At 41.6% G+C, this 144,179-nt stretch overlaps 2 protein-coding genes across 2 annotated transcripts in view; both read left to right on the forward strand.

Annotated features, from left to right (window-relative positions):
* The first annotated feature begins 25,586 nt into the window (after positions 1-25,586).
* Positions 25,587-107,249, forward strand: masp1 (MBL associated serine protease 1). The gene is made up of 12 exons (XM_060834667.1): positions 25,587-25,656; positions 32,853-33,078; positions 40,897-40,920; positions 48,859-49,012; positions 55,258-55,389; positions 58,075-58,271; positions 62,911-63,058; positions 90,468-90,586; positions 99,560-99,638; positions 100,081-100,218; positions 100,990-101,064; positions 106,373-107,249. Exons 1-12 carry the CDS (start codon positions 25,652-25,654, stop codon positions 107,230-107,232), a joined length of 2,157 nt encoding a protein of 718 aa, XP_060690650.1. The 5' UTR covers positions 25,587-25,651; the 3' UTR covers positions 107,233-107,249.
* A 24,311-nt stretch (positions 107,250-131,560) lies between these two features.
* Positions 131,561-144,179, forward strand: part of LOC132821826 (mannan-binding lectin serine protease 1-like) — a 21,856-nt gene continuing 9,237 nt past the window's right edge. Inside the window, exons 1-3 of the mRNA XM_060834668.1 lie at positions 131,561-131,611; positions 132,101-132,238; positions 138,902-139,015. Of these exons, the coding sequence (XP_060690651.1) occupies positions 131,587-131,611; positions 132,101-132,238; positions 138,902-139,015 (277 nt within the window). The 5' untranslated portion in view covers positions 131,561-131,586. The remainder of the gene's footprint in view (positions 131,612-132,100; positions 132,239-138,901; positions 139,016-144,179) is intronic.

Genomic DNA, 144,179 nt, shown 5'->3' on the forward strand with positions numbered 1-144,179 from the left:
TGTGACCCTGAATATGTCTAAAGTGAGAAATGAGAAGAATCTCTGTCCAAGGCTGAGTAGCTGTGGTAAATTGTTCCATCTTCAGAGCTCATCCAGCCATTTGCCAGCTCAAGGTGGGACAATAAAACTCTGAATAATAGTTCGGCTAAAAAGCTTGCATCACTTAATGGGTCTGACAGCTTCAACAGAGAGAGAAAAATAGTTATCATTTCAGGCAATGACATTTTGTTAGAATCAGAAAAAGTTGGAAATATTGCAGATGTTAAGTGACCATAGAGACTGGGAAGACAGGAAAGAACAATGGGGCAATCTGTGAAAGGACTGGGGACGGGAGATTAAATAACAGAAGTGATGATGCTGTGAGGATTGAGGGGAGAGCAATAGATTAAAAAGAAGGACTAAATGAAATTAATATAAACAGACGCAGGAGTACAGTGCACATCTTAGTGAACCTAATCATGACTGATTTTTTACAACAACTCAACTTCCCCATCCACTCTATTTAATTCTCCTAGAGTCCAGAAATGACAGCAATCTTAGCCTGGAACAACTCAGCTTTCACAACACTCTCAGCCAAGGAATTTCAGAGATTGTTAACCCTCTGAATAGGGAGGCTTTCCCCTATGTCAGCTAATAGCTCATCCTGAGACAGTAGAGTCACAGGGTTAGATTTCCAGTTGGTCTAACTCAGATGTTTCAAAATTGTGGGAGAAATTCATATTTGGTGTCGCACCTTTAACTCCAATAGATCCTATTATTCCTGGCAGTGGAATGCTGCAAGGTGTGAATCACACAGGCATGAAATCTGAAATTACTGTTTAAAATTTGTGCCAGTTTCACACAGATTTGATTCTGGCTATTCAAGGGGCTTAAATCCACAATGTGGGAGACATGCATTTATGGAGTACATGAAAGTGCTGGTGAAAGAGTTACAAAGTTCTATTTAAAGTGATGGCCTAGTGGTATTATTGCTGGACTATTAAGCCAGAGACCCAGGAAATATGCTGGGGACCCAGGATTGAATTTTGGCACAGCAGGTGGTAGAGTAAAAAGAAAATATGGAATTAAGAGTTTAAGAATGACCATGAATTCATTGTTGATTGTTGGAAAAACCTATCTGGTTCACTACTGTCCTTTGGGAAGGAAAGTGGTGGGCAACATGTGACTCCAGACCCACAACAACGTTGTTGACTCTTAAATGCCCTCTGATCAACTAGGGATGGGGAATAAATGCTGCCTACTCAATGACGTCCTCATCACACGAAGAAAGAAGCAGCAAGACCTGGACGATATGCAGGTTTGGGCTGACAAGTGGCAAATAAGATACATGCCACACAAGTGCCAGGCAATGAGTATCTCCCACAAAAGATATTCTAATTATTTCCCTTTGACATTCAACAGCACTACTATCACTGAAACCCCACTATCAAAATCTTAAGGCTTACCATTAACCAGAACCTGAACTAGACCAGCCATATAAATACTACAGCTACAAGAGCAGCTCAGAGGCTAGGAATAATGCAGCTAGTAACTTACCTCCTGAATCTCTAGACTCTGTCTATCATTTAAAAGGCACAAATCATGAGTGTGATGGATACTCTCCACTTGTCGGGATGAGTGCAGCTCCAACAACATCCAAGAAGCTGGATATCATCCAGGAAAAGGCATACCTCTTGATTGGTACCACATCCACAAACTGTAGACAGCAGCAGCAGTATGTACCATCTACAAGATGCACTGCAGAAATTCATCAAAGCTTTTTAGATAGCACCTTCCAAACCCATGACCATTGCCATCAAGATGGACAAGGGCAGCAAATAGATGGGAGCAACACCACCTGCAAGTTCCATTCTTAGTCACTCACCATGTTAACTTGAAAATATATCATCATTCCTTCAGAATCGCTGGGTCAAAACCCTGGAACGCTCTCCCTCACAGTATAGTGGGTCTATCTGCAAAAAAATAATTTGCAGCAGTTCAAGAGACTAGCACACAACTACTAGAAACTAGGGAAGAGCAATAAATGCTAGTCCAGCAAGCTTCACCTATATCCTATCAGTGAATAACAAAAAGTATCATCATCTTAAGATGTTTAAATCTCCAGTCCATTACACATAAAAATAAAGCCTGAAACCGAGACAATGTTAAACAATCCTCTGATAGATTGTATAGATTTACAGACACCCTGGTGTAGGTTTGAAAAAGAAACTATTACTTTCCATTCCTCCAATTTTGATAAACTTATTTGATGATATTTCTCAATGTCTACTATTATTGCTAAAGTAATTCTGAATGCTTGGCTATCAAAGCAAAAATTTGAAAATAGCATACAATAATGGAAAATCTGAGGTTTTGCACTTTGGCAGGAAGGAGAAAAGAGCTAAATATTTTATTAATGGAGAAATACTGCAGAAAGCTGTAGCAAAGAGGGGTTTGGTGGCCTTTGTGCATGAATCACAAAATGTTGGCATTTATTTCAAAGTGAATGGAATACAAAAATTGGGATGTCATTTTAAAGCTAAACAAGGTACTTGCCAGACCAAACCTACAATACCATGACTGTTTGGCCTCATTATCTAAGGAAAGATACATTATCATGACAGGCGGCTCAGAGCAGGTTAACAAGATAGCTTCTGGACATTGAAGGATTTTATTATGAGCAGAGGTTGAGTAGTTTGTACTCATTGGATCTTAGAAAAATGAGAGTAGACCTTATTTAAACATACACCTGTACCAGAATAGCTATTTGATGGGGTTTTTCGAGGTGGGTTATTTCCCCTTGAGGAAGATTCTAAGACATAATCTCAGAGTTAGAAGGAGATGAGGAGGAATGTCTTCTCTCAGAGGGTAGTGAACCTGTGGAATTCTTCACTGCAGAGAGATGTTAAGGCTGTTACAAACACTCAAGACTGGGGTAGACAGATTTTTAATCAGTAAAGAAATCAATGCTTTTCTTCAGTATTAAGAATGTTAGAGTGAGAGCTTTATTTGACTGTTATAAGTATTTTTCTCACCTCTAATGGGTCCTGATGTCTGCTCATTGTAGATATTGCAAGAGAAGCTGTGGAACTGCTATGGGTTTATGAGGTTGCATGAGATGTGGAGGGGTGGGTGAGTTCACACGTGGGGCATGGGGACTGACTGAGGTGATGTGAGGGATGAAGGCTATGAGTTTGCACATTCTCCCCATGATTGCATGGGTTTCCCCCAGGTATTTCCTTCCACAGTCCAAAGATATGCTTGCTAGGTAGATTAGCCATGGAAACTGCAAGGTTGTGGGGACAGGGTTAGGAGGGTCTAGGTGGGGTGTTCTTACAGGGTTGGTTGTGGACTCGATGGGATGATTGGCTTGCTTATGCATGTAGGAATTCTATTATGATCCCTGGTTCTAGATTTGGCCAACAAACTAGAGTCGTAGAGAGGTACAACATGAAACCCTTCAGTCCAACTTGTCCATGGCAACCAGCTATTCTAAGTCTAATCCTATTTGCCAGCAATTAGCCCATATCCCTCTATACTCTTCCTATTCATATGGTCACCCAGATGCCTTTTAAATGTTGTAATTGTACCAGCCTCTACCACTTCCACTGGCAGCTCATTCCATTACACGCACCACCCTCTGTATGGAAAAGTTTCCCCTTACATCCCTTTTAAAGTTTTCCCCTCTCACCGTAAACCTATGTCCTCTAATTTTGGACTCCACCACCCTGGGAAAAGAACGTGTCTATTATCCCTATCCCTGCCCCTCATGGTTTTATAAAAGCTCTATAAAGGTCACCCCTCAGTCTCCAACGCTCCAGGAAAAACATCCCCAGTCTATTCAGCCTCTCCATAAACTCAAACCCTCCAACCCTGTGGCAACATTCTTGTGAATCTTCTCTGAATTCTTTCAAGTTGCTCAACATTCTTTCTGTAGAGGGGAGATCAGAATTGTGTGCAGAAATCCAAAAGTGGTCAAACCAATGTCCTGTGCAGCCGTACATGACCTCCCAACTCCTATACTCACTGCACTGACTAATAATGGCAAGCATACCAAATACTTTCTTCACTATGCTATCTACCTGCAACTCTACTTTCAAGCAACAATGAACCTATACTCTAAAGTCTCTTTATTTGGCAATACTCCCCAGCACTTTACCATTAAGTGTATAAGTCCTGTCCTGATTTGCCTTTCCAAAATGCAGCACCTCATATTCATTTAAATTAAACTGTACTCTGAGGTGACTTTCTTCACTGTTTCCTACACCTCCAATTTTGGTGTCATCTGCAAACTCCTATACCCACAACCAAATCAAGATGAAACAATTAGATAAATTTGCACTTATTTGTCTAAATAGTTTTGGAATATTTTCCATTTCAATACCACATTGGTTTTCAAACCAGTTCTTACCAAACTCACCTCATTAACTCTCTAATTTCCAGTATGGTGCCCCTCCTATCAGATTCTAGCAGGCAGCTCCAGGAACAAACAACTACTGCCAAGACATCTCAAAATTGACAAGGATAACTGGCACTGCTGCCATTTTAAAAGGACATTGTGCACCCAGAAAAATATTGTTGATCCAAAACGGCTCCCTGAAGAAGGGTGACACCCGAAAAGTCAACTTCTCCATTTCTTGAAGTTGCCTGACTTGCTGTGTTCTCCCAGCCTCCTGTTTGGATTCCAGCATCTGCAGATTTTTTTTTGTCTCCACCATTCCCTTAGCATTTACTCAGGTCATGGCAGCAAAGGGAAATTTAGTGCCCTGTATTGCAAGCAGGAACCTGGAGATCCTGCCAATTGGGGTGATGCAGAGATAGGGTATCCTATTTCTCTGGAGTGGCAGTGGAGATCATGACACCAGACCACACCAGCCTGATCCGTGGTCACCACTTAGCTCAGTGCAATCTCAACTCTCTGGAAGAAGGCACAGTCTTATAGAAAATAAGGAAGGGTGGAGGTATTGTAATATTTGTTAAGGGGGAGCATTGTACTGATGGAGAAAGAGGATGTCTCAAAGGATTCAAGGACAGAATCAATTTGGGGTTGAAAATAGGTTGCTGGAAAAGCGCAGCAGGTCAGGCAACATCCAAGGAGCAGGAGAATCAATGTTTCGGGCATGAGCCCTTCTTCAGGAATCCTGAAGAAGGCTCATGCCTGAAACGTCGATTCTCCTGCTCCTTGGATGCTGCCTGACCTGCTGAGCTTTTCCAGCAACACATTTTCAGCTCTGATCTCCAGCATCTGCAGTCCTCACTTTCTCCCAGAATCAATTTGGCCAGAGATAAAGAACAGAAAGGTTACAATTAAATGCCTTAATGTAGCCTAGAGAAGACCAACTTGCGGGAATTACCTGGAGGAAAAAGGTCTCCAGGAAAAGTACAGAGAAACATCAATAGCATAGAATACTTATGATAGGAGACTTAAATTCTTAAGTATAAATTGGTGAAGTGGAGGTATAGGGCAGTGAAAAACATTTGTTCAGGATAGCATTCAGGAAAATCTCCTACGGCTGGTCTGTCCAACAAGAAATGATGCACCATTGGACCTGGTTCTCTGGTAATGAGGTGGGTCCGCTAAAACAAGTTTCAAAGGAGGAACATCAAGGAGACAGTGATAATTGTATCATAAGGTTCAGGATGATGGTGGAGAATGCCAACTATTAGTCCAGAGTAAAAAAAAATGATTTGATGGAGAGCAGATTACAATGGTGCAAGAATGCAGCTGGGCAAGATTGATTTGAAAGAGACATTGTTGGGAAACAGAACAATGGGCTTCCTTTAAAGAGGAAATGTTTTGAGTACAGTTAAAGTATATTCCCTCCAGTAGGAAAGGTAGGACAAACAAATCCAGAGCTCCCTAGCAAAGAAGATAGGAATTAAAACAAAGAATAAAAAAATGTTAATGGCAAGTTTCAGGTGGATTATATAAGTCGGAATCAAGAGGCATATCAAAGGCAGCACAGTGGCTTAGTGGTTAGCAACTGCTGCCTCATAGTGCCAGGGATCTGGGTTCAATTCTTGCCTCAGGTGACTGTCTATGTGGAGTTTGCATAGTCTCTGTATCTGCATGGGTTTTCTCCAGGTGCTCTGGTTTCCAAAGATGTGCATGCTAGGTGGATTAGCCATGGGAAATGTAGGGATGGGGTGGATCTGGGTAGGATGCTCTCTAGAGGGTTGATATGGGCTAAATGGCCTGTGTCAACAGTGTAGGGGTTCTTTTATTTCTGTAGACATATAAATAGCAAAAGTGTGATAAAAGGAGTAGGGACAATTAGAGACCAGAACTGGGATTTACACATGAACACACATGGTATGGCTGAGGTGTTAAATTAATAATTTGCATCTGTCTTTACCAAAGAGGACAATACTGTCCAGACCATAGTAACTAAAGAGGAAACTCTGTAACTGGAAGGGTTCAAAACTGATAAGGAAGAAATATTGGATAGACTATTGGTATTTGAAGTTGAGAAGGCACTAGCGTCAGATGAGATGCATCCAAGGATTTTGAAGGAAGTGAGAGTAGAAATTGCAGGTGGCACTGGTCACAATCCTTCAGTCTTCCCAGACTCAGAGAGGTGTCAGAAGACTGAAAAATTGCAGACATTACAGCTTTGTTCAAGAAGGTTACCAAGATAAGCCCAGCAATTACAGACCAGTCAGTTTAACTCCAATGGTCGGGAGGTTTCTAGAGAGAATTATTAGGGATAAAATTAGTATTCACAAGCAAAGAGGTAGGTTGATGAAGAAGAGTCAGCACAGATTTCTAAAAGGGAAATCATATTTACCTAACTTGCTGGAGTTTTTTGAGGACGTAACAGAAAGGTTTGATGAGGATAATACTGTTGATGTGGTGTATATGATCTACTACAAGGCTTTTGATATAGTACCGCACTTGTCTTGTGAGGAGCATTACAAACCATGGAATAAAAAGGTGAGTAGCAATATGGATTCAAAGTTTGTTGAGTGAAAGGAAACAGAGAGTAATGATAAATGGGTACATATTAGTTTATTCTGGCTTTATCCTAAAATACTTTATACATAATCTACTACAACTTAAGTATATCCATAATGCCCCATGTACCTTGGAACACCCTGAATATATCATAATGTATGCCAGCTTAATCCATACAGACTCTGGGTATATACCATTGGGATATGAATATATCCCAGTAAACCCCAGATATATCTGTCACGTGGTTGTTTAATTTGAGGGTTCTGAATTGCTCAGGATTTATCATGATATTCTGTCTTCAGGATAACATGGTTATTGTTTAAATTGTAAAGCTGTGTGAAATGATCTTGAAACACCTTGTCATTAAAATGCATCTTGAGAAATCCCATCATCATCAGCTCTCTTCTGCTTATCTGAGGTCATCAGAATATCCATTGGGAATGCGGAGAGAACTGAACTGCGTAATCATGGGTTAATCTCATTCAGCTGCGCCTCACGATAACAAACTTTAAAGCTGCCAGTCACAGACATTTCAATTAATTAGGAATTAGTCAAATCAATTATCTTGGTGCTACCTCCTTCAGTTTGCTCTGACTGATTTCACTCAGAACTCTGAATGTGCATTCTATCCCAGTGAGGACGAAACTTAACTTGTTTCTACTCATAATCCCCACTGCCCCCACAACTTAAAGCAGTGGGGAAGAAGGAAGAGGGAGAGTAATGGTGGGAGACAGAAGTGAAAAGAGAGGGAGGGCAGTGGGAGAACAAGAGGCAATTATAGTGGAGAGGCATAATGTATGATGGGAACAGAGGATGAGTGAGAAGGAGAAGATAGAGTGTGAGGGCCAGGGTATTGGTGAGTGGGAAAGGCAAAAGGAAAGATTAGATAAGATAGCAAGGATGACTGAGATAGAGGAGGGAAGTCCAGGAGTCTGAACTGGAGCTGAAGGGATTGGTGGTCAGTGTAGTAGGACAGAACTAGGGACAGTATAGGGTCCAAAGGGATACCTCAATCTTGAGGGTAAAATTACATCAAGAAATGGAGCAAACCCAGATCTTATTCTCTATAGTGCAACGTGTTACAAGATGATTTCTTTTAAATATTCAAGACATTAAGGAGAAAAGAGAAGGTTAAATAAAGAATCAATATGGCCACTGGTTGGGACAAGGTGCCATGGTCTAAAATTTGGAGCCAGATGTTTCAGGACTTAAATGTGGGAGCACTTCCACTTGCAAATGATGCTAGGAGTTTGGACTTTTCTTCAGAAAACAAAGAGTTGGTGCTCGATCAATTGTTTTTTTAAAATCGGAGATTGATATATTTCCATTTCCAAACATATTGATGGACACGGGGCAACGGTGTGTGCATAGAGTTAGCTCACAGTTTGGCCATGACCTCAATGAATGGCAGGACAGACCTGAGGGGTTGGATGGTGTCCTCCAGATGCTATCTAATGATGGAATTGGGTTGAGTATTTTCCCAGTGGTGTAATGACTGGATAAAAGAAGAATGGAGACTGGGTGAAAAGCAAGTGACAGACATGAACTTAGGTTGAGAGTGGCATGTGAGAATGGAAACTGAGGGAGATAGGAACAAATAAATCAGAAGCAGGAGTAGATTATTTGCCACCTTAGACCTGTGCTACCATTCAATAAGATCATGATTGATCTGATTGTGCTTTTGACTCCTAATTTCATCCATCCCTTATAACCACTGACTTTCATATTAACCAAGAATCTATCTACCTCTGCAGTAAAAGTATTTTAAGATCCTACTTCCGCCACTCTCTTGGGAAAAGAGAAAAAGAATGACTACTCGTCTCCATATTAAATGGTGACCCTTATTTTTAAACAGTGTTCCCTGATTGTAGTCTCTCCTATGAAGGGAGACATCCTCTCAGTATCCACCCTGTCAAGTCCCCTCAGCATTTTACATGTTTCAATAAGATCACCTCTCATTCTTCTAAATCCCAGTGGATACAGACACAACTTGTCCAACCTTTCCTCTGACCTATCTTTGCTGTCAGACAAATCTAAGAAGAACATTGAGAATTACACCAAGAACTCTTGGTCACATTTATTAATGCATTTGAATCAGTAAAGGTGTGAGGCTCTGAAATACTGCTGCAAAAAATGCTAAAGAATCTTTGTCACAATCCTTGCTTGCTTCATGATGATAGAACTGTAACTTACATCTATACCTTTCCTCTGTTCTGAAAATGATCCTTAACCTGAAACTTTAACTCAGCTTCTGTCTCTACAGAGATGTAGAACACAAGAACTAGGAGTAGGAGGGAACATTCACCCCTCAATCCTGCTCCATTATTCTATTAATTCATGTCTCATTATGACCTCCACTTTAACTGTTCCACCATAACCATGGTTGACCAAGGTTTTATCTAACCAGGCCTTGAATACATTTAATGACTTAGACTTCACTGCTCTCTGACAAAGAAAATTCCAAAAACTATGGACGTTCTAAGGTATGAAACTCTCAACATCTCTGTATTAAATGGGAGACACCTTATTTAGGCCAAGTATTCCCTTTTTCTTGGTTCATTCAAGAAAGAAACCCTCGGTCAGCTGCTACTCTGTCAAGTCCTCTCAGATTTTTATATGTTTCGATAAACTTACTTCTCAATCTTCTGAATTCCAGTGAGTACGGACCCAATTTTTCAAGCTGTACTCATCAGGCAAACCTTTCATCCTGCATATTTTAATTTCTCTCTCTTTACTAGTTTTAACATTTCCTGATCTATCACTAATCTTTGTGGAATCAGACAAATGAAAAAAGGCACAGACAGAGAGAGTGTGAGACAGACAGAGACATACAGAGAGAGACAAAGACAGAAGAAACTGACACTAGGTAAAGGCAAACAGACAAAGATACAGAGACAGACAAGAGAGAGAGAACGATCCAAATAGACAGAGAGACACAGCATGACAAAGATACCAAGACAGACAGAAATAACGAGAGGCAGAGAGCGAAAGAGATGAAATCCTATAATCCTTTCTACTGAAAACTTAACACAATTGAGACTGATGCTGCTCTGGTTACAGGAAGAAGGGGGTGGGTGGCATTGATAATCTTATCCTCTGTCACCAGCTCTGACTGAGGTACAATGTATTTCTCTTTGTTATGATTGGCTGAAATTTGAAACACCAACAGATTAAAAAGAGAGGTGGATCTTTGCCAGTCTTTAATGTTAACAGACTGAAAACAAAACTAACAACAGAGACATAACATCTCTTCAGGTGCAGGTTCTGACATATTTACAAAATATCAGCTCATTAAATTTCATTTCCAGGAAATCAAAAACACAAAAATGAGCTCATTAGATGTCAAATCATAGCAGCTGGTGATAAATAACATTTCGGCTGTTGGTGGCCATTTGTTCAAACATGTATGGGGCCCACTGCTCCTGCCCTTTGTGCTGTCGATCACACATCACTGCACTAGTTCCTCAACAATATGTGAGATGGGTGATGTGCGAGAAACAGACAGTGGGGTCATACGGTGCCAGGGAAACAAATCTGTTCCTTACCTCACAAGAATTTCGGGTAAGGCTGGATTTGACTGATCATTGGTATTTGTCCCTAAGTTTGATGTGAAAGAGTAGAGAGGACGAGGTACCCTGATATCTCTCTGTTCCTCCATAGGTGCTGCCTTCTCTCTATTTAAAGAATCATGAGATTCCTCCCCTTTTGACTGGAAACCCTCACATTGAACCTCATTTATCAGAGTTAGACAAAAACCTTCTTTTTATAAACAACAGCTGAAGTAAGTGTTTTGTTCTTAGCATTCTAAAGAAAGAGAGTAACTTGACTTGTTAAGAAGCAAACATCTTTTGAAACTTGCACTGTCGTCAATTGCAACAAATGCTTTTCCATTCAAGATTTGGAGATGCCAGTGTTGGACTGGGGTGGACGAAGTTAAAAATCACACAACACCAGATTATAGTCCAGCAGGTTTATTTGGAAGCACTAGCTTTCTGAGCGCTGCTCCTTCCTCAGGTGATCCTTCCTCCACCACTTCCCTGGCAACTTGTTCTGAACATGCACCACCATCTGCATGAGAAAGTTACCTTTCAGGTCTTTTTAAAATCTTTTCTGTCTTACCTTATAAACTCCTGTAAAGTTGTCAATCTTCATGCGACATCTCCCAGCTACGCTCTCCCAAAGCTCAACACATCATAGCCCTATTACTCACACCAACCGTTCATTTACTCCACCTCATGCCCATGCCCATACCCATTCCAACAATATCAGCCTCATGTTCTGCTGGCATACCCTTCACATACCTACAGTTAGTCAGCTGTGGCAGGTGTCATACTGAGGAACATTGCAATGCTACTTCTCAAATTCTGCCTTTTCTCTTGCAGGAGAAGGTGTCACATGTTTACAAAGAAAAGAGTAGAGTCAGCGATAACAGAGACTCTTCCATCTCCTGAACTCCAGTGACAAAGTGCATCATTGGGCCATAATATGACTAAGATGATGTTTTTCTTCTATCCTATCTCTCTCTTTAACTCCCAGCTTACCCTCATCCTCTCAGCCTGTGTGACGAGCAATGGTATCACCATAAACTTCATGCTGTCTTTCCCACTCACCTTTCCTCATATCAATCCTTCCCTTTAAGATTTCTGGCTTTCGAAATACCCAAGGCTTGCTGTCCATCCAGACGGAGTGCCACAGGAGCTGCAATCATTGATCATGAGTTCCCAACATTGGATCTGACATGCACCAGCCCCAATACCAGCATGTAATACCTTGTGGTGAGTCACCTGACACAAATATGCTAAAGCCAGGATGAGCGAAGAAGGCAGTTTGCGCGTCGGTTCCGTGAAGGGCAAGGTCAGAGATCATCCTATCGCAGAAGACTCAGTTGAGGGTCTCAGTGGGGTTGACTGGGAATGTGGTTCATACAGAAATCGCATTGGCTGGCAATCCCAATGGCCTCCTGTCTTGCAAAGAAGCACTGAGGAGTCTGATTCTAAGTTGGCAGAGGGTATTGTTCAGAGCTGGTACTCTTTGTTCCATCTCATGGTCCTGCTGGAAGCCCAGAGTAACTGTCACTGCTGCCTTCTCCAGCTTGGTTCCAAATCCAAACTGAGATGCCGTTTCTCAATGTCTACCTTTCAAACACGTGTGTTATCTTAAAGATTTATTTCTGCTCACCTTTCAAAATCTTTTTGAGAGAAATAAGTTACAGCCTTTCCTGACAGGTGGGACCTCTTGGTTCCAGTAACATCTCATAATTCTTCAATGCATTTTGTCCAGTGCTTCTGTAAAATGGAGACGGAACAGTTCAAGGTACAATTGCATTGCAATGCTTCAGAATATATCAAATGAGTTTCCTCATAGAAGATCAAAAAATAGATAATACAGTTGGCATGGAGCTATAGGGCCCTCTGCAGGAGGCTTCATAAACTCTTGATGGTAAATAAAAATTCAACAACTGAGAGCTTCTGTGATCTCAGCTGCAAATGTGTTGCTGGTCTAAGCACAGCAGGCCAGGCAGCATCTCAGGAATAGAGAATTCGACGTTTCGAGCATAAGCCCTTCATCAGGAATAAGAGAGAGAGAGCCAAGCAGGCTAAGATAAAAGGTAGGGAGGAGGGACTAGGGGGAGGGGCGATAGAGGTGGGATAGGTGGAAGGAGGTCAAGGTGAGGGTGATAGGTCGGAGTGGGGTGGGGGTGGAGAGGTCAGGAAGAGGATTGCAGGTTAGGAGGGCGGTGCTGAGTTGAGGGAACCGACTGAGACAAGGTGGGGGGAGGGGAAATGAGGAAACTGGAGAAATCTGAATTCATACCTTGTGGTTGGAGGGTTCCCAGGCGGAAGATGAGGCGCTCCTCCTCCAGCCGTCGTGTAGTTGTGTTCTGCCAGTGGAGGAGTCCAAGGACCTGCATGTCCTCGGTGGAGTGGGAGGGAGAGTTAAAGTGTTGAGCCACGGGGTGATTGGGTTGGTTGGTTCGGGCGGCCCGGAGGTGTTCTCTGAAGCGTTCCGCAAGTAAGCGGCCTGTCTCACCAATATAGAGGAGGCCACATCGGGTGCAGCGGATGCAATAGATGATGTGTGTGGAGGTACAGGTGAACTTGTGGCGGATATGGAAGGATCCCTTGGGGCCTTGGAGGGAAGTGAGTGTGGAGGTGTGGGCGCAAGTTTTACATTTCCTGCGGTTGCAGGGGAAGGTGCCGGGGGTGGAGGTTGGGTTGGTGGGGGGTGTGGATCTGACGAGGGAGTCACGAAGGGAGTGGTCCTTGCGGAACGCTGATAGGGGAGGGGAGGGAAATATATCCTTGGTGGTGGGGTCTGTTTGGAGGTGGCGGAAATGGCGGCGGATGATACGTTGTATGATAGATGATGTGTGTGGAGGTAGCTTCTGTGATCTGCCTGTTTCACTGCTGTCCAAGGAGACTTTGCTGGTAACATTCAATTATTAACTGTGCATCTAACGGCCACTCTTCAGCCAATTCAGACAAACGATGCAATATCAAGGAATGGCTGAAGGCCTGGATACTGCAAAGATTATGGGCCCTAATAACATTCCAGCAACAGTACTGATAACTTGTGCTCCAGAACTAGCCATGCCTTGAGCCAAATTGTGCTGGTAGTACAGCATCAAAATCTACCTCAAAATGTGGAAAATTGCCAAGGTATATCGTACACACAAATAATAGGACAAATCTAATTTGTTCATTGCCACCCAATTATTCTATTGTCAATCATCAGCAAAGTGACGGATGCTAGTTTTTAACAGTATTAATTTGTATTTACATAACACTGACCAGCTCGTCAATTACTAACTTGCCTTCTGCATTGAAACTGAAGGTAAGATGATTGACCTCCAACAATCACACCATCATCTTTAGTGCAAGGAATGTCTCCAGCCAATGGAGCATTTTCACACTGTGTATAACATGGTTCCAAAACTGACCACTGCAGACCTGCGCTAGTCATAACTGCCACCCTGAAAAAGAGCCTATTAACCTTACCCTCTGCCTTCTGCCAGTTAGCAAATCCTCAATCCATGCCATTACATTGCCCCTAACACTATGGATTCTTGTCTAATCTTGCAGTCATCTGTGCAACATATTGTAAAAGACCTTCTGGAAAACCAAATAGATTGCATCCACTTTATCTAACTTGCTTATTACTTCCTCAAAGTATTTTAACTTGTCAGGCATGAGCTCCCCCTGATGAAGCCGTGCTGACTCAGCCTTATTTTGCTATGCACTTCCAAGTATTGCATCCTTATTAATGGACAATAAAATCTTATCAACGGTTGAGAGCAGGCTAACCAACCTATAGTTTCCTGTCTTCTGCCTCTCTCCCCTCTTAAGTGGGGGTGCTCCATTGGCTATTTTCAAGCCCTCTGAGACCCTTTCTGACTCCAAACATTTCTTAAAGATCACTAGCAATGCATCTGCATTCTCCTCGGGTATCTCCTTCAGAATTTGGGAGTGTAGTCCATCTGGTCGAGGTGATTTATCCACCTTTAGACCTTTCAGGTCACCAGCACCATCTATAGTGATGGCCACTACACTCACCTCTGCCCTCTGACTCTCTTCAAAATCTGGTATGTTGCTGGTGTCATCCACTGTGAAAACTGATGCAAGCTGATTCAATTCATTGAGTACTTCTTTGTTCCCAATTACTACCTCTCCTCTATCCAATGGTACAGTGTTTACTCTTACCTCTCTGTAACCTTTTAGCCATCTAAAGAGACTTCTTGCAATCTTAAAGTCATACAGCACTGAAATAGACCCTTCGGTCCAACCAGTCCATGTCAAACATAATTCCAAACTAACTTAGTACCACCTACCTGGCCCATATACCTTTCCTACTTATGTACTGATCCAAATGTCTTTTAAATGTTGTAATTGTACCCATATTCACCATTTCCTGAGGGAGTTTATTCCACATACTTTTATACTGTGAGCTAGTTTACTCTCATATTTCACCTTCTCCCCCATTATTGCTTTTTTAGTTATCCTGTGCTGATTTTTAAAAGCTTCACAAACCTTTCACTTCGCAATAATCTTCACCACATTATATGCTTTTTTTCAGCCATAGTTGCCTCACCGTCCCTTTAGTGTGCTTTTTTCCTCCTGAATTAACCTGATAATCCCTGCCATTGCTGCTCCACTGTCTTCTTTGCTAGGGTCTCCTTCCAATCAACTGTGGTCAGCTCCTCCCTCATGTCTTTGTAGTTACCTTTACTCAAATGTAATACCATTACATCTGACTCCAGCTTGTTCCTCTCAAATTGCAGGGTGAATTCTATCATATTATGGTCATTTCCCCTAGTGGTTCCTTCATCTAAAGCTCCCTGATCAAGTCTGCTTTATTACATATAATCAAATCCAGCCTTGCCTGTTCTTTAGTGGACTGTACCACAAGCTGCTCCAAAAAAACTATCTTGTAGACATTCCACAAATTCCTTTTCGTGAGATCTGCTACCAACTTGATTTTCCCAGTGCACCGATATAGTGAAGTCCACATGATTATTGTAATAGTGCCTTTCTTACATGCCTTTTTCAATGCTGATTTATTTTCTTTCCCACATCCTGACTACTGCGAGGAGGCCTTTACATAACTTCCACCAGAGGACTTTTTCCTTTGCAGTTATAAAGTCATAGAATGATAAAGATGTTCAGCATGGAAACAGACCCTTTGGTCCAATTCGTCCATGCTGACCAAATATCCTAACCTAATCTTATCCTATCCACGCCCCTCATGATTTTATAAACCTCTAGAAGGTCACCCCTCTGATGCTCCAGGGAAAACAGCCCCAGCCTTTTCAGGTTCTCCTGAAACTCTACTTTCCTCAACTCTACCACACAGATTTTACACCTTCTGACTTTATATCACTTCTTGCTAGCGGTTTAATTTCATTTCTTGTCAATAAGGCAACCCCAACCCCTCTGCCCATCTGGTTGTCTTTTCAATAGGGCATGTACTCTTGGATATTTAGTTCCCAGCCCTGATCCCTTGTAGCCAGGTCTCTGTGATACTCACAATATCATATCCCCAATTTCAATCTGCACTATAACTCATTTATGTTACTTCATATGTTGTGTGCATTTAGTACAATACCATCAGTCCTGCATTGACTCCCACCTTCTGATAGTTGCCCCCTTATCTACTGCATCTGAAGTTACATTCCTGATTCTTTTCAAACTCTCTGTCCCATTACTTGTTCTCAAAAGTTTAATAACTTATGCTCAGCCCTCTCCAACTTTAACTTTTTCCATAATTTTCCATGCAACTGACACCCCTCCCATTCCCCTCCCCACCCCTACTCCTCACATTATCCCTTCTCTTACAACCTAGTTTTGTGAGTCGCCCAAGACTGAAATTAAACCCGGTGCCTGGTGCTGTGAGGCAGCAATGCTAACCACTGAGCCACTGTGCCACCTCGGTATACCCAGTTACTCTTCAATGGTGTCACTCTTCTGTAAGAAGTTCCTGATCCTGGGCTTCAATTTATCCTGTCAAAAAAACTTTACAAACTATGAGCCAAAAAAACAAGCAAAAGGCACCTCTTCCCACGTTGCCTCCAAATTTCCCGAACTATATATTCACTTGGTCTGTGTCTCACTCTGAATAGGATCTCTCCTGCCTGACTGTGCAAAGCGTACTTCACTCCCGAAGAAGCGTTAGTGTGCAGAACTATAGGGACAATGCTTTGTGAACCAATATTAACAGGGAGTTTTGACTCACTGCAAATTTCCCAAACCAATCTATTATTTGCTGATAATCAAGAATCAACTGACGGGGTGGTAATTGACTGGATTGAATTTTTTTTCTGCTATTTGTAGACGGGACATACCTGGGCAATTTTCCATATTGACATGTAAATGCCAGTATTGTAGTTGTAGTGGAACAGCTTAGCTAGGGCACAACAAATCTGGAGCACACATTTCCAGTACAATTGCAGAAATGTAATACTCTAGGCAATATCCAGAGCCTTCAGCAATTTTTTGAAAGCATTCGGAGTGAATCAAATTGGCATAAGCCTGGTAACTGTTGAAGTGGGTCAGTTTTATCTTTTGCATTGATGTACTGGGCTCCAAATTATTGAGGATTGGAATATCGTGGTGCCTCCTTGTGCAGTAAGTTGTTTGATAGTCCACCACCGTTCACAACTGGATGCAAAAGCACTGCAGAGCATAGGTGTGATCCATTATTGTGACATTGCTTATATCTATCTATTGCATATTTATGCATGCTTATACTGATTGGCATAACGTAGTCCTATATGTAGATTTATCAGGTTGGTACCTCAATCTTAGGTGTTACTGGTGCTGTTCCTGACATGTCCTCCTGCTCTCTCCATTTGAACCAGTGCTGATCCACTGATATGTTATAATGGTAGAGTGGGAAAATACAAAGCCATTGGCTGACAGAATACACTGCTCCTCCTGATGGTTCACAGCTCCTCATAAATACTCAAGTTTTGAGTTGTTGATTCGTTTGAATCTATCACATTTAAAACAGTGGTGCAGCCACAGAATGGGATCATCCTGAAAGACAAATCTGTCATAATAAAATCTGTGCAGTGCTCACCTTTGTTAATATATCATGCATAAGATGCACGCAGACTGCTGAAAGCAGGGTTAAATAAGATTTTACTTCTTGTTGGCGATGGAGTGCATTTCAGTTCCTGGATGAGTGTAACTGCAAAAACATTCAAGAAGCTTAACACCATCCAGGACAAAGCAACCTCTTGATTGGGATCCCATCTCATCCACCATCTTAAACATTCTTTGCCTTCACCCATGACACTCTGTAGCAGCAGAGTGTACCATTTACAAAATGCATTGCAGAAATTCTCATCGGCTTTTTCAACAGCATCTTCAAACCCATAACCACTGTCATCTAGAAGAACAAAGGCTACCAAATAAATGGGAACACCACTGCCTGCAAGTTCCTTTCCAAGCTGCACACCCTCTAGACTTGGGAATATGTCCACTATTCCTTTAGTGTTACAGACCAAGATGTGTACAATTGCTGCCCAGTATCACTGCTATGAAAACCTGGTTATTTCTCTACTAACTGATGGGATATGGCATCTCTCTCACCTTCTTTGTGATATCATGACACATCATTGTGACATCACAATTGATGCAAATTACAGGTTATTTCCCATTTGCTCCAACTGCCCAAAGCAGTGAATTGCATACCTTGTTCCTTATCTTGAAATGATTGATGGGCTTTGGTTCCAAAACTACCCAGCACTAACTCTGTTCTTCAAAAAATGATTTCTACAATCAGATCCCCCAATCATGAGGTAAGAGAATATTTCTCTAGGAGTGATGTTAATGGGAGATTTTGGGATGGGATGTTAATGAAACAGGAAGTGAATGGGATATGGAATGGGCACAATGGTGGGTGGTGGGGGGAGGGAAGAGGGATGATAGATGAGAATCTAACTCAAAGAGCTTGGTGTAATGGGGACACTTTGATTTCCCCATTGAGGCTAAAATATTGAGGATAATGGATCTTCTATAGCATTTTAACAACAGGAATGTTATTCATTGCTTTAAGAAGAGACATCTCTCATATTCAGGGAGAACATCCCACATTAGTGAGCTTTCCAACCACATCGTTAACCAATAATACGAGTCACAACAGCATCGGCCAGGATCAGAAGCCACAATTCAAATTAAAGGTTATCCACTAATGCCTGACAGTAGGAGTAGTGTAACCACCTGCCTGACCATGATTGGGTTTGTGATTAATTGCTCATATTTTGGAATTTGGAGCATTGAAATGAGAAATTTCCTTTGGCACTGTATATTTTCCAACACTTCAAACAGTTATGGCAAAACTTTTGTACTCTATGCATTGTTTGGATGCGAGCATAAGAGGTACAGTTAGTAAGTTTGCAGATGATACCAAAATTGGAGGTGTAGTGGACAGTGAAGAGGGTTACCTCAGATCACAACAGGATCTTGACCAGATGGGCCAATGGCTAAGAAGTGGCAGATGGTGTTTAATTTAGATAAATGCGAGGTGCTGCATTTTGGGAAAGCAAACCTTAGCAGGACTTATACACTTAACGGTAAAGTCTTAGGGAGTGTTGCTGAACAAAGAGACCTTGGAGTGCAGGTTCATAGCTCCTTGAAAGTGGACTCGCAGGTAGATAGGATGGTGAAGAAAATGTTTGGTATGCTTTCCTTTATCGGTCAGATTACTGAGTACAGGAGTTGGGAGGTCATGTTGCGGCTGTACAGGACATTGATTCGGTCACTGTTGGAATATTGCATGCAGTTCTGGTGAAACTTGAAAAGGTTCAGAAAAGATTTACAAGGATGTTGCTAGGGTTGGAGGATTTGAGCTATAAGGAGAGGCTGAAAAGGTTGGGGCTGTTTTCCCTGGAGCAACGGAGGCTGAGGGGTGACCTTATACATGATTACAAAATTATGAGGTGCATGGATAGGGTAAATAGGCAAAGTCTTTTCCCTGGGGTCGGGGAGTCCAGAACTAGAGGGCATAGGTTTAGGGTGAGAGGGGAAAGATATAAAAGAGACCTAAGGGGCATCTTTTTCACGTAGTGGGTGGTACATGTATGGAATGAGCTGCCAGAGGAAGTGGTGGAGGCTGGTACAATTGCAATATTTAAGAGGCATTTGAATGGGTATATGAATAGGAAGTGTTTGGAGGGATATGGGCTGGGTGCTGGCAGGTGGGACTAAATTGGGTTGGGATATCTGGTTGGAATGGACGGGTTGGACCAAAGGGTCTGTTTCCATGCTGTACATCTCTATGACTCTATGACTCTATTGAAAGTTAATGCCAAATTCCACATTCTCTCTCCTCACTAGGTTGATTCCAGGGTTGAGGGGGTTGGTTTATGAAGAGAGACTGAATAAGTTGGGATTAGATTCATTGGAATTCAGAAGAATGAGGGGGGAATATTATAGAAACATAAAAAGTTATGAAAGGAATTGATACAATAGAAATAGATAGGATGTTTCCATTGGTAGGTGAGACTAGGACAAGAGGGCATAGCCTCAAGATGAGAGGAAGCAGGTTTAGAACTGAGCTGAGAAGGAACTTCTTCACCCAGAGGGTTGTTAATCTATGGAATTCCTTGCCCAGGGAAATAGTTGGTACTCCTTCAGTAATTACTTTTAAAGCTAATGTAGATAACTTTTTGAAAAATAAAGAAATTAAGGGATATGGTGAAAATGCAGGTGAGTGGAGCTGAGTCCACCGAAAGATTCGCCATGTGTGGCTAATTGAGTGGCGGAGCAGGCTCGAAGGGCCAGACAGTCTACTCCTGCTCCTAATTCTTATGTTCTTATGTTCTCCTCCTAGCACCTCACTGTCTCTCATTCCACACACATTTGCATTTTGCTCTTCCTTCTTTTGCCAGCTGAATCTCACTTTCTCCCTCCCTTAGGACTCCTCTCTATACTTGGCTTTATTTAATTTTATACACACATACATGATATATTAACAGAATAGCTACATCATAGAATGAGACTATTTGGCCCATCATGTCTGCACTAACTTTCTGCAAGAGTAAATCACCTAGCTCCACTTACCTGTCTTTTTTCCCCAAAGCCTTCCATACTCCTTCTCTTCAGGTAATAACTCCATTCCTTTTGTAAATCCATGATTGAACCTGCCTTCCCCACATTCTTCTCCAGTGCATTCTACATTCAAACTACTCACTGTGCAAAATTACCTTCAATCTGTATTCTTTATCCTTCCACTAATGGGAACAGTTTTTCCCTGTTTCCTCTATCCGGGCATCTCCTGACTTTGAAGATCTCGATCAGATGTTTTCTCAGCCTTCTCTACTCTAAGAACAGCCCCAGTTTCTCCTGAATGTCATCATCCTTAGCATGATTCCCAAATCTTCTCTGCAATCTCTCTTCTACTTTCATATCCTTCCTAAAGTATGGGGCCTTGAATTGGAAACAATATGCCAGTTGAAGAATGACAGCTTTTTATTCAGGTTTATCACAATTTCTTCGTTTTTGTATGTTATGAAAGGAATACATGCAGCTGTATGTTGCAAATTAACTATTTGTAATTCATGCATGATGACACCAGATCCCTCTGTATCACAAATCTCTGCAATCACTCACCTTGTAGATAAAATGCTTTTTAACTATTCTGTCAAAATGGACAATTTCATATTTTCCTACATTATACTGTATTTTCCATGTCTTTGTCCAATCACTTAACCCTTCCATATATATATTTGTAGCCTTCTTACATCCTTTTAACAAATTACTTTTCTATCTATCTTTGCATCATCAGCAAATATAGATCATATCTTCTGTTATCCAATGATGCCTGGCTCAACCTCTCATGTTGCAGCCCTCCAAACTGCCTTCAAAAGAGATCACTGTAACTTTTCAGCTGTGATCAAATGGCCAAAAGAATGGCATTTTCTTTTATGGATGTGAGTTTAAAATTTTTTTTCACAATTTCAAATGCCTCTTTATTTACCTTCTAATGTGTATATGGAATTTTAAGTATTCATCTTAGCATCTACATTTCAAAGACCTGTATTTTCTTCCACAGGTCTTTATGCATTGTCCAGGTTTCTGAGGTGGATAAGTATGTGGACAGCTATAGCATCTTATAAATTATTTCCTTCATCTTCAAAAAATTACTTCTGACAATTTTTATCCTTCTTCTAAGATCTGCATTACATCTGCCACTAATTGTTATGATAATGATTTTGAAAACAAACAGTTCAGCAAATTTCTTAATCTCTCTAGAGGTGAATTGAGTTCCATTATGACTCTTTCAGAAGTCTCTTGCTCAGCAATCAAAACTCATACAGCTATAATAATTGAAATGGTTTCTTGGCTTGAACACAACTGTCAGAATGCTCTCATACTGCTTCTTTATAGGTTGCAAAACCATGTCTTATTATTTTTCTGGAGTTTGGTTCTGGATAAAAAAGAACTGGTTTAAAAGCCAATGATTATTGCAGGATTACTGGATTGCTTCTAAAAGTAATATACCTGACACTCTTTGTATGTGTTCTTTGTACAGCTATTTGTTCAAGTACCGAGGGCAGTCCATGTGCTGATGTGCTGAAGCCAAGGGTACAAGTGTACAAATGAACTTCAGCTGGCAACAACTATGTGATTATTCTGTGGCCCGTTGATAAGTTACTGATGGTCAGAAGCCTCTGACATACTGGTTTAAAGCTACAGCTTACAGCAACAGATGAGAGAAGGTTATATTGGCTTTCGTCAAGTTTGAGGGTTTTTATTGCAGAGAAAAAGAACTGATTTTTCTCTCAGAGATCCAATTGCTTCTCCCCGTTCACACCCACAAGCTGTTCAGCTACCTGGGAGTTAATTGCATCATTGTTGACAGGCAGAAGGCCTTCGTTATTGACAACTGGCTACCATTCCACAGACCAATCATCCATTTGTTGCTTGCTGATTTCCCCTTTTTACATAGCCTTTGGCTCCAGTCGACTTATAGTAACCTTTCCTCCTACTTGATCCAACAGTTATGTAATCACTATTCTCACGAATATCAGGTATCTTGCTTTTAAAAATTTGCAGCAATCCTTTTCACCAATCTTTGACTTTCAAAACAGTTATTTTTTCCATTTCAGTTTGTAATCAAAAATACAGAAAAATAGACAAATACAGCCATTACAGCTATCAAAGGGGCCTTGGTAAATTTCCGCAGTACATCTTGATAATGCTACACACGCTGCTGTTACTGAGCGTCGGTGGTAAAGAAAGTGAATGTTTGTGGATATGGTGCCAATTAGTCAGATTGCTTTGTCCTGGATAGGTACAAACATCTGCACTTCTGGCCTTATGATAAAGAAATGATCATTGACAAGCTGAAGGTGTTTGAATCTAGGACACTACTATAAAAAACTCCTGTAGAGATGTATTACAGTTGAGATGACTGTCATCCAACAAGCACAACCGTCTTCCTTTGGGCCAGGTAATACTCAAGCCAGAGTTTACCCCTGATTCCCACCAACTCCAGTTTTGCAAGGGTTCCTTGATGCCACACTCCAACAAATTTCTCTGTTCAGTTTCATTTGCTTTTTGTATCTTCATAGCAATTATTACAACTGATTGGCTTGTGAAGTCATTATAGGCCGGTTAAAAGTCAATCACATTGCTGTGGGTCCACAATCACATGTTGGCCATACTAGGGGAGAAGGGCAGATTTCCTTTCCTGATGGGTTTCCTCCTCTAAATGGGTTTTTTCTCTGACAATCAACTATAGTTTCATGGTCATCATTAGACATTTAATTCCAGAACTAAGGTCCTTGGGTTTATAAACAGAGGCATACAGTATAAAAGCAAGGAAGTGATGCCATAGCTCAACAAATTATTGTTCAGACCGCATTTGGTGTGTTGTGTTCACTTCTGGGCACTTCATTTAAGGAAGAATGTTAAAGTCCTCAAGAGAGCACAAAGAAGATTTATTAGAACAATAACAGGAATGAGAGCTTTTGAATACAAGGAACGGTTAGAGAAATTGGGCTTACTCTACTTGGAGCAGAAAAGATTAAGAGGTGACCTCATTGAGATGTTTAAAATTATGAACAATTTTGACAGGGTAAAGATGGATATTCTGTTTATATTAGTTGATATCTCAATAACTCAGGATCACAATTTCAAGATTGTCAGCAAGAGAGTTAGGAGTGAGATGATGAGAAGTTTCTTTATTCAGAGAGTTGTTAGGATTGGGAATGTGCTGGCTGGGAGAATGGTGCAGACAAATCCTTTAGGAGGTTTCAAAAGATAACTGAATATATATTTGAAAGTAATTAATTTGGAGGGTTACGGTGATAAGCTGGAGAATGGGACTAGCTGGGTAGCTCTTTAAGAACCAGTACTGACATGATGGGTCATATGGCCTCCTTCTGTACTGTAAAATGTTTTGATTCTGTATTTAGTGAATTTAATTTTCACCAACTGCTATGGTGGTATTTGAACAAGTTCCCAGAGCATTACCTGCATCTCTGGGTTAATAACCAAGCTATCATTAGGTGAAGTCATAATTTGTTGAATATTGCTTCTCAAAGACAAAATGTCTCTGTTCCTGGAGGAAAATATAGATTTTGTTCCAAAGAGGAGTCATAATAAACTTGAAATATTCACCAAGGCATATGATTGCAACTCTCATTATTGCATGCATCATCATTAAAGATTCACACCTACCTCGTCCTTGCAAAATACTGAGCCTTCTTGCCCTCTGCAATTCCTACTCAGTCACTGGGAATACACCTCAACTGTTCCTGCACCATCAATAATGGTTCTTGTCTCCACTCAGTCCCTCCCAATGCCTCATTGAAGGGTTAAATTGACTGAAACTCGCAGATTGATGCTTCCACATCACCCTGACTCACCTACCTGTAATTCTTGGACTGGTTACTCTTTACTCATTTGATTGACCTTGAACAACCCTTCTGACTGGAATTGGAATTGACTGGCAGTGGTGATGCCCCTGACTGATCATAGTCCCCCTTGACTTCATTAAAGATTGCTCCTCTTGACTTTTGCACATCTTCATTGAGTCCATGCTCTTGGTCCAACCAGGAAAGAGGTATTGCTGGATCTGGTGCTGGGAAATGAGGTGGTTTATATGGACCATGTATTTATGTGGGATTACAACATGACTGGTACCTGCCCACTTTTCATTCATGAAGCACATGCAGTGTGTTTGCTACATATGATAGGATGTTTTTGTTCTTTTTTTCCCCAACATTTCCAGCTCCACAATCCTCCAAGGATCTCTGCGCTCCTCTAACTCAGAGCTCTTGAACATCCCTGACTTCAGTTGACATACCTTACCTCCATCTTCCTGGCACTAACTTGTGGAAGTATCTTCCTAAACCTCTTCACCTCATTTTGCTCTTTTCAAACCTTTCAATAAATCTAACTCTTTGTTGGAACCCTGTCTTAATAACACGTTATGTGACATGTAACTGTGTCTGCTTCAAAACACTTAAAAGGTTTTAATTAATTTATGGGGTGTGGGTTTCGTGACTGGGGTAAGATGGGGCAGTAGGTGATGAAGGTCCAGTGAGGAAGCAGAGGATCTGGACAGGGGAGGGGTGAGAGTCTAGTGAGGTGGGTATTGGGGTGAGTGTGTAGTGAGGGGAGTGAGGGATGAGCATGTAAAGTGAGGGGATGGGGGGTATGTTGAGAGGGTGAGTGTATATAAAGTGAGGAGAGTGAGGGTGTAGTGAGGGCATTGAGGATGTAAAGTGAGGAGTGTGAGGGTATAGTGAAGGTGGTGAGCGTGTAGTAGGGGTGAGTGTGTAGAGGGAGTGAGCGTGTGGAACAGGGGAGTGTGTTTGTGTAGTGAGAGATGAGTGTGTAAAGTGAGGGTAGAGTGTGTAGAGAGGTTGAGTGTGTAATGAAGGGTTGAGTGTGTAAAGTAAGGAGAGTGAATCGAGCATGTGTGTTTCAATTGAGAGGTTAGTGTGTAGATGGTAGTGAGCGTGTAAAGTGTAAAGTGAGGGCTGTCTGGACCTGGCCCGGTGATTGCGAGAACGCAGTGCTCTAGTTGCTGGGATGTGCCAGCAGCTGGAGTTTGAGTCGAGGGGGTGGGGATGGGGAGTGGGGGGGAGCTGTAGCTCCATCGGAGATTTGGACTTTCTGTTCTCTTTGTGACTGCGGGACCCAGAGCCGGGAACGCGACGTGAATGAGAGCGGCTCCAGGAGCTGGGCAATACGAACAGGCGGCATGGGGTGAGTACGGGGGCCAGGCTGCGGGCTGCCTGGCCCGGCCAGGGTCACTCTCTTTGTGCCGGGTGGGGTGGCGGGGAGGGATCGAGAGCGCTCCCTTTGTGTGGCCGCAGCCCGGCTTTACAACTCCCCAAGTGGAAAGTTCAGTCCCGGACTCTCCCCACCGTCAGGCCGCTGCTTTGACTTTCCCATCTCCCAGTGTTAAACACACCGAAATCAAAGTGAAACTGTACCAACTCCTGACATTGTTCCAGCCACTGCCCGCAATGAGGCCATTCAGCCAATCAAGTCTGTTCTCGACAGAGATCAATACCAGATTCCTGCTCACATTCACCCAACTACATCCTTCAATCTCAATGTTGACATCTTGCATAAGGAATGCTGGCTTCACCTGAGAGATTAACGGGCATCTACTGAGAATCGTTAAGTAACAGAGGAGAATATAAAAGTTGGCAGTCTGTGAGCAGGAAACCTGCATACTCCAACTGCTGACAAATCTGTAGCAATGATGTGGCTGGGGGAGTGGGGGTTGGGTCGTTTTTCCAAATAATATTCCCAAATTTGCTGCAAACACAGAGTGTGTGACTCTGAAGAGACTTGTAGGAAAGGCATCACGAGATTTAGTCAGGCTGAGTAAGTGGGCAGGAGCATGGCAGAGGGAATATAATGTGGATACGTGTGGGGTTAGGAAACACAAGCACTGAATATTTCTGAAGTGATGAAGCAATTAAAAAAAAGTGTTGCTGTCCAAAAGATCCAAGGTAGGAAGATGCTCTTCTTGTTCATAAGTCACTGAATTCTAGCACACAGGTGCGGCAAGCAGTTTGGAAGGTAAACAACATGTTAATCTTGGTTACACGAGGATTTCACTACATCAGCAAAGACATCTTACAGCAACTACACATAAAACTGGCTAAACCATTCCTGAGGATTGAGTGCAGTTGTGGTCCCATTCCGTGACCCTGTAGTTCTGAGGAAGGGTCAATTGACCTGAAAACATTAACTCTGATTTCTCTTCACAGATGCTGCCAGACCTGCTGAGCTTTTTCAGCAATTTCCGTTTTAGTCCCTAATCCTACAGAGCCTGGGCTCCGTTATGAACCCCAAGTGTACTTTTGGGGTTCATGATCTCTGAGGAAGCATTGGCAGCTGTGGAGCCCTCCAGCTGAGCCATAAGAGTTGCACTCTGTCTTAAACAGACCCCTGCTGACTCAATTCTCACGAGAGGTTGTGACAATTTAAAAGACTCAAAAATGGAGTCACATTGGGAAACACTGTCAAAGAATACAGTTCATCTGTGGAATTCCCTGCCCAGTGATACAGTTGAGGCTATCACATTGAATGTTTTTAAGGCAAAAATAGATCTTTGAACAGTAACGGAATTCAGAGTTATAGGGAACAGGGGGGTTGGTGGAGCTGAGTCAACAAAGAGATCAGCCATGATTTTATTGAATGGTGGAGCAGGCTCAAGGGGCCAGATGGCCTACTCCTGCTCCTGTTTTGTATGATCTTATGTTCACCAGATTCCTGGCATTGTGGGACTGTCCTGCAAGGAGACATTGAGGAGACTTCTCTGGAAGAATAAAGAATAAAAGGCAATCTCATAGAAACTTGCAAAATTCTTAAAGGGATAGACAGGGTAAATGCGGAAAGAATCATTTCCACAGGCTGTTGATTATAAGCTAGGGACATAGAATCAGGGATAGGCCCTTTCAGACTGAGATGAGGAAGAATTTCTTTACTCTGAGAATGTTGACTCTTTGGAATTCTCAATCTCACATTTTTAAAAAAAATGTGGAAACAGGCCCTTCGACCCAACAAGTCCACACTGACCCATTCCCCTACATTTACCCCTGACTAATGCACCTAACCTACACATTTCTGAACACTTTGGGCAATTTAGCATGGCCAATTCACCTAACCTGCACATTTTTGGATTGTGGCGGGAAACCCATGCAGACAGGGCAAGAACATGCAAACTCCACACAGACAGTCACCTGAGGCTGGAAGGAAACCCGGTCCCTGGTTCTGTGAGGCAGCAGTGCTAACCACTGAGCCACCATGCCACCTGTGGAAGCTCAGTCATTAAGAATGTTTCAACAAAATTTGATAGGTTTCTAGCTTTTAATAAAGACAAGCAATATGGGGATGGTGTGGGGAAATGTCATTGAAATAGATTATGAGCTATGATTAGAATGGTGGAACAGGCTCAAGGGGCTGAGTGGCCTGTTCCTGTTCCCTACTTATTCTGTTCCATGAATGAACAACAAAATAATTCACTGCCTGGTCTCAGCAGCAATTTGAGAAGGTGGGTCTTGTTTGGATGTATTGGTTGCCAGGCTTCAAAGTAGCTTACACTCTCCCTCGCTCATGCACTCACTCACAAAAGCTTATATGATGCCCTGTTTGAATCAGTGAGGTTGAAACTGTAGTATTATTCTGAGGGAATGCCATGTATATGATGTGGGAGGGCAGTTGCTGAGACCATATTTTGCCTCGTGGAGGATTTTAAATCAAGGGGCACAGTTTCAAAATAAATGATATTTCCATTTAAGATGGAGGTTATAAGAAATTTCTTCTCTCAGATGATTGTTCATTTTTAGAATTCAAATTCATAGTGAGCAGTGGAGGTTGGATCACTAAATATATTCAAATCTGATTTTGACAGAATTTTGATTGACCTGGGATTCAAGAGTAATGGCAGGAATGTGGAAATTAGGCCATAACTTGATCAACCATGACCTGAGTGAATGTTGCAGCAAGTTGGAGAGGCTGAATGGTCTACTCCTCCTATTTCTTCTAATCAGATGATCATTGCAGAGACTGGCTGCAAACTGGTCATAATTGTGTTAAATATTCCACAAAATTATAAGGTATTTAAAAGGTCAAGAAAAATTACGTGAACAACATTTATTCAATTTGATTGCAGATATTATTATGAGGAAGAAGTAGGTTGTTGCCAGGGAAGGCATTCACCAGAGAGTGGATTGTTGCAAGTAAAGCAGAAACCAAATTTTAGACATGTAATGGGAATTGTCAATCGACTTCTTGATAGCAGCAATGAAATTACAGATTGGACTAATTCATGGACTAGAGCAGTTTGTAACTAAAGCATAGTTATTTTAAGAAGTTTTAATTTCCACATAGGTTAAGACACACTGCTCCACAATCAGAAAGTTGGTGAATTTCTTCAGTGTATTGATGCTAGATCTCTGTAGCAACATTTTTAGAATCAGTAAGAGTGCAGGCTATTTTAGATTTATTAATGAGTACTGAGCCAAAGCTAATAATCTTCTGTAAGAGGAATTTTAACTTACAGTAAGCATAATATGAATAAATTCTGTGTTGGATATGAAAAGAAGAGGTACCCAGTAACTGTGATTACTAACAACATTAATGTTAATTTTATGGGATGAGACAGAAACTGAAATAGCAAATTGGTTAAAGCTGTTATCAGGTAAAACTACAGATAAACAATGAAAGGTGTTCAAAAATATTAAATTTAATACAGGACCATCCAGCAATCTCTATGAATGAAAATAGCTTAAGTCATTTGCAAAGTTGAAATGTAAAATACAACTAATAGGATATATGTAAGTGTAAAGTTTAGTCGGATTGGGGATTGGCAAAGAAACAAAGACAAAAAAGGCAAACAAATCCCAATAACAGCTTCAGAAAAGCTATTCTAACAGGGGGATTTAAGAGAAATGTTGTGAAAGTAGAGGACAATGTAGTCAGAGCAATGGACACAATTCTCTGTAGCTAAGATTGGAGGTCCAGACAGCTATGTTCCCTGTTATACACCAAATGATAGCTGTATTTGAATAAAATTGATGACCACACTGTTATGCGAGAGCTTTATTTTAGTTAGCACACTCCACAAAATTCGCATTCCACTGATTACAAGCTATGTTTATATAACCAATTCAAGCCCAGTTAACGTTTAAGTAATATACTGCATCCATCAACTGTTCCCTCATTCCATTACGTTTCAGGCATTCCTTCAACTACATTAGATAAACATTGCCAAGAGCTGAGGTTCAGGACTCCTATGTGGGCAGAAGTATAACTTGCAGTGGAAGGAGGAATGTCCAGTTGCTAAGGTCCACGTAGATACCAATGCCAATGACAGAACAAAGAAAGAGGTTCATACAGAGTATGAGCAGCTAAGGTCTAAATTAAGATGTATAACCTCAAAAGGTAATAATCTCTGGATTATTAACTAAAGCACAGCAAATGAGCATATAGTAAATAAAGGTTTCTATGATGAGGCACTGGGAAACATCATAATACCTGAATAACTTGGGACCTGGACTGTGCTGGAACCAGAGTTCCAGTGAGTCATTAATACTGAGGACTTTAAACTAAATAGTGAAGGCTTAATGAGTGGGCAAGAACATGGCAGATAATGTAATGTCCATGAAAGAAATATTACCCACTTTGTTATGAAAATCAGATATCCAAAGTATTTTTTGAATGAGAGGTTGGAAAATATTAATGTGCAAAAGAACCTGGGAGTCACTGTTCACAAAAGAATAGGAAATGACATCACCAACCCAAGGAAACCTAAACACCTAAATAGCAAGTGGTCATAACACCAGTGCTTCGTTGGAGGCTCACTGACGATGTTACCTACTATGTTGACAAAATGTTTGAAAACGAACCATCCAGCTCAGCAAGCAAACCTATATCCAGAACCTCAACCTGAACTACACATCTTCTCAAAACCCATCAAATATATTCTGTCAGAAGGTTATGAGTCTTTGGAACGCCCTTCCTGAAAAAGTGGTGGAAACGGAATTATTTTTTTGAAGAGCATCCCTACAGTATGGAAACAGGCCCTTTAGCCCAACAGGTCCATGCTGATCCACCGAAGAGTATCCCACCCAAAATCATTCCACTACCCTATTACTCTACATCTACCCCTGAATAATGCACCTAACCTACACATCCCTGAATAGTATGGACAATTTAGCATGGCCAATTCACCTGACCTGCACATCTTTGTGTAGTGGGAGGAAACCCACACAGACACAGGGAGAATGTGCAAACTCCACACTGTCAGTCACCCAAGACTGGAATCAAACCTGGATTCCCAGCACTGTGAGGTAGCAGTGCTAACCACTGAGGCACCATGCCGTTCATTCTTGTATATTTTTCAGGAAAAGTTAGATAGATTTTTGTTCAGCACAACTGGGTGAAAGGTTAACAGAGGCAGGCAGGAATGTGAACTTTTGGTTATATTCATCTTATTTAATGGCAGATCAGGCTTGAGGGGCTGAATAGCCCATTTCTGTTTTTGATTTGAATGCATATGTGTGGTATACAAATATAGTACCATGCAGCTATAACCTTGTGTATTCATAAATTTAGTTTCCAGTACGCATATATGTGCCACACTGCAAACTCAAATTACACTCAAACTTGGTTGTCTGTTTAATTCATTGCACATCCTTGATTATTCAGTAAATGCTATCCAATTACAGAATCAAATCTAATGTCAGGTAATGTTTTATGAGTTTTTCAAGTGCATGCTGGTTGGATTGATGCAAACAGCCAAAGAATATTCCATTTGGTATGAGCTACTAGTCTTTGGGATATAAGGGTAAAAAATGAGGTCTGCAGATGCTGGAGATCACAGCTGAAAATGTGTTGCTGGTTAAAGCACAGCAGGTTAGGCAGCATCCAAGGAATAGGAGATTCGACGTTTTGGGCATAAGCCCTTCATCAGGATTCCTGATGAAGGGCTTATGCCCGAAACATCGAATTTCCTATTCCTTGGATGCTGCCTAACCTGCTGTGCTTTAACCAGCAACACATTTTCAGCTCGTTTGGGACATAAAGCTTACATATCTGGCATCACAACAGCACTGAAATTTATATACCATCTTACCCATTTGTGTGATAACAGAACATCTTTTTGGTATGATGGCAGCATTCTGTTAACGGCAAACATCACTCACATTGCTACTACTTAGTCCCACGATTGAATAAGCATTAATGTGAGGTGAGATTGGTAATAGGTGATTAATCTATGCCAAGATCTACTCTACACTTGGTCTGAACTGTGCAAATTTCTTCAATTTTTTGATTTGATCTGTTGATGCTGTTATATTGCTTTAATAGATGACTACACTATAAACTCACTTAAGCAAAAATAGTTTGGCAACACAATTAGTGACCTCACTAAATATGTAGTAAATCTCTCTGACCACATACTATCTGAAAACGATGAGTTTATCCTTGCATGTGATTTCAGCTTGGTGTGCCTTGACCCCACATCAAACAGGAAGAAATATTTGCTGAGTTAAGATCTCTTAGTTCCCAGCAAGTCCAACACAGATCAATGTCCACTGAAAACATAAATCCCTGAAGGTACACCTAGCTGATTGAATGTACATATATAATGAGGTTCCCAAGTGACTGGTCTGATTTTCATGTGCAATCTTGATGTTTGGCAGCATTATGAGGCCTCAAAGCCAACACTGATGTACAAATCAGTCATCCCGACAACGATTGGAATAGTCATCCTTAACTGTATGCCTACATCTGCAAAATGCATGCCATCTTTAAATACTGCATCCATTGGACCTGGTGCTCAGAATGACCAAACAGCCTTTTTCAAAAGCAAGCTATCAAAACGCTTGCTGAACTCTGAAGAGCAATGAGTTACTTGGTGATGTTATGGTAGGGTGTATCCTCACATTCACTGCGTCTGTGTACATACAGGCTGTCCAACCCTCACAAACGTGATTTACAATTCTGCCCTATCTTATCTATGAAGCATTTCTTCACCTAAAAGTTAGGAGAATTCTTAAGTTCTCAAAATCCCACCCCACTGACTTAAAAAAAAATTCAGTCTGACACCACTGAGTTTCTCTGCCAAGTTTATTAATGGATATAGAGCCAGGTGGAACTGGGTACATATCATCTATGATCGTATTGAATGATAGAACACATGTGAGGGGCTGAATGGCCTCCTCCAGTTCTCTGAATAGCCTCCTACCTATATGATGTGAGTCTATATATCAGTCTTCATTTAATCCTTGTTGATCTGATTTATTTTACAGCACTGTGCAAATGAGGAAGTGTTTGACTCTGGTTGTTAATTCCTGTCCCTCCATTCCCTTAGTTCCTGCCCTCCACTTTCAGTGATTTAAACATCTTGCCTCTAATCAATTCTCTTTTTCCTTTGGCAGATGCTTCTGGTTGTTTGTGCTGTACCTCTTCTCCCCAGCTGGAGCAAACTTCACTGAACTGACAGGGATGTTTGGGCAGATTCAGTCTCCCAATTACCCAGAAGGTTACCCGAGTGATTTAGACTCAACCTGGAATATCACAGTTCCTACAGGATTCCGAATCAAACTCTATTTCATGCATTTTGATCTGGAGCCTTCCTATCTTTGCGAATACGATTATGTGAAGGTGAGATGGAAACTCACACTATTACCAGCCCAGTTGGTATTCTGCATATTCCTGATCTCTCTGTCGATAGCTCAGTTAACAATGCAGGGTATATAAATGCCTTTGGACACAGAGGAAAACTTTAAGCTATCAAATGTTGATTCATAGAAACAGTGCAAAGTTCAGAAAAAATCAATCTGTCACTTTAACACAAACATGATCACTCAGTTCTTGACACAAACATATGCCCAATGGAGAATCCAAAATACTTTTGAAAAAGAAGTGAAGAATAACTAAATAAGGTTAAGGATCAGATTGAAGAGGATATGGGGAACATTGTAATTAGTGGAGTGCTACAGCAACCAGCGCTGGGGTCACAATTATTCACGGTCTGTATTAATGCCTTGGCTGATGGAAATGAATGTATGATTGCAAAATTTGTAGATGACATAACAGTAGGTGGGAAAGCAAGTGGTGACGATGACAAAAAGTTTGCAGAGAAACATCGACAGTGAGTGGGCAAAAATGTGGCAGATGAAATACAATGTGGGAAGATGTGAGCTTATGCACATTGGCAGGAAGAATACAAGAGCTGAATATTACTTAAGTGGAGAAAAAACAACTACAGAAAGTTGTATAAAGCTGCAGCACATAGAGATGTGGGGTCCACTTGCATAAATCACACAAAGCTAACATATCAGTTGAGTGGGTAATAGAGAAGGTATTTGGAATGTTGACCTTTATTTCAAAGGGATTGGAGTAAAAAATATAGGGAAGTATTGCTAAAAATGTACACGGCTGTGGTTAGAACACATCTAGAATACTGTGGGCAGCTTTGGTTCCCCCTACCTGAGAAAAGATATATTGACATTACAGGCAGTCCCGATAAGGTTCACTAAATTAATCCCAGCTTTGGATGGAGGAACTCAATTTGCCAATGGTCAGCTTCTGTTCCTATATCTTATGGTCTTATGGTCTTAATTATTTTTGATCTATATCCAAACTGATTCTACATTTTGATATTCAGAACCCAAATCATTTCTGACCACAGTGCTTTATCTGCTCCTTGTTAACAGAGCTACTCTACCTCTTTTTCCTTTTCTTCTGTTCATCCAAAATATCAAACACACTTCAATATTTTCAGTCTTGGTCATCTTTCAACCATGTCTCTGATATTGCTAACAACATTATACTCATTTATTTTGTTTGAGCTGTCAATATTTCCTTCTTCCCAAGAATGTTGCATGCATTCAGATTAAGAGCCATTAAGTTCTACATTTTTAATATTTTTGTCAACTTTGACCATATTTGCTGGTGCACACTATGTTTGTTTGTGCTCAATCCCTTCCTGTCACACCCTAACAATCATTACCCTAGTCGTTATCCTGCACTATTGCCTTGACTATTCTCAACACTTGGCGAAAGTGAAGACGGCAGATGCTGGAGATCAGAGTTAAGATTAGAGTAGTGCTGGAAAAGCACAGCAGGTCAGGCAGCATCCGAGGAGCCGGAAAATCGATGTTTCAGGCAAAAGCCTTCCATCAGGAATGAGGGGATATTCTTGATACTTTTCCAGATGACCCTCCCACCCCATTTAGTTTAAAGCCCTCCCTGCAACATTAGTTATATATGTCTTGCAGAACTCTAGTCCTACCACAGTTCAAGTGGACCATCCTAGCAGTTTAATTCCCACTTTCCTTTGCACTGGTGCCAGTGCCCCAAGAATCCAACTCATTTCGCCCAAAATGTCTTTGAGTCATTTATTCAACTGTTCGATCTTGTTCCCCTTATGCCAAGTTACTCCTGGTTCAGATATAATTTAAAGTTTACTCCCTTTGTGGTTCCATTATTTAACCTAGCCCCTACTTATAACCCCTCAGCAGAACCTCTTTCTTAGTCCTATCTATGTTGTTGGTACCTACATGAAGTATGATAATTAGATCCTTCTCTTTCCACACTAATTCCTCACTCCAAGGTGTGATCAATAAAACTGGCAAAGGACAGTCACCATGGACTTTGGGATTAGAGGAATGAAAGATATTGTTTTTGGAACATATTAAACTCTGAGAGGGCTTGATAGGGCATGTGCTGTGAAGATGTTTCCCTCTTGTGGGGGAGTTCAGAACTACTGGTTGCAGTTTCAGAGTAAGGAGGCTTCCCATTTAAGACAGAGATGAGGAGAAATCTCTTCTGTCAGGAGTGAATTGGTTGGGGGCCATGTGCAGGTGGGAATATTGGCAGCTGGATCCTTCTTTTATGGCACCATGTCATTGACAGTGAGTCATCCCCTAGTGAGCCCACCTGTACCGAGTCCACCACTCTGTGTGCCCACCTTGAAGCCCACCCCCAACAACTCCATTCCCAGTAAGACTATCCACAGCAAGCTCCTCCATGTGTCTACCTAAGATTGGTCACATCCTGTGAGGTCACTCTCAAGAACCCATCCCCAAGAAGCCCATCTCTTATCGTCTCATTCCCAGTAATCATGCCCCCAGCAAGCTCACTCCCAGTGAGTCTAACCTCCCAAGTAGTACCCCGATTAAGCTCATCACCAAAGACTCACTCCAGCAAGCCAACTTCCCATTCCCATCCCAAGCAAGCCCATCTCCCAGCATTCCCATCATCAGCACACCCACCTGCCAGAATTTCCATTCCACACATGTTCTATTCCCAGCATTCCCATTCTGAGCAAGTCCACTTCCCACTGTTCCCATTCTGAATGAGCCCACTCCCAGCACTTCCATCCCAAGTGAGCCCACTCCCCAGTGTTCCTATTCCAAGTGAACCCAGTGATAATTGCCTGAATACATCCATTGGAGGGTGAGGAGGGCATGCCAAGCACAGCACCGAAAAGTGAGGCTTCAATCTATGAAGTCACCAAACAGTACTATTTGCACATTCTCCACGTGTCTGTGAGGGTTTCCTCCCACAGGCCGAAGATGTGCAGGTTAGATGGATTGGCTATACTACATTGCCCAGGGATGTGCAGACTAGGTGCATTAGCCATGGAAATGCAGGCTTACAGTGGTAGGGTCGTGGGGTAGATCTGGGTGCAATACTTTTTGGAGGGTTGGTCTGGACTCTGTGGTCTAAATGCTCTGATTCCACACTGTAGGCATTCAATGATCTCCATCAAAGCAGAAACTAACCTACAGACATGGCATTTAATGCCGTTACCGTCACTTAATCCCCCGCCATTAATATCCTGGAATTTCCTTGACCAGAACTAAACTGGACATGCTGTGTAACACATAAGCTACAAGAGCAAGTCAGTGGCTAGGAACCCTGCAACGAATAACTCATCTTCTGACTCTCAAAGCCTAGCCAATATCCAGTATGAAGCAATCCGCTTGAAGCCACATTAACAAACATCCAGTCTCTTTACCACTGATGCTCATAAGGTGCACTGCAGAAATTCTCAAGGGTCCTTGGTATCTTCCAAACCCACAGCCTGTTCCATCTATAAGGACAAGGGCAGCAGATACATTGAAACTCTATCTTTCAAGAGTCACTGGAGTCAGGAAAGGTCCCGGATGATTGGAAGATGGCTGTTGTAACCCCCTTGTTTAAGAAAGGATCAAGGCAAAAGATGGAAAATTATAGGCCAATCAGCTTAACCTCAGTTGTTGGTAAAATTCTAGAATCCATCATTAAGGATGAGGTTTCTAAATTCTTGGAAGAGCAGAGTCTGATTAGAACAAGTCAACATGGATTTAGTGAGGGGAGGTCATGCCTGACAAACCTGTTGGAATTTTTTGAAGAGGTAACATGTAGGTTAGACCAGGGAAACCCAGTGGATGTGGTCTATCTGGACTATCAAAAGGCCTTTGATAAGGTGCCACACGGGAGGCTGCTGAGCAAGGTGAGGGCCCATGGTGTTCGAGGTGAGCTGCTGGGATGGATTGAGGATTGGTTGTCTAACAGAAGGCAGAGAGTTGGGATAAAAGGTTCTTTTTCAGAATGGCAGCCGGTGACGAGTGGTGTCCCGCAGGGTTTGGTGTTGGGGCCACAGCTATTCGCATTATATATTAATGATTTGGATGAGGGGACTGGGGGCATTCTAGCGAAGTTTGCCGATGATACGAAGTTAGGTTGTCAGGCAGGTAGTACTGAGGAAGTGGGGAGGCTACAGAAGGATCTAGACAGGATGGGAGAGTGGTCCAGGAAATGGCTGATGGAATTTAACATGAGCAAGTGCGAGGTCTTGCACTTTGGCAAAAAGAATAAAAGCATAGACTACTTTCTAAATGGTGAGAAAATTAGTAAAGCCAAAGCACAAAGGGATCTGGGAGTGCTAGTCGAGGATTCTCTAAAGGTAAACATGCAGGTTGCGTCTGTGATTAAGAAATCGAATGCAATGTTGTCTCTTATCTCAAAAGGGTTGGAATATAAAAGCAGAGATGTGCTACTGAGACTTTATAAAGCTCTGGTTAGGCCCCATTTGGAGTACTGTGTCCCCACACCTCAGGAAGGACATACTGGCACTGGAACGTGTCCAGCGGAGATTCACACGGATGATCCCTGGAATGGCAGATCTAACATACGAGGAACGGCTGAGGATACTGGGATTGTATTCGTTGGAGTTTAGAAGATTGAGGGGAGACTTAATAGAGACGTACAAGATAATACATGGCTTGGAAAAGGTGGACGCTAGGAAATTGTTTCCGTTAGGTGAGGAGACTAGGACCCATGGACACAGCCTTAGAATTAGAGGGGGTCAATTCAGAACAGAAATGCGGAGACATTTCTTCAGCCAGAGAGTGGTGGGCCTGTGTAATTCATTGTCACGCAGTGCAGTGGAGGCCGGGACGCTAATTGTCTTCAAGGCCGAGATTGATAGATTCTTGTTGTCTCGAGGAATTAAGGGCTACGGGGAGAACGCTGGTAAGTGGAGTTGAAATGCCCATCGGCCATGATTGAATGGCGGAGTGGACTCGATGGGCCGAATGGCCTTACTTCCACTCCTATGTCTTATGGTCTTATGGTCTTATAAAATGCAAGTTCCCCTTAAAGCTACTCACCATCTTGACTTGGAATTTCTTTAGAATTGCAGGATCAAAATCCTGGAAATCCATCTCTCATTATGGGTTTATTCAAGTCAGCCAGTTCAACAAAACTCTGCCTCACAGACCATTTCAGTGTGACCCTGACTCCTTGGCCAATTCTGCAACACTCTCTGAATTGTCCAGAATGGAGGTTTTCATTGCTTCCTCTCCTCCCTGAGTTGCCTGCGATATCAGCTGCAGCAACCAATTCTGATGCAACACAAAGCTGCTGGTTTTGATTGGTCAGCAGCTCAAAGAGGCATAATTTACTTTCGAAAATTAATGGAAGCCTGGTTTCTTACTAATTAAAGGACTGTTGACTAAACCGTTTTACTCACTCGTGTGACATGGACATTGCTGGCTGGCTAGCGTTTATTGCTCATATCTAGTTGTCCTTGAGAAGGTAGTGTTGAGCTGCCTGCCTGAAATGGGGCAGTCAGTGTACTGTGCCTAGGTCAATGCCTAGTAATCAGTCTAGTTTCATTTGTTGTTATATCGTCATGGTTGAGCAACTTGCTAGACCATTTTAGAGGGCATTTGAGAGTCATTCAAATTGCTGGGGTCTGGAGTTATGTGTGGGTTGATTTCCTTTCTGAAGGACATGAGGGAACCAGATGGTTTCATGATCATTAGATTCTTAATTCCAAACTTTCTTTAAAAAATGGAATTCAAATTCTACCGTGACAGGATTCAAACCTGGGTTTCTGGGATGTAAGCTAAATTTCTGGATTAATAGGGTGGCATAGTGGCTCAGTGGTTAGCACTACTGCCTCACAGCACCAGGGTTCCAGGCTCAATTCCAGCCTCAGCTGACTGGCTGTGTGGAGTTTTCACATTCTCCCCGTGTCTGCATGGGTTTCCTCCCACAGTCCAAAGATGTGCAGATCAGGACAATTGGCCATGTTAAATTGCCCAAAGTGTTAGGTGCGTTAGTAAGAGGGAAATGGGTCAGGGTGGGTTACTCTTCGAAGGGTCAGTGTGGACTGATTGGCTGAAGGGCCTGTTTCCACACTGTAGGGAATCTAGTCTACTAGGCCATGGTGTCCTCCAACTCATTTACACCCTCTCCCAGAGAATCCCATCTTTCTTACAATCTGGTAACCAAAACCTCATGCAACACTCCAGCTTTGACCTAATTAATATCTTCTACAGTTCCACCATAAAATCCTTGCTCTTGAGTTTAATGTCTTCAACTAATAAAGGCAAATATCCCATAAGTTCTTAATCAATATATCCACCCATAATTTTGGCACCAATATTTGTGGACATGCACACTAAGGTCCCTCTAGTCCTCTGTATTTCTTTGGGTCATTGTGTGTTCCCTTGCCTTGTAAGTCTACCTAAAATGCATCACCTCTCCCTTTTTAAGATTAAATTCCATTTGCCTTTGTTCTGCCCATCTATATCACCCTATTGCCTAAAGCTTTCCTCTTTGTTATTTATCACATCAGTTTTTGTAACACCTGCAAACTTATTGATCAAACCTCCTACATTCATGTCGCAATCATTAATGTACACTACAAAGAACAAGGGGCCAGCAATGAGCCTTGCAGTATGTCAGTGGACACAAGCTTCCAGTCACATACACAATCTCTGTTGTTGATGCATCTGTTTCCTGCAACCAAAGTCAATTTTGGATCCAATCTACCAAATTGACCAGGATTCCATGGCTTGCCCCATGCAAGACTTTGTCAAAAAGACTACAGTCGCTGCAGTACTGTCATCTGCACATCTTGTCATTTCCCTTAATTACTCAATCATACCTATCAGACTTGATCTCTCTCTGACAAAGCTGACTATTCTTGAGTAGTCCTTACTTTGGAGATTAATTCTGTCTCTCAGAATTTTCCTAGAATGGGGAATGGAGCTGGGGATAGCAATCAGATCAGCCATGATCGTATTGAATGAGGGAGCAGGCTCAAGGGGCTGAATGCCTCCTCCTATTTCTAATTTTTATAATGTAGTACTCAAACACTGCCACAGCAGATATAGCGTGTAACCTGTACTACAGATTTATACATCATGTGATTTCCAGGCATTCTTTGATTGCTCTTCTGAAAACACATGATCAGGATATATTTACTGGAAAGTTCAAAAGGCAAATAAATAATTAGCAACGACCAAGGGTTTGATAACAGTAAATGTTACCATCTCCAGATGCTAGTGTTGTTGTTACTGCCAATGTGTGTAACTGATCCTGTTCCCAAACTTGGACCAATCAGTGACAAGACTCACATTGTAAAGCAGCTGGAATGGTGGCTGATACTCATTGGCTGATCTGCCAGCAGCTGTTCCCAATCATGACTTGACCAAATATTTGGAGCCTGAGGGATCCCAGAACAAAACAATTTTAACAAACAGAATCAAGGCCTCATGAGCAAAGTCACAAACAATCTGCTCCATTTCTTTGAATTGTTTGATAAAACACTTCTCCTCACCCAGACAGGGAGTGCTGCACTGTTAGAAGTTCAATACTTAAAGAGAGTGACACTGTCAAAGGATCAGTATTGAGGGGACACTGTACTGTCAGAGGGTCAGTACTAAGGGCACACTGGACCGTTGGAGGTTCAGTACAAAGCCAGAACTGCATTGTTAGAGGATCAGCACAGAGGGAGAGCAACACTATTGAAGGGTCAGTAGTGAGGGACTGCTGCATTGTCAGTGGATCAGTGCTGAAGGAGTGCTACACTGTTGGAGGGTCAATACAGACGAAGCACTGCACTGTCAGACAACATTTATGAGGGAGCGTTGCACCATCAGAGGATCAGTACTTAGAGAGCACTACTGTTGATAGGTGAGTACCGAGGGAGCAGTGGTAGTCGAACACTCTATAGTCTGGGGTAGGCATTTTTGTGATTGTAAGTGAGGCTCCAGGATGGTGTGTTGCCTTCCTGGTGCCGGGATCAAGAATGTTTCTGAAGGGCACAAGACATTCTGAAAGGAGGGGATCGAAGAATGTGCGACTGCAAAAGCACAGCCAGTCAGGCAGCATCCGAGGAGCAGGAGAATCGATGTTTTGAGCATAAGCCCTTCATCATTCCTGATGAAGGACTTATGACCGAAATGTTAATTCTCTTGCTCCTCAGATGCTGCCTGACCTACTGTGCTTTCCTAGCAACACACCCTCGACTCTGATCTCCAGCATCTGAAGTTCTCACTATTTGAAAGGAGGGGGTGAATAGCCAGAAATCGTGGTCCATATTGGAATTACCAACATAAACAGGAAGGACAATGAGGCCCTGCAAAAGGAATTTAGGGAGTTAAACAGCAAATTGAAAAGCAGAATCTCCAAGGATGTAATCTCAGAATTACTTCCCATGCCATTTGCCAGTGAGGCCAGATACGGGGAGATAATGCAGCTGAATACATTGCTAAAGAGCTGGTGTGGGAGGGAGGGAATCGGATATCTGGATCATTGGGATCTCTTCCAGATCTGGTAAGACTTGTAGAAAAAGGACAGGTTGCATATAATATTGTACGGAGGTTTGCTAGTGCCACTTGAGAGGATTTAAACTAATGGGGGGGATGTGAACCAGAGCAGGAGGTGGAGGAAAGGTGGAGGTTAATAGGATGAACAAGCAGGGCTGGTTTAATGAACAAGGCAGAACTATTAAAAAGTGTATTGAGTAAGCCAGGAGGGAGAAATAATAAAATGATGCTGAAGGATAGGATAGAGTGTACAGCCAAAATTGGAGTTTGCCATACAAATGCATGGCATGTAAGGAACAAATTAAATGAGCTGCAGGCACAAATTCAAATTGAAAGTGATGATAAAGTAGGTATTTCAGAATCATGGCAGAGGGATGATCAGGACTGGGTTTACAAGAGAGATAGAGAAAACGGCAGAGGGGATGGAGAACATTACTGATTAGAAACAGAATCATTCCTATGATGAATGAGTGGAAAGCAACCAGTGGAGACCTTATGTAGTTATACAAAAGGAAAAAGTGAGGACTGCAGATGCTGGAGATCAGAGCTGAAAATGTGTTGCTGGAAAAGCGCAGCAGGTCAGGCAGCATCCAAGGAGCAGGAGATTCGACATTTTAGGCATGAGCCCTTTTTCAGGAATGAGGAGAGTGTGCCAAGCAGGCTAAGATAAAAGGTAAGGAGGAGGGGCATTGGAAATGCAATAGTTGGAAGGAGGTTAAGGTGAGGGTGATAGGCCGGAGTGGGGGTGGGGGCGGAGAGGTCAAGAAGAAGATTGCAGGTAAGGAAGGTGGTGCTGAGTTCGAGGGTTGGGGCTGTGACAAAGTGGGGGGAGGGGAAATGAGGAAACTGGAGAAATCTGAGTTCATCCCTTGTGGTTGGAGGGTTCCTAGGTGGAAGATGAGGGGCTCTTCCTCCAGCCGTAGTGTTGCTATGGTCTGGCGATGGAGGAGTCCAAGGACCTACGTGTCCTAGGTGGAGTGGGAGCGGGAGTTGAAGTGTTGAGCCACGGGGTGGTTGGGTTGGTTGGTCCGTGTGTCCCAGAGGTGTTGTCTGAAACATTCCGCAAGTAAGAACGTTCCAGAGAACACCTCTGGGGCACCTGGACCAACCAACCCAACCACCCCTTGGCTCAACACTTCAACTCCCCCTCCCACTCCACCAAGGACATGCAGGTCCTTGGACTCCTCCATCGCCAGACCATAGCAACACTACGGCTGGAGGAAGAGCGCCTCATCTTCCACCTAGGAACCCTCCAACCACAAGGGATGAACTCATTTCTCCAGTTTCCTCATTTCCCCTCCCCCCACTTTGTCTCAGTCCCAACCCTCGAACTCAGCACCACCTTCCTTACCTGCAATCTTCTTCCTGACCTCTCCGCCCCCCACTCCCACCCCGGCCTATCATCCTCACCTTAACCTCCTTCCACCTATCGCATTCCCAACGACCCTCCCTCAAGTCCCTCCTCCCTACCTTTTATCTTAGCCTGCTTGGCACACTCTCCTCATTTCTGAAGAAGGGCTCATGCCCGAAACGTCAATTCTCCTGCTCCTTGGATGCTGCCTGACCTGCTGTGCTTTTCCAGCAACACATTTTCAGTAGTTGAACAAAACCCTAATTAGACCCCACTTAAAATACTGAGAGCACATCTCAGGAAGGTTGTTTTGGCCTTGAGGGGAATTCAACACAGGTTTGCAAAGATGATACCTGGACCCCAGAGGTCAAGTCATATGGAGTAATTAGACAAATTAGGCCTTTATTCTCTAGAATTTAAAAGGTTTGGGGGTGTTCCAATTGAGGTCTTCAGCACATTAACAGGGAAGACAGGGTAGATATATATACTTATCCCACGACTACATCACCTGTGGGATTTTTCATCTATTAATTACCACCAGTATATCACTTGTGCTTCTGATTATTAAATTTTCATACACAACCAAACCACATCTCTCTACATTTTTTTTAATATCCAGCAGTACATGTACACAACTGAACAGGTATTTTTATTGCCCATCACCAAATTACCATGGTATTTTTTTCAAATATTAACCACTACCAATAAATCATCCATGGTTCCAATTGAATAATGTATGTGCCTGTTAAGGGCAATGTATATCATCAAAAGGGAGGGAGAAATAGGGAGAACGGAAAGGGGTTAAGCAAAGGGGAGAGAATTCCTTTTTGAAAGCCATGATTAAATCTGTCTCCACAATACTCTCTTGAAGTGCAATCCAGAACCTAACTGCTATCTTTTCAGATTATTTCTTATCAACCCTGTTCAGAAATTTAATTTTTTTTTATTTCAAAAATATACTTTATTCATAAAATATGCATAGAATAATTTGATACACTGTACATTAGGTAATGCCATTCATATTTCCACATTTACATACACAGCTCCGAATTATCATTATTCCATACAGATCTGTGCATCTCTCACTCACGTATTGAGCTGAGGCGTCAGCAGAGCCCAAATGACTGCATGGGCCCCCTGCTTTTCTTTAGAGAGGCAGATGTTAAACGGTGGTCTTTCCCCACCTCGCCTTGGCGGCAGCTGCCCCAAGCTTCAGCGCGTCCCTCAACACGTAGTCCTGGACCTTGGAATGTGCCAGTCTGCAACACTCAGTCGGGGTCAACTCCTTCAGCTGGAAGATCAACAGATTTCGGACCACCCAGAGAGCGTCCTTCACCGAGTTGATGATCCTCCAGGCGCAGTTGATGTTCGTCTCGGTGTGCGTCCCGGGGAACAGGCCGTAGAGCACGGAGTCCCGCGTCACGGCGCTGCTCGGGACGAACCTCGACAAATACCACTGCATTCCTCTCCAGACTTCCTCTGCATAGGCACATTCCAGAAGGAGGTGTGTGACAGTCTCGTCCCCCCCGCAGCCGCTTCGAGGGCAGCGTGCGGTGCGGCTGAGAGTCCGGGCGTGCATAAACGATCTCACAGGTAGAGCCCTTCTCACCACCAGCCAAGCCATGTCTTGGTGCTTGTTGGAAAGGTCTGGCGATGAGGCATTCTGCCAAATTGCTTTGACAGTCTGCTCAGGGAACCACTCAACAGGATCCGCCCTCTCCTTTTCCCGAAGGGTCTCGAGGACGCTACGTGCTGACCACTTCCTGATGGACTTGTGGTCAAAGGTGTTTTTCTTCAGAAATTTCTCCACGAAGGACAGGTGGTACGGAACGGTCCAACTACTCGGAGCGTTCCGCGGCAGCGAGGCCAGGCCCATCCTTCGCAACACCGGGGACAGGTAGAACCTCAGTACGTAGTGACACTTGGTGTTTGCGTACCGGGGATCCACACACAGCTTGATGCAGCCACACACAAAGGTGGCCATCAGGGTGAGGGTGGCATTGGATGTATTTTTTCCCCCGTTGCCCAGATCTTTGTATAGTGAGTCCCTTCGGACCCAGTCCATCTTTGAACTCCATATGAACTGGAAGATGGCCCGGACGACTGCAACGGCGCAGGTTCTGGGAATAGGCCAGACCTGTGCCACGTACAACAGCAATGACAGTGCCTCACACCTGATGACCAGGTTTTTTCCCGTGATGGAGAGCGACCGTAGCCTCCATCTGCCCAGTTTCTGCCTCACTTTACTGATACGCTCCTCCCAAGACTTGGCGCACGCCCCAGCCCCCCCGAACCAAATACCCAGCACCTTCAGGTGGTCGGTCCTAACGGTGAAGGGGATCGAGGATTGGTCGGCCCAGTTCCCGAAGAGCATGGCCTCACTCTTGCCTCGGTTTACCTTGGCCCCCGAGGCCCGTTCGAACTGGTCACAAATGCACATGAGTCTGCGCACGGACAGCGGATCCGAGCAGAAAACGGCGACGTCATCCATGTACAGGGAGGCCTTAACCTGCAGGCCCCCGCTGCCCGGAATAGTCACCCCTCTCAGGCTCGCATCCTTCCTGATGGACTCGGCAAATGGCTCTATGCAGCACACAAACAAGGCAGGAGAGAGAGGGCAGCCCTGCCTGACTCCAGATCTGACTGGGAAGCTATCTGATTCCCACCCATTGATTGAGACTGCACTTAATTACACGTGTGCACAAATCAGAAATTGCTGCAAAACCTCAGCAGGTCTGGCAGCATTTGTGGAGAGAAAGCAGAATTAACATTTCAGATCCAGTGACCCTTCTTCAATCAACCTGAAACATTAACTCTGCTTTCTCTCCACAAATGCTGCTAGACCTGCTGAGTCTTCCCAGAAGGAGGGACATCACCACTGCACCAGACAAGCCCCATTCCAACATTCACTAATTCCTCTATGCAAATTCAACAATCTCACACCCAGCACTAATAGGTTCAATTTATGTAAAGATTTCAGTTTCTATGCATGGCTCAACAGACAAATGGAGTCTAGGGATTCAGCAACTACAATAAATATTTTCTAATCAGAGATATTATGATACACCCTTGAAACAGGTGAGACTTGAACTCAGGCCTTGTGGCTCATTGATAGGAAACCTGTCACTATACTATCAGCATCCACTCCATCTCTCTCCACATACTTGGCCAAAACCCCAGAATGAATCAGTGACCTTTACATCTTCTTTAAGTCAACTGATCTATTTCAACTCCCATCTCTCTCGAAGGGGGAGCATACTGAGTGAATTCACCTGTCGTTATTTCCCCCCCCCCTCCCCAACCCCTCAGAATTTGTTTTCCTCAGAATATAATGCAATTACCAACTTGAATAACTCCACTTCTGAGTCCCACTCAGGCAATGTTCAAGCCATGCAGCTGCTCAGAGGGTCCAGGATTTTCAACATGCCACTGGCATACAGACCAATTGACATCTGGTTCCAGAAGTCACTGCTGTGATGGGACCTTGGAGATCCATGTAGCAAAAGGAAGAATTAGAGGCAACATGGCCATTGCACAGTACATTGTATATGCTCACCAGTTACTACATAAAAAACATTTCCTTACGTCACTTTTGCTTCTTCCACCCAGATGCCCTTTCTAATCCCATCTTCCTGCCCTGTAGCTCACAGCATGCAAGGTGCAAATCCACATACCTCTTAAAACAGTTTAGGGTCTCTGCAGGCATCACCAACTTCGGCAATGTATTCCAGACTACCCAGCATTCTCTGCATAAAAAGGCTTTCCTCACATCACCTCTAGTTCTTCTGCCACTGAGCTTGAATCTATGACCTTTTGCTTTTCAACTCTGTGCTAAGAGAAAAAGGTCCCTCCTGTCTACTCTATTACTATGCCTCACAATTTTGTATACCTCCATCATGTCACCCCTCAGCCTTCTCTGTTCCAAGGAAAACAACCCCAACTTCTTCAAACTCTCTTTGTGGCTGCAGTTCTCCAGTCCTGGCAACATTCTAGTAAATCTTCTCTGCACTCTCTCCAGAGCAGTTATATCCTCCAGTAATGTGGTGACCAGAAATGCACACGATACTCCAGTTGTGGCCTCACCAGTGTCTAAAACAATTTCATTATTAGATCCTACTTTTATATGCTATACCGAGCAGTGTGGTGCCAACAGTTCCCATCATCAGTTTGAGGTTACCATGTAGGACTCTCCTTCTCAACCTCTTCCCTTGCCTGAGGTCTGGTGATCCTCAGGTTAAATCACCACCAGTCACTTCTTTCTAATAAGAGAGCAGCCCCTATGGTTTGGCAAGACTATGGTGACACAACACAACAAAGTTCTATACCTCTGCCAATGAAGGACAGCATTCCATAGCTTCTTTACAATCTTATTTAACTGTATTGCTAACGTTAGGGACTTATGCATTTGCATAGCAGATCTCTCACTTCATCTACCCTTCTCAATATATTCCCGTTTATTGTGTATTTTTTTTTTGTTTGATCTCCGAAAATGCATTACCTCACACTTACCAGTGTTGAATTCCATCTGCCACTTTCCTGACCACTCCATCAACCCATCTATATGATTTTGGAGCTTACAGCTATTCTCTACACTATCCACTATGTGGCCAATTTTTGTGCCATCTACAAATTTCCCATTTATGCCCCTATGTTCCATTCCAAATCATTAATGGATAAAACAAACACCAGGGGTGCAAACACCTAGCCCTGCACTTGAAACAGCTTTCCATTTGCAAGGGCAGTAATCAACCATTACACCTTGTTTCTTGGTATTAAGCCAACTTTGGATCCAATTTGACACATTATCCTGTATCTGAAGGGCTTTTACGTTTTTGACCAGTCTGCCAAGTGGGACCTCGTCAACTCCCTTGTTACAATCCATGGAGAAAACATCCACAACATCCTCATCGATCCTCTTTCTCACTTCCTCAAAGCATTCAAATTTGTAAGGCATGACTTTCCATTAACAAAGCCATGCTAACTATCCCTGACTGTCCATGCCTAAGTTTCAGTTTATCTGATGTGTCAGGATTGATGTTAACAATTATTTCTACCAACAAAGTAAGATTAACTGGCCTGCAATAGTTTGGCATATCTTTTGTCCCTTTTTAAACAGCAAAACCATTTTTTGTATTCTCCATTCATTAATTAAAGTTAAATACCACCAACAGCCATGGTAAGTTTGAACCCGTTCCCAGATTATTAGTCTGAACTGCAGGATTACTGACATTACCATTACACCACAACCTCTGCACATGAGCTAATTCTGGCTCCGTAGCAAGGACAACATGGTATCAGCATTGAACTGAGGCACTGAATGATGATCATGAGATTCTCCCCCTCTATAATCAAAGAGTCCTGAGGTACATCTGATGTGCCCAATGACACTGCTTCAGCACAGGGCTGAGCTGAATTACGGTTGTGCCATTTGTGACAAACATGGAAAGTTTCTCTGATCCCGTGAGATCATGGATCAGCTCAGGAATAAACAGCTAAAATTGAACAAACTGATGAAAAAGGGCAGGAATGTAAATTGCTCTGAAAGTCATCCTGAAGATGTGGTGAAAATCAAACTCAAATTGCCTCAGATTTCTTGAAGTAATCTTTTTCCCAAGGCGCTAAGTTTCTAACAAGACACTGAGTGAGTGTGTGAGTGTGTGAGTGAGCACGTGTATATGTGTTACTGTTTCACGATCTCCGATTCATTGTGCTCAGGAGGCCTGTTATATTTTGATGCTTGACACAAAATTTGACATGGAAACAGGCAGTGCTGAGTCAGAATCTGAGGAGGGAAGCATTTGCACTGAGAGACATCAAGGAGATTATGTCCTGAAAATTGAAGAGTTGCAGGAGGGTTTGGATTAACAAGATGGCTGTGGAGAATGGAACCTAAGAATGAAAAGTGGGATCTTCCATTCCTTGTCTGTGGTGCTAAAATCTCTCTTTTGATTCTAGGTCATGTCTGATGATTTGCAGGAAACATTTTGTGGCAGAGAGAGTACTGACACTGAACGAATCCCTGGCCAAGAGTTTGTCTTAACAAACAGCAACACCATGACTGTTACATTCAAGACAGATTTTTCCAACGAGGAGCGATTTACTGGCTTTGAAGCTCATTATTCCGCCGTCGGTGAGTTGCTTTTTAGTCTGTTTAGCAGATTATGATCCCAAAGCATGAGTATCAAACAGTAGGTGAAATCTTGTGACTTCTCTGTGGCTAGATTAGTGGCAGGGGACATTTAGTCAGGACAGTCACAAGTGGGGATTCTGTCACCTTGCAGTCTTTACTCCCATCAGTTTGGGAATGGGAAGGCACCTGGACAGCAGCACATATTCACCAGGTGAGTGCTGGCACAGTGGTTAGCACTGCTGACTCATTACACCAGTGACCTGGGTTCAATTCCACTCTCTGGTGACTGCTCGTGTGGAGTTTGCACATTCTCCTTTTGTTGTGTGGATTTCCTCTGGGTGCTTTGGTTTCCTCCCCAGTCCAAGGGTGTGCAGGTTAGGTGGATCAACCATCCTAAAATTTCTGTAATGTCAGGGACAGGACTTACATGTATTTGGAAAGGCAAGGACTGGTTAGGTATAATCAACATGGCTTTGTGTGTGGGAAATCATATCTCACGAACTTGATTGAGTTTTTTGAAGAAGTAATGAAGAGGATTGATGAGGGCAGAGCTGTGGACGTGATCTATAAGGACTTCAGTAATGCTTTCAACAAGGTTCCTCATGGTAAACTGGTTAGCAAGGGTAAATCTCATGGAATAAAGGCAGAACTAGCCATTTGGATACAGAACTGGCTAGAAGATAGAAGACAGAGGGTGGTGGTGGAGGGTTGTTTTTCAGACTGGAGGTCTGTGACCAGTGGTGTGCCACAAGGATTGGTGTTGGGTCCACTGCTTTTCATCATTCATAAAAATGATTTGGATGTGAACGTAAGAGGTTTGGTTAGTAAGTTTGCAGATGACACCAAAATTGGAGGTGTAATGGACAGCGAAGAAGGTTACCTCAGAGTACAACAGGATCTTGATCAGATGGGCCAATGGATTGAGGAGTGTCAGGTGGAGTTTAATTTCGATAAATGTGATTTGCTGCATTTTGGAAAGGGAAATCAGGGCAGGATGTATACTTTAATTGGGAGTGTTGCTGAACCAAGAGACCTTGGAGTGCATGTTCAAAGTTCCTTGAAAGTGGAATCACAGGTAGATAGGATAGTGAAGAAGGCATTTGGTATGTTTTCCTTTATTGGTCAGGGCATTGAATATCAGAGGTAGGAGATCATTTTGCAACTGTACAGGAAACTGGTTAGGCCACTTTTGGAATATTGTGTGCAATTCTGGTCTCCTTCCTGTAGGAAGGATGTTGTGCAACCTGAAAGGGTTCAGAAAAGACTTACAAGGATCGTTGCCAGGGTTGGAGGATTTGAGCTATAGGGAGAGGCTGAATATGCTGAGGCTGGTTTCCCTGGAGCATCCCTGGAATGGTGGTGGCAGGAGTTAAAGTGTAAAAGAAACAATCCTGGTGAAGGCAGTTAAATAGAGCACTTCTCTGACAGGAACTCACAGGGTGGGAATTCATCTCCCAAACACAAAGTAGCAGCAGCCCTCTGCCGCACGCTGCTCAGTTCCTATGCTGATTGGTTTGAAATGTTTCTGGCATAGGAAGATTTGAGAATCAGTGGTGTCACCTCAACTAGTCCCCTGACCAGTAGACCAGAAATAAAGAAATATTTTTAAGTCAGAAGGACATAATTCAGCCTATTTTGTCCAAACTGACTGAGAAAGAGCACTCATGTATGTCCTTTCTCATCAGAGGAAGCAATTATCTTGTGGTATGATCACTTGACTGTTAATTGAGAGACCCAGATAATGCTCTGGGGATGCAGGTTCAAATCCCACCATGGTGGATGGTGGACTCTGAATTCAAATATTTTGAAGAAAGTCTGGAAGTAAGAGTCTGATTGATGACTGTGAGACCATCGTTGATTGTTGAAAAAATCCACCTGGTTCACTCATGTCCTTTGGAGAAGGAAACTTCACCTGGTCTGACCTACAGGTGACTCCTGACTCATAGTAATGTGGTTAACTCTTAACTCCTATCTGTGCAATTAGGGATGGTCAATAAATGATGCTCACATTGTATGAATTAATTAAAAATGAACTCTTCCCACTCCTGATCTGTTTCCCTGTCAGTGCCAGCATTTTAGGGGCATGCCCATATATTTATGCAATGGATTAAGGGGTTTCAGTCTGGAACACCCAATAAGGCAGTGAGCCCCAGATCCCCACTGACCTCTAGTGAAACGAAGGTGGCATGGTGGTTAGCACTGCCACCTCACAGTGCTAGAGACCTGGGTTCAAATCCTGCCCTGGGCAACTATCTGTATGGAGTTTGCACATTCTCTCTGTGTGGGTGTGCTCTGGTTTCCTTCCACAATCTAAAGATGTGCAGGTTAGGTGAATTGGCCATGCTAAATTGCCTGTAGTGTTAGGTGTAGGCGAATGTGTCTTGGAGTGTTGGGCTGAAGGGCCTGTTCCCACACCGTAAGTAATCTTAACTTCTGTTTAATCCTTCTATCAAATGTTTTAAATCACTTTGTCACTGGTGATTGACCTCTCTGCTCAGGTAAATCTTTCCTCAGCACTGTACCTCAGCTCTCATTATGCTATACATCAGTTACATTTCTCCTCAGGTACTACTGTTAGAAAGGAAACAGACCCAATCAATCCTATCCTTCTTCCTGGCTAAAACTCTCCATTCCTAGTAACACCCCGTGATGTGATCATGTTCTTCCTGCAATGTGGTGACCAGACTGTGTAAACTTCTGAAACTTAAGTCAGCTTGCTCTTATACTTTAGCTGTTGGCCACTAAAATCTTCCATATTCATTGTGAGCACTGTAAATACCTGGCTGTTACTGTCGGAGTCTAGTGGATAAGTTCCAAGATCTTTCCAATTTTCTCTGCTCTTCATTGCTGTGTATATTGTATAGCATGTATCACACATACAATATACCATATAGATTGTAGATTGTACATGGCATCAATTCTCTTGCCTTATTTGCTCTTCCTAAGTGCATCACCTCACACACTTTGGTATGAATTCCACCTAGACGTCATAGAGATGTACAGCATGCAAACAGACCCTTGGGTCCAATTCGTCCACGCCGAACAGATATCCAAAATTAATCTAGTTTTATTTGCCGTCCTATCTTTGTGAACCTTACTTATTCATATACCCATTCAGATGCTTTTTAAATGTTGTAATTGTACCAGCCTCCACCACTTCCTCTGGCAGCTCATTCCATACATACCCCACTGTTTGCATGAAAGAGTTGTCCATTAGGTCCCTTTTAAACTTTCCCCTCTCACCCTAAACCTATGCCCTCTAGTTCTAGACTCCTCCATATTTACTCTATCCATGTTCCTTATAATTTTATAAATCTTTATAAAGTCACCTCTCAGCCACCAACGCTCCAGGGTAAACAGCCCCTATAGTGCAAATCCTCCAACCCTGGCAACATCCTTGTTAATCTTTTCTGAACCGTTTCAAATTTCACAACATCCTTCCTATAGCAGGGATACAAGAACTGTACACAATATTCCAAAATTGGCTTAGCCAATGTTCTGTCCAGCCGCAACATGACCTCCCAACACCTTTATTCAATGCATTGACCAATAAATGCACGCATACCAAATACTTTCTTCACTATCCTGTCTTTTTGCAACCCCACTTTCAAGGAGCTATGAACCTGCACTTCAAGGTCTCTTTGTTCAGCAGCACTCCCCAGGACCTTACCATTAAGTGCCTAAGTCCTGCCCTGATTTGCCTTTCAAAAATGCAGCACTTCACACCTATCTAAATTAAACTTCATTTTCAAAGTTTGTGTGAAGATTTGTAGCTCGGGTGCTCGTTGTTGTGGTTCTGTTCGCCGAGCTGGGAATTTGTGTTGCAGACGTTTCGTCCCCTGTCTAGGTGACATCCTCAGTGCTTGGGAGCCCCCTGTGAAGCGCTTCAGTGATGTTTCCTCCGGCATTTATAGTGATTTGTACCTGCCACTTCCAGTTGTCAGTTCCAGATGTCCGCTGCAGTGGCCGGTATATTAAGTCCAGGTCGATGTGCTTATTGATTGAATCTGTGGATGAGTGCCATGCCTTTAGGAATTCCCTGGCTGTTCTCTGTTTGGCTTGTCCTACTATTATAGGACAAGTCAAACAGAGGACAGCCAAGGAATTCCTAGAGGCATGGCACTCATCCACAGATTCAATCAATAAGCACATCGACCTGGACCCAATATAACGACCATTGCAGCGGACAGCTGGAACTGACAACCGGAAGCGGCAGGTACAAATCACTATAAATGCCGGAGGAAACATCACTGAAGCGCTTCACAGGGGGCTCCCAAGCACTGAGGATGTCACCTAGACAGGGGACAAAACGTCTGCAACACAAATTCCCAGCTCGGTGAACAGAACCACAATAATCTTCATTTGTTTGTCCTCGGCCTATTGGCCCACATCTGATCAAGATCCCGTTGTACTCTCAGGTAACCTTCTTCGCTGTCCACTACACCTCCAATTTTGGTGTCATCTGCAAACTTACTAACTATACTTCTTACATTCACATTCAAATAATTTATGTAAATGATGAAAAGGTCACTTTTCTAACCAGCTGACCAGTCCATTGATGTCTTCCTCCATCTACAGCTACCCCTTTCATGATCAACCACATGGCCAATCTTTGTGCCATTTGCAATCCTGTTAATCATTCCCCATATTAAAGTCAAAATAGGTAATGTGTATCACGAACAGCAAAGGGCCGTGCACCACCCCACTAGAAATAGCCTACCAGTTACCAAAACATCCATCAAGCAGAACCCTTTGCTTCCTGTCAGTCTGTGAATATCGGATCTAATTCATGGGGTGAAAGAATACAGTGTAACACAGACAATAAGGATCAGTCACCAAGACATGGAAGGATATTAACCAGGGGAGGCAGTGCAGCAAGGAACTCTGGGACTGATTAATTCCCAGTAATACAGGCTAGATTATCAGGTGAATATAGGAACTTTTATCAGAAATAATGTTCATTTGTTACTACGTTGAGAAAGTAAGGGGCCTAGAAATTTTCAGAATGTCTCTCTCTAAACTCCAGATGTGGTATAACAGAGTGATTGAACACTAGGGATAGGACTGTCACTGAGTAACACTGGGGTATACTATGAGTGGGGATAGGACTGTCACTGTATAACATTGGGGTGTACTACAAGTGGGGGTAGGACTGTCACTGTATAACACTGGGATATAGTACAATTGTGGATATGGTTGTCACCATCAAACACCTGAGTTATAGTAATTGGTCTGTCACTGTTTAACACTGAAGACAGTGCTTGCAGGAATGACTCTGTCATTGTGCCAAGTGTGGATCCCAGGGTAACACCATCAATTTGGGCATACATGCTGTCATTGAAAGTGACCTCAACTGTGCAAATTACTGAGTTCATAAACACAGTGAATACTGATTCACACAATGTTGGTGAGTCTAGATCACCATGATTTGTGCTGGAGTGCACTGAGCAAAGCCAAACAGTTAATTGTCAATCAGCGTCAATGAGTGCATTCTCAATGTCTATGCTAGTATCAATCACAGTGTACTTGCCAACCAGTCAATATTCTTCTCTCACACTAGACAAATATTCTTAATCTCTGAATTTTTACAAATTCTAGCAAATTTATCCTGAAGAGTGCAAGATGAAAAGCTCCAACAAATGTGTATTTCTTTCAACAAAAGATACAACTTTTATAGAGAGGGATAAAGAGTGAGTGATAAAGAGAGAGAGAGATAAAGAGGGAGAGAGCAAGACAGAATGTGAGGGACAGGGAGAACCTGGTGAATGATTCAGCCCATGGTCATGGGGTTGAGAGGACAAGGACACTGTGAAGAACATGAAATATGCCAAGGATGAGGAATAGTATTTGAACGTATACTTGCTGTGCCAAGGAATACAAGTCTATTGACCAAGTGCTAGAATAGTTAGGTGGCTGTTTTTAATCGATGTGGACTCAATGAGGCAAAGGATCGTTTTATGTGCTGTAGACCTCTGTGACTCTGCGAATCACTCAGCAGTTTACCTCAAGTGTTGATGCTGACAATCGACATAATATATTGGAAAAAGAGTTGGAGAAGGTGCCATGAAAAGAAAGCTCAAAGTCACTAAAATGGAGTAGAGAGACTAGTGATGCGATGAGAGATGGGATCAGTGATCCATCACTAATTTCTCCTGTCAGTAGCATTTCTCCAGCCAGTGGTTATTTCACTGGTCACTGGAATATCTGGTGTAGGATGCTGTGATTAATTGCCTTTTCCTTTGTAGATATTGATGAGTGTGTGGAGAAGTTGGATGAAGCATTGGTCTGCGACCATTTCTGTCACAACTACATCGGTGGATTTTACTGCTCTTGCAGATTCAGCTACATCCTTCATTCAGATAATCGGACCTGCAAAGGTAGTGTCACATTCACAATCACATTGGTTGCAAATTCTGACATTCACACAGCTTACTATTATGACTTACCAGGTTAACACACTGGAAATCAAGCCTTGCTATTCCCAGAGTGATCACAGAAGTTACATTTTAAAAAGTACTCATAATCCCCTAATTTATATGACTTTATATGCAAGTTGACAGAAACTACAGAGCAGGCTTATAGTAGCTTTTACTGCAGAGAACAGAGAGAGCTCCTGAACTGGTAGAATTTTGATGACTTGTCTCTTACTTGTTCCCAGGCCCAAGCTGTTCAGTTACCTGAGAGCCAATCACATTTGTTGGCAGGCAGAAGGCCTTTTGTCATTGATAACTGGTTACTAGTTCACAGACTAATCAGCTCCATGTTGCCAGTTGAACCTTCATTTGTATACACCTTTTGGCTCCAGCTTGTCTGCATGTTCTCCTGCTCCTACTTGAACCAGCAGCTGTGTAAATAGTGCTTACAATGACTGTCAGATTATTTTGTTTTAGTAACCTTTCTGGTTTTAAAACAATTCTTTTCCCATTTAAGTCCGCAATTTAAAAATACAGAAAAATTAAAAGACATAGTATTTATAGTACATTCTCACTGACTGCAAACACTCAAATTTGCACTGACAGTGTACACCACTCACCAAATACATTGCCACTCACACTGACCATGTACTTTCACACTAAGCATGTACCACACACCATCTGTGTATACTTAAACACATTGGCAATATATACTCAAGCTTCTTGTGTATATGGAGAGAAGATTACCTGACTAACAGGAAACTATCATCATGAATGGATCTTTTTGTGGCAGGCAAGAAGTAACACGGGGTGTGCTACAGAGACTGGTGCTGCAACCTCAATGTTTGTAATTAATATCAATGACTTGGATGCAAGGTTGAAGATGTGGTTACAGTTATGCAGATGAAATAAGGAAGCTGCAAAATATATAGATAGGTTAAATGAGTAGGAAAAGATGTGGCAAAGTGGAAAATTGAGTACAATGTGAAAAAATGTGAAATGGCCCATTTTGGCAAGAAGAAAAACAAAAGCATGTTATCTATATGGGGAGAGACTGCAGAGCTCTGAGCTGCAAATGGATCTGGGTCTCCTTATGCATTAATCACAAAGGTTAGACTGAAGGTGCAACAAACAATTAGGAAAGATAATAGAAACACTGAATCACAGAAATATCACAGGACAGGAAGAGGACATTTGGCCCATTATACCTGTGCTGAATCTTCAAACAAGCATCATTACCTAGCCCCAATCTCTTGTTTTCTCCCCATATCCTTGCACACCATTTCTGTCCAAATTATCATCCAATGTCCTCTTGAATGCCTCAATTTAATCGACCTCCACATTTCCAGATGGTACATTCCAGACACTACTTGCTGAGTGAAAATGTATTTTTCTCAGATCATATTTTCTCCTTCTACAAATTACACTAAACCTACGCTTATTTGCTCTTGTTCCTTTTAGGAGTGGGAACAGTTTCTCCCAATCTACTCTATCCATCCCACTCATGATTTTGAACATTTCTATCTAATCTCCTCTCTCCAAAGAGAACAGTACCAACTTCATCTATCTATCCTCAACTGAAGTTTCTTATCCCTGGAAATGATCTTGAATATTTTTGATTGTGAGGAGAAATGAATACACAAATAGGGAAGTTGTGTTTTAGTTATACAGGTCACTGGTGAGACCCCATCTGGAGTACTGGGCAGTTCAGACAGAGTGAATGAGAGGGTTATCCTATGAGGAATGGTTAGACAGGATAGGATTGTATCCACTGAGACATGTTAAGTTTAGGAGGAATGTTGTTATGGTAGGTGTGGAGAGGCTGTTTTCACTTGTGGGAGAATTGAGAACGAGAATCATTGTTCAAAAATCATTTTTTTTCTCATAATGGGCCCATGATGCTTTGGAATGCTTCCTGAAAAGGTGGTAGAACCAGGGTCCTTGAATATTTTTAAGTAGATACATTCCTGTTAAGCAATGCATGACCTAATCTCTGTTCATAATTTATGTATTTGGCTGTTTGCATACTATAGTCACAGTGTGCACTCACTTCAGACTCTGGTCTGTGTGTCATCACTATTATTGGATCAGAGAATAATAGAGTCCATGGAGCCTATTGTGGCATCATTGGCTCATTTGTCACATTTTCAAGCTAATCCTGCTCTCTTACTCAGTTGACTGAACTATCGAACTTGTTCTCTTTCACTAACATAACTGATTTCTTCTTCAAAGTTATGACTAAATCTGTTTGCACTGCCCACTCAGGCAGCGGGTTCTAGATTACAATACACTATACAATTTTTCTTTCCTAAAGTGCGATGTGCCCATATTGAATACAATGTGATCAAACCAATGATTGACAATGTGTCATTTTACTTCACATTGCTTGTTGTTTTTAACTCAATATATTGCTCCACTATTTTATGTTTTAAGTTTACGTTTTATTTGCCTCATGTCTGACTACATCACCCACTAACTGTTGCCTTCTGGGGTTTGTCACCACTTCCTCACCCTTTGCTCCATTTCTCAGTTTCCTGTCACCTTTTAACTTTGAAATTAAGCAAATTGTCTGCTGATCATGAGCAGAGTTCTTGGTCTGTCCCTGGTTAATGATTTGTTGACTTGCTGTTTGTTTTCATTTCTCACAAGTTGAGTGTCGTGACAATGTGTTCACTGAGAAATCAGGCGTGATCAGCAGTCCAGACTATCCCAATTCGTATCCCAAAAGCTCAGACTGTCTATACCGCATTGAACTGGAGGAAGGATTCACCATCTCTTTGGAATTTGCAGACATCTTTGATTTAGAAGATCATCCAGATGTGCCGTGCCCTTATGACTACCTGAAGGTGCGTCATTGTATGGGACATGTTACACTTGAGAAAAATTCAGCAATGACCTCAAGTACGGGATTAACAGAGAGGCAGGATGTCAATGAAGTTTCTCTGACAGTATGGTGCCCCTTCACTGCTGACCTTCCAACAAAACAACACTCTCAATACTAGCCCTCCACCAGAGATTAGATTACTTATAGCATGGAAACAGGCCCTTTGGCCCAACAAGTCCACACCAACCTGCCAAAGCGCAACCCACCCAGACCCATTCCCCGACATTTACCCCTTCACCAAACACTACGGACAATTTAGCATGGCCAATTCACCTAACCTACACATTTTTGGATTGTGGGAGGAAACCCATGCAGACACAGGAAGAATGGGCAAACTCCACACAGAGAGTTGCCTGAGGCAGGAATTGAACCTGGGTCTCTGGTGCTGTGAGGCAACAGTGCTAACCACTGCGCCACCGTGCCATCATACTCTCTCAGTATTGACTCTTTTGACTGTGCGGCATTCCTTCAGTCCTGATCTTTCAATAGCAAAGAGCTCTGTCAATGCTAACCCTCCAAAAGAGCAGCACTTTCTCAGTATTGACCCTCCAAAAGTGCAGCACTCTCCTAGTACTGACTCTCCAGCAGTACAGCACTCCCTCAGTTCTGATCCTCTGACAGTGCAGCAATCCCTCAGTTCTGACCCTCTGACAGTGCAACACTCCCTCAATACTGACTGTCTGACAGTACAACACTCCCTCAGTACTGACCCTGTGACAGTACAGCCCTCCCTCAATACTGACCCTCTGACATTGCAGCACTCCCTCATTACTGACCCTCTGACAGTTCAGCACTCCCTCAATACTGGCTCTCTGACATTGCAGCACTCCCTCAGTACTGATCCTCTGACAGTGCAGCAATCGCTCAGTACTGATCCTCCGACAGTGCAGCATTTCCTCAGTACTGATCCTCTGACAGTGCAGCACTCTCTCAATACTGACCCTCTGTCACTGCAGAGCTCCCTCTGTCCTGACCCTCTGTCAGTACAGCACTCCCATAGTAATGACTCTCCAACAGTGCAGCATCCTTTGATAGTGTGAAGCAGACTGGGAAGAATTCAGTATGAAGCAGCACAAGTGGACAGTGGTGATGTTTGGGTGAATCTTTAAATAGCTCTGAATTAGAAAGTATCTGGAGAAGGTCAGGTAAGTACTTCCATTCTTAGTTTTTCTACTGATTAAACTGCTGCAGTCCATTAGCTTAAACAAACTAAGGCAGGAATTTTGGACTGTGGTGGGATTGTTTGGAGTGGAAAAGGTGCCTTCTGTAATTATTGTTTAAAGGGCGTAAGTAAAGAACTTATTCTGAAGGGAAGTCACAGTAGTAGCTTCCATAACTGTAATATACTCCTCCTACACCATACGGGAAGTCATGGACATATCCAGTGTCTCTGGTGACCATGTGTGAAGGAAGTATGTCCAGATGCAGCAACTGCATTTCGGAGCTGGAGCAGTGGATGGACTTGCGCAGTGATTATCATCGACAACATGTTCAGTGAGGTAGCCATACTGCAGGTAGCAATTGAACAGGCAGAGCCGTCCAAAATGGGAAGCCTTCAGAAATGAAATAACAAGAATCCAGAGAAAGTATATTCCTGTCAGAGTGAAAGGGAAGGCTGCTAGGTATAGGGAATGCTGGATGACTAAAGAAATTGAGGGTTTGGTTAAGAAAAAGAAGGAAGCATATGTCAGGTACAGACAGGATAGATCGAGTGAATCCTTAGAATATAAAGAAAGTAGGAGTATACTTAAGAGGGAAATCAGGAGGACAAAACGGGGACATGAGATAGCTTTGGCAAATAGAAATAAGGAGAATCCAAAGGGTTTTTTACAAATATATTAAGGACAAAAGGGTAACTAGAGAGAGAATAGGGCCCCTCACAGATCAGCAAGGTGGCCTTTGTGTGGAGCCACAAAAAATGGGGGAGATACTAAATGAATATTTTGCATCAGTATTTACTGTGGAAAAGGATATGGAAGATATAGACTGTAGGGAAATAGATGGTGACATCTTGCAAAATGTCCAGATTACAGAGGAGGAAGTGCTGGATGTCTTGAAATGCTTAAAGGTGGATAAATCCCCAGGACCTGATCAGGTGTACCTGAGAACTCTGAGAAGCTAGAGAAGTGATTGCTGGGCCTCTTGCTGAGATATTTGTATCATCGATAGTCACACGTGAGGTGCCGGAAGACTGGAGGTTGGCAAACATAGTGCCACTGTTTAAGAAGGACGGTAAAGACAAGTCAGGGAACTATACACTGGTGAGCCTGACCTCGGTGGTGGGCAAGTTGTTGGAGGGAATCCTGAGGGACAGGATGTACATGTATTTGGAAAGGCAAGGACTGATTCAGGATAGTCAACATCGGAGGCTGGGGGAGTGACCTTATAGAGGTTTACAAAATTATGAGGGCCATGCATAGGATAAATAGGCAAAGTTTTTTCCCTGGGGTTGGGGAGTCCAGAACTAGAGGGCATAGGTTTAGGATGCGAGGGGAAAGATACAAAAGAGATCTAAGGGTCAACTTTTTCATGCAGAGGGTGGTACGTGTATGGAATGAGCTGCCAGAGGATGTGGTGGAGGCTGGTACAATTGCAACATTTAAGAGACATTTGAATGGGTATATGAATAGGAAGGGTTTGGAGGGATATGGGCTGGGTGCTGGCAGGTGGAACTAGATTGGGTTGGGATATCTGGTCAGCATGGATGGGTTGGACCGAAGGGTCTGTTTCCATGCTGTACACCTCTATGACTCTACAAGTTGCTTGTCTGGTGCCAGGGTCAATGAGGACTCAGAGAGGCTGCAAGGCACTCTTAAGGGGGAGGGCAAACAGTGGTCATGGTAAATATCAATACCAATATCATTGTAAAAAAAGAGATGAGATCCTATAAGCCAAATGCAGGGAGTAAGATGTAAATTACTAAATAAGACCTCAAAAGTAGTAATCTTAGGATTGCTTCCAGTGCAACATGATAGTTAGCATAGAAATATGGATATACCAAATGAATACACGGTTGAAGAAATGGTGTAGGGGACCATTCCTGGGTCATTGGGACAGGTTATTGGGAAAATGGGACCAATACAAACAGGATGGGTTGCATTTCAGCCAGCTATGTCCACTGTGTGGGGGAGGGGTGGGCAGTGCTGGCAGGGATGGTTTAAACTGAAATAGCAAAAGGCTGGGGACCAAATCAATGAGACAAAGAAGGGGGAAACAAAAATAGAAATGAAAGACAGAAAAGTAGAAGCAAAAATGGAAGGCAGAAAAGAAAATGGCAACAAACAAATGGGGCCATAGTGCAAAATCAAGCTTAGATAATTAACAAGATTATAAAGACATTGTATCTTAATGTGTGGATCATTTGCCATAAAATTGATTAATTAACAGCACAAATAGATATACATGATTATAGTATAGCTGTAATGAAGACATGGCTATAGAGTGATCAAGAGTGCAAACTGAACATCCAGGTATTCAGTATTGAGGAAGGTCAACAAATGGGCAAAAGAGGTAGCAATGTTAGTAAAGGAGGCAGTCAGTACAATCATGAAGAATGATATTAGCTTGGGATAACATATTGTGGAATTTGTATGGGTGAAGATAAGAAATACCAAGAGGCAGAAAACATTGGGTTGTCTACAGGCTCCCAATCAGTAGCAGCCTTGTAAGAGAAGGTATTAAACAGGAGGTTAGAGATACATGCAATAAGGTTACAATTGTAATCATGAGTGTCTTTAATTTACATATAAATTAATTTCCTGGAGTGGATATTGAACAATGTAAAAAGATTAATTAACAATCTATCATATGGAGTCCATTGGGGAAGATTAACCATTAAATGATAGAAATTTTCATGAAAATATAGGATGAAGAGGTTGAATCTGAAATTAATGTCCCAAATCTAAATAAAGGGAACTATGAAAATATGAGGCACGAGTTGACAATGATGGATTAGTGAACATTACTAAAAGGGTAGGCAGTGGATAAATTATGGCAAATATTTAAGGCATCTATTTACGAATAACAATAATTATCCATTCCTGTCTGGCGCAACAAGAAGGGTGGTTCAACATGGCTTATGGAAGAAATTAGAATTCTGTTTGTCTCCTCTTTGCATCTAATACTATCCCTAATTTGGATCTAATACTATCCCGAATTTTTCCCAAAATGGAAAAAGGCTCTAAGCCTGAGGATAGGGAGCAGTTTAGAATTCAGCGAAAGAGGACACTGAGAAAAAGGATGAGCTATAACCATATTGAATAGTGGAGCAGGCTCAAAAAGCCAAATGGTCTCCTCCAGCTCCAAGTTCCCATGTTCCTGTGGGAGCTCCCTTCATGATGACTGATTAGCTGGATTTTGATTCTCATTTGGCGAAAAACACAAATTTTATCCAGTTGAAAACAAGTTGTGAAATTTTAATCAGTTATAGTTAAATTTAATCAGTATGTTCACATGGGATGTCTATGGGACTGTTGATTAACATTTACTTTGTTTGTGTAATTGTTGATTTGTTTTTTCCCCTTATGAATCCACGAATAAGGTTCCCAGCTGAGTTCAGATTTCTCAGTTCATTCTCTTTGTTTGGTGTTTATTTGTTGCAGATTAAAGCTGGAATAAAGGAGTTTGGCCCATATTGTGGAGATAAAAGTCCAGGAAAGATCGATACGAACAGCAGCAGTATTCGCATTCACTTCCACAGTGATGATTCAGGGGATAACCAAGGCTGGAAGCTCACTTTCACATCAGTCGGTAAGTTGCCTGAGCTCAGACAGATGAGAGTTTCTCATTGTCACAATTATCCACTTTTCCTTTCCTAACTGCTAGTGTGGGACCAATTAATAGGAAATGCCTGTTGCCAGAGGGTCATCGAACTGAATGTCCTAGTCTGAGCCAACAGCTTGCTCTCAGTCTTTTGTAGCATCTTACTTAAGCCATCCCATTCTCAGAAAAATCATCGAGTGTAGATAATTTCCCAGGAGTCGGGGATATTTGGCAAATCACTGGGGGTTGATCTTTGCTTCCCCGAGGGTGCTCAACATTTCATCAACCATACCAGAAAATGAGCTCAAATATCCATTTGCCAGTGTGTGCACTCAGTCTCAGCACTGACCCAGCTTCACACTTTCACTATCTGCTGTGTGCTTATTTCTGCATGTGTATGAGGATGTGTGCACATAAGTGATATGCATGTGTGTATATGGATTTGTGTGCTTATACAGGTGAATTAGTGTTTATGTGTATGTGTACAAGTATATAAGTGCAAATGTATGCTTATATTAACAAATGTGTGAACCCAAGCATACAACTTTGTGTGCAGTTATATTCATAGAATCATAGATTCATAGAGATGTACAACATGGAAACAGACCCTTCGTTCCAACCCGTCCATGCCGACCAGATATCCTAACCCAATCTAGTCCCACCTGCCAGCAGCTGGCCCCTTCAAACCCTTCCTATGCATATAACCATCCAAATGCCTTTTAAATGTTACAATTGTACCAGCCTCCACCACTTCCTCTGGCAGCTCGTTCCATACATGTACCACCCTCTGCATGAATGTGTGTGATTTTTGGATGTGAAGCTAGTACTTGCAATTGCAATACTCTGTGGTTGTTTTGTGCATCTTACTGTTTCTGGGGATTGAGATGGAGTTAGTTTTGCGGAGTCAGCATTCTAAGATGGACCTGCTGATGGTTGTGTACATTTTGCTACCATGCTGTCTCATAACGGATTGGTCAGGGCAGCCACACATTCTGCCATTGTACACAAAGGTAACACAATCTCTGCCACTTCCCAGATACTGGTCACCATCAGTGATCTGTTTATCCCCAGTATTCTGGTTACCACTGATGATCAGGTTGCAATCACTGAATACTGATGAGATCAGTCAAGCTCTTGAGATGCTGCTTGAGATTCATCCAATCTCAACCACCCAAATCTCAGGAAAAGTTTTCTCCAAGTTCCACTTCTGCAGCCTGAACCTCACCAATGAGCCAGTCTCGGGTCACACCCTGCCCTCCTGCCCTCCTGGAGCTGCTATAAGTTTCAGGAAGTGGGCAATGGGTCACTTGGGGCAAGCGTGGGTCTCTCGGGGCAGATGTGGCTGACACAGGAGTAGGGGTCAGCAGGTGTTCATATTGATCTTCCATCCGACTTACATCCTCATTTATAAATCCCTCTCATTCCTTATTTCATTCTTCAGTCTCCAGATCTTTATGTTCACCATACTCTGTCATTTTGACTTGTTCACTCCTCATTCCCACTCCTTCCTACTCAGGCCACATTATGCTTTCTCATCCTGAGAAGCTGCCTCCTCTTTTCAACATCTTCCCCCTCAACCACATTTTGCATTTCACTCCGTGCTCTTAGTGACATTGTCCAATACTTTTCAAATCTTTCTATGGTTCACAATGGATATTGGGGATTATTACTATCGCTGTGTTTATATAGGTGATTATGGTCCTCAGGCCCAGTGATGAAATGGATGTGGTCAATGATAATGAATTTATATTGAAGATTTTGAATATGAGTTTGGTATGTGTGTGGTGTCGTCAGTGAGAATAATACTGGTGTCAATATTGATATTAGTGATACTAAAGTTGTTGTCAGTGATGTTGATGTTGGTGTTGGTAATTTAGGAAAACATTCTGGGAAATTCCTTCCTGATCCTGAAGGAAACCGAAGGAGCTCCGGGAGATCACAGTGACCAGGAAATACATCCTCAATTCCCAAAACAAGAACATCTCCAGCCTCCTTTTGAATGATTGCAGGAGTCTACACTAACTGCATGAGCCAATCAACAACAAACAGTGCAGTGAAATACCTTCTAACATCTAACATTCTTCTTTGCTTGTGGAATGTATTCTTGTGTTTTCTGATCCTTCTGAACTGATCTACAGAAGTCCCAGTTCTTTTAAGCCTATCTAAGGACCATTAAAACCAGTATCTAACCTTTTTCAGAATCTTCAGCAGGGATTTGAAAATATTCACCGTGAGAGGGGGAGGGGAACCAAAACTGGACACAGTATTCTGGATGAAGCCCAAAACGACTTTGTACAGAGACAGCATTGCCCTTTTGTGTTTTGTAATTGGCAGTGCATGAGGACACTGTATTTGCTTTCTCAATAACCTCACTGGTCATGGATTGTCAATGATTTAAGAATTATCATACTCATCTCATGGAGATTGATTTGCCCAGTTAGCTAGAAAGGTAGACAATGCATCAGAATAATGCTAATAGCAAGAGTTCAATTCAATCCTGGCTGAAGGAGACTTGGGCCTTCCTCATCGACTGCTCAATTCTTGATTTGAAAAGTCTGTTTTTCTCACTGAAGATTCTTGTTTGCATGAACCCCATGAACCTGCAGACATGACCCTGAAACAAAAAATTAAAAGTACAGGTCCAAACATTGATCCCTGTGGAATTCCATTTCACAGAAACAGACCAGTCAACCTAACACCCACCTACTGCTTAGTTTCCACATGAGCCTCATTTCATCTCAGCCAATGTAAATCTTTTTATTCCATTCTCTCCTCCCACAACCAAAATTCTGAACAAGCTTCACATTAACTTTCCATTTTTGAATGTTTTCCTCTTGAAATCTCTAAAAGGAGGTGGACACACACAAAACTGAAATATTTGCTTTAACTCAGGACAGCAGAAATACAAAAAGGTGAAGTAACACTGCAGCCAATACATCGAGCTCTGATCTGGCCACATCTTGAGTGATGAGATTCTGACAATGGTGTTAGGTTTTGGGGGTTCGTGATCACAGTTACCAAATAAAAGCAGTCAATCATTTTAAGCAATTTTCAGAAAGTATATTAAGTTTGTTGAGAAGCAATTATTTTGATATGATACGTTATTCGCTTCGGCAAAGAAAGGAAAATATGACCTGTAACAGGTGAAAGATCCGTACCAATCCCAAAACTATTCCGTAGATTGGAGAAGCAGAGTAGGTGGATCCTCATGGTTTTGGAGTGGTGGACTGTACATCTGTGATGTTTCACTGTCTTGGGTGGTAACGGTCTTTGCTCTTCCATGAGATGTAGGAGGAGAAGTAGGCAATTTTGATTAGCCATTTTGGCTGTTCAGTAGGTTCCTAGCTGATTTAATCATTTTCAACTATACTTTCCTCCCTTTTCCCCATAATCTTTGAATCCCATACTGATTAAAAAGCTACCTACAAACCAGCCTTGACAGCTCCCTGTCATAAAGCATTCTACAAATTCCAACTTTCCAAAAGAAGTAATTTCTCATCTCTGTCTTAAGTGTGTGACCCCTTACTCTGAGGTTATGCTTTGTGAACCTAACCTGTCCGCAAATCATCTAAGAATCTTGTATGTTTGATTAAGATTGCTTCTCATTCTTTTTTAAACCTTCCAATTCTACAGCTATTTTCAATATGCAGATTCAATCCATCTAGACCAGGGTTTCTATCCCTTATAAGTTTGATTAGTTTATCAATTGTTTCTCCCTTTTCTGTCTTAAATGACTTGATATTCTTGATTTTTTAACAGAAGGTAATTTCTCCTGAAATGACTATTAATTGAAATATTTGCCTTTGTCGCTTTATCTTTTTGTCAAGCTTGTTTTCTTGTTTACCTTCCTGACTTCCATTATCATTCCCTCATCATCAGCTTTTTAAATTATTTATTATTTTATCAGAGTTAACCTGCCTGGTTTAAAATTTAAACTTTTAAAAAAAAAGCCTGTTTGGTAATTCCCATTAATGGGTGTAATTTCCACAGAAATATCTTCATAAATCAGAGTTAATTAATCACTATTCACCACTCATAAATTTTGGTTTCCCCCTTGTGTTCTTGTAATTGTCCTGATGAATACAAAATGGAAAACTTCAACAAGGTATGTACATTTTCAGCAGAACAGAAAGTCGGTGCTAGCAATTGATTACTGTGAGCTTTATTCTTCGTTGGCTTTCTCAATCAATGGAGCAAAAATTGCTGGAATGGAGAAATGTGATTGAAGGTTAATCCCTAATCCCTGAGACTGCAGCATATTTATGGCACAGCTTCCTGTGATTGCAAGTTGAACATGGTGTGTCAACACATGGGGAGTGTTGCCAAAGAAAGAGATCTTGGGATGCAGATTCATAGTTTCTTGAAAGTGGAGTTCCAGATAGAGCAGAGTTATGAAGATGTGTTTGGTACTCTTGCCTTTAATAGTCAGCGCATTGAGTACAGAAGTTGGGATGTCATGTTGCAGCTGTACAGGACATTGGTTAGGCCACTTTTGGAACACTGCATTTAATTTCAAACATCCTGCCATAGGAAAGACGTTGTTAAACTTGAAAGGGTTCAGGAAAGATGTACAAGGATGTTGCGGGGGTTGGAGGGTTTGAACTATAGGGAGAGGCTGAATAAACCGAAACTATTTTCTCGGGAGTGTTGGAGGCTGAGGGATGATCTTGGAGAGGTTTATAAAATCATGAAGGGCATGGATAGAATGAATAGTCAAGTTTTTTTTTCCCAGGGTAGGGGAGTCCAGAACTTGAGTGCATAGGTTCAAGGTGAGAGGAGAAAGAATTAAAGGGACCTAAGGGGCAACCTTTTCATGCAGAGGGTGGGTGTGTATGGAATAGGCTGCCAGAGGAAGTGGTGGAGGCAGGTACATCTACAGCATTTAAAATACATCTGGATGCCAAAACAACTGTTGAAAGGCATCTGGTAAATGAATAGGAAGGGTTTAGAGGGACATAGGTCAAATGCTGGCAAATGGGACTAGATTAATACAGGATATCTGGTCGGCGTTGGACTGAAGGGTCTGTTTCTGTGCTATGACTCTACAGTGACATCATTCCTGTCCATCTCCTGAACCAGTGGAAGAAAAGCAACAAGAAAGATACAGAGAGAATGACAAGCAGGAAATCATCTAAAATAGGGTAAAATTACAATCAGAAAGAAAAAGACAATGAGTACATCAAGATAGAGTATAAAAGATGACAGAAAGGAAAGGAAGAAAAACATTAAGCGGACCAAGCTAAGAGAGAGCTCTTTGTATATCAGTCCAGTTTGGAAAGTGCTACATTTGCCTTGAAGAAGTTAATGGAGATTATTCAGGTGAAGTTGGAAGGCGGAACTATATGGGTTCTTTGTTAATAAAACACACCTGTTTGAAAAGCTGGAATTGGCATGCATTTTTGATTCAAATCTTAGATTATCAGAATTGACCTTTCCTTCATTGCTTGAGTCAGCCACCTGAGGGATTAACACTTGGTGCTGAATGGACACAATATTCTTACAGTTGCTTATGAGGCTGTTTACAGCCACTCCCAATGACGGCACACAATGTGCTGGTGACACACTGCAACAGGATCCAGGGTGGCTCAAATACTGAGAGAGAAGATTCACATAATGTCGGATATAGATAGGAAGCCCTGGTGAAGAAGGGATGTTCTGTACCCATAAATGGAAAGGAGCCTTCTTTAGCCTTTTGTCCTATTCACCTTCAGCAGCTGGTGCTACTCTGCTTAGCCTCATGTTGTCTTCCCATTCCACCAAGACACTGCACAACATGGTGCCCATGATCAAGGACTCCTTTCTTCTGGAAAATCCAATATGCTGGTGTAATACTTCATTTGCTGTGTATAGGGGAAAATTGCAGAGACTTTACAGAATAAAAATTGATAGAGTGCTTCTGAAGTTTCCCAGAAAGTCTTCTGATATATTTCAAAGTTTTTTCTACACAGCTGTTGTTGCAGTGATGATGAAATGTTTAGTAACTCATTATATAATACTAGGATGACTAGTTGATACCTAACTAATCACTGTTAAGATATGGCATTAGGTCCCAAAATGCCTTGCACCCTTTTTAATGAGTATTGAGCTTAAATTGAACATGGGGGCAGGAGTAAGCCATTCATCTTGATAATGCTGCTGCATCATTTAACGTGAACATGGCCTTTAGCGATACTATCACCATACTCTTCATCATTGATAATCAAACATTTATCAACATTTGTTTTAAATATACTTGACTAAGCTTCAACAGCTCTCTAGCTGAGAAAATTCCAAAAAATCACCACCCTCTGAATAAAAATAATTCTCCCAATCTCAATCACAAAAGGCATTGGAAACATTTGATCTGCAATGACCCTTTAAGTATTTTGTAGATCACAATCATGTCACATCTCATTCTATGAAACTATAGAAACTACAGGCTCAGTTTGCCTAATCTTTCTTCAGAGATTAGTTTTGCCATCCCAGGTATAAGTTTGGAGAACCTCTATGGCAAGAATACCTTGCCTGAGATCAGGAGAGAAAACTCCGTACAGTACTTAGGTGTCATCTAAACAAGTTCCTATACAATTGAAGCAAAACTTCATTATGGCTGTACTCAAGTCCTCCTGGGATAAAGACTACCATTCTATTAGACTTCCTAATAATTTGCTGCACCTGCATTTTAGCCTTCAGTGACATCTTGTCATATATGTCTAGGTCCTTCTGAAATCTATACTTTCTAGCCTCTTACCATTTGAGAAATACTCTGCACATCTGTTTCTCTTACCAAAGTGACTAACCTCATATTTAGACATATTATCTGCCATGTACTTGCCCAATCAAATTCTCCTGAAAACATTTTACATCTTCCTCACAAAACTGAGATAATTGGGAATTATGAGGTAAACTCTCTACTGTTGGAGTCATACCTGGCACAAAGGATGATGGTTGTGGTTATTGGAGGTTAAACATTTTAGTTCCAGGAATCCCAGTAGGAAATCCTCAGGGTAGGATGCTAGGCCCAACCGTATTTAGCTGCTTCATCAATTATCTTCCCTCCATTGTTTCGATAGAAGTGGGGATGTTTATCCATCATTGCATAAGGTTCAGCACCATCCATGACTCCTCAAATACTAAGGAAATTCTTGTCCATATACAGTAACTGTAGACAATATCCAGGCTTGTGTTCATAAGTAGCAAGTAACATTCACATTCACAAGTGCCAACTAATGTCTGTCTTCAACCAGAGATAATCTAAACATCACCTCTTTACATTCAATGGCAAATACCATTGCTGAATCGCCCACTATCAACATCTGGGAGGTTACCTTTGATGAGAAACTGAACTGGACTGGTCATATAAATATTGTGGTAACAAGAGCAGGTCAGAGGCTTACAATTAATTTACCTTCTGTCTCCCCAATGCCTGTCCACACTGTCCAAGTCAGGAGTGTGATGGAACTGCCTGCATGAGTGCAGCTTCAACAACTACAGCAGAAACTTAACATTATTCAAGACAAAGCAGCTCTCTTGATTGGCATCACATCTACTCATTCCACTACTGACAGTAAGGAGCAGCACTGTGTGCCATCTACTAACCTTCTTGTACCATCTACTAGGAGGAGGTAATGGTCTAGTGGTATTGTCATTCGAGTACTAATACAGAGACCCAAATAATATTTTGTGGATCTGAGTTTGAATCCTGCCATGGCATGTGGTGGAATTTGATTTCAATTGTTTTTTAAAAATCTGGAATTAAGAGTCCAACAGTGACCATGGGCAACACAGTGGCTCAGTGGTTAGCACTGCTGCCATTAGCACCAGGGACCCAGGTTCAATTCCAGCCTCAGGCAACTGTCTTTGTGAAGTTTGCTCATTCTCTCAGTATCTGCAACAATTTCCTCCCACAGTCCAAAGACATGCAAGTTAGGTAGTTTAGCCAGGGGAAATGCATGGTTACAAGGATAAATTTGGGGTTGGGATGCACTTCAGAGAATCGGGGTGGACTCAGTGAGCCTAATGGCCTGCTTCCACATTGTAGGGATTCTATGAAACTATTGTCAATTATTGGGAACAATCCATCTGGTTAACTGTTGCCCTTTAGGGAAGGAAACTGCTGTCCTTACTTGGTCTGGTCTACATGTGACTTTAGACCCACAGCAATTAATAATTGTGGATGGCCATTAAATAATGGCCTAGCCAGTGATGCCCACATCTCGTGAATTAATAAAAGAAGATGCACTGCAGAAATTCACCAAGGTTCCTTCGACAGCAACCCTCAGCTCATGACCACTAAGATCTAGAAAGACAAGGGCAGCAGATACATGGGAACAGCACCATCTGCAAGTTCCCCTCCAAGCCACCCCTATACTGACTTTGAAATATGTCCATCACTGGTGCTGGGTCAAAAGTCCAGAACTCCCTTCTTAAAAGCATTGTAGATATACCTGCAAAAAAATGGATTGCAGTGATTCAAGTAAGCAGCTCACCATCATTTTCTGCAGGACAGTTAAAGAACAATAAATGCCTGTCATGGCTACATTAATAAACAAAATGACTTTTGTGTCACAATTGACCTCTGAATGAAATATATTCTAAGTTTGGAATGTCAAAACAGTTTGTATCCTGAAACCTGTTTCCCTTCAACACCACAAGAATCTAAAAGCAAAATAATTAATGTAAATATACTGCCATGACATAAAAAATTTAAAACTTATCAGAACAATTCACAGCCTGCTTCATTAGAACTTCACAGCTTCTTTGTTCATTTTCAGGGCCCTCAGGTTTGTGACATGTCATGATTACACATCACATCTTTAATAAGATTCTCATCACTTGAATTACTCCCGTAATGTAAAATACTTTCATGTTACTACTGTAAAACCATCAGTTTTATGACAAATATCAGGGAGGAGACTTATTGCAAGATATTAATTTATTTGGTTTTGACAAATGGACCCAGATTTGTGGTGAATCAAACTTGGGACTTATCTCCTCCTCAGTGCATTTTCCATTAACTAACAATATGAGTACCACTAATTCACTTCATATCTCCAGCAATTTTTTACATCTTATGTTGTGTTTCTAATGGCCAGATGTTTCTCTGTGCTTCCTTCTTTTATGTGCTGTGCTTTATTTTCTGGATCCAGCTGTGATTCCTTGCTTGTTGGGTTTCTCACACACTGAGTATGGAATGCGTCCTGCACACACTGTTAGCATCCTACTCAAAATCAGTCTCCATTCAGAATCATCAATACTCATAGTTGCCATTTGTTTTTGACGAATCAACCAGTTCCTATTTGAACCCAAAATCTGTTTCTCAATCCCATAAGATCTTATTTAGTGATTTTATATGTTGCTGATAATGATATTTTAAATATTAATGTTGAAAATGAAGTCTGCAATGTTAATGGTGTTGCTATTAAAATTGATTATGTCAATAGTGATGTTGTTAACATTATGACTTTGATATTGCTTGTATTGATAGTTTAATGAGATGATTTGTGATGATAATAATTTCTCTGGTGAGTTCAATTAAATTGCCTTTTTGATGTGATGATTTGCTCATAGATGTTTTCTATTTTTTTCCTTTTACAAATACAGAAAGTAAAATTTAGGAACAAGCAGTTAAAGCCTCAATCTTGCTATGTCAAAAAATTGCATCTACTGGTGTTTTGAGGCTAGCAGTGCCTCTGCACTGCAGGCAGGGTTGGATTATTGTACATTTTTCACATTCCTCACTGACATTAGGAAACAGTAATGACCTTATGAAATATAACCACAGCAGCATTCTTTTTAAAATCTCTGCCTCTTGGCAACTACACTAAGGGATAGGGGGTAATTCTGACAGCTCTGATCTAAATGTATGGTGGGCAGGAGCCAAATGCCTTACTCTTGTTTCTATATCAAAGTAAGATGGTAATTTGCTGTTTTGAAAATCTGTGCAGAAAGCAGCTGAATCTTTTAAAAAGGTTTAATACTTCAGTTTAAGATGGAAAGGATAATAAATTATAGCAGACAATGAGGTAAATAGGAGAGTCAGATTGAATCAACTTGTATTTTAAACTCTGCAATCTAGTGACCTCTTGCTTTGCTATAAATTACATGATGGTGTCATAGAAAGGGTCAAAGACTGACAACGAATGGTGAGACATGAATGTCAATGTCGCTGCTGTGATTCTAGCACCAAATTTTCTGTCGGCAGGCTGATTCCAGCATTATGATTCCTATCTTTTTTGTTGTCAGTTCAAGCACTGACCTGATAAGTATAACAGATTTGAATAATATCAGTTGCAAATCAACTAGACATTAACATTACATTGACATTGTGATTGTGACCTAAATGTAGATTCACAGCTGAACCAGACATTGCAGTAAGGAGAGGGATTTTGAGGAGGGCAGATTCTCACTGCTCCAATTCATTGTGGGCTCAATTCTTGACAGTTGCAGTCCAGTCCAAGTCACATTGAAGCAAAAGTAATAATAATAGAATTTCGGTGAACACTCTACACTGGAAGAGTGTTAGGATTGTCAGACAGCAATACCAGATGGAAAAGATCTCACCTAGGGGAAAGGATCACAGAAATGTTGTAATTCAGATCTGAGTAAAGTTTTTACACGTTAAGGATGGTGGAAATATGGAAGGTGTTGCCTGAGAGGGTGGTGAAGGCAGGTTCTCCCACAACATTTAAGAAATATCTGGTTGAGCGCATAAGATACCAAGTCATCGTAGGCTATGGATCAAGTGCAGATAAGTGGGATTAGTATAGTTTGGTGGTTAGCATAGACATGGGCTGAAGAACCTTTTTCTATGGTGTATGACTCTATGACACAAGATCCCCATTTCGATCATCATGGCTATCATCACTCCAGGATTGCTGAGGGAGATTCTCAGTCTGGAATAAGAATAGAAAAAGGTTGCCTCAGTTTAGTGCAGATGGGTCTCATTATGAGATAACAGAAAATGAAAAACTTCCACTCAGATCAGTGAGAAAAATTCACTCTCTGGGATAAGTGAGATTCCTACATTGGGATCAGTGAGAAACGTTCCCACACTGGGAAAAATAGGAAAGATTCTTGCCGTGGGATAATTGAGAAAGAAGCCCACACTGGGATAAGTGAGATTCCTACACTGGGATGAGTGAGAATGATTCTCGTACTGGGATCGTTAAGATTAGTGCATTGGAATCAATGAGATTCTCCGATTGGGATGAATATGAAGAGTGCCTTGGATCAATGTCACTTTTATTTTAACAGTTGAGTAATTTTGTCACTTTGGAGGAAAAGATAGAACATTCTCAGCCTTGGAGAGGTGTAGAAAATTCTTACTGTGGAATTGATAGAGAATATTCTCACTTTGCAGATGACTACAAACAGTATACAACACAGAAAAAGACCATCACACAATCCATCTATGACCTCATGTATCTCCTCCCATTCCCCCTCAGCTGAACATGCTATTGTAACCATCTTTTCCCTTTTCCCTCATACGCTTGTCTAGCTTTCCCTTAATTACATCAATACTATGCACTTTAATATAAAGCCATGGGACGGAATCCATATTCTCACTACTCTTAGCCTAAGTTGCTCTGAATACTGAGTTGCATTTTAAATGTGCCACTCAACAGATTTGTGAAAAAAAGTTATATCTTATGGAATAACGGAACTAGACCAACATGGACATGAAATTGGCCAGATAATAGGAAATAGAGAGGTTAATTTTTTTTAGGCTGGTGGAAGGTTTGTAAAGGAGTTTCTCAAGGGCTCCCTTGCTTTTATTCATATTTATTAATGTTCTAGATTTCGGTAAGAAAGGGACAATTTCAAATTTTGAGGTTGTGATGTACTTTAGGTGCATAGTGAATTTTAAGGATGACAGTGTGGTACTCCAAAAGGCCAGAGACAGTATGTTCCTGTTAGGGTGAAGGGCAAGGCTGGTAGGTATAGAAATGCTGGATGACTAGAGAAATTGAGGTTTTAGTCAAGAATAAGAAGGAAGCATATGTCAGGTATGGACAGCAGGGATTGAGTGAATCACTAGAAGAGTATAAAGGCAGTAGAAGTACACTCAAGACAGAAATCAGGAGAGTGAAAGGGAACATGAGTTAGCTTTGGCAAATAGGGTTAAGGAGGATCAAAGGGATTCTATAAATACATTAAGGACAAAAGGGTAACAACAGAGAGAATATGGCACTTTAAAGGTTAGCAAGGCTGCCTATGTGTGGAACTGCAGGAGATGGGGAAGATACTAAAAGAGTATTTTGCATCTGTGTTTACTGTCGAGAAGGACATGGGGAAATAAATAGCAAGATCTTTAAAAACGGCCATATTACAGAGGAGGAAGTGCTGAATGGCTTAAATTGCATAAAAATTAATAAATCCCCAGGACCTGATCAGGTGGTAGCCCAGAACTCTATGGGCAGCTAATGAAGTGATTACTGGGTCCCTTGCTGAGCTATCTGTATCATTGATAGCCACAGGTGAGGTGCTAGAAGATTGGAGGTTGGCTAATGTGGTGCCGCTATTTAGGAAAGGTGGTAAAGGAAAGCCAGGGAACTACAGACCGGTGAGCCTGAGGGACAGGATTTATATGTATTTGGAAAGGCAACAACTGATTAGAGATAGCCAACATGGCTTTGTGTGTGAGAAAATCATATCCAACTAACTTGATTGAGTTTTTTGAAGAAGGAATGAAGGGGATTGATGAAGGCAGAGCAGTGGACTTGATTAATATGGTCTTCAGTAAGGCGTTCGACAAGGTTCCACCTGGTAGACTGGTTAGCAAGGTTAGATCAAGTGGAATACAGTGAAAACTAACCATTTGGCTTAAAAGTAAGAGACAGAGGATGGGAGTGGAGGATTGCTTTTCAAACTGGAGGCCTGTGACCAGTGGTATGCTGGATCCATTGCTTTTTGTCATTTATATAAATGATTTGGATGTGAACATGGGAGATATGGTTAGTAAGTTTGCAGATGACATCAAATTTGGAGGTGTAGTTGACAGCAAAAAAGGTTACTTTAGAATACAATGGGATCTTGATTAGATGGGCCAATGGGCTAATGAGTGACAGGTGGAGTTTAATTTAGATAAATGTGAGGTGCTGCATTTTGGAAAGGCAAATCAGGGCAGGATTTAAGAAAAAAGAGATTATGCTGAATTCACATAAATTACTAGTTTAACCTCAACGGCATATTGCGTACAGCCACACTTTAGGAGAGAGATGAAGGCATTTCAGAGAGTACAGACAGTTTTATGAGAATGGTTCCGGGGATGAAGAACTTCACTGATGAATCTGGATTTGAGAAGATGATAATGTTCTCCTTGGTGAAGAGAAGGCTGAGAGGATACCTGGTCGAACTATTCAAAATCATGAAGGATCTGTGCAGAGTCGATCAAGAGACACTGTCTTCACTTGTGAAAAGATTGAGAATGAGATGGTACAGATTTAATGTAATTATTAAAAGAAGCAAAAGTGAAATGCATAAAATCTTTTTCATGTAGTGAGGCAGATTCAACAGAAACATTGAATAGGAAATAAGCTTGAGCTTGTTATCTGGAAAGGATCAATTCACAGGATTATGGGAAAAGACTAAAAGAAGGGCACTAAGTGAGGATAGCTGAACACAGATACGATGGGCCAAGTGGCCTCTTTATGAATTGTAATAATTCTGTGATTTTGAGAATTTCCCACTGGATTTCTCTGTGACTGTAATGTAATGACGTCCTCCAGATATGCTCTTTTCCACAAGCGGAAACATTCTTTCTGAATACACTATCAGAAGCTTTTAATTTTCAAGATCTCCCAATAGGTTATACTTCAGTCTTCTTCTCCAAAGAAAAAGTGAAGGTAAAGTTGCTGTTGTCCTGGAGAGATGTAACTAGTGTTGGTTTAACCCGAGGGGTACCACACTTCAGGCGAGGGGAGAGGTTGAGTAGAAGAGTCCCTCATGGTAAGTCATGCTGTTGGCATCACTCTGCATCACAAACCAACCATCCAGTCAAGAGAAAATCGACCCAGCCTTTCAATATTTTCCTGATGAAAATCCCATACATTTCTGATAGCATCCTTGTGTGTCTTTTCCGAACCTTCTCGATTGTTACATCCTTTTAATAGTAAGTTGACTAGCACTGCAGTCAGTACTGTAAGTGTGGTCAAACTGAAGTTCAATATAGGTTTAGCATAAATTCCTGATTGTTCTACTCTATTGCTCTAGAAATAAAGCATCATGCTGTGTTTACTGTCTATGTCGCCTTGCTCATCTGACTGGTATATTTGTGTTCTGAGATTCCCTTGTTCTTCTATCCCACAGATACCTGCATTTTCAAAGTGATTATTAACCTCCATGTACAACTTCACCTTTGTATATATTGAACTTCATTTGACAACTATTAGTCCTTTCTGCAAATTTAACCATTTGTTGTCCAATTCATTGCATGACCACCTCAATATCACCAACACCAACTGTGCCCCTACCATGGTAATTTGCTGTCATCTGCAAATTTAGAAATTGTTTTTGAATCCAAAGGCCAAATGTTTATTGTAAACTATGAACAGCAGTGTCCAGTCTGAGAAACTCTCCTTGGTACACCCATTCAGATGCCTTTTAAATTTTGCAATTGTACAAGCCTCCACCTCTTGCTCTGCAGCTCATTCCATACACAGACCACCCTCTGCATGAAAAAGTTGCCCCTTAGGTCTCTTTTATATCTTTCCCCTCTCACCCTCTAGTTCTGGACTCCCCCACCCCAGGGAAAATACTTTGTCTATTTACCCGATCCATGCCCCTCATGATTTTATAAACCTCTATAAGGTCACCCCTCAGCCTCCGATGCTCCAGGGAAAGCAGCCCTAGCCTATACAACCTCTCCCTATAACTCAAATCTTCCAACCCTGGCAATATCCTTGTAAATCTTTTCTGAACCCTTTCAAGTTTCACAACATCCTTCCGATAGGAAGGAGACCAGAATTGCATGCAATATTCCAACAGTGGCCTAACCAACGTCCTGTTCAGCTGCAACATGACATCCCAAATTCTGTACTCAATACTCTGACCAATAAAGGAAAGCATACAGAACACCTTCTTCACTATCTTATCTACCTGTGTCTTCACTTTCAAAGAGCTATGAACCTGCACTCCAAGGTCTGTTTGTTCAGCAACACTCTTGAGGACCTTACCATTAAGTGTATAAGTCCCGCTAAGGTTTGCTTTCCCAAAATGCAGCACCTTGCATTTATCTAAATTAAACTCCATTTGCCACTCCTCAGCTCATTGGCTCATCTGATCAAGAACCCGTTGTAATCTGTGGTAACCTTCTTCGCTGTCCACTGCACCTCCAATTTTGGTGTCATATGCAAACTTACTAACTATACCTCTTAAGCTCACATCCAAATCATTTATATAAATGATGAAAAGTAGTGGACCCAGCATCGATCCTTGTGGCGCTCCACTGGTCACAGACCTCCAACCTGAAAAACAACCCTCCACCACCATCCTCTGTCTTGTACCTTTGAGCCAGCTCTGCGTCCAAATGGCTAGTTCTCCCTGTATTCCATGAGATCCAACCTCGCTCACCATTCTCCCATGGGGAACCTTGTCGAACACCTTACTGAAGTCCATATAGATCACATCTACTGCTCTGCCCTCATCGATCCTCTTTGTTACTTCTTCAAAAAACTCAATCAAGTTTGTGAGACATGATTTCCCAGAGTATATGATTAGGAAGGGTTTGGAGGGATATGGGCCGGGTGCTGGCAGGTGGGACTAGATTGAGTTGGTTGCTGATTGCCACATACCAAACCCCCTCGCCTGGTTGATGATTCAGTGCTTTTCCATGTTAAACACCATTTGAAGGAAGCATTGAGGAGTGATAGGAGCAGAGGATGCACTCTGGATCGGAACTTAAATGTCTGCCATCAGAAGTAACTCGGCAGCACCGCCACTGACCCGTACCACTACTGACCTGGTTGAGTCCTAAAGGAAATAGCTACTATCCTAGGCCTGTAGGGGGTGATGAAGGAAACACTAAGAGGAAAATACATATTTTTGACATCGTCCATAACAATTTGTCTGCCTCAGATGCATCTGATCATGACATTATCAGTAAGATAGACAGTCGTTGTGGAGATGAAGGTGTCAGTGGGGGAGCACTTTGGGGCCAGTGACCACAATTCTATTGGATTTAAAATGGTGATGGAAAAGGATAGACCAGATCTAAAAGTTGAAGTTCTTAATTGGAGAAAGGCCAATTTTGACGGTATTAGGCAAGAACTTTCAAAAGCTAATTGAGGGCAGATGTTCGCAGGTAAAGGGACGGTTGGAAAATGGGAAGCCTTCAGAAATGAGAATCCAGAGAAAGTATATTCCTGTTAGGGTGAAAGGAAAGGTTGGTAGGTATAGGGAATGCTGGATGACTAAAGAAATTGAGGGTTTGGTTAAGAAAAAGAAGGAAGCATATGTCAGATATAGTCAGGATAGATCAAGTAAATCCTTAGAATAGTGAAAAGGCATATACTTAAGAGGGAAATCAGGAGGGCAAAAAGGGGACATGAGATAGCTTTGGCAAATAGAAGTAAGGAGAATCCAAAGGGTTTTTACAAATACATTAAGGACGAAAGGGTAACTGGGGAGTGAATAGGGTCCCTCAAAGATCAGCAGGTGGCCTTTGTGTGGAGCCGCAGAAAATGGGGGAGATCCTCACCAAGTATTTTACATCAGTATTTACTGTGGAAAAGGGTATGGAAGATATAGACTGTGGGAAATAGATGGTGACACCTTGCAAAATGTCCATAATAAAGAGGAGGAAGTGCTGGATGTCTTGAAACGCATTAAGGTGGATAAATCCCCAGGCCTGATCAGGTGTACCCTAGAACTCTGTGGGAAGCTAGAGAAGTGAAATGATTGCTGGGCCTTTTGCTGAGATATTTGTATCATCGATAGTCACACGTAAGGTGCTGGAAAACTGGAGGTTGGCTAAGATGGTGCCGCTGTTTAAGAAGGGTGGTAAGGACAAGCCAGGGAACTATAGACCAGTGAGCCTGACCTCGGTGGTGGGCAAGTTGTTGGAAGGAATCCTGAGGGACAGAATGTACATGTATTGGAAAGGCAAGGACTGATTAGGGATGGTCAACATGGCTTTGTGCATGGGAAATCATGCCTCACAAACTTGATTGAGTTTTTTTGAAGAAGTAACAAAGAGGATTTATGAGGGCATCGTGGTGAACATGATCTATATGGACTTCAGTAAGGCACTCGACAAGGTTCCCCATGGGAGACTGGTTAGCAAGGTTAAATCTCATAGAATACAGGGAGAATTAGCCATTTGGATACAGAACTGGCTCAAAGGTAGAAGACAGAGGGTGGTAGTGGAGGGTTTTTTTCAGGCTGGAAGCCTATGACCAGTGGTGTGCCACAAGGACCGGTGCTGGGTCCTCTACTTTTTATCATTTATATAAATGATTTGGATGCTAGCATAAGAGGTACAGTTCGTAAGTTTGCAGATGACACCAAAATTGGAGGTGTAGTGGACAGTGAAGAAGGTTACCACAGATTACAACAGGATCTTGACCAGATGAGCCAATGGGCTGAGAAGTGGCAGATAGAATTTAATTCAGACAAATGTGAGGTGCTGCATTTTGGGAAAGCAAATTTTAGCAAGACTTATACACTTAATGGTAAGATCCTAGAGAGTGTTGCTGAACAAAGAGATCTTGGAGTGCAGGTTCATAGCTCATTGAAAGTGGAGTCGCAAGTAAATAGGATAGTGAAGAAGGCGTTTGGTATGCTTTCCTTTATTGGTCAGAGTATTGAGTACAGGAGTTGGGAGGTAATGTTGCGTCTATACAGGACATTGGTTACTGGATTAGAGTGGTGCTGGAAAAGCACAGCAGTTCAGGCAGCATCCGAGGAGCAGGGAAATCGATGTTTCGGGCAAAAGACCTTCATCAGGAATGTTTTTACCAGGACATTGGTTAGGGCACTGTTGAAATATTGCGTGTAATTCTGGTTTCCATCCTATCGGAAAGATATTGTGAAGCTTGGAAGGGTGCAGAAAAGATTAACAAGGATGTTGCCAGGGTCGGAGGATTTGAGCTACAGGGAGAGGCTGAATAGGCTGGGGCTGTTTTCCCTGGAGCGTCGAAGGCTGAGGCGTGACCTTATAGAGATTATGAGGGTCATGGATAGGATAAATAGACAAAGTCTTTTCCCTGGGTAGGGGAGTCCAGAACTAGAGGGCATAGGTTTAGGGTGAGAGGGAAAAAATATAAAAGAGACCTAACGGGCAACATTTTCACACAGAAGGTGGTACATGTATGGAATGAGATGCCAGAGGAAGTGGTGGAGGCTGGTACAATTGCAACATTTAAAAGGCATTTGGATGGGTGTATGAATAGGAAGGGTTTGGAGGGGTATGGTCTGGGTGCTGAGGTGGAACTAGATCGGGTTGGGATATCTGGTTGGCATGGACGGGTTGGACTGAAGGGCTTGTTTCCATGCTGTACATCTCTATGACTCTATGACTCTAAGTCCTGTCTTCACATTGAAGATTCCCTCAACCATATCACGTGGCACTATCACTGCACAATAAGACAGACCTCAAATAGATCTCAACAGGCCTGAAAAAAAAACAGATTTAATGCTTTGAGCCTGGTCACTGTTTATCAGAACAAGTCAAATCAAGGGAGAAGTTTCATAGTGAATGGTTTGGCCTTAAGGGGTGAAGTGGAACAAAGGCACCTTGGAGTTCAGGTTCACCAGCCTCTGAAAGTGGAGTTACAGGTAGACAGAGCAGTGAAGAAGGCTTTTGGCACACTAACCTTCATCAGTCAGGCATTGAGTATAAAATTTGGGCAGATATGTTGCAGTTCTACAGAACATTGGTGAGGCTGCACTTGGACTACTGTGTCCAGTTTTGTTCACCTATAAGTAGGAAGGATGTTATTAAACTAGAGAGTGCAGAAGAAATTTACAAGAATGTTAGCGAGTTTTGAGAAGATTTGTAGCTCAGGTTGAGGTTTTGGATGTAGGTTTGCTCAGGTGGGCTATAAGGTGTATTTCCAGACGTTTCTTTATTTTACTAGGTACATTTTCAGTGGACCTCATGCAAAGCAATGCTGAAAATTCCTGCTTCCTATTTATATGTTTGGGTTTCTTTGGGTTAGTTGCAAGAATGTTGCCTGGACTGAATGGTCTGAGTTATAGGCAGAGTTGGACAAGTTGGGACTCCTTACTTTAGAATGTAGGAGACTGAGGGGGGACCTTTTAGAGGTGTATAAGATCATGAGAGGCATGGATAGGGTGAATGCACTCAGTCTTTTTCGTGGAGGAAGAACTCATCTTCCGCTGCGGGATCTTCCAATCCAATGGCATCAATGTGGATTTCACCAGTTTCCTCATTTTCGCTCCTCCCACCTTATCCCAGTTTCAACCTTCCAGCTCAACACCACCCTCATGATCTGTGCTACCTGCCCATCTTCCTTCCCACCCATCCGCTCCACCCTCCCCCTGATCTCTCACCGTTAACCCCACATCAAAACAGCGATCGCACTCTCAGATACCTTCCCCCCCAGCCCCACCCCCTCCCATTTAACTCTCCACTCCTGAGGCTCCTAGACTCATTCCTGATGAAGGGCGTTTGCCCAAAATGTCGATTTTCCTACTCCTCAAATGCTGCCTGACCAGCACCACACTCTCAGCTCTCCAGCATCTGCAGTCCTCACTTTCGCCAAGAGGACTAGAGAGCATCAGCTTCAAGTTTAGAGGCGAAAGAATAAAGGGAACCTGATGGACAACATTTTTACATAGAGCTTGGTACGCATAAGGAATGAGCTACCAGTGGAAGTGATTGAGGCGGGTACATTAACAACATTTAAAAGGCATTTGGACTCCATGCGCAGGGAAATGGGGTTAGCATGGGCAGACATTTTGGTCAGCATGGATTAGTTTGGGCCAAGGGTCTGTCACCATGTTGTCGGATTCAATGACTCTATACCCACTCAAAGTTGGGTGCCCATGAGGCACTATGAGCCACCAACAGCAGCAGAATAGTGTTTAATTCCAGTCTGTAAGTTAATGCTCCAGAATTCCTCCACACAACCATTACAAGGATTAACCCTGGTTCAATGAAGGATGCATGAATGTATGCTAGGAGCAGCACCTGAAATTACTTAAAGGTGAGGGATCAACCTGGTGAAGCTACAGCACAGGACTCCTTAAGTGCCACACAGTGCCTCATGTGGAAGCATCAAGTGACAGAGTTAGGTGATTCCAAAACCAATGGATCAGATCTAAGCTCTGCGGTCCTGCCATATCCAGTTGTGAGTGATGGTGCACAATTAAACAACTCACTGGAGTTAAAGGCTGTACAAATATCGACATTCTTATTGATGGGGAACTCCAAAACATGAGTCTGAAAGATAAGCCCGAAGTAATTCTTCGGACTGGAGGTCTGTGATCATGGGTGTTCTGAAACAATCAATGTTGGTTCAATGCTTGTTGTTTGTAATTTATAATTGATTTGTGTGAGAATATAGGAAGCATGGTTAGTAAGTTTGTAGATTATACCAAAACTGGTGGTATAGTAGACAGTGAAGAAAGTCATTTCAGAGTTAAATGGGATCTGAATCAGCTGGGCCAATTGACTGAAGAGTGACAGATGGAGTTTAATTTAGATAAATGTGAGGTGTTGCATTGTGGTGGGACAAACCAGGGCAAGACTTAAGCAGTTAATGGCAGGACCTTGGGGAGTGTTGTCAAATAGAGAGACCACAGGGTTCAGGTACATTCTTTCTTGAAAGTAGCGTCACAGGTAGACAGAAAGGCATGCTTTTCTTAATTGGTCAGATCACTGAGTATTGGGTTTGGGATGTCATGTTGCAGCTGTACTGGACATTGGTGAGGCCATTTTTGGAGTTCTGGTTACTCTGCTAGAGGAAGGATGTTAATGAGTTGTCAAGGGTGCAGAAAAGATTTACCAGAATGTTACCAGGATTGGAGGGCTTGAGTTATAAGGAGAGGCTGAATAGGCTGAGACATTTTTTTCCCTGGAGCATAGGAAGTTGAGATTATAGAGGTTGAGGTTATTGAGGTTAAACTTTATAGAGGTTTATAAAATCATGAGAGGCATAGATTTGATGAATAGCCAAGGTCTCTTCACCAAGGTTTGGGAGTCCGAAATTACAGGGCATAGGATTAAGGTGAAAAGGGAAAGATTTAGATGGGTCCTAAGAGGCAACTTTTCAAGCTGAGGGTGATGCATGTATGCAATGAATTGCCAGAGGAAGTGGTAGAAGCCAGTACAGTTACAACATTTAAAAGATATTTGGGCAGGTGATTGAATAAGAAAGGTGAAAAGGATATGGCCCAAATGCAGGCAAATGGAACTAGTTTAGTTTGGCAAACCTAGTCAGCATGGACGAAGTGGACCGAAGGGTCTGTCTCTGTGCTGTATGACTCCATGACTATAGACTAAGTACTAAGTAAGTGATCCATCTCGGCATCCTCTAGTGATTCTTAGAATCACAAAAACCTGTATTCAGCCAGTTCGATTCAGTCCATGTGTTTCAAGAAACAGCTTGAGGCACTGGCTACTACAAAGGCTATAGGCCCTGACAACATTCCAGCAAGAAATCTGAAGGCTTGTGTTCCAGAACTTGTCATGTCCCTGGACAAAATTGTTCCAGTACAGCTACAATACTGACAATGCGAAAAAATGAGAGAAGGTGAGGACTGCAGATGCTGGAGATCAGAGTCGAAAGTGTAATGCTGGAAAAACACAGCAGGTCAGGCAGCATCCGAAGTGCAGGGGAATCAATGTCTTGGGCATAAGCCCTTCATCAGGAAAGGTGGAAAAATGTCCGGTATGTGCTGTACACAAAAAGCAGGACAAATCCAACGTTGCCAATTACCACCCAATCAGTCTACTCTCGATCATCAATAAAATGGTGGAAGAAGTCAACAGCAGTGCTATTAAGCAGTACTTGATAATAATAAATAACTAGCTCAGTGACACCCAGTGTGGATTCTTCCAGGGCCACTCAGCTCCTGACCTCATTACAGTGTTAGTTCAAACACAAACAAAAGAGCTGAATTCTAGAGGTCAGATAAGAGTGATAGCCTTTAACAACGAGATCATATTTGACCGAGCATAGTCTCAATTACTCCCAGCAAAACTGAGTTAATGGGAATCATTGAATTATACCTGGCACAAAGCAAAGTGATTGTGATAATTGGAGGTCTGTAATCCCAGTTCCAGGACATATCCTCAGGGCATTGTCCTAGGTCTAAACATCTTGAGTTGTTACATCACAAGTTCAAAAGTGGGAATGTTCACTTATGTTTGTACAATTTTCAGCACCATTCATGGTTCTTCAGATACTGAAGCAGTCCACATCCAAACCCAACAAGACCTGGACAATGTCCATGCTTGACCTAATAAGTCACAAATAATATTCAAACCATACAAGTATCACACAATGAGCATCCCAAACAAGAGAGAATCTATCAATCGCTCCTTGATTGTCAATGGCATTACCAATGCTGAATTCCCCACTAACAATATTGAGGAGGTTACTATTAACTAGAAACTGAACTGACCTAGTTGTATAAATGCAAAAATAATGCAAGAACAGATCAGAGGCTATGAATCCCTCAGTGAGTACCTCACCTTCTCACTCCGCACAGTCTGTCCACCATCTACAAAGTGTAAGTTAGGAATGTGATGGAATAAACCCCAATCATTTCGAAGAGTGCAGCTCCAACAATAGTCAAGTAGCTTGAAATCATTCCAGGACAAAGTGACCCACTTGACTGGTGGCACATCTATCACCTTTAACATTCATTCCTTCTGTCCCAATGTTCAATTGAAGAAATGTGTATTATCTTCAAAATGCACTGCAGAAATTCACAAGGCTTCTGAGACATTACCTTCCAAACCCAAGACTATAGAAGGACAAAGGTAGCAAATACATGGAAACACCATCACCATCACCATCCCCTCCACATCAGTCACCATCCTGACCTGGAAATATATCGCTGATCCTTTGGTGTCATTGAGTCAAATTCCTTGAACTCCCTCCCTAACAGCACTGTGGGTCTACCCGCAACAAATGGACTAGTTTAAGAAGGCAGCTCATCACAACCTTCTTGAGAGCAACTAGAGGTGGTGAACAAATACTTCCCCAGGAATTTATGCCATAGCCTGTGAATGAATAAAGAGAAAAAATATAATCTTATGCTACTTGGTAGGGTCTGGGACCTTACAGAAGATGACTTTGTGTGAGTGATGAGAGGTCTGGAAGTAAAATTAGAGATAACTGAGAACAAGGGATAAAAGGAACTTTACAATAACAACATAAAGGAGCAGACCAGGAAGGAGAAAAGTGAAAGGATGCACTTAACCTTAAAAACAAGTGCTACTTTCATCACAAACATTCTCCAAACTGGTGACCCCAGAGACAGCAATTGCAGAAAACTTGCTGTGTCTATTTTTGTCAAAAAAATTGATAAATTTGAAGAAAGTGAAGAGAATTTTACAACTTTTAGAAGATCAACACAATCATGGTTCAAACGATGATGTCTGTGGGAACATTTATTAAGACTGCAGCCAAAGACTATCATTTAGAAATTGTGCAAGGGGATATAGGAAATGTTTTGGACCATGAAACATGAGAAAATGTGCATATTGCCCGTGAAGCAGTGGGAAGCCTCCACCTTGGCGTCAGAACCTGCAGGTTCGAAACAGTAGCAGGCTGCTTAACCCCTCCTCCTTAAACCCAGATTCAGTAAGATTGTGACTGATCTAATTGCTCCGCATTTCCACTTACCTCTGAGCTCTCTTTCTTGAAAGGTGTTGAAAGCAGAGTCTTTGAATATTTTTAAGGTAAGAATGGATGAGGAAGCGGAACGGTGGGTTAGTAAGTTTGCCGATGACATGAGGTTGGTAGAGGACTGTTGCAGCTTGCAATGGGACATTGATAGGATGCAAAACTGTGCTCATAAGTGGCAGATAAAATTCAACCTGGAAAAGTGTGAAGTCATTCACTTTGGAAGGCCAAATTTGAATGCAGATTACAGGGATAAAGGCAGTATTCTTGGCAGTGTGAAGGAACAGAGGGTTTTAGATTACTTACAGTGTGGAAACAGGCCCTTCGGCCCAACAAGTCCACACCGACCCACCGAAGCGCAACCCACCCAGACCCATTTCCCTACATTTACCCCTTCACCTAATATTATGGGCAATTTAGCATGGCCAATCCACCTAACCTGCACATTTTTGGATTGTGGGAGGAAACTGGAGCACCTAGAGGAAACCCACGCAGTCACAGGGAGAATGTGCAAACTCCACACAGAGATCGCCTGAGGCGGGAATTGAACCTGGGTCTCTGATGCTGTGAATTTGTATCCTTCCTTAAATAGGGTGCCCAATATTGTTGACAGTACTCCAGATGCAATCTCACCAGTGTCATGATTAACTAAAACATAATCTTCAGGTAAAAAATGAGGTCTGCAGATGTTGGAGATCACAGCTGAAAATGTGTTGCTGGTTAAAGCACACCAGGTTAGGCAGCATCCAAGGAACAGGAAATTCGACGTTTCGGGCATAAGCCCTTCATCAGGAAACATAATCTCCCAACTTGTATTCAATCCCTCTCACTAGATCCCTCAGAGTTGCCACCCAAGTTGATAGAGTTGTTAAGAAGGTGTATGGTATGTTGGCTTTCATTAGCAGGGGGATTGAGTTTAAGAAGCACGAGGTTATACTGCACCTCTTTAGAACCCTGATTAGACGACACTTGAAATATTGTGTTCAGTTCTGGTCACCTCATTGTCAGAAAGATGTGGAAGCTTTAGAGAGTATGCAGAGGAAATTTACCAATATGCTGCCTGGACTGGAGGACATGTCTTATGAAGAAAGGTTGAAGGAGCTAGGGCTTTTCTCATTGGTGCGAAGAAGGATGAGAGGTGCCTTGATAGAGGCATACAAGATGTTGAGAGGCATAGATAGAGTGGATAGTCAGAGACTTTCTTCCCAGGGCAGAAATATCTATCATGAGGGGGCATAATTTTAAGGTAATTGGAGGAAGGTTATGGGGAGATGTCAGAGGTAGGTTCTTTACACAGAGAGCGACGGGTGTGTGGAATGCACTGCCAGCAGTGGTAGTAGAGTTAGATACATTAGGGACAATTAAGCGACTCTTGGTTAGGCACGTGGACGATAGTACAATAAAGGGTATGCAGGTTAGTCTGATTTTAGAGAAAGATAAAAGGCCGGCACAACATCGAGAGCCGAAGGGCCTGTACTGTGCTGTACTCTTCTAAGTTGTATGAATAGGTAGATTCTCAGGAACCAAGGGGAAGTCTGATGAGAAAATATTTCATCTCTTTCTTAATTAGGTGAGGCATTAGCTTTAAACAGTGGTTCCAATTCTAGATTCATGCAGAAGAGGAAACATCATTTTCACATCTACCCTGTTAAGCCCCCTCAGAATCTTAAATGTTTCAGTCAAGTTGCCTCTTATCTTCAAAACTTCAGCAGAGCTAAGCCTAGCCTGTCCAATCTTTCCTCATAAGACAATCTGCCCATTCCTGGTATTAATCTGGGAAACCATCCAGAACATCTTCCAATGAATTTGTATCCTTCCTTAAATAGGGTGCCCAATATTGTTGACAGTACTCCAGATGCAATCTCACCAGTGTCATGTTTAACTAAAACATAATCTCCCAACTTGTATTTAATTCCTCTCACATTGAAATGTGAGAGGATTACATTTGAAATGCTGGCAGATGGGATTAGATTTATTTCTGATTTATGGTCAGCATGGACGAGTTGGATCGAAGGGTCTGTTTCCATGCTGTACATTTTTATTATTCTATCATTATTATTATCTTTCCTAATTATTCGCTGTAACTATGTCCTGACCTTTCGTGATTCATACACCAGGACATCCTCTGCATCTCAGAGCTCTGCAATCGCTCAGCATTTAGATAAATTTTAGATAAATACAGATTTAGATAAAGAACATCTTAAAATAAAATACATATTGAGAGGGAGAAAGTGTTCGTGGTTTTAGCGGCTTGGAAGTAGGGATAAATCAGGGAACTATAGGCCCATTAGTCTAACATCTCTGGTAGGGAAACTATTGGCAAAAGGTTTTGAGGAACAGAATTATCTTCACTTGAAGAGGCAAAGGACTAATCAAGGATAGTCACCATAGCTTTGGAAGGGGAAAATCATGTCTACCAAATATGTTTGAGGAGGTGATCAGCTGTTTAGATGAGGGCAGTGCAACTGCATGGACTTCATGAAAGCTTTAGACAAAGTTACACAGGGAAACTGGTTCAGAAGTTATGAGCCCATAGGATCCAGGGCAGTTTGATAAATTAGATCCAAAATTGGCTTAGTGACAGGATGCAGATGATGATGGTTGAAGGATGCTTTTTGACTGGATGTCTATGTCCAGTGACTTACTGTTGGTTTTGGTGCTGTGTCTCTTGCTGTTTATTGCCTACATTAACAATCTAGACATGAATGTAGGAGGTATGATCAGTAAGTTCACAGATGACATGAAAATTGATGATGGTGATAAATAAAAAGGAGGAAAGCCTACAGGCGAATATAGATGGACTGGTCAGATGGCTAAACAATGACAAATGGAATTTAACCCTGAAAGTTGTGAAGAGATATGCATTTTGGGAGGACTAAAAAGGGAGTGCACATTGAATAGTATAACCCTTGGAAGTTCAGACAATCAGAGAGGTCTTACTGTGCATATCCATAGATTACTGAAAGCAATAGGACAGCTAGATAAGGTGGTTACGAAGGTATATAGGATACTTGCCTTGAATAGTCAAGAAGCTTGGAAGTTATTATGAAGCTTTATATAACATTAGGTGGGCCGCAATGGAGTAGTGTGCATTTCTGATTGCCACACTATAGGAAGGACATGATTACACTGGAGAGGATGGAGAAGAGATTCACCAGGAAGTTGAAAAGTTGTTTCCACAGATTGGGGAATGTAGAACGCAGGGACTTAGTCTCAAGATAAGGGGCCGATCATTTAGGACCAAGATGAGGATAACCCTTTCATACAAAAGATTGTGAATCTTTGGATTTCTCCACTGCTGAGGCTGGGGATGCTCTGTCATTGCAAATATTTAAAGCTGAGATAGATTTTTGTCTCTTAGGACATTGGGGATATGGGGAGCAGTGAGAAAGGGGAATTGAAGACCAAGATCAGCAATGATTATATAGATTTAACGAACAAACACAATGGATTGAATGGTCTATTCCTATTTACATTTCTTATGTTCTTATGTGAAAGACTCTTACCCTGTGACAGTTGAGGATGATTCTCAATATGGCTGGGAAATGAGGAAAATGTCCTTGATTGTACATAAATATCTCTTTGTGTTTTTGTAGGCACTCCATGTCCTATTGTACATCCTCCTGCCAATGGTACAATTGAACCTGTCCAGGAGCAATATTCATTCAAAGATCAGGTCCAGATCAGATGTAACACTGGATTTAAATTTGTCAAGGTACTTTACATAGCAGTTTTGGTTATTTTGAAATCAATTTGGCATCATTATTCTCATCAGTTGGTAGTTTTGTTGTCTTATTCTTGCAGTATTCAAATTTTAAACTAATCTTAACTTTAAAATCAGCTCTGATGAAACGTGTTTGGTAACACTGAAACTGGCCTGGCTGTCCAACAGGTTTAGAGGTTTATTCCCTTATTGTCTCCTTCCATCCCACTTTAAAATTGATAGCTAGGGTCAGTGTCAAGTAATACATTTTTGGAGCATTCTGTCACACGTGTCCCTCATATCGAAATGAATTGGTGATTAATTTCAAGGGAATCTGTGTCACACATTGTAAGGCAATAACTAACAGACAACAGTGAAACTTTATACCATTTTGGACCTCAGCCTTTCAGAGATTCATCTGACACAACCAACAACTTCCTAAAATCCAAATCTCTGAGACTGAGTGAACAGATTGCATTTTTGCACTTTTTCTTGTTTCATGTCTTACAACTTCAAGTCATAGAAATGTACAGCACAGAGACCATTTTTCCCATCAAATGTGAAGTCCTTTGTAAAAAGGAGAATCCAATCAGCCTACATCACCTTGTTCAGAATACACTTCTGCTGTTTATCTAATTCTCTTTTAAAGTCCATCTTTGAATCTTTATTTTCCAACTCAGGCTATGCATTCCAAATCATAACCAGTCACTACAGAAATTAATATGTTTTCCAGACATTGTGTATGGTTATTTGATAAGTCCTTTAAATCTGCATCTTTGATTCCTGAATCTCTTTCTATTGTCTACAGTTTTTATTTAGTCTGTTTCAAATTGTCATCAGTTCGAATATCACAATCAAATATCCTCCGGGTCTTCTCAATCCATGGAGAAGAGCACCAATTTCACTTGGTTCTCCTAAAATCAGAAATCCCTCATCCCTGACACTATTTTAAAATATTCTCTGTACTCTTTACAAACAATCAATCATTTGCCTTAAGGAAGACAATGTGCGAGATAGCTAGGAGAGAGCGCCATCTGACAACAACCAGAATCTTGTGTTGTGACACTATGACATGAGCTCTTGTGAATTTTAAAATGCCTTCTCACTCTGTTGTTGACACAGTCTTGTCCCAGTCAGTTCTAACATCACGACTATGATACTGAAGTGTATAGACACAGAAACTCAGTGAAATCCAAAGGTATACAATGATCTGCAAGATTGATTGGGTACCGAACTTGGCTATCAGAGTTCTCCAGATACCAGTGACTGCAGCAATAAAGCAATGCCAAAGCGAAGACAGAAATATTGTAGTAACATTAACCTTGGAAAGCAAATTTACATGCACAAACAGCTGTAGAATTGGCTGAGAAGCTAGTTAACAGTAACAAAAGACATTTCCTCCTCTGCTGCCAAATGAACAAAATGGTCATGATGTGGAGGAGTCCGTGTTGGACTGGGGTGGACAAAGTTAAAAATCACAGAACACCAGGTTATAGTCCAACAGGTTTATTTGGAAGCACGAGCTTTTGTTGTACTGCTTCTTCATCAGGTGGTTTTGGAGCAGAATCAGAAGACACAGAATTTATAGCAACAGGATTGCAGTGTCATGGAATGTAATATTAAACAAAGTTAGCTTAAGTCTTTCATCTTTTAGAATGATCATGGTAGTTTCAGGTCCTTCATATGAAAATCCCAGAACTTTTTAAAGTTACATCCCCAAGATAGCATTGACAATAAGTGCCGCCTCAGCTCAATGCATTGAAGTTGTGAGGTTAAAGTCTGTTCGTGTCCCAATGTTAGGTCAGACTGATTCTGTTTCTAAAGTGGGATTTACAGAAGTTTATATGGAGGTATGCAGTTTTTGAGCAAAATAAAATGTAATTCTGCAAGTACAAATTCACCCCACAATCTTATATGTGTGTGCATGCAGGGGAGACCAAGTGAATGTGTGCATGCGAGTGTGTGTGTGTGTGGGGGGGGATGAGTGTCTGTGAGAGAGTGTCTGTATGTGTATGTACCATGTTTCGGGGCATCATTGCCTGCAGCATATGAGATAGACAGCGCTGGCCGAGTCACATGAGTACCTGCTGCATACACTGCAAGACATGTCAGAGTGTCGACATGGATACTACCATTACACATAGGGACACCACCCACCATGTATGCAGCAGGTACTCGTGTGACTCAGCCAGCGCTGTCAATCTCATATGTTGCAGGCAAGGATGCCCTGAGGCATGGTACATTGGCGAGACTGAGCAGAAGCTACGGCAACAATCACCAGCCAGATGTGTTCCCTCCCAGTTAGGGAAAACTTCAGCAGTCCAGCACATTCGGCCTTGGACCTTCAAGTGACCATCCTCCAAGGTGGACTTCAGCACAGGCAACAACGCAAAATGGCCAGAGGCTGATAGCCAACTTCGGTACCCATGGGATGGCCTTAAATGGGAACTTGGATTCATGTCACACTGTATGTGTCCCCACTGCACAATACACTCTCTCACACACACATGTACACAAGCACACATGCACACACGTGCACACATACATGCATGCATAAACAGACATACCTAAAAACCTACCCACTCACACAGACCCTCTGCCATACTTCTCGCATCCACTCACACATACTCCCCCCACATTCACAGCCACACACGCACCCTCTCACACACTTATACCCCATTACACTCACACACATACACATACACATACCCTCTCACAGACACTCACACACCCACTTGATCTCTCCTGCACCTACACACATTTAAACTTGTGGGCTAAATTTGTACTTGCAGAACTATACTTTATTTTGCTCAAAAGCTGTATAAATCCATGTAAACTTCTGTAAATACCACTTTAGAAATAGAATCAGTCTGACCTAACAATTAGGACACAGACAGGCTTTAACCCCACACCTTCAATGCACTACCTGAGCTGAGGCGGCACCTATTGTTAATGCTACCTTGAGAATGTAACTTTAAAACCTTTCTGGGATTTTCATATGAAGGACCGGAAACTAACATGATCATTCTAAAAGATGAAAGACTTAAGCTAAATTTGTTTAATATTACATTCCATGACACTGCAATCCTATTGCTATAAATTCTGTGTTTTCTGATTCTGCTCCACAACCACCTGATGAAGAAGCAGCGCATCAAAACTCGTGCTTCCAAATAAACCTGTTGGACTATAACCTGGTGTTGTGTGATTTTTAACTGATGAAAATGGTGTAATTTTAGAAGGTCGATAGGCAGAAAAAGGAGCTTTACTCTGTATCAAATCCTGTACTAATCCTGTTGTGGGAGTTTTGATCGGGGCATATAGAGGAAGGTTTACTTCGATCTAACCCTGTGCTGTAACTCTATTGGGAGTATTTGATGGGATGTGGATCTCCCTGCATCTGAGGGTAGTGCAGGCAAAAACCATCCTAACATTTTAGAAGTATTTAGATGTGCACGTGTGATGCCAAAGTAGACAAGGCCATGGGTCAAGTGCTGGTAAAAGAGATTCGAATAACTAGGTGCTTGTTTTTGACCAAGCAGACATGATGGACCGGAGGGCTTTTCTCTACGCTGTACACCTCTATGACTTTGACTCTGTGTTTGATGGAGACAGATGAATTAAAAGGAGCTTCACTCTGTATCTAATCCCAAGCTGTATCAGTTCTGGGAGTGTTTGATAAGGACAGTGTAGAGGAAACTTTACTCTATATTTTACCCTTGCTGTACCTGGCTTGGGAGCATTTGGCGGGGACAGGGTAGAGGGAACATTGCACTATATGTAAACTGTACAAAGGATGGAGGCAGCAGGTATCAGTAGGTTGAAGATTAAAGGAATGGCCAACTGCACATGGGTAATGATAACTACAGGTTGAGAGAAACAAATAGTACACTTCTTTTAATACTAGATAAGATCTGAACGATCGTGAAAAATGATCTTGATTCCGGAGGTCGAGATGTAAAATAAGTTTGAATAGAGCTAAGAAATAGCAAGACAAAGAAGTGGCTATGGGTCCCCTGACAGTAATTACGTTGTTTCAGTATATACAATAAGAAATAATGACAGTTTGTGGAAATAATACTGTAATGTTACCAAGTCAAATTATTAAATGAAGACTTGAGGATGGCTTAGGAGAGTGTATTCTAGACAGTTTTTAAAAATAATACATTGTGGAACCAGCCATGGAATAGGCGACTGTAGATCTGGAAAGGTGTAATGAAATATGATTAATTGATGATCTTATAGATTGGGGAAGAGTGATTAATAACATGAGGAATTTCACATTCAGTTTGAGAATGGGAAATTTGGATCTGAAACCAGTGTCTTAAACATAAATAAAATTATGAAGAAAGATATAATTAAAGTAGACAGGGAGACTTGATTAAAAAGTAAAAGAGCAGATCAGCAAAGATAGATCTTTCAGGAGATATTTCATGATTGCCAGCAAAGATATATTCCATTGAGAAAGTATCAACAAGATGAATGAAACATCCATGATCAACAAAGACATTTGACAAGGAGTGTTAAACTAAACAAAAGATATACATTACCATGCTGATTAGGGGTTTGCCTGAGGGTTGGGAACATTTCATAAACCAAAAAAAAAGTAACAATTAAACATAGAAAGATATAAAATAGGAGCAGAAATAGAAAAATTGGCAGTTTCAATCTGCTCTTCTATTCGGCCATTAATCCAAATCAGTACCTTGTTCCTGCTTTCTCCCCATGCCCATTGATCCCTTTAACCCCTAAACACTATATATAATTCCCTCTTGAAAAACTCAATGTTTCAAGCACTTTCTCCATTTCTTAGAGGGTGAGACTGGATAATTAACAATATGAAACACAGTGATGGCAAAGACATGGAATAAAAGTGAGCAATGTCCTGCTTTCTCAACTATTTTCAATTTCTGTAAATGACTTGGGTGAAGGGATGGAAGGAATGGTTGCCAAATTTGCTGATGAATCAAAGAAAGGTAGGAAATCAAGTTGTGGAAAGAACTTATTAGTATGTTTTTCTAAACTGTTTTAAGTGAGGAGGCAAAGATGCGGCAAATGATATATAATATAGGAAAATGTAATAGTGTCCACTTTGGCAGGAAGAATAAAAGTAATTAGGAAAGCTAATAGAATGTAATGATTTATTGCGAAGAGAATTGAATGCAAAATTAGGGAAGTTACGCTTCAGTGAAACAGAACACTGCTGAAATCACAGCTGGAGTACTGAGCACAATATTGGTCACTTTATAAGGTGGATGAGCTTGAGGCTCATTTGGAAATTGGAAGTTGCAATGTAGTGGGATAACTGAGACATGGCTTCAAGTGGACAGGGCCTGGGAAATGAATATTCAAGGACAGACTGACTGGCAGAGGGGGTGGGGTGCACCTGTTGGTAAGGAATGATATTCATTCCCTTGTGCGGGGTGACCTAGAATCAGGGGATGTAGAGTCAGTATGGCTAGAGCTGAGAAATTCTAAGGGTAGAAAGACTCTAATGGAGTTATCTACAGGCCACCAAACAGTTGAATAAGGACCTGAAATTGGCCTGTCGCAAAGATATTACTATAGTTGTGATGGGGGATTTCAACATGCAGGTAGACTGGGAGAATCAGGATGGTACTGGACCCCAAGAAAGGGAGTTTGTGGAGTGCCTCCGAGATGGATTCTTAGAACAGCTTGTGCAGGAGCCTACCAGGGAGAAAGCAATTCTGGATCTGGTATTGTGCAACGAACCAGATTTGATCAGGGACCTCGAAGTAAAGGAGCCAATAGGAGGTAGTGACCACAATACAATAAGCTTTAATCTGCAGTTTGAAAGGGAAAGGGTAGAATCGGAAGTGACAATATTTCAGTTGAATAAGGGGAACTATGGAGCTATGAGGGAGGAGCTGGCCAAAGTTCAATGGTGTAATACCCTAGCAGTGATGGCAGTGGAACAACAATGGCAGGTATTTCTGGGCAGAATGCAGAAGATGCAGGATCAGTTCATTCTAAAAAGGAAGAAAGATCCTAAGGGGAGGCAGGGGGGTGGCCGTGGCTGATGAGGGAAGTTAAGGACCATATAAAGACTAAAGGGAAAAAGTATAACATAGCAAAGATGAGTGGGCTGTCGGAGGACTGGGAAGCTTTTAAAGAACAACAGAGGATAACTAAAAAGGAAATACGCAAAGAAAAAATAAGGTACAAAGGTAAACTGGCCAAAAATATAAAGGAGGATAGTAAAGGCTTTTTTAGGTATGTGAAAAGAAAAAAAATGATTAAGACTAAAATTGGCCCTCGAAGACAGAAACCGGGGAACAAAGAAATGACAGAAGAGTAGAATTGGTACTTTAGATCTGTCTTCACTGGGGAAGACACGAGCAATCTCCCAAATGTAATAGTGGCTGAAGGACCTGAACTGAAGGGAATTTATATTAGACAGGAAATGGTGTTGGAGAGACTGTTAGCTCTGAAGGCTGATAAGTCCCCGGGACCTGATGGTCAGCATCCCAGAGTACTGAAGGAGGTGGCTGTAGAAATCGTGGATGCATTGGTGATCATTTTCCAATGTTCTATAGATTCAGGATCAGTTCCTGCGGATTGGAGGGTGGCTAATGTTGTTCGACTTTTTAAGAAAGGAGGGAGAGAGAAAACAGAGAATTAGAGACCAGTTAGTCTGACTGGTGGGAAAAATGCTGGAGTCAATTATAAAGGACAAAATTACGACACATCTGGATAGCAGTAACAGGATAGGTCGGAGTCAGCATGGATTTATGAAGGAGAAATCCTGCTTGACTAATCTTCTGGAATTATTTGAGCATGTAACTCTGAAGATGGACAAGGGAGATCCAGTGCATGTAGTATACCTGGACTTTCAGAAAGCTTTTGATAAAGTCCCACATAGGAGGTTAGTGAGCAAACTGACGGCACATGGTAGTAGGGGCAAAATACTGACATGGATTGAAAATTGGTTGGCTGACAGGAAACAAAGAGTTGTGATAAACGGCTCCCTTTCGGAATGGCAGGCAGTGACCAGTGGTGTGCTGCAGGGATCAGTGCTGGGACCGCAGCTTTTTACAATGTACATCAATGATCTAGATGAAGGTATTAAAAGTAATATTAGCAAACTTGCTGATGACACAAAGCTGGGTAGCAGGGTGAAATGTGAGGAGTATGTTAGGAGAATACAGGGTGACCTGGACAGGCTAGGTGAGTGGACGGATGCATGGCAGATGCAGTTTCATGTGGATAAATGTGTGGTTATCCTCTTTGGTGGCAAGAACAGGAAGGCAGATTACTACCTAAATGGAGTCAAGTTAGGTAAAGGGGCAGTACAACGAGATCTAGGTGTTCTTGTACATTAGTCAATGAAAGCAAGCATGCAGATACAGCAGGCGGTGAAGAAAGCTAATAGCATGCTGGCCTTCATAACAAGGGGAATTGAGTATAGAAGCAAAGAGGTCCTTCTGCAGCTGTACAGGGCCCTGGTGAGACCGCACCTGGAATATTGTGTGCAGTTTTGGTCTCCAAATTTGAGGAAAGACATTCTGGCTATTGAGGGAGTGCAGCGTAGGTTCATGAGGTCAATTCGCAGAATGGCGGGACTATTTTACGCTGAAAGATTGGAGTGACTGGGCTTGTATACGCTTGAGTTTAGAAGACTGACAGAGGATCTGATTGAGATGTATAAGATTATTAAAGGATTGGACAGTCTGGAGGCAGGAAGCATGTTTCCGTTGATAGGTGAGTCCCGAACCAGAGGACACAGTTTAAAAATAAGGGGTAGGCCACTTAGAACAGAGTTGAGGAGAAGCTACTTCACCCAGAGAATGGTAGGTGTATGGAATGCTCTGCCCCAGAAGGCTGTGGAGGCCAAGTCTCTGGATACTTTCAAGAAGGAGTTGGATAGAGCTCTCAAGGATAGTGGAATCAAGGGTTATGGCGATAAGGCAGGAACAGGATACTGATTGAGGATGATCAGCCATGATCATAATGAATGGTGGTGCTGGCTCGAAGGGCAGAATGGCCTACTCCTGCACCTATTGTCTATTGTCTATTGTCTTTTGCCTATGGTCTATTTAAGGAAGAATGTAAAAGCATTGCAGGGAGTTCACAGAAGGTTGACTAGACTGATACCTGCAATGGGTAGGTTGCCTAATGTGGAGAGGATAGAGATGCAAGTATTTTATCTGCAGGAGTTTAAAAGAGGAAAAGGTGACTGGATTGAAACATACAAAGTTTTGATAGTCGTAACAAGGTAGATGTGGAGAGAATGTTTCTTTTTATGAGAGAACCTAGAACTGGACTCACTATTTAGCAATCAAGGTAATCCATTTAAAATGGAAATTAAGTGAAACTTATTTTCTCAGTGAGTAGGGAATCTTTGAAATTTCCTTCCTGAAAAGTTGTTGGATTTAGAGTTCTTAAATTTTTTTAAAGCAGGCGTCGATAGATTTTCTTTAAGTCAGGGGTTGAAAGGTTATCAGGTTGGGAGGAATGTGGATTTGAGGATACAATCACGTCAGCCATGATTTTATTGAATGCTGGAGAAGACTCAAGGGGATGAATAGCCTTTTCATATACCTGATTTAAATGTTTGTAAGTAAAGACTCCTTCTGCTCCCACTTGTGGATGTAACAGAATCTAGAATATCACTTCAAACAACAATTATGAAAGTTCTTTCCTGTGTCTTGGCTAATATTTATCCATCAATTATCATCATCACAGGGAGAACAGATAAAGTAGTCACTATTTCATTGGCCTTAGTGAGATTTTGCTGAATGCAAATTGACTGCCATGTCACAAATGTTTTAACAGTAAATATACTGCATAACTATATCATTGGCCATAAAATGCATTTAGATTTCCGGAGGTTGTACAACGTGATATATAAATGCAACTCTACCTTTCTTTTCACAAACAGATGCTATCTGCCTATTCTCTAGAATATTGAATTAAACAATGTAGAGTTGATAAGTGGTTCCTGATGACATGTTTGGTGGTTTTCAGGGTGGTGACGAGGTGGAAGCTTATCAGATTGAATGCCAGAAATCTGGAACATGGAGTAGCAGTATTCCTACATGCAAGGGTAAGATATAATAAGACCATAAGACAGAATTACTGTAAACATCTTGAAACAGAGATGTACCGATATGAAACAGCATCAGGTACCCTTTCATGTTCAACCAGGACATCAATGCACAAGTTCCTCCACAAAATCTGAACCATTTTCAGTTGCTTCATCAATGACCTTACTTCCATCGTAAGGTCAAATGAGGATGTTGACTCATGTTTCTACAAAGTTCAGCACTATTCACAATTCCTCAGATGCTGAGGAATTGTGAATAGTGAAGGAGTCCATACTCAAATTTAGTTAAGCCACATTTGGAATATAGCCACACTTCCAGAAGGATATGGAGACTTTGGAGAAATGGTTTACAAGCCTGATTTGGAAGGTATTAGCTATGAGGAGAGATTGCCATTCTCTAAGTTTTTGTAAGTGTCAAGAATGTAGTCTTCTAAATTTTCAGTTATCGATTGTGGAGCACCCCGACCACTAGAGGATGGATTCATTACTTTCCACACCACAGACAATCTAACACTGTTCGGGAGTCACATTGAATATTCATGTCATGCCTTATATTACCGGATGGAGACAGAATTGAACAGTAAGTGGATCAGTTTTCACTCAAACAAACAAAATATTGATCGCTTATTGGAAAAAGTAGGACACACCAATCCACACTGCAGGCAGAGGATTGTATAATTGATAACCTCTCTCAAACCCATAGGCATTCAAACTAAGTTCTCTTTTATACCAGGGAATATTACAAACAGAAACAAATTCTGTCTGTCTGTATCACTAGGTTCTTTACATAACTCATCTTGCAGTGTGGGATTGGACTTGGGGAGGGGAGGAGTGACAGATATTCAAGGATGCAGGGAGCAAATGGAAAATGGAATCAGACTGGCTAGGGTGTGGGGAATGAGGTGAGAGTGTGTTAGACTGATACTGAAGTGTCAGAAGAATAATGGAAGAGTGAGATTAGCCTGCATGTGATATTAGAGAGTTCAGGGAGTGAGTGGAGAATAGAATTAGAGTCGGGTTATTAAAGGGTGCAGAAAGTGAAGGAAGAGTAGAATAACATTGCGTAACATTTGAAACCATACACAGATGCAAGGACAGTGCAGTTAGACTGGATGGCATTTTATAAGAGCAGAGAATGTGAGATAGAAGGGGTGAGATAATAAAGGATGCAGGAAGTGAGAGCAGAGTGTAAATAGTCTGGGTGGTATAATGACAAAATATGATTGAATAAATTGCCTGGTGTGTTTTAGAGAATTCTTGCCACTTAAATCAGAACAGTATTCCTGCACATCCTGTTTTCATATCATTTTCTATCTTCTCACTGACAAATGCAATCACTGTACTTTACCAGCTACGTACACCTGTATGGAGAATGGGTTTTGGGTCAATGATGAGCTGGGCACAGATCTCCCTACCTGTCAACCAGGTAAGGCTGAAGAGCTAAATGTTGATTTAAAGGTTGGCTTTTGAAATGGTTCTTGGTGTGTGTGTGTGTGTGTGTGTGTGTGTGTGTGTGTGTGTGTGTGTGTGTGTGTGTGTGTGTGTATATGTATCACAAGATTATATCAATAGCACAGGCAAAAACATTGAATGTTTCCAAGAATATGTTGGATATACTGTAGTTCTTAAAGCTAAAGAGATCAAAGGGTATGTGGAGAAAGCAGAAACGCTGCTGAGTTGGATGGTCAGCTAAGATCATATTGATTGATGGAGCAGGCACAAAAGGCCAAATGGCCTAGTCATGCTCCTATTTTCTATATTTCAAAGATTCTAAGAACTGCTTTCTCATTCTTACAGACAGCAGAAATAGACAGATAGGCTGAGCCTCTCACTGTTATAAACAGCAGAGCCAACCACAGAGCCCCTTTATTTTCCCTCACTTTCACTCCAAAACAGAAGGTTATCATTTTGAAAAGAATGAGGTGTATTTCCTGTTGGTATGAAAGCAATTTTAAAAAAGTAAATACCAGACTGTCTTAGGTTTAAGCCTATAGTATCATTTATTTCTGATTCCAGAGTGGTCTTATATAATTACATGCATGCCACACATACAGACGAATATTACAGTAAAAGGAAAATCATGCAGCGAAATGTTAAAACTAAATATCATAGAAGATATCATTAAATATCATTAAAGATCAGAATTCAAATGATGGAGTTGGAATCTGTAGAGTCACTTCAAAGTTGTGGGAAGGTAACAGGTTGAGATAATAGTTACTGGTAATGTTCTTGGACAGAGGATCAATTAAATTTTCAGCTGAATTCGTAATCCCTCGGAAGCAGGAATTGAGGCTCTAACCTTCAAACAGGTCTTGCTGTTAGCCTGATATCTGCTGCTTTCTTGATGCTGGTGGCATCATCCTGCTTTAAAGGTTCAGAATGTGTGTTTGAAGTCTCCAGAATTCTAAATGAGTTCAATCACATTAGTTGGCCATGAACAGACATTGGTGGTCATTAGTGAGCTGTTTATTTTAATGAAAGAGATCCCCTGCTCAAATCTATTGAAATCATGTCAGCAGCTGGTTAGACATTTTCAGCGCCTTTTGTGGGCACAATGACCAGGCTTCTGAGGGACTTTGTTGTGAAGTTTTGCAGCCTTTCTATACAGTAACAGGTGAGAAATTCCACAAACATCATGGGTCTAGCTATGTCTCACTGCAAACCAACGAGCGATGCTTCTAGACATTTGATCATTTTCTATGTTGTGTAATTTGTAGCAGCCATTGTTAAAAGACCAGTAAAGTCACCTTTCAAAACAAAAAGAAAGTATAATACTTTAATTTTCTTTTGGACATGACAATCATCCCCTATTCTAGGAGCTCTTATGTGACATCAAATGCCTTTTGGAAATCCAACAGCACTCCATTTCCTGGCACCCAATTATTAATGTCACCAATTACACCCTCAAAGCATTCTAATAAATTGGACAAACACTATATCCTTTTTGTAAAAGGATGTTGACCTTATCAAATCACAGAATTGTTACATATGCAGAAAGAGGCCATTCAGTTCATCACGTCTGTGCTGGTTTTCACCCAGTCACATTCTCTCACCTGCTCCTGGCAACAGTGCACTTTCTCACTTTTCAAATAACCATCTAATTCCCTTTCGTATGTCCCAGTTGAACCTGCTTCTGCCAGGTATTAGGCAGTGCATTCCAGACCCAAACTATTCACTGTGTAAGAAAGAGCTTCCTCACCATTGCTTCTTTCACCAGTTACTGTAAATCAATGTCATCTGATTCTCAATCCTTTCACCAAGGAGAATGGTCTCTCTTGTCTCCTGTACTATCTGAGTTGTAATTGCACTGGAGAGGACACAAAGGAAATTCAGATTGGAGGGTTCAAAAAGATGTGAGGAAAAGTGGTTTTACCCAGAGGGTGTGGGAATCTGGAACTCACAGTGTAAGGGTATGAGAGGCAGAAAATGTTATAACACTTAAGAAGTACTTAGATACTCTTGAAGTGCCAAGGCATACATGGATATGGGATAGGTACTAGAAAATGAGATGAGAATAGTAAGATGCTTGTTTTTGACTGGTGCAGACTCAATTGGCTGAAGGCATTTTTCTGTGCTATAGTTTGCAATTACTCCATTAGATTTGTTACATCCTTACCACAAATTGGCTGTCGACTGACCTCAAAAACATCCTGAGACTAACAGTTGCTTGTTCCTGAGCTCTGGCCAAATTGATGCTGTCCTTGGAGTCTCTGAAACATCCTCTTCCTGTAGCACAGCAATGTTCTCCCTAAACAACATTGCCATCCTCCATCAGTTCTTTCCTTCTCTATTTTTTTCTGAACACCTTGCACCCAGATACATTTAACAGCCAGTCTTGCCCTTCCTTTAGCCAATTATCACCAGGTCATACTTCCCTTGGGCAATTTGTGCCGATAACTCTCAATCATATTTCTAATATTTAATGCATTCATATACTTGAATGTGGAACTCTGATTTTGGGCTTCATTCCTTTCTTCCATACTCTGACTTCATCAATTTGCTTACTGTATTCACTGCTGGTACCCATTGCATCTCGTAAATATTGTGTGAACCTGATATTTTGCTCTACTATTCTGTCTTGGTCCCCAAACTTTGCCAGGTTAATTTAAAGCCTTCCCAACAGCAATAGCACCTCATATTGCAAAACACTCTCCTATAAGGGAAATTACACTTTCCGCAGCTACCTGATCAAGTCACCTAAGAATCCTGTATATCTCAATAAAGTCATCTCTCATTCTTAAAAACTCCAGTGGGTACAGGTCTAACCTTCTCAACCTCTCATCATAAGACAGTCATTCCAGATCTGGATCAAGCTAGTCAACTCGCTCTACACTGCCTTCAATGTCAGTATATCTTTTCTCAGATGAGGGGCCCAAAACCGTTCACAGTATCCAAGGTATATTTTAACCAATGCCTTGTGTGGTTTTAATAAGGTTTCATTCTTTTTTATATTCTATTCCCTTCGAACCAAAGACCAATAATCCATATGACTTCCTATTAACTGCTGTTTGACTGCACATGGAACCCCCAAAGTCTCCTATCTGAATTATTCTGCAGTCATTCTCAATTTAAGTAATATTCAGCTCCTCTGTTCTTCCTGCCAAAGTAATATTTCATACCTCTCCAGGCAACATTCCCTCTTAGCTGCTTGGCTGCATGCACAACAGCTGCTCTGATGCTCCGCACAGGGTGATTGGTATCAACGCCAATCACGGCACTGATTTACAGATATACAAGTCACTGTCATGCATGGGCCTCAGAGGTCTAAGAGGCAGCAAGAAAATTAGAGGAAACACTATCTTGAGGACCATTATAGTTGGGCAATAAATTCTGAACTAGACAATAAATAATACCCACATCACCTGAACAAATGAAAAACAAAAAAAATCTACTGTCTCTCCATTATTTATTCTTCAATTACATCCTCAAAAATTTATATCAGGTTTGTAAAAAATGATTTCCCTTTCATAAATCCATGTTGACCCTGCCCAGTCCTACCATTATTTTCAAAGTATCCTGTCAGCTTCATATTCTACATTCACTGCAACTGATGCTATGTCAACAGGTTTGTAGTTCCTGATTTCCTCTGTTCCTCCTTTCTTAAGTAGGTGGAGTTACATTTACCATAATTTAATCTGCTGTTTATATTCCAAATACTCAGGTAATGCACTAGAAATCAAGTCCTGCTATTTCTGGAGTCATCACAAAAGTTGAAGTTATTTTAAAATACTCAAAGTTCCCCAATGTACCTGATGTTTAAACGTTGTTTGATGGAAAGCACGAACCAGATTTCTACTTTGCAAGAATTTGAATTACTATTTATTAGAAGTAATAAAACTGTAGCTATAGTTTAATAGTTTAAAAGTAGTCATTAAAATATTAACCACACCAAAGTAGATTATGGACACATCAAAATAGATTACAGATAGGGCAGAAAAAATTAGAAAGGCAATTCTGTAATCTTTGTTGCCAGGTTCTGATCCCCAGCACACAGTTTACTTGTCTTTCTCCAAATGCTTACAATGCACAAAGTGGTCAATTCACTCTGACTTCATTTAAAATTTATTACTTACAACAACTGTTGCAGGAAATGTAAACTGGTTTTCTTCATGTTTACGGTAAGTTTTAACTGCACAGAACAGAGAGACCACTCGCAAGATGACAAACAGAACATTTCTCTCTGCAACTTATTCCAAGCTTCAAACTGTTCAGTTACCTGAGAACCAGTCAATCAGTCGGCAAGAAGGTCTCTGTCATTAATAACTTGGGACTAGTCTACAGAATACTGAACTTCTTGTTGCCTGCGAAAGCTGCATCTGTACACCCCTGTGCTCAAGTCTGCAACTCAAACTTCAATTATTGCTGGTTCTCTCTGTTGTTTATACTGCTTGCCATGGATGTCAGGTTACTTGCTTTACAAAGCAGCATCCATCCTCTCATGCATTAGTTTTAGAACAGTTCTTTCATATTTCAGCCCATAGTTTTCTTTAGAAAAACACACAAAGTAAAATGTCATGGTCTTTGCACAAAGTGTACAAAATTTTGTAAGATGACTATCAATGCATCCATTATCTCCACAGCCATCTCTTTAACACTCTGGGATGTAGACCATCAGGTTCAGAAGATTCATTCTCATTGGTTCTCAGTAATTTATCTTGTATTATTTCTTTGCTAACTATAATATCTTGCAGTTCCTATTTTATACTAGTCTCAAGAATCTCCATTATTTCTGGGAAGTTTTTAATATTTTGCTCCATGAGGATAAATACAAATTGTTTCTTTAGGTTTTTTTTGCCATTTCCTTATTCCCCATCATAAACCCCTGATTCTGGTTGTAATATATTCGAATTTGTTTTTGCTAATTCTTCCTTTTTACATACCTTTACAATCCATTTTTACATCATTCATTAATTTACTCTCATATTCTACTTTTGCTTTCTTAATCTTTCTCTTGGTCATCATTCATAACATTCCAAAATGCTCCCTATCTTCAGCTTTAACCTTCTTAATTTTATATGCCTCTTCCTTCGATATAATACAGGCTTTTTTTTTGTTAGCCATGGTTAAACACTTTGCTTGCTGAGAATTTATGCATGAAAGGAAGTTATTTTTGTTGCATACCATAAAACACTGGAGTGTAATCTGACAATTTCACACAAATGAACTTCTACCTCCTCTATTTGCACAATTATTTAACTGCATTCACTGTTGTTTTTTTTATTTGTTAATGATAGTCTGTGGAAGGCCAGCTCGATCCCTGCCACCACTCAACAAGCGTATTATTGGAGGGCGGACTGCACTCCCGGGCCTCTTCCCCTGGCAGTTATTGATGGTGGTGGAGGACATGAGCCGAGTCCCAAAGGACAAGTGGTTTGGCAGTGGAGCTTTGCTGTCCAGCACCTGGGTATTGACTGCAGCTCATGTATTACGCTCGCAGAGATGGGACACCATCACCTTTGTTCCAAGTGAATATGTCACTATCTACCTGGGGCTGCATGATGTTCGGCAGATGGAAGCTGCTGTGAAGAGAACTGTTGAAAATATCATTCTTCACAAAGCATTTGATCCAAGAACTTACAATAATGACATTGCTTTAGTGAAGATGAAGGACAAAGTCACTATGAATGTCTTTGTGATGCCATTATGTCTCCCCAGTCTTCAGGAGGTGGAAGAACCACAGCCAAATACTCTAGGATTAGTGGCTGGCTGGGGCATTACCAACCCGAACCTGACCATGGATGACGCCACTGATGGTGACCATGCAACACTGTCAAATATCTTACAGTACGTGAAGCTTCCAGTCACACTCCAGGCTGAGTGTAAAAGCAGCTATGAGTCACGTTCTGACAGCTACAATGTGACAGATAATATGTTCTGCGCTGGCTTTTATGAAGGTGGCAAGGACACATGTTTAGGTGACAGTGGAGGAGCGTTCATTACATATGACTCAGTCACACAGAGCTGGGTTGCTCAAGGACTGGTATCTTGGGGTGGGCCTGAGAAATGTGGCAGTAAACGAGTATATGGAGTTTACACCAAGATTTCCAAGTATAGAAGGTGGCTGGCAGACAAAATGAACAATTCCTCAGACTAATGCAGAATGTACATGAACTGCACCCTCAGAAATATCAAATATTTCTTTTCCAAAGAAGGAGTCTGCTACATTAATGTGGACTGGGTTTGTGTTTTGTGTGGTATATATGGACTGCATTTGGGCTCTGTGTAATTCATATCTGCTTTGATGTGGCTCTGTGTGAACTATATACACTGGGTCTGGGCTCTGTCTGATTTAAAGGGGCTGGATCTGGATGTGATATGATAAAAATGGATTGGTTCTGAGTTCTCTGGGATTGATAGGGGCTGGATCTGGGCTAAGAGTGATTCATATGAACTTTGGCTGGGCTCTGAATGAACTTTATGGATTAGATTTAGACTGTGTGATTTACAGGGACTGGATCTAGGCTGTATGTGACATATTTAGACTAGGCCTGAGCTTTGTGTGATTTACATGGATTTTTGACTGGGCTTTGTGCGATTTTACTCTGGAGTGTGTCTTGGCAATGTGTGAGTTTTATGGACTGGATCCAGTTGTTTTATGATTGAAGTTCACAATATATTGAATGTGACAGGACAAGGTGGTTAAGTGAAGTTATGTTTACTTGTCTTTGTAAATAGAGGTACTGAACTTACTACAACTCTGAAAATGCCTAATTAGACCCACCAATAATATTATGTCCAATTCTGGCATTGGACTTGGAGAAGACAAGATATTTCAGGAATGAGAGGTATCACTTAGAAACATGGATCAAATGGCTTTCTCCTGCTGTTCACACCTGTCAGAATTTTATATGTTTCACTGAGATCTTCTCTCATTCTTAATAAATTCCACTGAATATTAGCCCACTGAACCTAATCAAAATTGCCATCCCAGGAATCGGTCTGATGAAACTTTGCAGCACTCCCTCTCTGACAAGGCATATTTTCTGAGCTAAGGAGATCATTGCGCAACATACATCAGGTGTGGTTTCATCAAGGCCCTGTTTTGCTGCAGTAACACATCCTTATTCCTGTATTCAAACCTTCTTGCAACAAAGGCCAATATAGCACCTGCCTTCCCTGTTTGTTGCAGCTGCATGCTTGCTTTCAGTGACTGATGTAGTATCAACTTTTAATGACGCCTGTTTGAAACTATTACGATTATTAACTTCTTTTGGTAACTATGGTTAGGCCATTTTGCCTATAGTATTATTTTACCAAAGAAGTATATAACTGCTGCAATGCATGCATTGTTCCTTAAATATTAACCATGGTTAAGCCCTTTAATGACATTACTCAACCTATCACAGCCAACTCACTCCTCATGTCTTCACAGTTTAGATTTAGGGCCCTGGTTTTGATCAGATCACTTCACATTCTACCTAAAGAAGAATTCTCTCATGTTATGGTTATCTTTTCTTCTCACAGTAAGATTTATTTATTAACCCATTCATATTGCACAAAATCAAATCTAGAATAGCCTGCCCCTAAATTTGTTTGTCAAGGTCTGGTCTAAAACAAATTTTGTACACAACTCGAGGAATTAATTTGTCACAGTATCATTGACAATATGGTGTACCCAGTCAATTCTTACATTAAAATCACCCATGATTACTGTTGCATGCATCTCTAATTTCCTGTTTAATGCCATACCACAACTCACCACTACTGTTTGGAGAGCTACAGGCAACTTCTACATTTCACCCCTTGTTGCATTTTAGGTCCATTCAAACTGATTTCACATCTGGATTTCTTGTACCAATATCCTTTTGTATTTTTGCACTAACAATACCACCCATCTCCTTTTCCTCTTTGCCTAAAGATTGATACTCTTGGAAGTTAATTTCTCAGCCTTGGATACCATGCAGTCATGTCTTTGTAATCATAATCATGTCATAATCATTCAAAGGTAATTATGATGTTAATTCATCTGCCTTATTGTGAATGTTTCATTATTCAGACGGTATCTTTAGACTTTTGTTTTGGTTTCTTTTAACATCTATTGTGTACGATGGTCCTATTTGTTGCTATGGCCCTTATTTCCTTTGTTATCTAGTTTTGCTTTCTACTTATTCTTGTCTCGCTACTTAGTTTTTTTTTGCCCACTATGGTTTAAATCCTTCCACTGAACTAAGAAATGCCTCTACGTTCAGTTGCAGACATTATAAGAAACTAGGATGGTTCCCTTTGGAACAGATGAAATGAAGCCTTCAGAATGATGATGGATCTTGATGCAGCAAATGGTGACTAAAGGTTACAAACTGAAAATAATTGGAAAAGGAGAATCAATGTTGAGAAGTTTTTTAACATAGAGGGTTGTTAAAAGTTGGAATGAGAAAGATGGTTACATAAGATGATATAGCAACACTCAAAAAGATATTTGAGGAAGACAACAGAGTTTTGCAAAGACACCAGGCTGATTTAAACAATACTAAAGGTAAAATCACCCCATCCTACTCTCTGATTAGAAAGCGGTATCTGGTGATGGTTTAACCTAAAGAAACGTCGAATTCTCTATTCCTGAGATGCTGCCTGGCCTGCTGTGCTTTGACCAGCAACACATTTGCAGCTGTAACCTAAAGATCACCACACCTCAGGCAAAGGGAGAGATTGAAAAGGAGGGACCTTCTTGGTAACCTCAGTCAACATAAAAATTGAACATGTATTGTTGGCATCACTCCACATCGCAAACCAGCTGTCCATCCAACTGAGTTAACTGATGCCCTCCCACACCACACCACTGTTGAAGAGCCATGACAGGATTGGCAACCTAAATGACCTTCTTATGTTCTGTGAGATTAGATAATTCTGGTTTGAGTTAAGAGTAGGATGTATTTGAAAATATTTGGACATTGGCTGATAAACATAGAATATGCAGCAGCAAAGCAACATGAACCTCTAGATACCAAAGACCCAAAACATGAACCCAAGTCCTGAAGTCACAAAATAGCGGATCTTGCAGAGGAATGTGGAAAGTGAAGAGGATTGCTTCAAAAAAAGTTAGGAGAGTGAAGAAAGGACATAATACCTCATTAACATTAAGAAAAATCCAAAGTGTTTATAAGAATATTAGGGGCAAGAGAATAAACAGGGGAGAAAAGGGCCCATTAGGGATCATGGTGGCCATCTGCATGTAAACCAAAGACATTACTCAGGCTTTCCATAAATACTTTGAATCTGTATTCACTATAGAGAAGGACAGCATAGGTGTAGAAATCAGAGAGGTGTATGTGATATACTTGAATGAATTGTATTTTGAGAACAGAGATATTCATTTATTTACCAAGTTTGAAAGTGGATAAATCACCAGGCCCAGTTGAGGTGAATCTCAGGCTGGTTTGGGAGGCAAAGGACATTGCAGGGATTCTGACATTAATCTTTTTAGGTCCTATCTGATCACAGGATGCGTGCTAGCGGATTGCAGAGTAGTTAATGTGATAGTATTATTCAAGAAGTGTGATAGGGATAAGCTAGAAAACTACAAGTCTGTCAGTTTGATATCTGTGGTAGTGAAACTATTGGAAAAATGTTAAGTATAAAAGTAGGGAAATCTTACTCCAAATGCATAGGGAATTTGTGAGATCTTACATGGACTTTTGGCCTCTTTACTTAAGCAGGGTTATATTTATACTTAAGGCAGTTCAGAAATGGTGCCCAAGGCTGATTAAGGCATTACTTGTGAGGAAAACATGGGTTGCACCTGCACTCATTGGAATTTCAAAAAGAGTGGTTTCCTGTTGAAACTCATAGGATTTTGAGGGAGTTTGACAGGATGGATGGTGGAAGAACGTTTTTCCTCATGGGGGAAATTAGAAGCAGGCAGTATAATTTCAGAATCTGAGGTCTCTCATTTAGGATGGAAATTAAGAAGTTCCTCTCTCAGAAATTCTTTAATGTTTCAAATTCTCTTTCCTAAATAGTGTAAGCTGGCTCATTGAATATATTCAGAGTTGAGAATTGAGACCTTTTTATTCTGCAAGATAGTGAAAGGCTCGAAAGGAGCAAACAGAAAGGTGGAGTTAAGGCCATTATCACATCAGCGATGATCTTAATGATTGTTAAGAGCAGATCTGAGGAATTGAATGGCTAATATCTGCTGCAAACATTTATATTGTTGTCTTATAATCAACCTCTGCTTCCCTCTCAAGAAATGCATTCCAGATCCCAATAATTCATTGTCACATCTGGTTCTTTAATTGCAGCAAACCAATGTTTCCTGACCCCCTTTCTGATGTAAAGTTTTTTTTCTTACTTACTCTGTCAAAATCCCTCAACATTTTGAACACATTGTTCAATTGCCCATTTACCTGTCCTGGAGTCAGGAGAACAATCCCAGGATCTCCAGTCTCTCCTCATTCATCCCTGATCCTATTCTAGTAAATCTCCTCTGCAGCATCTCTAATTTCCTGAAGTGCCTGAATTTAGTGAAATGCCTAGTCAGTGATTTTTAAAAGCTAAGCATAACTTCCTTCCTTTTGGACTCTGTGTTAGCTCAGTTGGCTAAATGGATAAAGTGTGGTGCAAAATAAAGGTAAAAAACACACAATGCCAGGTTATAGTACAACAGGTTTATTTGGAAGAACTAGCTTTCAGAGCACTGCTCCTTCACCACGTGGCTGTGGAGCAGGATCGTAAGACACAGAATTCATAGCAAAAGATTACAGGGTCATGCAACTGAAATGATACATTGAACAAACCAAGATTGCTGTAAATCTTTCTTCTTTTAGAATGGGTTGTAGGTTTCATTAATATGTAAATCCCAGAACTTCTTTTAAGTCATATTTTTGAGAGATAATTTAAGATTTTATAAAAAAAATGACATTTCAGCTGTTTACATTGGGGAGACCAAACGTAAACTGAGGGAACAGTTAGCCGGGCATTGCAGTCGGGTCCGCAGGGGCCAACCAGATCACCCAGTCACCGCCCATTTCAATTTCCCTTCCCACTCCCTTTCTGACGTGACTATCCTTGGCCACCTCATTGTCACAATGAACCAAACCACAAATTGGAGTAACAACACCTCATCTTCCACCGGGGCAGCCTACAGACTGGAGGACACAACATTGAGTTCTCTAATTTCAAATAACCTCCCTTCCCTACTCCCGACTCGTTTCCGAGTCCCTCCCCTTCCCTTCCACTCCTCCCAGCCATCTACCAGATTCATTCCTCCCATTGAACAACCAGGTCATACCCTCTACCTGTGTTCAGCTATCCCTACTTCACCACCCTGCCCCTGCCATCCCCTTTATCTGCTGCTCCCCCTACACCCATTCCTAGTTCTGAGGAAGGGTTATGCCCAAAACATCAACTTCCACACTCCTGGTGCTGACTGGCTTGCTGTGTTCTTCCAGCATCCTGCTTGTCTACCGTGAATTCCAGCATCTGCAGTTTTTTTTATCTCGAACTATGATTATGTCGAATGGCAGAGCAAGCTCAAAAGGCTGAACGGCCTATGCCATTCCTAGTTTCCATGTGTGTCTCAGTGATCAAAACCAAGGATATTTTATTAAATCATCTGCCCTGGTACCTACAAAGATCAATCTGTATACCCGAGTTCTCACTTTTCAAGTATACCCTCCCCCCACCACCGAAAACTAGATCATTTCACTCTCCATTCTTCCTACACAAATATGTTGTTCTTCATTTATCCATGTTCAACTTTACCTCTCTTGTGTCTGTTTAAGTAATTGAAATGGCCTGAAGTCTGTCACTATCCTACCTATACTACATTTATGATACTTTAGTGAAGTGAAAATTTTGAAGTTATTCTTTGTATACACCTTTGGGTTCTCTTTATGTTAGATTTTAACTTGTTCTCTTCATCCATCTTTCTCTTGGGGCTGCTTTATTATGAGACTGACAATTACCACTGACTGTGTTTTTTATCTCATTTTAATAGAATCCATACAATGTGGAAACAGGCCACTTGGCCCAACAAGTCCACACCAACCCTCCGAAGAGCATCCTACCACCCCTTCCCCGTAACCCTATATTTCCCGTGGATAAGCACCTAATCTACACATCCCTGAACACTATGGGCAATTTAGCATGTCCAATTCACCTAACTTGCACATCTTTGGACTGTGGGAGCATGTGTCAGAAACCTATGCAGACACGGGGAGAATATGTAAACTCCACACAGACAGTTGTCCAAGAGTGAAATTGAACCTATGTCCATGGTGCTGTGAGGCAGCAGTGCTAACCACTGAGCCCCGTGCTGCCCATTTAGCCTCTCAACAGCTCAAATACCTCTAAACATCTCAAATACCTCTCAACAACCCTAGCCTGTTTCAGTGATGAAACGGTCCATTTGGGAGTTTCTTCTTGTTGAGAGACAAGAAGTAGGACCTACAAATGAAATGTATCCATATATCTAATCATGAATTCAGAAGAAAACTCTGGGGGATTTAGTTATAGCCATGCCATAAAATGTCAAGGAGCAATGGTTGGATTCCTACTTGTTGCAGATTGTCATTGCCTGGCATTTGTGTGACATGAATATTACTTACTACCTTTCAGCCCAAGCTGGAATATTGCCTTGCTCTTGCAGCATTTGGTTGCAGTCTGCTTCAGTGTCTGAGAACCCATGAATGATGCTGAACATTGTGCAGTTATAAGCAGACATTCCCAATTCTGACCATCTAAAGGAGAGAAGGTCATTGATGAAGCAACGAAAATGGTTGGGCCTAGGACATGACCCTGAGGACATGACCACAGCTCAGCTGACCAACCTCCAACAACCATGGACAGTATGCCTGGTATGACACCAAGCAGTGAACAGTTTCTCCCTTGATTCCCACTGTCTCTAGTTTTGTTTGGGATTTTTATTGCTAAATACAGTCAAATACAAAACTGTTGACTAAATGTCAAGTCAGGAATGTGAGGGAACCAGATAATCTGAACCCCCAATAAAATCGACTACTTTTCCACAGAGTGACCACTAACCAAAATATTGTTCAACTGACCCAGTGACTGAAATACTGCCTGACAAAATGATTACCAATTGAAATACTTTTCTACATAGCGACCATTAACTGAAGTACTTCTCAACTAACTCACAGATTGGGATACTGTCGTGCAGAGTGACCATTGACTGAAATACTGTTTCACAGAATGACTACCAACTGAAATTCTTTCCTACAGAGAGACCACTGACTGAAATACTATTCAACTGACTCACATATTGAAATACTATCCTACAGAGTGATCACTGACCAAATTATTGTTCCACAGAGTGACTACTGACTGAAAAACTCTCACAGAATGTCCATTCACTGCAATACTGTCCCAGAGGCTGACCACTGACTGGAATACTTTCCAACAGAATGACCACTGACCACTCTCAAGACCTGAAGACCAACATTCCAAGGTTCGAAAGGAGATAGCTGAAATGATATTAGGTGCAGTTGCTGTGAGCTTCCAAAGTTTCTGAAAAAGTCTGCACTGATTCGCCAGCGGTAAATGTATCTCAGCAAGACTCAGAAACAGAGACTGATTGCTCAGTTAACGTGAGAACAGAATCAGGAAATTGTTGGAATTTACTTTTAACAGGGCATGTTGATGATTTGGCAGTCAGTTTATTTTCTCAAAGTTAAATAGTGTTTGATAAATTTATTTCTGACTTTTCTTGTGAATAAATGGGAACCAGTGAATGCTGTGTATTTTAATTCCTACAAGGCATTTGACAAATTGCCACATAAAATGAGATAACAGTAATGGCTCATGGAGTTGGGTGACATATTAGCACTGATAGAGGATTTGGTAACAGGAAACTAAGAATAGACTTAAAGCATTTCCTTCAAGTTGACAGATTTTAACAAGTGGAGTGCTCAGGTAGCAGCTATCTATAATCCAGATGAATGGCTTACAAAAGGTAATGTATCTAAATTTGCTGGCAACACAGAGCTACGTGTGAATGAAAGCTGTGGGAAGATCACAAAGCTTGCACAGAGGTCATAAGAGTCATACAGTGCGTAACCAGACCCTTTGGTCCAAATGTCTTTTAAATGTTGTAATTGTACCTGCATCTACAACATTCTCTGGCAGTTCATTCAACATATGCAACACCATATGTGAAAAAGTTGCCCCACAGGTCCATTTTAAATATTTCTCTTCTCACCTTAAAAATATGTCCCGTAGTTTTGAACTCCCCCAATCCAAGGAAAAGGCCTTTGATCTTCACCTTATCTATGATTTTATAAACTTCATTAAGATCACCCCTCAACCTTCAGTGGAAAAAGTCTCAGCCTATCTGGCTTCTCCTTATAACTCAAACCCTCCAGGTTAAGTGAGAAGCAAATTAGCAGATGGTCTTCAATGTGGAAAAGTATACACTTTGATCTTAAAAATAGAAAAGCTCAATACTTTTGAAAAATGTGAAACTTGTAATGAATGTTGGCGCAAGGAGAGACTTGTGTAAACTCATATAAGGAATGTGAAAGTCAACATGCAGCTCAATCAAGTAATTAGGTAAAAAATTATTATTAGGGAATTGGAGTAGAGGAATGAAGAAGTCTTACTACAACGCTTTGATAAGACCACACCTGGAATACTTATTACAGATTCATTCTCTTGAATTAAGGAAGGAATACCTTGTATTGGAGAAAATACTGCAAAGGTTTACTGGACTAATTCCTGGGTGAAGAAGATTGTATATCCTCTTTATTGGAAGAAAATTGACTGCAAAAATTCCCTAAAGCAGGAACATCTTCACCTGTGCATGCCAATAATGAAGTGGTTGCAGGGCAGTAGGTATCGGGGTCCATTCCTAGCTGACCATTCCAGTGGTGGGATGCGAGACTGCCACATCTGAAAATTCCCACAAAAACTATGTGATCAAGGTTCATTGTACAGTATCAGGGTTCAGTAACCAGAATGTGTACAGTATTGTGTTCAGCAATTGTCATTGGAGCATATTATCATGACAATCTATTTTCATGATTGTGTACAGTATTGAGGTATTTGTAAGTGGGATGATGTATACCTTAAGAATTTTGTAATCAGGATGGTATATATAATATTGGGGATCATAACCAGGATTATGTACTGTATCAAGTTTAGTAATTTGGCTGTTGTATATTATGGGGTTCTGTAATCAGGATTGTGCCCAGTATTGAAGTTCGTTAATCAGAATGGTGTAGAGACCAGAGGATCTGTAATCAAATTGCTGTACAGTATCAGGATTCAGTATTGGCATGGGGTAGACTTCTGGGACTCTGTAATTGGAATTTGTAAATTGCTTGGGTTCCTTAATCAGGATTTGAAAGTTTGAATGTGATTTAAATTGGGGTCCTGTGCTTCTTGCAGGACCCTTCCTGATTCTGCTGATCTGACCCAACTACAGCTGGCGCTAACCGGCAGGAAGGGATCATCCCGAGCTCCCAGGTCAGTTGTTGGTTTGTTCTTTCTGGCTGCCTGTTAATTTCTGAGTGTTTCTTGATTTGGTTTCAGATTTTAGAAAATTCACTTCATAATTTTGTTCATGTTGCTGATCTTGTTTCTCAAGTTATGGAAATGGGATTGTATACAGGATGGGCAGTGATAAGGGTGTGTGATGAGGAAGCAGATTGTAGCATGGAGATGGCAGAAGAGGACAGGACAGGCCTGTTAATGAGCAGTGGAGCTGGAAGAGGTGGTAGACATGAAAGAGACTGTGTTGAATGGCAGACCCGCAGCAGATCTGCAGTCATTACACTGGAGATCTTGAGCAATGAGCCATCGCAAGCCTTGCACCACACTAGCCAAAGCTTATTCACTAATCCTGTGTCTAAGTCTTTTTCTTTGCTTCTTTCATGAGATGTTGGCATCACTGGCAAGGCCAAAATTTCTTGCCCATCCCTAACTGCTTGTGAATTGAGTGGCTCTTTAGTTCATTTTAGAAGGCAATTAAGAGTCAATCACATGATTCTGGGTTTGGAGTCAGATATACGCCAGACTGGGTTTGGATGATAGTTGTCAAGATTAGAGTGGTATCGGAAAAGCACAGCAGGTCAGACAGCATCTGAGGAGCAGGAAAGTTGACGTTTCAGGCAAAAGCCTTTCATTCCTGATGTACAGTACAGTATCTAGGTTCAGTAATCAGGATGATGTACTGTATCGAGGTTTGCTGCTGTTCACTATTTGGATTTATGCACAGAACTGAGGTTCAAGAATTATTATGGGGTATAGTATCCAATTCAACAATCAGGATGGTGTACAATATCTGAGTTCAGAAATTACAATGTCAGAGTCCAGGAATTGGGAAGGTGTACGGTATGTTTGGGCTCACAAGTTCAGAAAGTGTAAAGTAGCAGGATGAAATACAGTGTCGGGATTCAGTAGTTGGGATTGTGTGCTATATCTGGATTCAGTAATTGGGATGGTGTACAGTATCAGAGTTCAGTAATCAGCAATGTGTATAGTATCGGAGTTCAATAGTCGGGAATGTGCACAGTATCGGAGTTCAGTAATTGGGAATGTGTACAATATTGGAGTTCAGTAATCAGGAATGTGTTCAGTATTGGAGTTCAGTAATTGGGAATGTGTACAATATCGGAGTTACAGTAATCGGGAATGTGTACAGTATTGGAGTTCAGTAATTGGGAATGTGTACAATATTGGAGTTCAGTAATTGGGAATATGTACAGTATTGGAGTTCAGTAATTGGGAATGTGTACAATATTGGAGTTACAGTAATCGGGAATGTGTACAGTATTGGAGTTCAGTAATTGGGAATATGTACAGTATTGGAGTTCAGTAATTGGGAATGTGTACAATATTGGAGTTACAGTAATCGGGAATGTGTACAGTATTGGAGTTCAGTAATTGGGAATGTGTACAGTATTGGAGTTCAGTAATCAGGAATGTGTACAATATTGGAGTTACAGTAATCGGGAATGTGTACAGTATTGGAGTTCAGTAATTGGGAATGTGTTCAGTATTGGAGTTCAGTAATCAGGAATGTGTACAACATTGGAATTACAGTAATCGGGAATATGCACAGTATTGGAGTTCAGTAATTGGGAATGTGTACAATATCAGAGTTCAGTAATCAGGAATGTGTACAGTATCGGAGTTTAGTAATCAGGAATGTGTCCAGTATCAGACTTCAGTATTCTAGATGATGTCCTTTATACGGTTTCAAGAATCAGGACGGAGTATAGTTTTATGTTCAGTAATCAAGATGGTGTACAGTATCAGTTTTGAGTAATTGGAATGGAATATAGTGTCAGATGGTGTACTGAGTAGGGGTTCAAATGGTGTACAGCTGTCTAGTATTGGGGTTTAGTAATTGAAAATGGTATACAGTATTGGGGTTCAGTATTTGGGATGGTGAAAATTTATGTTCAGTAATTGGGGTGGTGTGCACTGTCAGGTTTGACAGATCGAGATGCAATACAGTATCAGGGTTCAGTAATAGGGATAGTGAACAGTATCAGTATTCAGTAGGCTAGATGGTGTATAAGGTTCAGTAGTTGGATTGGTGTCCTGTATCGGGGTTCAGTAATCAGGAGGGTGTACAGTACCAGGTTTCTGGAATTAGGATGGTGTACAGTATCAGAGTTCAGGAATGGAGTTGGTGCCCAGTACCAAGATTCTGCAGTTGGGTTGGTGTATAATATCGTGTTTCAGTGATCAGAATGGTGTATAGTTTTGGATTCAGTATAATTTGCATGGTATACATTTTTGATTTCATGTATCAAGATGGTGTAACGTATCTGGGTGCAGGTATATTGCATTGAAGATCAAAACTTGGGTTTGTGTGCAGTATCAAGGTTGTTACAGGGGTGATGCCATACTACATAGGGCTTCAGTTATTGGGATGATGTATAATTTTGGTTTCATGTATAAGGATGTTTCAACGTATTTGGGTTCAGTAATCAGAAAGGTGTATTGTTCAAGACTTGGGTTGGTGTACAGTATCAGTGTCCAGTAATCACAATGGGATACAGTATCAGGATTCAGCAATCAGGATGGTATACTGTTTAGGAGTTCAGTAATCGGACGGTGTACAGTTTTATGCTTGGTAATTGTGATGGTGTACAGTATGAGGGTTCAGTAATTGGAATGGTGACTGTATCAGGGCTCAATAAATGGGATGGTGTAGAGTATCAGGGTTCAGATATCAGGATTGTGTACAATATCGACATTCAGCAATTGAGATGGTGCACAGTATTGGGTTCAATAAACAGTATCGAGGTTCAGTAATTAGGATGGTGAGCAGTTTTAAGTTCAGTAATGAAGGTGGTGGACATTATCAAGTTTGACGAATTGAGATGGTGTACAGTATCAGGTTCAGTAATCAGGATTGTGTATGGTACCGAGATTCAGTAATCAAAATGGTGTTCAGTATCAGTTCAGCAATTGAGATGGTATACAGTATCTGGTTCAGTAATCAGGAGTCTGTACAGTATTGGGGTTGAGTAATCAGGATTGTGTGCAGTATCAAGGTTCAGGAATCAAGATGGTATACAGTATTGGGTTCTGTAATTGGGAAAGTGAACAGTTTTATGTTCTGTAATTGGGTTTGTGAACAGTATGAAGTATGATGAATTGAGATTGTGTACAGTGTCATGGTTCAGTAATAGGGATGATGCATAGTATCAGCATTGACTAATTGGGATGTTGTACAGTTTTGGGTCCATCTAGGGAAATCATGTATAGTTTTATGTTTAAGCTAGATTGGTGGGGGGCGGTAATCAGAGTTATGGATCAGATGATGGAGCAGGTAGTGAACTGCCAGCTACAGAGTGCATTGAACCTGTGAAGAGGGAGAGGCACTTTACAGGGCAAAACTGCAGTCAGTGTGATGGGTTGAAGTGTATCTATTTTAATGCAAGAAGTATCAGGAGTAATGGTGATGAACTTAAAGCAGGGGTGGGCAATTAGTTCTTCCAAGGTGCCACATGAGAAACCTGAGTTGTGTTGGAGGGCCGAACCAACAATAAGTTGAACATAATTTTGTTCAGTATTAATTTTCTTCCATTGTAAAAAGTACTAAATTATATAGTTTTGCACTGAAATTTATAATCAAAAGAATAAGAATATTCTGTTACAATAAAGATATGAAATTGTGGAGTAGGTCAAATATACAAGAAATAAATAGTAAAAACAATAATTTCAGTATTTCATTTTATTTTTAACATGTTAATCTCAAAAAGTTGTTTCATTATTGTTCAGTATTACAAACAACAAACAACTCTATACAAAAAGCAATAAGTGCTTTTGATGTTTTTCAGTTCATTTTACTTGTTTAGTGAGAAAAATCCTGTCTGTTTTGGGCTTGAACAAGTGCACTGAAATCTGGTTGAATATCTGAGGTGGATACGCAAAGGACAGCTGAGAGGTGATCATCAGTGATAGAGGATCTGTATTTGGGTTTGTTGAACTTCATCACTGAGAATGTCTGTTTGCATATGTAGGTAGATCCAAAGAAGACTAGAATCTTCTGAGCATGCCTCCTCATGTGTGGAAAATTCTCCTCTTTGAGGGAAGAGTAAAAATCAAGCAGTGAGACTGACCTAAAGTACTCTGCCAGACGTGTGTCAGACTGCAAGTCAATGAGTTCAAGCTGAACATCACTAGGTGCATTCCCCGCATTGCATGTAAATGGGGGGGAAAAAAATCATGTGCATTTCATTCTCAACTGTTTGAAAGTCTTGAAAGCGCCTTGAAAATTCACCATGCAGTGCTTCTAACATAGATGAGTACCTGTGGAGGTGATCAGCTGAAAGTGTGGCTTCCTTCAGTGTTGGCAAGTGGGTGAGAATGTTGCCCACCATTTGGCTTGAGAGAAGCTGCAAATTTTTCATAAAAGCCTTCATCAAGTTTTACATTTCATGCACAAAAAGGCCCTTGCACTGCAGTTTCACATTTAGTTCATTCATAAATGCAGTCACATCAACAGCAAAACCAAGGTCTGCAATCCAGTCTGCATCTGAAAGCTGTGGAATGCCATTCCCTTTCTTCACCCAGAAATCCTCAGTCTCTTCTCTCAGGTCCCATACACTTTTCAGCATTTTGCCCAGGCTGAGCCGCCTGACAGCTGTGTTCAGTCTCATTTTCCTCCAAAAGTGCAACAAACTGCCTATGATTCAAAGCTCTTGCCCTGATGAAGTTAACTATTTTAGTTACAACATCAACCACATGTTAATTTTTAACACTGACTTGCACAACACTTTCTGATGTATAATACAATGCAAAGAGACCAATTTCTGTTCAGGGTTAATTTCTGTCACTTTATCCTGCATTGTCTTTAAGAGTCCAACATTTTTTCCCGTTAGATTTGGACAGCCATCCGTTGTCTCACCCGCCAGCTTGTCCAAACATGCATTTACCTCCGTGAGTAAATCATTAGCAGTTGTCGTTCCTTTCATTGACTGCATGGCTGCCAGCTCCTCCGTGATTTTAAAGTCCGTAGTTATCCCACGTACGAAGATGAGAAGTTGAGCTGTGTCACGTACATCGTAGCTCTCATCCAAAGCCAAGGAAAAAAAGTCAAAGCTGACCGTTCTGTGTTGCAGCTGGAGCTCCAGATTTCTCACGACGCCCCCAATCCTTCTCGTCACAGTGCATCGGGAGAGGGGCACATTCTCAAATGCCTCCTTTTTCTCTGGGCATATTAGTTCTGCAGAGTCCAACAACCACTCCTTAGTAAACTCTACATCAGAAAACAGTTTACTGTTTCTGGCGATTTTGTGTGATATGACATAACTTGTCTTGGCGTGGGCTGACATTTTGAGGGCTAGCCAGCAAGCATCACTTTTAGCTGTTCACGCACGCACATACACACGCATGTGAGTCCATAGGTCAATAAAAAAAGCATCCTTTTCAAAACAAAAGCAACACAGTTGTATTGCACGCATGGCGTAAATATGTTTTCATTTATGTTCTAATTTAAGATTGACCTCATGCGGGCCAGACAGGAATGACCAAAGGGCCGGACATGGCCCGCGGGCATTAAAATGCCCAGATCCGACTTAGAGGAGAAAGTGAGGACTGCAGATGCTGGAGATCAGAGCTGAAAATGTGTTGCTGGAAAAGCACAGCAGGTCAGGCAGCATCAAAGGAGCAGGAGAGTCGATGTTTCAGGCCTGAACCCTTCTTCAGGAATGAGGAAAGTGTGTCCAGCAAGCTAAGATAAAAGGTAGGGAGGAGGGACTTGGGAGAGGGGCGTTGGAAATGCGATAGGTGGAAGGAGGTCAAGGTGAGGGTGATAGGCTGGAGTGGGGGTGGGGGCGGAGAGGTCAGGAAGAAAATTGCAGGTTAGGAAGGCGGTGCTGAGTTTGAGGGATTAGACTGAAACAAGGTGGGGGGAGGGGAAATGAGGAAACTGGAGAAATCTGAGTTCATCCCTTGTGGTTGGAGGGTTCCTAGGCAGAAGATGAGGCGCTCTTCCTCCAACCGTCGTGTTGTTATGATCTGGTGATGGAGGAGTCCAAGGACCTGCATGTCCTTGGTGGAGTGGAAGGGGGAGTTGAAGTGTTGAGCCACGGGGTGGTTGGGTTGGTTGATCCGGGTGTCCCAGAGGTGGTCTCTGAAATGTTCAGCAAGTAGGCGGCCTGTCTCCCCAATATAGAGGAGGCCACATCGGGTGCAGCGGATGCAGTAAATGATGTGTGTGGAGGTGCACGTGAATTTGCGGTGGATATGGAAGGATCCCTTGGGGCTAGGAGGGAAGTAAGGGGGGAGGTGTGGGCGCAAGTTTTGCATTTCTTGTGGTTGCAGGGGAAGGTGCCGGGAGTGGAGGTTGGGTTGGTGGGGGGTGTGGACCCTGACGAGGGAGTCACGGAGGGAGTGGTCTTTTCGGAACGCTAATAGGGGAGGGGAGGGAAATACATCTCTGGTAGTGGGGTCCGTTTGGAGGTGGCGGAAATGACGACGGATGATACGATGTATATGGTGGTTGGTGGGATGGTAGGTGAGAACCAGTGGGGTCAGCCTGTCTCAGCCTGCTCCTGTCCCACCAAACACATCTCTGCATACCTCGACACGGTCCTGTCCCCCTTAGTCCAAGAACTCCCCACCTACGTTTGGAACACCACCCACGCCCTCCACCTCCTCCATGATTTTCGCTTCCCTGGTCCCCAACGCCTTATCTTCACCATGGACATCCAGTCCCTGTACACCTCCATCCCCCATCACGAAGGACTCAAAGCCCTCTGCTTCTTCCTTTCCCTCCGTACCAATCAGTACCCTTCCACTGACACCCTCCTTCGACTGACTGAACTGGTCCTTACCCTGAACAACTTCTCTTTCCAATCCTCCCACTTTGTCCAAACCAAAGGAGTAGCTATGGGCACCGCATGGGCCCCAGCTATGCCTGCCTCTCGTAGGATATGTTGAACAGTCCATCTTCCGCAGCTACACTGGCACCACCCCCCCACCTTTTCCTCCGCTACATTGATGACTGTATCGGTGATGCCTCGTGCTCCCATGAGGAGGTTGAACAGTTCATCTACTTTACCAACACCTTCCACCTCGACCTCAAATTTACCTGGACCTTCTCAGACTCCTCCCTCACCTTCCTAGACCTTTCCATTTCTATCTCGGGCGACCGAATCAACACGGACGTTTATTATAAACCGACTGACTCCCACAGCTACCTAGACTACACCTCCTCCCACCCCGCCCCCTGTAAAAATGCCATCCCATATTCCCAATTCCTTCGTCTCCGCTGCATCTGCTCCCAGGAGGACCAGTTCCAATACCGTACAACCCAGATGGCCTCCTTTTTCAAAGACCGCAATTTCCCCCTAGACGTGATCGACGATGCCCTCCACCGCATCTCCTCTACTTCCCGCTCCTCCGCCCTTGAGCCCCGCCCCTCCAATCGCCACCAGGACAGAACCCCACTGGTCCTCACCTACCACTCCACCAACCTCCATATACATCATATCATCCGTCATCATTTCCGCCTCCTCCAAACGGACCCCACCACCAGAGATGTATTTCCCTCCCCTCCCCTATCAGTGTTCCGAAAAGACCACTCCCTCCGTGACTCCCTCGTCAGGTCCACACCCCCCACCAACCCAACCTCCATTCCCGGCACCTTCCCCTGCAACCACAAGAAATGCGAAACTTGCGCCCACACCTCCCCCCTTACTTCCCTCCAAGGCCCCAAGGGATCCTTGCATATCCATCGCAAATTCACCTGCACCTCCACACACATCATTTACTGCATCCGCTGCACCCAATGTGGCCTCCTCTATATCGGGGAGACAGGCCGCCTACTTGCAGAACGTTTCAGAGAACACCTCTGGGACACCCGGACCAACCAACCCAACCACCCCGTGGCTCAACATTTCAACTCCCCCTTCCACTCCACCAAAGACATGCAGGTCCTTGGACTCCTCCATCACTAGACCATACCATCACGACGGCTGGAGGAAGAGGGCCTCATCTTCCACCTAGGAAGCCTCTAACCACAAGGGATGAACTCAGATTTCTCCAGTTTCCTCATTTCCCCTCCCCCCCCCACCTTGTCTCAGTCTAATCCCTCGAATTTAGCACCACCTTCCTAACCTGCAATCTTCTTCCTGACCTCTCCGCCCCCACCCCACTCCGGCCAATCACCCTCACCTTGACCTCCTTCCACTTATCGCATTTCCAACGCCCCTCCCCCAAGTCCCTCCTCCCTACCTTTTATCTTAGCCTGCTGGACACACTTTCCTCATTCCTAAAGAAGGGCTCATGCCCGAAACGTCGACTCTCCTGCTCCTTGGATGCTGCCTGACCTGCTGCGCTTTTCCAGCAACACATTTTCAGCTCAGATCCAACTTAGAGCATGGATCAGTACTTGGAACTATGATGTTGTCACTAATACAGAGATTTGGATATCACAGGGGCAGGAATGGTTATTAGATGTTTCAAAAGGAAGTGGGCGGGAGATTAAAGAAGTGGAGGAGTGGCATTGCTCATCAGGGATAGTAACACAACAGCAGAAAGGGTGATCATCGAGGAGGGTTTGTCGACAGAGTCAGTATGGGCGGAAGTCAGAAAAAAGAAAGGAGCAGTCACTTTGTTGAGAGTTTTCTACAGACCGTCCCAAAAGCAAAAGAGACACAGAAGAGCAGATTGGGAGGCAGATTTTGGAAAGGTGCAGAAGTAACAGGGTTGTTGTCATGGGTGACTTTTTAACTTCCCTAAAATTGATTGGAACCTCCTTTGTTCAAATTGTTTGGATGGAGCAATTTTTGTCGTGGGTATCCAGGAAGGGTTCCTGACTCAATATGTAGATAGGCTGACTAGAGGGGAGGCCATATTAGAATTGATGCTTGGCAACGAACCATGCCAAGTGTCAGATCTCTTAGATTAGATTAGATTAGATTACTTACAGTGTGGAAACAGGCCCTTCGGCCCAACAAGTCCACACCGACCCGCCGAAGCACAACCCACCCTTACATATACCCCTTACCTAACACTACGGGCAATTTAGCATGGCCAATTCACCTGACCCGCACATCTTTGTGACTGTGGGAGGAAACCGGAGGAAACCCACGCAGACACGGGGAGAACGTGCAAACTCCACACAGTCAGTCGCCTGAGGCGGGAATTGAACCCAGGTCCCTGGCGCTGTGAGGCAGCAGTGCTAACCACTGTGCCACCGTGCCGCCTAAGTTGGAGAGCATTTTGATGATAATGATCACAAATCCCTGACCTTTGCTATACTCATGGGGAGGGATTGGAACAGACATTATGGGCAAGTATTCAATTGGGGAGGGGGAATTACAATGCTATTAAGTAGGATCTGGAGTGCCTAAATTGGAACAGATGTTCTCAGGCAAATGCACGACAGAAATGTGGAGGTTGTTTAGGAAGCACTTTCTGATAGTGCTGGACAGGTTTGACCCACTAAGGCAAGGAAAGAATGTAGATTGAAAGAACTGTGGGTAACAAGGGATGTGGAATATTTATTCAAGAAGAAGAAGGAAGCTTACTTAAGGTTGAGGAGGCAAGGTTCAGACAGGGCTCTACAGGGTTACAAGGTAGTCAGGAACTGAAGAAAGGACATGGGAGAGCAAGAAGGGAGCATGAGAAAGCTTTAGCAGGTCAGATTAAGGAAAACCCTAAGGCATTCTACACTTACATGAGGAACAAGAGGAAGGGGAGGTCCTTAATGAATACTTTGCTTCAGTATTCACTACTGAGAGGGACCTTGATGTTTCTAAGGACAGTGTGAAACAGACTGATATGCTTGGACAGGTTGATGTTAAGAAGGAGGTTGTGCTGAAAAGTTTGAAAATTGTAAGGATAGGTAGGTCCCTGGACCATATGGGATATACCCTAGGTTACTACAGGAGGTGAGGGAAGTGCGCCTTTAGCGATGATCTTTGTGCCTTCACTGTCCAATGGAGAAGAGCCAGATGATTGGAGAGTGGAAAATGTTATCCCCTTGTTCAAGAAAGGGAACAGCAATAATCCTGTGAATTACAGACCAGTCAGTCTCACGTCTGTGGTGGGTAAAGTATTGGAGAGGATTCTGAGAGACAGGATTTACGATAACTTGGAAAACCATAGTTTGATTAGACATAGTCAGTCTCATGAGGCAGGCCTCATAAACCTTATTGAATTTTTTTGAGGATGTGACAAAACACATTGATGAAGGTAGAGCAGTGGTTGTAGTATACTTGGATTTTAGTAAGGTATTTAATAAGGTTCCCCATGGTAGGCCCATTCAGAAAAAAGGAGGCATGGGATACAGGGAAATCTGGCTATCTGGATACAGAATTGGCTGGCCCACAGAAGACAGAGGGTGATGGTAGATGAAAAGTTTTCAGTCTGGAGTTTTGTGACCAGTGGTGCTCCGCAGGGATCGGTTTTGTGACCTCTGCTGTTTGTGATTTTTATAAATGACTTGGATGAGGAAGTGGAAGAGTGGGTTAGTACGTTTGCCGATGACACAAAGGTTTGTGCAGTGGTAGATAGTGTGGAAGGCTGTTGTAGCTTGCAATGGGACACTGACAGAAAGAAGAACGGGGTTGATAAGTGGCAGATGGAGTTCAATCTGGAAAAGTATGAAGTGATTCAATTTGTAAGGTCAAATTTAAGTGCAGAATGCAGGGTTAAAGGCAGGATTCTGGGCAGTGTGAAGGAACAGAGGGATCTTGGGATCCATGTCCTCAGACCCCTCAAATTTGTCACCCAAGGGATATAGTTATCAAGAAGGTGTATGGTATGTTGACTTTCATTAGCAGGGGGATTGAGATTAAAAGCTGCTAGGTTATGCTGCAGCTCTATGGAACCCTGGTTAGATCACACTTGGAAACATTGTGTTCAGTTCTAGTCACCTCATTATAGGAAGGATGTGGAAGCTTTAGAGAGGGTGCAGAGGAGATTTCCCAGGATGCTGCCTGGACTGGAGGACATATCTTATGAAGAAATGTTGAGGGAGCTAGGGCTTTTCTCATTACAGTGAAGAAGGATGAGAGGTGACTTGATAGAGGTGTACTAGATGTTGGGAGGCACAGAGAGTGGATAGCCAGAGACTTTTCCCGAGTGTGATTTTAAGGTGATTGGAGGAAGGTTTAGGGGAGATGTCAGAGGTAGGTTCTTTACATAGAGAGTGGTGGGTGTGTGGAATGCACTGCCAGCGGTGGTGGTAGAGGCATAGACATTAAGGACATTTAAGCAACTCTTGGATAGACATATGGAAGATAGTACAATGAAGGGTATATAGATTAGTCTTACCTTAGAGGAGGATAAAAGATCGGCACAACATTGAAGGCTGAAGGGCTTGTACTGTTCTAAGCTTTATGTCAGTAATCAAATAGTGTTCAGAATCAGGGTTCAGGAACTAGAATGATGTGCAGAATCAGGGTAGTATATTGTATCAGGAATCAGGATAGTGTAGAATATTGGGGGTTCAGTAATTGAGATAATGCACAATATCAGGATTCAGGAATCAGGCTGATGTACAGAATCGGATTTCAGTAATCGATAGGTTGTACAATATTGGAGTTCAGTAATTGGGATAGTGTACAGTATTGGGATGCAGTAATTGGAATGGAGTGCCAAGATTCAATAATCAGGATGATGTACGGAATCAAGATTCAATAATGAGAATTATGTACATAATCTGACTTTAGTAATTCATATAGTGCATTGCTTTCAGTTTACTAATTGGGATGGCATATTTCTTTATGCTCAGCAGCTGAAAGGTATACAGTATTGTTTTCAGTAACTGGAATGGCGTACAGTATCAGAGTTCAGTAGTCAGGTTGTTACTGTTTTATGTTCGGAAAGTGAGATGGTGTCTTTTATTGGGATTCAGTAATTGGAATAGTGTACTGTATCAGGGCTCCATAATTGGAATGGGGTACTGTATCAGAGTTCAGTATTCAGATGGTTACTGTTTTATGTTTGGAAATTGAGATGGTGTCTATTATTTGGACTCAGTAATTGGAATGGTATACCGTATCAGGGCACCATAATTGGGATGGTGGACAGTATCAGAGTTCAGTAATCAGATGGTGTAGAGTATCAGGGTTCAATCATTGGAATGATAAACAGTTTTATGTTCAGTAATTGGAAAGGTGTGCAGTATTGGGTTTGACAAATTAGGATTGGGTTCAGTATCTGGGTTTAGAAATCGGGTTTGGTGGACATTATCAGCATTGAATCATTGGGATGCTGTACAATTTTGGGTTCATTTATGGGAATGGTATACAGTTTTATATTCAGTAATTGGGACAGTGTACAGTATCAGATTGAGTAATTGGAAAGGATAGAGGTTCTGTAATTAGGATGGTACCCTGTATCAGAGTACAGGAGATGGGATAGTCGATTCAACCTGGGTTTAGGAATCAGGATAGTGCATCTTGCTACCTACCTTTAAGCAATTGAGTTCATTTGCACCAAACCTTCTGTCTCAATCCCACAATTTTCCAAAACTCAACTTGTAAAATCTGTTTTTTTCATTCTTGGTCTGTGAGTTGTGTTTGTAGAAATTTACAATTGACCAAAGTAGTATCACTTTCAGCCTTGAGGTGTCCAGGCGACTTCAAATCACCTCAAAAAGGTCAAGCAATGCAAAAATTTGAACAACAGGTTAACCAAATCATGTCATGCTGTAATTGTGCAATGGCTGTGTGAATGGTATTTCCCACCAACCAGAAGTCTTTTAAGAAAAGGTCTTCTGCCTACCACACAACTAGCCAACCAGCCTAGAATTTCTCATTCTTGTGTATATCCTACTGAGGGCAAGACAAACAGCTTCAATAATATGTCTCTGGTTAAGAATATTCAAGTTCTATACAACCAAGGCTGTGTTTTCAAATTGTTAGATGGGGCTTGAATGGTGAAATGTTTATATAATTGGGTATTTCCAATCCTAAACAAATCCCATATCAAATCTCAACACAATTTCTACAAACAATATTAAAACTAATTATATTTCCACCTCTAAACACTCATTAGTTAAAGGTCAGATGTACTGATAAGTTGTGTTTTGAACCATATTTAATCCTGAACTTCAGCATAAATCAAAACAATTGGTCAGAACATCCATGCCGGATTTATTTCATAATGTACCCATGATATACTGGAAAATTCTGTAACCCAGTTGAAATACTTGTGGCAATTGTAGACTCGAAATAATAAATCTTCTGTTTTGGTTGATATGCATTTGCCTCTCTGGTTAATTTGTCAAATTAACTTTTGAAACCTGGAATGGGAAACAAGTCAAACCACACACCAACCTGTAGATCTGCAATCAATGTCTAATCAAACACCACAGACCCATATCCTTTGCAGGTTTTGAAGGATAGAAACTTATGTGTCCAACATTTGCTAGGAGCAGTCCTCAACAACTTCAACCCATTCTCTGTAATTGTCTGTGAAACCCTCCACCTCCAATTTCATAAAGAACATTTATAAAGCCCACTCCTTCAGCTTCTTACTGCTCTGACTCTCGCGTGCTTTGTTTGCACCCTTAGTTTATCTTCACCCTTTACTGAAACATCTTGTGACATGTTTATACATTAGAGGCACAAGATTCATGTCTTTATCATTCCTGAGTCCAAGCTACACAAGGTCATGAGATTACGGATTGTGTTACAGTACGGTTCTGCTATCGTTGATTGCCTACAGCATCTCATGGATGCCCAGTCTTGGGTTGCTAGATCTGTTCAAAGTCTATCCTATTTAGCATATTTGCCACCTTCAGTGATTTCTCCAAGCGTTGTTCAACATGGAGCTGTACTGAGTCATCAGTCAAGGTTGGTTTGGTACATCGTAATCAGCAGGAGATTTTGTTGCCAATGTTTGACACAATGCAATGAGACTTCATGGATTCAGAGTCAATATTGAGGACTCTCGAGTCAATTGCTTCCTACCTCTGACACACTGTTCTACACACTTCAGACTTAATATTCAGGCTTTTTAATGGATGATGTGGTGAGTCTGAAGCAATCAAAGAGCAGTAGAGTTCAGGAGATCAGAACATGTGAAATGTAGCTGTTGTTAAATTTATCCATGCAGAGGATATGAACTTGGTTGATGGGGCTCATCTGTAGATCCGTAGGTGGTTGTGCCTCTTTGAATTGCTGCTGCCATTTACTTTATGTACATCCACAGTGCAGTGAGGGAGGATGTTTCAGGATTTTGACCCAACGACACTGAAGAAACAGTGACAAATTTCCAAGTCAGCATGATGCATGGTTTTGAGGGGAATTTGCATGTGGTGGTGGACCCATGTATCTACTGTCTTTGTCCGTAAAGATGGAACAATTTGTGGGTTTGAAGAGCACTGAGTGATTGTTGTAAGCGACAGGTGTGAGTGACTGGTGTGAGTGACCAGTGCGAGTGCTGTATGAGAATGCCTTACTGATAGTTAAGAAAGGCTGCAAGCCAGTGTCTGACTCGACTGAAAAACAATGAAATGATACATGATAATGGAAGTAGTTTGGTGCAAATGATGAAATTCATGCCAAGTCACTCAGTCCTACATTGACCTGACAAGGCCTATTTATTGATTCGCGCTCTCCTTCAACAGCCAATTTCTCTGATATTATGTCTCTGTGATCTATTAATAAGAAAAATAAAGATTTATCCAGAGCTTCATTACTTAAGCATTGAACACAGAACAGTGCAACAATAGGAACAGGCCCTTTCTTCCAACGAGTCTACGCCAATTGTGATGCCATTCTAAACTAATCTCATCTATCTGTACATGGTCAGTATCACTCTATGCCTTGCCTGTTCATATGTCTGTCTAAATTGTCAGAATCCTCCAGAGAATTTCACATCCAGAGAGTTAATTTTGAACATCAGATAATTAACCAACAACTGGTGTCAGAGGAAACAAGGACATATCACCTTAGTCAGGCAGATCATCAACCAAGTTGGTATTGACAATGGATAAGTGATCTCTCAATTTTGTGAGCTGCAGAAGGATATGAGATGGTGAGAATTCTTAAGGGGACAGGTGATCAGTATGTATGAAGATTTCTACGCTGAAGGTATTGCCCATTTTCCACTGCATGATGAATAAACAATTATGTGTTGGAATCCACCATTCAGATGAGTTAAATCTTCATCTTTGATGTGGAACTCCTGTAACACTGAGCTACTTAATATTGCCATTTATTGATGCTTAACCTAATAGCATCCTTCTAAGCTTTAATAATTGTGTTTCTGTGAACATTTTCCCTCCTCAGTAATACCCTTACACACAATTGCATGGTATGTCTACTTAATATCTGCTCTGAAACAGGATTTGTCTGGGACAATGTTTAAGCCGTAGGTCTGTAATTCAGTGCATGCAATGGCATCTCACATTTTTCACATCCAACTGCATGTGCATGCCAGAGCATAAGGGGCCTAAAATCAGTTTGGTGTAGCTAATAATCTCGTGATTAATCTTGTCTTGTTTGTTCCTCAGTCTCAACACATTATTTTCTGCTTGTTTCTCATTTCAAATGAAACTTTTCTTTTGTAAAACATTCCAGTGTGTGGGAAGCCGAGAATAAAACCATCATCAATCCAACCTAAAATAGCACAGGGCCGAGCTGTATCAAAAGGAGCCTTACCATGGATCACAATGTTGTCGAAGAATGGCATTCCTTTCTGTGGTGGGTCATTAATTGGTGAGTGAAACAAACTTTGTTGCATTATTTTGAGCATTCTCTCTGCAGGACTAAGCTGATCAGACACAAATAGATTACCCTTCAGTAACTGACTCCTGATGTGTAGGTTGTTACTCATACAAACATATAAACTGGGATCAGGAGTATGCTATTCAGCCCCTCATGTTGGCTCTCCATTCAATAAGATCATGGCTGATCTGAGTTTGGCTTCAACTCCTTTTTCCGGCCTACCCCAAAACCCCGTGAACTCCCTTGTTAGTCAAGAATTTATCAACCTCTGCCTTAAAAAATATTCAATAACCTCATCTCCACAGCTCCCTGGGGAAGAGAATTCTGAAGACTCACAAGTTTCTGAGAGCGTTCTCCTCTATCTTAAATGGGAAACACCTTATTTTTAAATTGTGTCTCCAAGTTCTAGTCTCTCCCACAAGGGGAAACATTCTTTCAGCCTCCACTCTGTATTGGCCTCTCAGCATCCTTTATGTCTCAATAAGACCACCTTCCCCCCCACCCCCTGCAATTTCAGGAATCAGTCAGGAGAATCTTCTCTGAACTGCATCTAAGACACTTATATCTTTCCTTGAATAAGGAGACCAACACTGCACGTTCTTCTTAAGATATGGTTCATCAACACTGTATACAACTACAGTACACATTGAATTGAATTGAATTTATTGTCACGTGTACCGAGGCACAGTGAAAGGATTTGTCTAGCGAGCAGTACAGGCAGATGACATAGTTAAATAGCATAGATAGTAAATAATAGGTAAACAGCAGCAAAAACAAAAACACAGGTACAGGCAAATGTTAAGAATCTGTGAGTTCATTCAGTATTCTAAAAACAGCAGGACAGAAACTGTTGCAAAACTAGTGCATGTATTCAGGCTTCTGTACCTTCTCCCCGATGGTAGAGGTTGTAGAAAAACATTGCCAGGTGGGATGCTGGCAGCCTTTCCTTATCAGATGGCCTGGTAGATGGATTCTATAGGTGGGAGGTTGGCCTTTGTGATTATCCACACTGAGTTCACCAGCCTCTGTAACTGTCGCTGATCTTGAATGGTACAGTTGCCATACCATCCAGTGATACCTCCAGACAGAATGCTCTCTATGGCGCACCTGTTAAAGTTGGCAAAGGTATTTGCCATCGTGGCAAATTTCCTCAGCTGCCTGAGGAAGAAGAGGTGTTGTTTGGCCTTTGTAACCAGTGCGTCCACAGGAAGAGTCCAAGAAAGCTTGTTGTGGGTGACCACTCCCAAGAGCTTGACACACTCCACTCATTCCACCTCTGTGCTGTTAATGTGTAGGGGGGCATGAGTAACATTCTACTGAAAATCAATAATGAGTTCCTTGGTTCTCCTGGTATTGAGAGCTAGGTTGTTCTCAGTGCATCATTTTTCCAGGTCTTCCACCTCCCGTCTGTAGTCTGATTCATTGCCATCTGAGATTTGACTGACTATGGTGGTGTCATCAGCGAACTTGCAAATGGCATTAGTCTGGTATTTGGTGACGCAGTCATGGATAGACAGTGAGTACAGAAGGAGGCTGAATATGCACCCCTGGGTGGCTCCAGTGTTGAGTGTTAGTGAGGATGAAATATTGTCCCCAATCTTCACTGATTGTGGCCTTTGGGTCAGGAAACTGAGGATCCAGTTGCAGAAAGTGGGGATTAGTCCGAGATCACTAAGTTTAGTAATCAGTCTCAAGGGGATAATAGTGTTGAAGGCTGAACTGTAGTCAATGAGTAGGATTCCTACATAGCTGTTCGTGGTGTCAAAATGTTCTTGAAGGAGTGATGGCAAGTGTTATCACATCTGACGTGAATCTGTTGGTTTGATAGGCAAATTGGAGTGGGTGAAGAGTAGTGGGGAGGCTGGAGTTGATTAATGCCATTATCAGCCTTTCAAAGCACTTCATGGACACCAAAATTAGGGCCACTGTGCGGTAGTCATTGAGACATGCTGCATGAGCCTTCTTAGGCACAGGGATAATGTTGGCCCTCTTGAAATAAGCAGGGAAAGTGGCCTACTGCAGGGAGAGGTTGAAGATGTCCAAGAAGACCTCTGCCAGTTGATTTGTACATGCTCTGAGTGCACGGCCTGATACTCCGTCTGGTCCCAGTGCTTCCCTTGGATTCACACGAAAGAAAACTGATCTGACTTCTGACTCAGTGACTGTTCAATAGGTTCGTGAAAACTTGTCGGAATAGGTGTTACTTCTCCGCCGAAATTCTGCTCAAAGTGAACATAGAAGGGTTATCTGGGAGGGTTATGTCATCGTTTGCTTTCTTGCACTGTCTCTTTTTAGAACCTGTGATGTCATTCAGTCCTTGCCATAGTCGCCGGGTGTCTGTCTGGATCTCTAGTTTGGATCAGTATTGGTTCTTCACTGTCTTAATGGCTCTGCGAAGGTCATACTTGGATTCCTTATACCTGAGTGGGTCTCCTGATCTGAAGGCCTCATGCCTGGTTTTTAGCAGGTTCTATATGTCCTGATTCATCCAGTGTTTCCTGTTGAGGAACACCCGGATTGACCTCCTCGGTGTGCAGTCTTCCACATTCCTGTTTTTATATTCCATTCTTCTTGAAATAAATGGGCAACATTATATTTGCTTTCCAAATTAGTTTTTTTTTCAATGCTTTGCAACTTCTTATGATTCATGTACCAGGAAACCAGATCCCAGTGCAATATAACATTCTGATATTACTCACCATTTAAATAGTGCGCTGCTGTCATATTCTTCCTGCCAAATGAACACATTCACAATTGCTTCATCATGCTGTATTTGGCAAAGTTTTGCCAACTGACTTAACCTGATTTGGCTATTTTCTTGATATTGGAGAGTGACTCCATTACAATGAAAATGTTGAAAGATGTCAGGAATCCAAAGTACCATCCTTGGGCTCAGCACTTCTTATTTCTGTGGAGTGGGATTGGGGAAGAGCTGGGATTTATTTTGGGTGGTTCATGGATGCAGATGACTACATATGTGTCTAATTGCCTTCACTGAAATGCAAGTTCAGAGTGCCTGGTATCTAAAACCTGGAGTGTGGAGGTTAGACTAGATAAGAATAATGTTCTCATTGCATTTATTTTGGATGCCCTGGGTAATCTCTTTGGAGATTTGAAGATTGTCCCCAGCTAAACACCTTGGATGAGGGAGTGTCAGGGATCTTTTGGGGAGAAAAATCAGGTGACCTTTGAGACAATTGTGTGAGAGTGACTGGTGTGTAAAGAGGGCGCAAGCCCTTTGGAAGAGTCCAACTTTGAAAACCTGCGAAAAACTGTCTAGAAAGGTGAACAAGCTTGAGTATTACCCTGAGGGAGGACTCAGCAGCACCCAAAGGACAATGTGAGTGGAGAACCCTAAGACAGGCAGTCGGTAGCACCAAGAGGAGCATGGGTGTGTGGACAACCCTGATTCAGGCAGTCAGCAGCACTTTCTCTAACACTTAGTGTTTGTGGAGAACTCTTAGACAGGCAGTTGACAGCAACTACAGGGAGCAAGTGAGTGGAGGACTGAGCCAAGCAGTCAACAGTACCTAGAGAAGAAGGTGAAAGGAGGACACCACTTTCACAGTTAGCAATACCTTGAGGAGAAGATGAGAGGTCATAAATGATCATGGCACCATGGTACAGGAAATCAATCAAATTGGGGTACAGAAAGGAATGTGTTGGTGTAGGAGAATGTACAGTGAGAGGAATTGACACCATTCTGTGCAGCAAAGAGCATGTGTCCAGGCAGCTGTGATGTCCAACACTACCCAAAAAGTGTATTCACATTACATTATTGAACCATAGTAGCATTTCTTAAATCTTTATGTTCCAACATTTTATATTCAGGACACTGTATCTGCAATTACATTGTTTCTTCCAGTTAAATAAATAATCTTAACATTAAACAATTGCAACAAAAGACTCCATACGAATCATCTCATATTCCAAATTTTAAATTTCTCAATGAATGTTGGTGGATTGTGTTTAGCATGTGTTAGGCTTTCCTTGTTTTAATGCCTAACATCATCTTCAACGTGTTGAACAGCCAACAATATTTCCAAAGTGTCTTTTCTATGGTAGGCTACTACTTTTCTTAAATGTACTGAATCTCTGTAACCGCCACAACCTGTTTTACTGGACTCAACTGTTAAATATGTTTTATCAGTCTTGACTCTCCTGTGCACATCATCTCTAGCTATTGTAGTACATCCAGGTGGATTTCTACAGATTACCTCATACTTTCTCAGCAATCTTACAAGATCCTCCCTTGCTGTCTTTTCTTTAAATATAAGCGCACAATATCTAATTGTTTCTATATAGCTAAAGGAATTCTAAGAGGTTCACTTTGAGCATCATCTATCTCTCTTTCTACATCACTCTTATTGTCTCTGTCACCTCCACAATTTTTAACACCTGACACATTTTCTCCCCCTTATCTTCTTCCCTTTTCAATAAGCTTATGATTCTTTTCCCTATAATCAGGAGTATTCATCACCTAAGTCACATTACTAACCATTCTGTACTACTTTATATGAGCTACTAAACTTCATTTTAAGAAGTTCATTTTGTAATGGCTAGAACACTAATACTTCATCTCCTGGATTTGGGGACTCTCTGGAAGCAAATCTTGTGAATATTCATGACAGTATGCCATAATCATGGTTTTAAAACAGTTTTGTTCCAGATCCTCAACTTCTGCGGTTCTTTGTTTTATTATCATGGTTTTGACAGTCTGATGGTATCTCTCCAAAACTCCCCTGTGATTGCAGATGGTACACAGATGATTATAATTGGTTTAAACTCAAAGTACTAATGATTTCCTGATAAGCTTGAGATATAAAGCTGGTATCCTGATCAAACCATACCTCAGTTGGTATCCATAACTAGTAAATAAAACTATTAACTTTTCAACTACTACTACCCTACACTAAAGAAATATCATCTGGGAATTGAGTTGTCTTACTCATAATTGTAAGGATACAATGATGTCCTGCTTTTATTTTTGGTAATGGTCTGCACAATCCATTAATACTCAACTAAATGGTTCTTCAAAAACTAGTACAGGTATCAAAGTGGGTTAACTACATGGTGAGATTTTCCTACCTCTTGGTATGTATAATAATTTTACTGAACAGCACGACCTCTTATGAAGTCTTGGCCATGCATGTTTATTGATGTCGGTATTTTCTATATTTCTATACATCCTGCTATTGGTACTTCATACCTACCCCCAATTTCTCCTTATGATATCTGGGTGATATCACTATATGATGAATAACCATCCAATCTTAATCTGCAGGTCTTTGAGAATGTCTCCACTTGCTCATTTGAATTCTGCATTTAATATAACATCACTCTGGAGCTCCTTCAGCCTCAGCCTCAAGTGAAAAGTGTCTGTCAAGATTTGGTCATCCATCAACTGAGGCTGACCTCCCAAATCAGTCGGGAGGTTTGGGCATTGTCAATCCTGAACAATGACAAGATGTTCTACTACACCGAACATTAGATAGAGTAGCACTCCCTTAGACAGGATTCTAAGGACAAGTACCCCCTGTAGTTTGATTATTGGAGCTGTTGTTACTGTGATAGTTGTTTAGAGTGGAACTGATGTAAAATGACAATATAGTGACAAATGTGAGTTTGTATTTCTAATGATGTGTGATCTTTTCCGTCTATGTGTCCTCAGAAGTTTTTCTTTTCCACTTCCTTGCTATTATGTGGAATATGAAGAGCTATTTGAGCTGTCAGTGATTGAACTGGTACACAGGTGGGCTTTAAATATGATATTGACAACAGAAATATTGGAGTGTCATAGAAGTGACAAATACTTCTGCTACTGGTGAGTGCATGATAATGTCATGAGCACTGCACCAGAGGAATGCGGTGCATTCATACTAAAGTGAACAGCAGATCATTTTGTGAGAAAACCTGCTACAGCTCACAGAGAGAAACTCTCTATGATATTCCCCAAAATTGACAGCCTCTTTTTTGGTAAACATGATGTGGAGGTGCTGGTGTTGGACTGGGATGGACAAAGTAAAAAGTCACACACACCAGGTTATGGTCCAACAAGTTTATTTGGAAGCACGAGCTTTTGGATACAGGCAGACTCTAACCTCATACCTTTAATGCATTATCTGAGCTGAGATGTCACCTTTTTTTGATAAAACATCAAGTTATCTCAAGAATGTGACTTAAAAGAAGTTCTGTGATTTACATATTGAGAAACTGAAACCTGCAATCCATTCTAAAAGATGAAAGACTTAACAGCAATCTAGGTTTGTTCAGTGTGTCACTTCAGTTGCATGGCACTGTAATCTTTTGCTATAAATTCTATGTCTTATAGTTCTGTTCCACAGCTACCTGATAAAAGAGCTGCGGTCCAAAAGCTAGTGCTTCCAAACAAACCTGTTCGTTGGTTTATGGTGTTGTGTGATTTTTTTACTTTTCTTGGTAAATATCAGTCGATATTCTTATTCATCTTTATAAGGATGGGGAATTAGAAGTAGCGTGATGGTATCAGTGTGATGGAATGAGTTTTGCTGAGCATTTTGTTACTATATGGCACTGTGTGCTGGAGAAGGAGTTTGATATTTTTCACAATAACAAAAATGTAAGTAATTCGTTGTAATTATTGCACCTAATACTCTATTTTTGCTTGTTCTGTAGGGCAGATGTGGATCATAACTGCAGCCCATTGTCTTCATCCTCCATATGACCCTGACAACCCAAATCTAAGCAACTTTCAACATATTAACATCACGTCATTTAAAGTTATCTTAGGTTAGTATTTACACATTATAAGGCCTGCTCATATCTGGACATGACAAGATGACTCAGACAGGCACCAGTGAGTGTCCTGGGCTACTGCCTGGTGTTATCCACAGTAAAGTGAGGGAGAGAGGTATCTTTAAAACTCCTACTCAGTTGGTGCAGATTATTCTGAACTATAACAGATATTAAACTTTGGTTCTGTATTCAGTTTTGAAGAATGAAAGGATTCCTAATTGCAACATATAAGATTCTTAGGAGGCGTGACAGGGTAGATGCGGAATAATTTGCTCCCCTGTTGGGACAGTCTTTGGATCAGAAAGCATAATGTTAATGTAAATGGTCACCCATTTAAGACAGAGAATAGGAAGGGTTTTTTTCTATAAAGTGGGCAGTGAATCTGTGGAATTCTTTACCACAGAGGGCTGGGACATTAACGGCACCTCAAGCAACCTACTTGGGCTACAAGGTTGACAAGACCCAGGTACACCTGTTGGCAGATAAAGTTAGAGCGATCAAAGGTTGCCCAGTTCACATGCCTATACCAGAGCTTCGGTCTTTTCTTGGGCTGATGAATTAGTAAAGAAAGTTTATACATTACCTGGCCTCCATACCTTTGCATCAACTCCTAAAAACGGGTCAGCTTTGAAAATGGTCATGTAGCCAACCTTCAGGGAAGTGAAGAAACAGCTATCATCCTCGAAGGTGTTGGTATTTCATGATCCCAAGATTATGATCTATTATTGACTTGCGATGCCTCCCCATATGGCATTGGGGTAGTATTAGCTCATAGCTGGCCCAGTGGAGAGGAATGCCCAATAGCATATGCATCCAGGGCATTAGCTAATGCAAAGCATAAATATGCCAAGATAAAGAAAGAAACTTTGGCAGTCATATTTAGAGTCAGAAAGTTCCACCATTATCTTTATGGACATAAATTTATAATAATAATGGACCACAAACCCCCACTCGGTCTACTTAAAGAGGACAAAGCAGTGCTAACCATAGCTTTAGCTAAATTCAGTAGTGGGCTTATAATTACTCTCCATTCAGTCATTATCTGAACACTCCCAGCAAGATCTCGCAAAGCACGCAGTCATGTGATTTCTTGTAAGAATTGTTAAAGAAAATCTTCAAATCCCACAGCTCCTGGTATTTCCACAAAATTTAAAGTTGAGTTTTTCTGCAATCTTTCAAATCTGAAGTCGCCTGAGGTATAATAAATTTGAAGCATCTTCATGAAATCTGGACATATCTGGAAATTTTGACTTGCTTTGTATGCAGTACATGCCTGGACATTTTCCTCACGTTGATGGGTTGATGAGTGTTGTAGTTATATTGGGGCAGCTTGGCTAGAAACACAGTACGTTCTGGACACAGTCTTCAGTACTATCGCTGAAGTGTTGTCACAGTCCATCACCTTGGCAAATTCCAGTGCCTTCAGCAATCTCCTGATACCACATTAAATGTATCAAATTAGCCAAAAATTGGCACCTGTGATGCCTGAGATCTTGGAGAGTCTGAGATTGACAACCACTTGGCATTTCCAATTTAGGAATGGTAAAGTTTTGGAAATTTTCAGGGCTGGTAACCCAGAGGGTGGACTAATGCTCCAAAGATAAAATCTCCAATCTGTCATTGGATACTGATGAAATTTACACAAAACTCACTGGTATTGTGAAATTTGAGGAGGTAGCATTAAGTTTCAAAAGCACATAGACGAGTAGGTAGAATGATGGACTCCTGGTGAAGGGAGTCAATACAGAGAAGTGTGAATTACGTGACTTCTTGTTAAGAAAAACAAGGACAGAGAATATAAAGTAACTCTAAAGAAGGTACAGGAATAGAGAGACCTGGGGTGTAAAGAGGTAAAGTTGCCATTGTTCCAGAGGACTGTAAGGCTGCTCTCTCATCAAACAGAAATGACGAGTGATTATTTAACCTGAGGGTCACAACACTACAGGAAAGGGGCAAGGTTGAACCTTTGTGGTAACCCCAGCCAACACAGGAGTTGAACCGTCACTGCTGGTGTTCCTTTGGCATTGCAAACCAGCTGTCCAACCAACTGAGCTAACTGATCCTCAGTGACCCCCACTGTGACAGCTGTGTAATTAGGAAAATGTTTCTGAAACCTTTATGTAAAAAAGATTAATCTGATTGTACCTGGACAAAATGCAAATAATATTGCTTCTACAATTCTATGTAACTGTAGATTATACAGAGCTTAGAGACATATACAGATATGTGAAAGAATTCCCATTTAACAGCACACAAAATTCATTGGCACCTCGTTATGAGAATGTAAATTTGGTATTGACTGGAATAAAAGCTGAAAAACACAGAAAATGAGCTGTCTCTGAATGCCATTGTTTTATATACAGTATGATTAGTTTTGATGTAGATCAACCAATGAATGAATCACAAACACCCTAGATAGGGAGACCCCATCTTGAACACAGAAATGAAAAGCTTTCTCCAGGCAAAGTGAGGAAGAGAGAGAGTCACAATCATCTCAAAACTGTTAGTAGCTTACTGTAAAATAACTGCAAATAAAAGTGCCACGTTAATAGAATGAGAAGCCAAGAGTCTTCTCTCTCCCAAAATCTATTAGAAAACACTAAACACACAACTGCAGAAGCCATCAAAACTGTAGGGACCTAACATCAAGTGGTAACTTCTTTGCTACATCAACGAGGAACTCAAGCAATTGGGCCTAATGATCTACTGAGGCTTCCTTATAAACATTCTTTTGTTTTATTGGTTATTCTTTTAATCTCAATGTCTGTAATTTCTTGTTAACAACGATAGCTCTCTGTTCTTAAAGAACCTTTAATAATAACTTGAGTATCAAACTTTTAACCGGTTTAAACAAAAGCTTGACTGCTGATCTGCTTTGATTCAAATCGTACAATTGAAAGGGGGACTTAATAAACAATGTTAATCAAGGTCACTGACCACATGGAGTATCTATGGTATCTGCAACCTCGGATAGGTATTGCAAATGATAGGACAGGTAGCAACAGTGATTAATAAAGCATGCAACATCCTAGGTTTTATGAAAGTGGGTGTAAAATACAAAAGCAAAGGCAGGTAATTACACATATATCAGTCCTTCTGGTGCTGTTTCCGGTATGCCATCCTGCATTCTCTATTGATCTCAGGGTTGAAATCCTTACTTGATCATAATAGTAGATTGGTAAAAATGTCGGGTGTTAATATTACACTCTCCGGTTGAATACGATTTTACTGCTCCTGATGGCCAACAGCAACTTATGATTTTGCTCGGCCTTGAGATACTAGATCTATACAATGTCTGTACGTTTACCATACTGGTATCCTCAACATGAAGACGGAACTTTGTGCGGTGGTCACTCTTGCCGATACTGTCATGGACAGTAGACTGGTGGGAATGAGGTCCTGTATGTTTTTTGTCTCCTGTAAGTTCTCTCAGAATTTGCCATAGACCAGTCTAGCAGCTATGTCCTTTAGGACCTGACCGGCTTGGTCAGATGTGGTGCTGCCCAGTCACTCTTGGTGATAGACATTGAAGTCCCCACCCAGAGTGCATTCTGCAACTGTGCTACATTCAGTACTTCCTGAAGTGTTGTTCCACATGAAGGAGCACTGGTTCATCAGCTGATGAAGGCTGTTTATGATAATTAGGAGAAAATTTCCTTGCCCATGTTTGATCTGATGTAATGAGCCTTCATTGGTTCTGGTGTCAATTTTGAGGATTGCCAGGGTACCTCCCAACAACCAAGCTACTGTGCCACAGTCACTACTGCTTCTATACTGTTGGTAGAACAAGACATATTCAAGAATGATGATGGTGATGTCTGGAACATTGTCTACAAGGTACAATTTTATGATTCTTTGAGAGAGCTCTCCCAATTTTGTCACAACCCTCCAGATGGCGGTAAAGAGGACTTTGCAGGCTCAGAAGGGGTGGGAAAAACACTTGTCATTGGTTAACATTGTTGTGGGGCTGGAAACACTTGAAGGTCAGCCAAGTAAGGACAGCGGATTTCCTTTCATAAAGAACATTAATGAACCAGATCTTGAACTAGTTTATTTTGAAATTATGATTTACATATAAACTGTAATTTTCTTTTAGAGCGAGGAAGGACTATTACACATTAATTGTGTTAAATTGGGGATTAACTAGGCATTTACTTGTGGTCCAATAACTGGCAATCAAACAAAAAAAAGTAGTTGCTGGGCTAGGTGTATTCCTGTGCTATGTAACAAATTGTGTAAAGATTAACTGAAGATCTATCCTTCACCATCAGGCTTTCTTGAAGATTAAACAGAATTCAGTTTAGTGAATAGTAAGTTTTAAGAAAAAGAGTTATTCAATACCATTCAAAGTGTTTCTATTAATGCCTCTACAACTAAAAATTCCAGTTTAGCTTAATTTTTGGAGCCTCCACAAAGGCCCAATCCTAAGCATAACAAGTGGAAATTTACCTTGGTCAGCATTCACATTGGAAATGTTGTCAGGTTTCTGGCTGGGGCTTCCTTGTAGCACACGTGATTCCAACATCAATTTGTGCTTGATGTTCTGTGATCAATTTGTTGATTTTGTTGAGATTGGGAGAATTGTAGTAGAAAAAACCAGCACAATCAAGTGGAAATTTCAGAACGTGATTTACTTCAGATTGGGATCCATGGATTGTGCTTATTTTCTCTGACTTCCCGGCCTCTCTGTTTCAGGGAGGCAGAAAACGTTGAGAAAAGAAGAAACAGAACAAGTGTTTCGTGCTAAAAGAATTATCTCTCACCCTTGTTACAATGGCTCAACCTTTGAATTTGACATTGCGTTGTTGGAACTCCCACATAAAGTGCAAATAACAGACTATGTGATGCCAATCTGTCTACCAGAGAAGTCCTTCTCAACTTTACATACAGGTACATTGGGAATATCTTATAAATAAACCTGAGGCCATTGCAGTTGTGTTCAATTCTCTCTTGGCACAATTGTCACTAATGTCCAACAGCTGGGATATTGATAAGGAGGGAACTCACCCTAGCCTGCATGGGTGGGCCCCTGTCCTGTTCCATTTAACTCAGCAGGATCAGGGGACAATGAATGAGCTTCTGAAGGTCAAATTTTGGACCACATGTAGTTTGCACAGCCAACCAACTGTGTCCTTCTTTTGGGTGACAGTCGCTGATG

This window comes from Hemiscyllium ocellatum, chromosome 13, assembly GCF_020745735.1.
Source record: "Hemiscyllium ocellatum isolate sHemOce1 chromosome 13, sHemOce1.pat.X.cur, whole genome shotgun sequence".
Taxonomy (NCBI): Eukaryota; Metazoa; Chordata; class Chondrichthyes; order Orectolobiformes; family Hemiscylliidae; genus Hemiscyllium; species Hemiscyllium ocellatum.

Coding starts and splice junctions, on each gene's coding strand:
- masp1 (XM_060834667.1), top strand. Junction 40,921..48,858: donor GTACCGAGGGAGCAGTGGTA/GTCGAACACTCT, acceptor GATGATTTGCAG/GAAACATTTTGTGGCAGAGA. Junction 99,639..100,080: donor CAGTATTCCTACATGCAAGG/GTAAGATATAAT, acceptor CTAAATTTTCAG/TTATCGATTGTGGAGCACCC.